Source organism: Andrographis paniculata, unplaced genomic scaffold (assembly GCF_009805555.1).
Source record: "Andrographis paniculata isolate CXL003 unplaced genomic scaffold, ASM980555v1 Contig83END, whole genome shotgun sequence".
Taxonomy (NCBI): Eukaryota; Viridiplantae; Streptophyta; class Magnoliopsida; order Lamiales; family Acanthaceae; genus Andrographis; species Andrographis paniculata.
The window spans coordinates 3,353,830-3,473,733 of NW_026137621.1; the positions used below are offsets into that span (position 1 = coordinate 3,353,830).

Here is a 119,904-nt window from a genome sequence, read left to right on the forward strand (position 1 = left end):
ATAAAGAGATTAGATAAATTAAATAATACTCACTCCGTCCCACGTACCGTGTCTGCTACACTACACTGTACACACAGTATTTTAGGAGGAGTATAATTAATAGATAATTAAGAATGTATTAGTAAAAATAATTATCCGATAATATAAATAATTATAAATTAAAATTAAGATAATTAATTAGTTTAATTAATTTTTTTTAAAAAAATAAAAAATTTAAAATAAGATTAAAATGTATAATAATTTTTCCAAAAATAAAAGTGACATGGTATGTGTAATCATCTTATTTTATTTTATTTTACATATTTACTTATTTTTATAAATGGCTTCTAAATTTAGCAAAAGACAGTCATAACTCATAAGTCAGTGATGATAGTTGATAAAATGTTAAGGCAAAGCTTCGGCCGGCGCTTTACTCGCTATCGAAAAATATTGGCGTCAGATTGCCACATAAAACAAAAATAAATAAAAAGCTAAGGCAAGATTTATGCTCTATTTACTTATTTTATAATTTATTTTGGGGCTGTTTATCAATATTATATACTCTTTCCGTCTCAAAAGATTTGTCTTGTTTCTTCATTTTCGTCTCAAAACAATTGTCTTGTTTCCTTATTTAGTAGCCGTGGTCCCCACTTTATAACAAAATTATTCCTACTTTTTCATACTACCTTTAATTATTACTCTAACACACTCTTTATGTGTATTTCTTCTGTATCAACTAAAAATATAATTTTTATCATTTCATTGTCTTATTCAAAACTATTTATTTTTTATTATAATAAAACCAATTATACATTACATAAATTACAAAATACAATTAGTATAAATGACAAAAAATTTAGTAAACAATAAAATAATATTATTTTTTTATCTATTACAAAATTCTATAATATATCTTAATACAATTCAATTTAAATTATACTTTTTAAAATGAAAATTATCTTAATAGTTGGTTTGTTCAACCAATAAATTATTTCACAAAATTTTCAATTAATATTTTACAAAAAATACACACATTCTCAACTAAAAATATTTTTTATTATTAATTTTTTTTATTTTACTAAAAAAATATCATTTTTTTTTAATTATAATAACAACATATTAAAATATTTTTTTTTTTTTTTTATCAAAATTACAAATATACTAATATTTCTTAATTTATTAAAAAAGAAAATCCGAAAGGTATACTAGAGTTGGACCGACGTAGTTTATAATGTTTATAATATATATTCTATTATATTTTTTAAAAATTAAATAATTTAACACAATATATATATATATATTTTTATATAAGGGACATAATTTTTCATAATTCACATTAAAAAACCACATCAAATTAAAATACTAAACAAATATTGTATAAAACAAATGGACTGTTGGATCACAAGTACATGGTGACAATATATTTTTATTTTTCTTTAATGTTTAATTTAAATACTATTTTTGTATGATTAATAAGAAAAAAATACTTTATTAATAATCCTAAAAATTATTTATTAATAATCATAAAAATTATACTATGTAAAAAATTGAAATAGAGGATCTAATCCTCTGAGTTGGATCGGTGCTAGGTCAACTTTCATGGATGAGCCGGTGTCAAACCATCTATAATTAAATAAATTGAGGGTGTGTTTGTTTGAGGGATTGGATTTTTTTTTTCACTATTCATCCAATTTTTTTCTCCAAAAAAATATCAAATCAAACGCCTATTTTTCATTTTTTATATTATACTAAAAATCAATTTTACATTCAAAACATCACATCAACACCTATTTATATCACATCATACAACTATTCAAATTCAAAATTTTTACTATTCAAATCCCAACTCAAAATCCAAACCTACAAACAAACACACCCTGAATAGATTACTAATGTAAAAAATGTGTACATTTTTTTTCGAGAGTCGTACTGATTGGTGACTTCCTCGAAAGTCTCCCGGTGCGCGCGAGTCTGAGGTGCTGGAAGGACTTGTGTTAACTTGTGAAGCGAGTTTACAACCACGACATGTCCGACATTGCGTGGCTTGTGGGCCGGAGTGTCATATAGTTATTGTACACTTCGTATTTTTTGCGGACCGGAGTGTCACGTATTAACTATATAATAGTATATATATCCTTTATTTTAATTTAAAATAAAATATTATTTTTTTATATTATCGATATAATTTTTTTATATCTAATATAAAAAATACGTCGATCTAAAAGTTTATATCGACAACACAATAGACCTTTAAGCACGTAATCAAGTAAATTAAAGGAGGCAAAGTCCATTGGGAATTGGCATGCATTGAATAAATCAACACACAATTTATCTATTAGTATTAGCAACTTACTTGCTCTCCAATTCACCAAAATTCCATTTTATTAATATTTCATTACAAAGGTTGTCACTCTTCATGCTCGTTTAGTTTGTCAAACTCATGTAATACATTTGGTCAAGAATATATATACATATATATATATATATATACAGACACATTTGCATACTTTAAGGAAAAATGCAAAAAAAATCAAAGGAAATTCAAATACCTACCATGGAAGAAGAAGAAGAAGATACGATGTATTCATTGCAAGCCCTTCTTTTAGAACAAGATCATCAAGAGCAACAAATGTCGTTGGAAGATCGAGTCGAAGAGATGATCGGGTACAAATTCCGGGATCCAATTCTTTTGAGACAAGTTTTCACCCATCACTCGTTCGAGGAGGGTTGTTCCTCGTTGGAGCGTTTGGCGTATCTTGGTGACGCCGCATTGAGTTTCATATTAGCCACTTGGCAATATTCTTTATACACGCGCTTAAGTCCCGGCGAGTTAACAAAGATCCGAGCTATTAATGTGGACACCGAGAAACTTGCGCGTGCCGCGTTGAAGAATGAGCTCCATAAATTCCTTCGTCATCGCATTCCTTTGTTGCCAATACAGGTCATTAATCTCTTATTGACGTATTTTGAAAATAGTAAAATATTGAATATATAATAAATACTACATTTGTCTTATAAAATCAACACTATTTACTTTTTGGACGTAGATTTTTTTAATATTAGTATTATATTGATTATAGTGAAAATGATAAAAATGCCCTTATTAGATTGTTTGATATAAAAGTATTGATATTTGTGTTATATATTGAAAGTTGTAAGGATATTCATTGTGTTAGCTAAATAGTAGAATTACTAAATTAGAAAATGATATTATTGTTTTGGGACAAACAAAAATGAAAAATGATATCCTTTTTATGAGACGGAGTAGGTATATATATATATTTGTATAAATAGAGAGATAAGTTTTTATCAGTAACGTCAAACCAAAGTTGAAAACATAAATAATCAGAGCATGTATATTGGCTATAGATCGAAGGCTTTAGGAATGAAATGAAGAAGTACCCGTTGCATTCGTGTGGATTGATCGATGCCCCAAAGGTACTTGCGGACATTGTCGAGGCTTTGATTGGAGCCATATTTATCGACTCCAACTCTTCTATGGACACAACATCTGAGGTACGTTAATCTATTACATTCCATCGTAATTTTACCATTTGTAAATTATATATCCTTTTCATTTCAGCAAATATATATTTTTTGTTTTCACAAAGCAGATTACAATACGCTTGCTCGAACCAATTATCACTCCAGAAAATCTTCCAACGCATCCAATGACAAAATTACACGAAATTTGTCAGAAAAACAAACTCTCATTGGTGATAAAAGACACGTGGAAAGACAATGGAACAGTTGAGTTCGTCGTAAATGGACGATTTACCGGGAGGGCGACTTACAAAGCTAAAAGGACTATAGCCAAAACTAGAGCAGCATTAGATGCATACTCCCAAGTTGTCGAAGCCCTAAATGTTGTCCAAGATGAAAATGAAAATTCTACTTGTAATAGTTCTTGATTTATATGCTTTATACTTCATTATGTTTTTAATGTATATTTTTACAGCAATTATTCTTTCGAATATAGATTAGTAATAGCTTGCAAACCATGCTAATCGAATTTGTGACTCGACCGGAAAAATATCGGTAATTGCATAAATAATAGTTAGTCGACCCAAAAAGTGTTTTAACAATTTTTTTCTTTAATTGAGTTTGTTTGTCCAACTAATTATTTAGTGACACGACTTCTAATATATATAATATTTTACTATTTTAAAAAAAAAAAAAAATCAGCATTCAACATAATAGTCGCATATAATCTCTCTATATATAGTTCTTTTATTTTTAATTTTAATAAATTAATTTACATTAATTATAGATAGAACTTTTTAACAAATTAAATATATACTTTTATCTTTTTATTGAATATATATATATTTTTTTCATTTTATAGTTCCAAATGTTAGTGTAATTGTAAATTGAATTACATATTACCAACCGCAGTTTCTACTTCGTACCAAAAACACTCAAAATGATTCAAATCTCAGGTCATAAATTTGCTATGTGCATTTAAAGGTGCATCAATGCTGGATGGAGACGAACCATAAATAGCAATGGCGCCGGTAAGAATGTGGTGATATCTTACGCCCACCCTTTAATGATTCCGACCCCACCCCGCCCCACCCCAGCAATCAATCATTCATGCATCACATTAATATTATTTTTAATTATAAATTCAAAAAAGAAATGGATGAAATGCAATAAAGATTCAATTTTTCCTCTTCCCCTCTCCCCTCTCTTCGCTTCGAAGCTGCCCAAGACTTTGCAGGAAAAGTTCCCTCACAGGTAAATTAACTAGCTAATCTGTATTGGCATCATAGTATCTATATCTTTTGGTTTCTGTGATCTAATGGAATTGATCGGAGAGTAGATCTCCCGATCCGATAAATATATCTGAATCGTGTGATTGTGGTTGGAGCGAAACCCTAAAATTCCTTCTCTTTTTCTCTTCTTTTAGCTGTGGAGTTTATTTTAGGGTTTCTTTGCTGTTAATTGAATGGGGATATTGATCTGGATGATTCATTTTGGGAATTTGTAATTGTGAGGAAACATATGGTGCCCTAGATGACCTAATTTGGGTATGGGTTTCGATTGATAGGGTTTCGGATTGTAGATCGGATGATAGGCAGAGGGAGATAAGGATTAGGTTTTTAAGTTTTGCCTTTTTTCAAAAAAACTAGTGATAATCTGAATTTTGTTTGCTATTTGTGTGAATTTGTTCTTGTGATTTGCAGTTGTTGGAGATGTCTACGCCGGCTAGGAAGAGACTGATGAGGGACTTCAAGAGGTTGCAGCAGGATCCGCCGGCCGGAATTAGCGGGGCGCCACAAGATAATAATATTATGCTCTGGAATGCAGTGATATTCGGGTGAGATCATTGTTCTCTATTTGAAAAAATCGACTCGTCTATACTATATTAGTGTTTTCGTTTGTATCAAATTATACAAAGGTTTTGAGTATAGTTGGATAAGCCGTTTCGTGGTTTCTTTTTCTTGTGTGGATTGCAGTCCTGATGATACGCCGTGGGACGGAGGTGAGTCATTCTTGGGCTTATGAATGCCAACCACTTCGCATTTCTTTGGTGCTCTTTTTCGATGCTTTTATATGAACGTATCGAAAATCACAGTTGCTTGTCCATGATTAATTGTTGAGTAATTCTTTGGGGCAGTGAACACAGTTTTTGTTACGATTTGCAATGATTAATTTGTGCTCGATGATGGTTTGTTTTCTGAACACTTGAGTTTGCTGGTAATTCGACTATCTTTGAGTGAACATGTTACTGCTTACTTGAGGGAATAGGAATTCCTTGAGTTCGTTGTTTATTAGTTGTAGATTGTTACTTTTGTTGGTCATTAATGTTGCACACAATTGGGCAATGTCTGATGTTCTCTTTGGGATTATTTCTTTATTTTCGGTACAATAGTTTTGTCGAAGATAAGACATGAAAGCGATGATTCTTTCCAGACAGCTGTTCATCGTATTCATAGTGTGAAAAACCTTAATATTGATTATTGAGATTTAAAAATCTATATATAATGTTTTTTGGAAAGATGACTTCTAAACTTATATCGAATGGCTGTCTTTTTCACTTGCTTTATTTTATATTTAAAGAGCAGATCGATTTCTTTTATCTCCTGTGTATTGTTTACAAGTGTCGATAAACCAGACGGTGTCTATTTTTAGTAATGTCACTCTGATGGATTTGAAATGACGGCATTTATCGTAGTTTCTATCACTTTGCGTCATGGTTTTCAATTTCTGAAAGTCACCAACTGCAGTTGGGTTGGATGCACGGGCGTACTTCTTGAATACAGAGTGACATGTGCATTACATGCTTCTTTTTACATGCGACAATTTTTACAGAAAGTGCATTAATGAATATTAACCATTGAAGTGACAAAAGGAGAGATTTATACATTTCTCTTCCGCTAAAATAAGTATTTAATTTGTGCGGATGATCATTGTTCATGCTATCCTCAGCAACTCATATGCCGTGGCTGTTATTTGAGTATGACAGGTACGTTCAAACTGACCCTTCAATTCACAGAAGATTATCCGAACAAACCTCCAACTGTTCGATTTGTTTCTCGAATGTTCCATCCAAATAGTAAGACACTGCCTCGAAGAATTTACTTTAGCATCAATTTAAGGTTTTTGACTCGTAACCTTAAACTTTTGATTAGTTTATGCGGATGGAAGCATATGCTTGGACATCCTTCAGAATCAATGGAGTCCTATATATGATGTTGCAGCGATACTTACATCGATCCAGGTACCCTCTTAGTTTTGAGTAACTCATGGTACTTAGGTCCTGTTTGGTTGGATGGATTTGGACTTGTGGGTGGATTTTAAATGAATGGATTTGTGCCCCGTTTGGTTGGATGGATTTGGACTTGTGGGTGGATTTTAAATGAATGGATTTGTGCCCCGTTTGGTTGGATGGATTTGGACTTGAGGCTGGAATGTAAATGAATGGATTCATACTTGGGATTTGAAATACTTCATTATTAAAACACACCGTTTGGTTGCAAAAAATATTTGAAATGAGACAATAAGAGTATTTGAAATATTAGGACAACCAACTTAAGAGATTTGAAGTCCATCGCATTGCCAAACGAAACATTTATTGATCAAAATCCCTCCAAACAAATAGGGCTTTGAATTACTTAGGATTTAAAATACTTCATAATTTAGAAACCCATCGTTTGGTTGTAGAAAATATTTGAAATGACACAGTATAAAGATTATCTAAAATATTAAAGGCCAACTTTGGAGATTTGAAATCCATCGCATTGCCAAAAGACCCTAATGAATTCGATGGAGTCATTTGAAATACCTTTAACTAAATTCCTTCAAACAAACGGGGCCTAAATGAATTTGGGGTGTGTTTGTTTGAAAGATTTTGTTGAATTTCTACTATTCATTCCATTTTTTCCCCCTAAAAACATCAAATCAAACACTTATTTTTCATTTTTTATATTATACTAAAAATCAATTTTACATTCAAAACATCACATCAACCCCTATTTATATCACATCATACAACTATTCAAATTCAAAATTTTTACTATTCAAATCCCAATTCAAAATCTAAACCCCCAAACAAACACACCCTTGATTTACTTCAGATTTGAAATGCTATGAAATTTAAATTTGTTCTTTGGTATTACGAAGCATTTGAAATAACAAGGTATTAAAGAGCATTTGACTTTGTAGGTTTGAAACCCGCCGTCTTACCAAATTAGACAAATGAACTTGAGGGTGTCATTTAAAGACACTTAAAACCCGCCCTTAAATCCAAATCCATCAAACAAAACAGAGTTTTTACTTTTCTGTTTCCGTATGTCGACAAAGTGAAATATTTGATACTTTTTTATATGCTAGTGAAAGTAGAATGTTCCTGTTCCAGTTGACAGTCCATTTACCTTTTTCCAACTGCATAACAGCAGTAAATATGGCCTTCGTACATATTGGTTTCTTCTGCTTGTATCCAATTTCTTCTATAGTTTGCTTATTTCAATAGTGATTAGTGAAAATTATCGACTCAAATCCTTCATTAGAGCAGTGATTCTCTACTTAAAGAATGAGTAGGTTATCTGTTCTTTTCAGTGAGTGTGTACTTATGGATATCAATTTGTCCTTTCCCTTTCTCAAACCACACACCTTTCTGCGACTCCTGTATGTGTTTGCTTCTTGTGAGCATAAATTTGCGCCAACTCCCTTTCCAATTTCTACACGTAGAGGCCGTGTTTACTTCTTCTGAATAGCCCCCTGACCCCCTTTTTGAGTAAGATAGCCAAAAGTCCGGGATGTTACACTGGGATTAAATAATATCAACTAATCTCATGACGTAGACGCACCCGAAGGTTTTGTCACTACATCCGCCTTCCAATCACTTGTGTCACACATTCACAATTAGAGAATTTCAAATGAATGATTCTAAAAATTAGTTTGAACTCGACTTGATACAATAATTTTTGGCTCGAGCTTGAGCTCAATTAGAAAAGAAAACAAACAAAGTTCAACATTAAATAACGAAGGTTGTGTTTAGATATGATTTGGATGTGTCTTGAAGTTTTGGAAACAAGAAAAAGTTAAGTTGAAAATAGGTGTTTGATGTTATGTAAATACGCGTCGGAATGTGATGTTTTGAGCATAGAACAAGTTTTTGACGTGATACTCTAAATGAAATTAGGTTTTAAATGTAATATGTGTCAAAGAGAAATTTTGATGAATAGTGCGAAAATAAAGTTTAAGACACTAGTAAAATAGAACCTTTTTTACCTTCTTATTCAGCGTATTTGAGCTGTTTGTTAATTGCTTCTAATTGATCTTACTTTGCTCGATTAATAATCGAGAATTCTATGAGCTCTCAACTCATTGTGGAGATGAGAAATTGAACATTGAATGTTCTTTTTCACCGTAATTCCTTTTCTTCATATGATAAAGTACCCATTACTTCAACTACATGAAATTTCCAATTCATGAAAATGTTGCTAGAGTAACATCACAAATGTTCTTAGTCGTGTTAATTTTGCAGTCGCTGTTGTGCGACCCCAACCCCAATTCTCCGGCAAATTCAGAAGCCGCTCGTATGTTCAGTGAGAACAAGCGAGAGTACAACCGCAGAGTCAGGGAGATTGTCGAGCAAAGCTGGACAGCGGACTAAACACCGGACAGGACAGAGCAGTTGGCCGTATTGTGTGCAGGCATTCAGAAGGCTGCCTTGTCATGGAACTTTAATACGGTTTCTTCGATTGTGCGTGGAATGCTTCTTGTTTCGGTGTTAATTTGATTATTAAGCTGTTTGGCGGATTTGTCACTACTTATCTATATATATACATATAAATTATGTAATACTTTGCACTGTATGATGTTTATATTTATGAACCGTTGTGAGGTTGTTGTTGTTGTCCGAACTGGTTTCGTTTTGGTTTGGGATTTGTAAGGTGCAATTGGAACAGTTTTTGACTTGTTGGGAAGCCTCTTTTGCTTTGCTTGCTGTTGTCTTGTAATGTCTAGCCATTATTAGTTCAAGCATTTATTCTATTCTAAGGTGTATTGTTTATATATATATATATATGTATTGTAGTCATTAAAAAAATGTATGTTTATTTGCTTATAATTAAATATTGTATATTTTAAAAAAAGAATTCAATAAAATAAATATACGGCTCTAACAAGAATCGAAAAGCATCCTACAAAGTTAGAAAATAGACAAGTTACACTGAATCTTTTGTGATTATGGTGTAAGTCCAACAAAATAGTCACTACAAAAGATTTTACAGATAGCTCCAAAATGTTTTACCGTCCCCATATCCAAAAACGGCAAAGTGTAGAAGTATTCGATAATCCATTTTGTCAAAAAATTGAGGGAAAATGTTGTCCAAAGATAAAAAGACAACAAATAAGGAATGTTGCAAGAAAAGTCTCGAAGTGTTCCGTCCAAGTTTGAGTTTGGCGAAAAAATTCTTCCACTTTTAACCATGGCTATTGGGCACCAATATCTTCTGAAGAATTGTAAGTTGCATTGGGTTGAGTATAATAAGCAAACTCTTTGCCGCAAGGAATTTGGGGCGCTCATACCTTATGATTTTTCTTAGACCAAAATAAAATATAATCGATTGTAATTACTTTTCGTTAATTTTCTCTTGACTGCAAAGGTCATGGTAGAGCTGGGCCCGGACAAAAGGGGTATTCTCCAAAGCCCAATCTAAATAGGAATTCATTATTTATTTATGTTATATGTAAAATATTTATGTATACAAATTATTTGATTTTAATGTACATATAGAGGAATATGACTAAGAGAGATAAGCTTCATTTATCTAGTATGTAGCTCCTTGTGCTTGAAAACACAGATCTTATAATGAATCAAGTATGGAAAGATTAACGAAAGACGCCAAATCGTGGAAAGATATCGACACTTTGCAATAGGCTTGACAATTTTTGCCCATTTTCAATAACCAGCTATATAAGAAGACCATTCCAAATGCACAACTCCTCGGCCTATGTTGGTAAAGTGAGGATTGTAATGTATGTTTCCCACCAGCGATGTTAGACAAGACCTTGAGGTGCCATAAGTTTGAATTTGTGACTTTCACAGTTATAAGTCCATTTCACACTATTAGATTATTTATTACGGAATACAATATTTTATTCCGTAGTGTACTGAGTAATTCCACATTTTGAACCGATGACTTCACGATCACTAGTCTATCACCACACCACCAGATTATCCCTTAATTATTGTCGAAAAGTAGCATTTATTAAGACATAAAATCCCACAAAATCACAAAGATCGTGTTATCCCATCCGCCAAACTTCCATAAATAGCCTATAACTAAAATATCAAAGATCTTAGGGGAGGTTACACCTGCCTCGCTCGACACATAAAAATTAAATAAACATTTACATAGTTTTAATTTACATTAATACATATTTATAGTGTATTTTATAAATATATATATATATAATTGAAATCCGTGATAACATGGACAATTATCTCGTCTTCTTATTTTATGTATTAGTATTACATAAATAGTGTGATGTATGTTATTATAATGTCTTCTATAATTTTGATTGTTGGCTAAATCAAATCAGTATAATATATAAACTCTATAGTGTTTTATTGATTTTCAACTCAATAAGTAAATATAATAAGAATATGTTTACTTTGAACAATTAACACATATAATATTATTTTATCCAATTTAATTATGAATTTAATATGCCTTATTATAATTCGAAATAAAATAAAGCCAAAATGATAATATTATAATAAATTATTTTCTTATAGACAAGATTAAATAATACTACTAAGTTTTTATTAATGTTAAAAAACTATTTTATCTTTCATTAATAGATAATTTACTATTCAATATAACATATGATTAAAAAGTATTTTAAGTCGAATAACTAGTGCAGGTTCTCACGTCATCAAAATTCGATATATGCGATGGATTAAGTATATTATATATCCTTGGCGAGACAAAATTCTTTCATGTCTTTTTCTCTCTCAGCAAACACCAAAGAAAGATAATAATAATAACAATGGTGAGTGTCCTCACAACCTCAGTACTAATCTTTTCCTTGTTCTTTCCAATAATAATCTTCTTTGTCGTAACCAAATTAAAAGCTTCATTCACAACTAATGATTCTGATCTTCGAACATCTTATCCACTCTTACCTTCCCTTTTCCTACTCTTCAAAAACAGAGGAAGATTCACTCTATGGACGTCGGAAATCGTCCTCGCCGCGCCGACGCTCACTCTCTCCTTCCACCGCGACTTCGCCGGCCGGAAAATCATCTCTGCCGACCCCGCCGTCGTCCGCCACATTACCAAAACCCATTTCGACAACTACGACAAAGGCCGAGTATTCCGGTCGACGTTATACGACCTTCTCGGCGACGGAATTTTCAACTCCAACGCCGAGAAATGGAAGCTCCAACGGCACATCGCTAGCAGCGAATTCAGCACGAAATCCCTCCGGCGATTCGTCGAGACCGTCGTCGATTCCCAAATCTCCGGCCGCCTGATTCCGATCATGGCGACCGCCGCCGCCGGAAACGCCGCCGTCGATTTCCAAGACGTGCTTCAGCGATTCGCCTTCGATAACATCTGCAAAATCTCGTTCGGATACGATCCCCGATCGCTGTCGCCCGCGCTTCCCAGCGTCGAGTTCGCCGCCGCTTTCGACGCGGCGGTGAACATCTCCGGCAAGAGGTTCCTCGAATTGTTTCCGCTCGTTTGGAGGATCAAGAAAGCTCTTGACGTCGGGTCCGAGAAGAAATTAAATGTCGCCGTCGGAAAAGTCCGAGAATTCGCGACGAATATGGTTAGGAAGAAAAAGAAAAAAATCGAGCGACGACTGTCGCTCGATCAGCCTAATATGGACAAAGACAACGACCTTCTCTCGAGATTCTTGGTCTCGGGGTATACCGACGAAAACTTTGCGACGGACATTGTAATAAGTTTCATCCTTGCCGGACGGGACACTACCTCGGCCGCGCTGACGTGGTTTTTCTGGCTACTGTCGAACCATCCCGGAGTCGAAGCCGAGATAATGAAAGAGTTGAAAAAATGGAAGCCGAAAACGGCAGCGTCGGCTTACGACGAAGCGAAAGAAATGGTTTACACGCACGCGTCCCTTTGCGAAGCAATGCGACTTTATCCGCCGGTGCCGTTCGACTCGAAAGAAGCTTTAAACGACGACGTTTTGCCGGACGGAACGGTAGTGAAGAAGGGGATGCGAGTTGGCTACCTACCCTACGCGATGGGCCGGGCCGAGAGGGTGTGGGGAAAGGATTGGGCCGAGTTTCGGCCCGAGCGGTGGCTGGATTGGGATGCCGCCGCCGATAAATGGGCTTTTGTGGGCCGAGACGCCTACGCTTATCCGGTGTTTCAGGCCGGGCCGAGAATATGCCTCGGAAAGGACATGGCTTTTATTCAAATGAAGGGGGTGGTTGCCGCCGTCTTGCGGCGGTTTAGGGTGGTGCCGGTGGGAGGAGCCACGCCGGTGTATGTCGCCAACTTGACGGCGAAAATGGAGGGTGGTTTTCCGGTGAGGATTGAGGCGAGGTCCGAGGAGAGTAGTTAAGACCGACTGTGAAAAAATAAATAAACGGTTCGCAAGCTCGGCGTATTTCGATTTATTCAAATTTATTATAAGTTTTTTTTAAAAAAATTTAAACAAGTCGAACATAAATATATATATATAACTTCATCTATCTGATATAATTATGTTATTCATAATGTGTTTTTTTTTTATCAAATTTATATTCTCTCCATCACAAAACTATAATCTTAATTAGGTTGGACACCATATTTAAGGAATATTGATCCTCATTCCCTCCGTCCCATCGAAAGGTTACCATTTTCCATTTTTGTCCGTCCCAAAACAAAGTTACCATTTTTTAATTTAGTAATTGTCCTACCTACTTAACATAATAAATACCCTTTCAACTTACAATATATTACACAAATACCCTTACTTTTATATTACACCATACTAATAGGGGTATTTTTGTCTTTTTTACTATAATCTAATATAATACTAATATTCAAAAATTTACGTGCAAAAAGCAAACGCGACCCTTCCAACGGGACGAAAGGAGTATTATATTGGTAGTTGGTAAAAAGTATGGATAAAATACTTTTTTGCCATTGTGAGTGTATTAGTATAAACAATAGTGACAATTATGTAATAAAAATGAAAAAGTAGGGATAATTTTATGGTAATATTGTTATTTATGAAAATAAAACTATTATTTTGAGACCAATAAAAATGGTAAACAAGACTATTGTATTGGGATGAATGGAGTATTATTTATCTATTTTATTATTATTTTTTTTTAAATATAAAATCAAACACCTATTTTTTATATTATGTGTTATATTAAAAATTAATTTTACATTCAAAACATAAAAGAATTATTTCAATTTAAAATTGTTACTATTCGAATCTTAGCCAAAAATTCAATTTGCTACTAATTTTTCTACTTATCGCATCATATTTTTAATAATTTTTTTTTATAATACCTTCATTTTTTACTATTTATTATCTCATTTTATATTAAAATATCGTTATTTCTTAGTCTTTGTGTTCCATAAAAAAGTTACATAATTAGCTGGATGGAAGAAGTATAAATTATTATATTGATGATTTATTTTTATTTAGAAATATTTATAAACTAACTGATCGATTGAACCAGTCTTAAATGGCCTTCATCGATATAATTTGGATGGATTTTCAAACGACCAAGAATTCATAAAATTTTGTCTTTGGACTCAGATCATCTCCAACCTACGGCATTTATGCAGTGGATTGTACAAAAAATGGGCGGAGGGCTCTAACCCAACCTCAAATTCCTCCTTGTATGTAATTTTATTTTTTTTGAAAAATAATGTATAATTTTATTTTTTAAAAGTGATATAATTTTAGTTTTTGAAAAATAATATAATTTTTTTTTTAAAAAAATAATGTATAATTTTATTTTCTAAATTGATATATAATTTTACTGTTGAAAAGTAATATAAATTATATATGTATGGATCTAATGTAAAAATAAATTAAGTTGGAGTGTAATTTATAAATATGAAAAGTTATATAAAATAATATAAAAGAGGAATATATAGGAAATATACTTTTTAGAGTAAAAATTAAAGTTTATGATTGGATTAAAATTACTGTAGATCAATTACATTTTTACTGTAACAACTGCAAAAATAGAGTGTAGGGTTGGAGATCGCCTTATACTTTTGTTTTTGCATTAGTTTAGAATAGATCTTAAGAAGATTAATTTTGAATTTTGAAAAAAAGAAGTTTGAACAGTAATTTGAAATTTATTTTTTTTGTTATTTTTTTTACAAATATTAAAATAATTTTATACTTCATTTTATTTTTTACACAAAAATACAATAATAGTTTGTAATGATTTTTTTTTTTCTGTTATTAACAATTTTTAGAACATAGTTTGAGTTCTTAATTAATCGAATTTAACCATGAAAGTGTGTTTACCAGTAATATTTTGATTTTAAATAGTAAAATTTTGAATTAAAATAATTATTTGACTTGAAATAAATATATATTGATGTAATATTTTGAATTTAAAAATAAATTTTAGTATAATATAATAAATAAAAAATAAATATTTTATTTAATATTTTTTAGGGGAAAAAGAATTGAAAATAATAAAACCAGGTTTAAAAACTTACAAGTAGCAACTTTTTTGCTAAAGAATTGTGAATGAGAACATGTGATAATAAATAGTTATTATTTTATATGTATTTAATAATTTATTATAATAATATGAATAAGATAGAAAACGTTTAGATGTAAATATAAAAATTACAAATATTTTAAAATTTTATATATTTTAAATAATATTTTAAAAATATATATATTTAAAATACCAAAATAAATTTGCTCAAATAGTTCGGATCAAAATTATTAATTTCAATTTTTTGAAAGGTCAAATCGAAATTAAATCTTCCAAAATTTTAATTATTTCATTTCAAAACCATCGATTTTAGTTTACACTGTCAGTTTATATTTATTTATTTTAAATTCTTTTATTTTTTTAATTTCAATTAAAAAAAATTGTAAAAGTGAGTAATAATTGTTAATTTTATTTTTTTTATAGTAAAAAATAGTACAAAAATAAAATTTTTTTTACTTAAAAAAAATGAGAATATTTTTCGATGACAACTCAAAAAGAAAATGGGCATAAATTTCAATAACGGATGAAGTAATATACAATAAATAAGATTAATTTAATTTCGTTAACCTTTATTTCTATTGAATCTCGATATAATATTATATTTTTAAAATTCTGTCAAAAACCAAACAAAACCGAACGAGATAAATAAATATGGAACGGAGAGTAAATATTTAATTTAATAGTATTTTTTAAAGAAAATAAAATAATAAAATTCAATTTCAAAAGCCATTTATTTTTTACTTGCTAATATTTGAATATTAATTATTATATCAAAAGCTTAGTACAAATTAAAAAAATTGTAAAATTATACAAATATAAAAATATTTTTAATGTTAAATACAATGAAACAAAAATTAATGTGATCCTTAGAGGAGGACGAAGAAAATATTACATGCTGTTATTTTTATATCACACAATATAATACTAATTATCAAAATTTACATAAAAGAAAATAAAATAAAAAATAAGCGTTACTCTCTTTACGGAAGGAAGAAGTATTTATTTCTTAATTAATTTCAATACCATTTTAGCACGGTAATTTCCTTATATATTTTTTAAATACGGTAAATATATTTACGGTAGATTACTTAAATTGTTTTCATATCATTTTTATTTAGCCAATACCATCAACAAATCAATCCCTCCGTACGACCGCACGTGCCCATCCCGTGCCACCAAAACTCAACGATGAGCCTGTTCGTCTTCTCCATCGTCCTCCCGCCATTGATTCTCTTACTGCTCTACAAACTGACTCCCAAATACCAAACCCACCCTTCTTCTTCCCCAAAGCTCCCAAAATCGTACCCTATTTTCGGCTCCTTCTTCACCATCGTCAAGAACAGACATCGATTCGTCCAGTGGTCGTCGGACATCGCCACGTCGATTCCGACACTCACTTTCTACCTCAATCGGAACTTCGGCCTCACGAACATCGTCACGGCGAACCCCGCCGTCGTGAAGCACATTCTCAAAACCAATTTCGGAAACTACGATAAAGGAGAGTTCTTCAGGACCAATCTGGGCGACTTCCTCGGCGACGGAATTTTCAATTCCGACGGCGAGATGTGGAAGTTGCAGCGCCAGATCGCCGTCCATGAATTCAACACCAAATCTCTCCGGAAATTCGTCGAGACCGTCGTTGATTCAGAGATCTCCGGTCGCCTGATTCCGATCCTTGAGGATGCGGCGGTGGCGGAGGCGGCTGCGCCGCCGCTGGATTTTCAGGACATTCTCCACAGATTTGCCTTCGACAATATCTGCAAAATCGCGTTCGGGTACTGTTTGATATTTTGGATATCAGTGGTTAATAGGTTTGAGATTTTATGGGTTTTCTTCTGATTTCACAAACTATGAAGATATTTAGTTTGAATTTTTTTAATTTTTTTTTCTAAAATTATAGGAAAAAATAATAAAAATTTTAAAATTTTGTATATAAAAAATAATTCTAAGAATGTGTTCTTTTTGTATTTTTATATATATTTATTATTTTTATACTATTTACAAATATTAAATTTTGTTTTTCAATTTTCTGTTCTCAACAATCTTGTCAATATTTTGACAATTCATTTAAATCAATATAAAAGATCAAGTCAAATTCTATACTGTATCTATAACTTTTTAAATTTGGTTGTCTTCAATCCTAAAAAAATCAATAAAATTTTAATTGAATATACCTTACTTTACTATATCTTCATTATTAGATTGTTTGCTTCGCCTTTTATTTAATTTTTTTATTTTTAATTGGGTGAGACTATTCATAATATTATTATTTGGATAATCTTAATTTTAAATATATGCAAAATTTAATAGATACGATCCAAAATACCTTTCCCCGTCGCTGCCGGAGGAGAAATTTGCGGTCGCATTCGAGAAGGCGGCGGAGCTCTCCGAAGAAAGATTTTTGACATTTATTCCATACTCATGGAAGATTAAAAAGTTTCTAAACATCGGGTCGGAGAAGGAGCTCAAGATGGCCGTTGGCGAAGTCCGGCAATTAGCACTAAAAATCGTCCGAAGAAAAATGCAAGAAATTAAGGAAAATCCATCGTCAAACAACCAATTCGACGATCTATTGTCGCGATTCTTAAATTCAGGGAATTCCGAGGAGACCTTCGTCACGGATATAGTGATAAGCTTCATTATCGCCGGAAAAGACACCACCTCCGCCGCTCTGACGTGGTTCTTCTGGTTGTTGTCGAAACATCCACAAGTCGAGAACGAAATCCTCAGGGAAATCGAAGACATGTCCGGGGCATCGTCGGCGTACGAGGAGGTTAAAGAAATGGTTTACACGCACGCTTCGCTTTGCGAGGCAATGCGGCTTTACCCGCCGGTGCCGGTCGACGCAAAGGCGGCTCGAAACGACGACGTTTTGCCGGACGGGACGATGGTGAAGAAAGGGATGAGAATTAGCTACCATCCGTACGCGATGGGGCGGGTCGAGAAAGTGTGGGGGAAGGATTGGCCGGAGTTCCGCCCCGAGCGGTGGCTGGAGCGGCGGTCGCCGGAGGAGAAGTGGTGTTTTGTGGGGCGGGATCCGTACACGTATCCGGTGTTTCAGGCGGGGCCGAGAATATGTTTGGGGAAAGATATGGCTTTTATTCAAATGAAGAGGGTTGTTGCCGCCGTCTTGCGGCGGTTTAGGGTTGTGCCAGTGGCGGAAGGGACAGAGCCGGTGCTTGTATCGGCGTTGACGATAAAAATGAAGGATGGGTTTCCGGTGAGAATCGAAATTAGGAATAACGGTATATAGGAATGGTTCTTGCCTTGATTTGAAAAATCAGTATCGTGCACATATAGAATATACAAATTTGGGTGTGTTTGTTTGAGAGAATTTGCAAAAAAAAATTGACTATTTGTCCAAAATTTCCTCCCCGTTTCAAAACATTAAATCAAATATCTATTTTTTATTTTTTATATTATTTTAAAAATTAATTTTACATTCAAAACATCACATCAACATTTATTTATATCACATCGTACAACTATTTTAATTCAAAATTTTTACTATTCAAATCATAATTCAAAATTTAAAGGTCCAAACAAACACACAGCACATGTCTCACAACACATGTCTTTATTACATGTGTTATATGTTCATAATTAAAACGTATGTTGTATATGAGTGTATCAAATACTAAAATCAACTATTTGATATGATGTGTGAGGTTGTGTCATGTGTTATTTAGTTCATGTGATGTATTTATATTACGTTAATATAAATAATATGCTACTTGTAGTAACATCGTGTTTTGGAACCGGATTTTGTGAGGTCCCAAATATTCTTATAATTTTTTAATTTTCGCCCTTGAAATCAAACGATTGTCGCCGATAAAAGGATGGAGATCGGCTTAGGGTCTCAGCAAGTACCCCAAAAAGCCTTGTTGAACATTGAGCAGATATTCCCTTATTGTCGGGTATGGGGTCGTGCAGTCCTTAACCTTGGATGGCTTCGAACAATCGAAAGTAACTAGTGTACGGCCCTGAATTGTAAGGTCAGCGCCGTATTAAAATAATTCCGAAGGAATCCGTGTCTCTAACTATGAATCTAGAAAAAATTAAACATATTTGGATGAAATATGCTGAAAGCAATGTAAAGCAAGCTGAATTCATAAATTTGCAAGAAAAATAAAAATAAAGCTTTAAAGAAAACTATTTAAAAAAAAAGAAAAAAAAAAAGAAAAAACTTTGTTGTGTAGTGAGTCATGTGTAGAGCTGTTAAACGAACCGAGCAGTTTGTGAACTCAGCTCGGTTCGGCTCGGTTAAAGCTCGTTCGCGAAGGTTAACGAGTCGAGCCGAACAACATAAACAGGCTCGTTATACGTTCGTTTAAATAATATATTTATTATAAATATTTTATATACATATAAATTTATAATTTATAAATAAATAAAATATTAATTTAAAATATATAAATAAAATAATTTTAAATTTTCTTTATAATTTATATATAAATTTTAAAAAAATAAGACAAATGAGTTCGAACGAATTTAATCGAGCCTAAACGAGCCGAACACGAACACGAACACGAGCTCAAACAACAAAAATTCTTAACGAGCCGAACTCAAACACTACGAACGAGCTCGAAAGCTTAACGAACGAGCCTGAGCTTTGTTCGCGAACGTTAATAAAAACTTAAAATTTGGCTCGACTCGACTCAGATCGTTAACCGCTCTAGTCATGTGTGTGAAGCTGTGTTCTAATGCCTATTTATAATCCCCAACATTAGGAACTAATCTCTACTTTGTCACTTCCTAGATTATAGGAAGTTTTTTATTCCAACTTCTTCACTTTGTCCTTATCGTTTTCCTTTGTCTCAATGTATTTGGAACTGTCATCGACATGGTCTATCCATTTCTGCCGGAAAAGTCAGATGACTCAGTGTCTTTTTGTTGGCGAGGGCGTTGTCTTCTCGAGGACATAGTCACTGCCGCACTGCCCTCGCAGGGTACCTTGTTCTTCCCTCTGGATGCCCTTGTTTTGGAGTTGCGCCCTTCGCTAGATTATCCTTTACCAAAGGACCGTGCCTTCTTCCGAATTGTCTTCGTCCAAAGGCCATATTTGGTCATATCCTCCAATCTTTCTTGACTGTCTTAGAGAAAGTTTAATTAATGTAAATTAAATTCGAAATTTTTAAAACCGATTTTTCGGTGAGTTCAAATATATATGGACTATGTAATGATTACTAGGCATATTACTTACTCGTGATTCCAAAAATATTGTATAAAAATCTCTTTCCATTAGTATTTAATGGCAATTGCAATTCAATGGCCTAAATACAACTGCTCCTTGTGTTGTACTTGTATACTATAGCGCAATAATCGTAACGTATGTCGTACTGTTCAGTCATGCTCACCTCAACACATGAAATATTAACTGTCCTGTTACCCTTTATTAACTATCGATTCTGAGCGCGTGAATTGCAATCGTAATTAAGTACTAACATAGAGGATTTTTTTATGTAATATTTTGAAAATCTTGAGTAGGTAATACGAAATTTAAAATCAAAGAGAATTTTCAGCGAATTTCGAAAATGATTTTAAGCTATTTTGCCAAAATTTTTGGATTAAAGAGGACGTAATTGTGCTTCTTCTTAGCCTGGAAAAACTTTTTTAAGTGATTTTATTCAGCTTCATAAAAGTGTTTTGGTGCGCAATAATATTTTCTTGACATCATGCCTCTTTCATCCATTTGTTGATTTTTACGAAGAATGTGAAAATTGCGAAGAAATCTTGTTATGAATTCGAAAAACTTCACATTGGTTTGAAATGCGACTGGAACCATGATCCAATCATGAGCTTGAATATTTTTCAAAAAACTCTAATTCATCAATTTGTCGATCAATAATTGAATTATTTGTCCAGTAAAAAATGATCTGGTGATGTAGGGTGAACTCGTGACTGTAAGATTATGAGTTCAAAATCTTCGATGGATGCCTCTGGATTTTGGTTGTCATACATGATTAACCTAGTGTGATTTGTTTTATTGGGCATAATTTGCAAACTATTAGATTCGGTTAGAAATATATCCAAAATATACTTAAAAAATAGTGATTATAGATTTTCATGTCAAAAAAACAAGAAATTAAAAGAAATATATATATATATATATTAATGAATTATTTGTCTAAATTGGTGAATTAAGAAGAAAAGGATTCAAAGAACATTAAAAAAAAAAAAAAAGCATTGTAGAAATAATTTAGAGAAAAGTTATATTATAACGCAAAATTAATCTTTTTTGTTCTCAATTGAAACTATTTTTACAAATGTGAAATAACAAATTGGATAATATAAAAGTTAAGTAGTGAAAAATATAAAAACCTACGATCAAACACATGTTTTTAGGGATTGAATTTAGAGTTGGGATTTGAACATTAAAAATTTTGAATCAGAATAGTTGAATAATATAATATAAATAAATATTGATGTAATATTTTAAATATAAAATTAATTTTCAGTATAATATACATCGAAAACGGAGCGCGTGGATACCAATCTCCAACTCCAATAATTTGGTCCAATTACAAATACTTTATTCTCAACTATAGCAATAATTTGGTCCAATTACAAATACTTCATTCTCAATTATTCCTTACCTTATATTTATTTCTTAATTAATTTCAATATAATTTTATCACAGTAATTTCCTAATATATTTTCTAAATACATAACTGTATTCATGGTAGATTACTTAAATTCTTTTCATAGTATTTTTATATAGCCAACCCCCACCACCATCAACATAACAATCCCATTCCCCCTGCAACCCGCACGTGCCAGATTTCTCCGAAAACAATGAGCCTGTTCGAAACCCCCATCGTCTTCTCCATCGTCCTCCCGCCATTGATCTTCTTACTGCTCTACAAACTGACCCCCAAATACCAAACCCACCCTTCTTCTTCCCCAAAGCTCCCAAAATCGTACCCTATTTTCGGCTCCTTCTTCGCCATCGTCAAGAACAGACATCGATTCGTCCAGTGGTCGTCGGACATCGCCACGTCGATTCCGACACTCACTTTCTACCTCAATCAGAACTTCGGCCTCACGAACATCGTCACGGCGAACCCCGCCGTCGTGAAGCACGTTCTCAAAACCAATTTCGGAAACTACGATAAAGGAGAGTTCTTCAGGACCAGTTTGGGCGACTTCCTCGGCGACGGAATTTTCAATTCCGACGGCGAGATGTGGAAGTTGCAGCGCCAGATCGCCGTCCACGAATTCAACACCAAATCTCTCCGGAAATTCGTGGAGACCGTCGTTGATTCAGAGATCTCCGGTCGCCTGATTCCGATCCTTCAGGATGCGGCGGCGGCGGAGGCGGCTGCGCCGCCGCTGGATTTTCAGGACATTCTCCACAGATTCGCCTTCGACAATATCTGCAAAATCGCCTTCGGGTACTGTTTGATATTTATTTATTTATTTTTTATGCCATAATAATATACAGCAGATAAGCTCAGGTTAAACCCCATCGAACTTAGGTTCGACAACAAGTTACATTAGGTGAACTATATGTCGTAGGTCACTTGGAGTCGTGGGGTGTTGAACACAGTTTACCCCACGCCACCGGGCCATTATTACCTTTTTTAGTTAATATTTAATTACAACAAATACCATTAATTTTATTAAATTCTCTCTTTATTTATTTTACTTTTAAACTAAATTTACAAAAATACCCTAAATTATATGTCACTTTTTCAGTAGAATATTCATTCTTCTTAATTCCGATGCTGAATCCAAATGGACTAATATATAACGGACGAAGGGAGTATTTTAGATATAAGTAGTGTAGTGTGCTTAGAGCTGGGAAATTGTCTAGTCGGGTCTGGTTTGAATTTGTTGAATTTTTAGACGGATCGGACTATTTATATTCAACCCGCTCAAATTATTTCAACTCGAAAATGATCAGTTAATTCGTTTAATATTTTTTTAAACAGGTCAGATAAATCATCTAAATATTTATTTTTATTATGTGAAATTTTGATTAATTTATTTTTTTAATAAACTTATAATTGTAAAATGCTGTAGTATACAAGAAATTAGTTTTCAGAATTTAAAAAAAATAAAATTAACAAATTAATCTATTAAACATTTAAAATAAATAATTAACTAAAAATTATTCAATAGACTAATTATCAAATATTATTTGATTATATTTATAATTGGGTGAGACTATTAGCGCACTATTACTTAAATCTATTGAATTTGATAGATTTTCACTCTAAAATTATGCAAAATATAACAGGTACGATCCGAAGTACCTATCGCCGTCGCTACCAACGGAGAAATTCGCCGTTGCATTTGAGAAGGCGTCGGAGCTCTCCGTCACGAGATTCATGATGTTCATTCCATACTTGTGGAAGATTAAAAAGTTTTTGAACATCGGGTCGGAGAAGGACCTGAAAATCGCCGTCGGCGAAGTCCGGGAACTGGCGCTAAAAATCATTCGACAAAAAATGCAAGAGATTAAGGAAAATCCATCCTCAAACAACCAATTTGATGATCTATTGTCGCGATTCTTAAATTCGGTGAATTCCGACGAGACCTTCGTCGCAGATATAGTGATAAGCTTCATTATCGCCGGAAAAGACACAACCTCCGTCGCGCTGACGTGGTTTTTTTGGCTACTATCCAAACATCCGCAAGTCGAGAACGAAATCCTCACGGAAATCGACGACATGTCCGGGGCATCGTCGGCGTACGAGGAGGTTAAAGAAATGGTCTACACGCACGCTTCGCTTTGCGAGGCGATGCGGCTTTACCCGCCGGTGCCGGTGGACGGGAAGGCGGCTCGAAACGACGACGTTTTGCCAGACGGGACGGTGGTGAAGAAAGGAATGAGAGTTAGCTACCATCCGTACGCAATGGGGCGGGTCGAGAAAGTGTGGGGGAAGGATTGGGCGGAGTTCCGCCCCGAGCGGTGGTTGGAGCGGCGGTCGCCGGAGGAGAAGTGGTGTTTTGTGGGGCGGGATCCGTACACGTATCCGGTGTTTCAGGCGGGGCCGAGAATATGTTTGGGGAAAGATATGGCTTTTATTCAAATGAAGAGGATTGTTGCCGCCGTCTTGCGGCGGTTTAGGGTTGTGCCGGCTGCGGAAGGGGCGGAGCCGGTGCTTGTGGCGGCGTTGACGATAAAAATGAAGGATGGTTTTCCGGTGAGAATCAAAGCTAGGAATGAAGGTATATGAGAGTGTTTGGTAGAAAAAAATGAGGTCGATGAATGATAACAATTTGATTATTGTTATTGTTATTATAATTTTAATAATAATAACTTAATAAAATTATACTATATATATATTATTTTGCAAAGAATAAATTTTTTATATAATACAATTAAATAAAAAGAATGTAAATGTTTATTTATAATTAATACAAATTAATTCTCAAATTATACATTTTTCATTTTATAAATTTAATTTAATATATATTTTATATCATTATTTTTTTACCTATCAAATCAATATAAATCAAAATCCTCAAATCCAAACAAAGATTACTAATTCAAATAAACGCAACTTTTTAAAATTATAGAAAAAAAAATTTAATTTAAACCAAATTTTTTCAAACTAATTCCAAAAAAACTCACAGTATGAATTTAGAAATAAAATTGTTTTTTATTTCCTAGTTTTAATTTTTTTTCTTATATTTTCAAAAAATAAAAAAAAATAAAAATTGAAAAGACAATTGAATTTTTATACTAAAATAAAAGTAAAAATAGAAAAAATTACCACCTTTAGACATTAAAAAAAAGAAGGTAATTTTAAGACAATATTTTGAAAGTAAAATTTAATTTTGCTCTTTTTAACATTAGAAAAATCACGTGATCCTATATCACATTGCCGGCACTACAGGCATTGACGGAAAAATGTCATGAAGCGCTACCTTAGTGCTGACAATGCCATATAAGGACAATGCCATATAAGGACATATGACCGGTCCGAGACTTTTTTCGGTGTCGAATGATAAAATTAAAACCTATCGTCGAGATATTGCTCTAAAATACAAAAAAAAAAAAAAAAAAAAAAAACCATATATTGAAAATAATAATTTAAAAATTTTACAATGCTCTATGAAAAAATGCTTATCTCCAATACCTTTTTCATTTGAGAGGCTACAAATTAATAATAAAGTGTTACTATTATTATTTATGCATCTTTTTTACATATTTATACACCAGTATATAACACGTGTTATCTATAAATATCTTAATAGTAAATAATACTTTATCGGTCTATCTTTAATGTATATATATTTTCAATTTAGTCCGTCTAACGCTAATTATAAATATTTATATTTTCATATTTATTTATAATCATATTACTTTTTAGTAAGATTATAAATATTTTTATACATAAATATTACTACTATCAAAAGTAAATGTATATGTGAAAAAAAAAAAGAATATGTTGTTTAATTTTATTTTTATTAATATTATTCACTCATAAAAAGTATATAAAAATTGATTGAGGAAAAAAAAACTATACAATTTATGCTTTTAATTCTTATTGTCAACATTTTTTTTTATATATACTATTCTTCTTAGAAAAAGATAATATGCAATTCTTTTAGTCCGAAAAACGGCAATTAGGATGCTCATTGAGTTAACTACTGATTTATATAAGTTAATATCTATAATCAAGACAAACAATGCATCTTTTTATATAGCGCAACAAATGATCTATTATATAAAAGCAAGCATTGTGAAATTTTATATTTGTATTGTATGTGTATAGATTTCGAGATAAATTTTGACAATTTTATATATTTCTGGTAATGTATACGTATTGTCAAATATGTATTGACCGAATCAAATCAACATAGTACTGATCTGAGATTAATGTCCAATCAATCCACATTATCTTGTCGACTAATTATCCTCCAATTTACATGGATCGTCGCTTGGGTTGTGCTATCGATCATTATTTGGACTAGTATTCTTATGCCTAATTGGCCGTGGAATAATCTTCGGCCGAGAAATATTAGTCATTTCATCTACAAGATTAGGCCAATTTTGATGACAAGGTTTGACGCTGTCAAAATTATATTTGATCGGCCTAAATCGAATTTTGTCCGTATTGATTGAAAATTTTCAAGTCAATCTTCTCTTGTCGATGAAATTTTTGTGTAACAACAATATTGTGAAAAATATATTATTTATATATATATATATAACATAAGTATGAGTTTGTATAATTTTTGACATTATTATTCTTCCGAATTTGTGCATTGAATGTTTTCTACTAGATTATTCCCTCTTGTTTTATTACTCTCTAGTACGATTAGGTTGTTTATGCCCTTTAATTAAGCCTTTTAAATAACCACACATTTATTGCATCTTATTCAAACATAGCCCACTATTTTGGGCATAAGTCCAAGAATTATATATAGTATTAGCCTTTGGAATTTCATAATTTTGTATTTTAATTATGTTCGATTTATTATTATATTTTTAATGATTTTTCTAAAAAAAATATATAAAATTATAACCAAATAATAATTGAAATTTTCAAGACTCTCCTGTCATATTTTAGTCTTGTCTGTCACACAATATTTGTCTAATGTATCTTATGTTAATTGTATATTTATACCAAAAATCAAACTTAAAAAAATATATATATATAAATATTTATTTAATTATAAAAATGAAAATAAATAATTTCAGGTGATCTCATTTTTTTTTTTAAAAAAAAATAGACAATAGTTTAATGAAAAAATACCAACTTAAGTTTTAATTGCAAAACAGTTAGTCCTATTGAAGGGAATTGTTATGTATGCTAATTAAGTATATAACTTAGAATTAATAAACGAGGGTCTTCATCCAATAATATTTTTTAAATTTCAATTCCTCAAAATAATAATAAATAATACAAAATACTTTTAATAAAAGTCAAAAAAATCAAAAAAATAAAATTCAAATACTTATTACTAAAAGTCAAATATTTATAAAAAAAAATTGTTGGGTGAAGAGAGAGATTATGTGTTATATAAATTGTTATTTTGTGCTGTATGTTCTCTCTCAATATATATATATATATATTATTAATATATATTGCATTAATAAATCATTACTTTATTTGTATTTTATAAAGGCAAAAATATAGAACAATTTTGTATATTTTCATTGATTAGTAAAATACTATTATTTTTTTATTCATTGTAAAAAAAGAAAAAAGTGACTCTTTGAAATAAGATGGAGGCAGTATTATTTATGAACTATTGTCGTATGTTATATATATATATGTGGTCTTAAATTCGGCACTATGTTGAACAATGCGCAATATACTAACAACAACACAATATATTACTATTGGCGGAGAACTGTTACTTTTTTCTTTTCTTTTTTTAATAACGTGGGAATCCGCAATGCTACTACGTGCGCACTAAATAAATCCTTGCTCGAACCTAATAGCCTGCAAACTAGGTCCAATAAGGCAAGGCGAACCATGTGTGTGGCAGGTGGACCTGAAGGTGTTGAAGTTTGAAGCCATAACCTCGCGATCACAAGTTCATTCTCCGCAGCACATATCATCCTTGCGGACTGCTATGCTGTTAAATTTTATTTCAGTGTGTTGTCAGTACAGTACAGTGTACACTCATTGCGGTTAGCACAGTAACTAATGCCCACATTGATACATAAAATTCAACAGTACCAGCTGCATTATGCTATGTCGTAATAAAAAGGGTTTAGAGTACATCTAAAATACAACAATAAATTGCAATAAAATGAAGCTCTACTACACAAACATCTTCCAATATTGTGTTTATTTATTACCCCACTCTCTCTTATCTTCCCAAAATAAAAAATCTCCAACCAGACATGCTGATCAATTTCCATATTGCAGCCTCGGCCATGGCCGCCATGGCCATTCCTATAGTTTACTTCTTCCTATGGAAACTAAAATCGACGCCCAAAACCGCCCTGTCTTCTTCCGACAAGCTTCCTAAATCTTATCCTATAATCGGATCGATCTTATCCATCTGGAAAAATCAACAAAAATTCGTCCAATGGACATCGGAGATCGTCACCTCCACCCCGACGCTGACTTTCCTGCTCCGCCACCCTTTCGGCCGGAAAACCATTTTCACGGCGAACCCCGCCGTCGTCCGCCACATTCTCAAGTCCAATTTCAAGAATTACAGTAAAGGGGAAGCTTTCCGGGGGACTTTGAGAGACTTCCTCGGCGACGGAATTTTCAATTCCGACGGGGAGATGTGGAAATTCCAGCGACAGATTGCAATTCACGAATTCAAGACGAAATCTTTGTGGAAATTCGTCGAAAACGTCGTCGATTCGATGATCGCCGGACGCCTGATTCCGGTCATGGAGAACGCCGCCGCGGCGGTCCTGGACTTACAAGACGTGCTTCATCGATTAGGGTTTGATAATATCTGCAAAATTGCATTCGGATATGATCCCGGACACCTCTCGCCGTCGCCGTCGCTGCCGCCGGTGAGCTTCGCCGCCGCGTTTGAAAAGGCTATGAAGCTCTCCGGCGACAGGTTCCAGGCGTTTTTCCCTTATTTGTGGAAAATCAAAAAAGCCCTAAATGTCGGATCCGAGAGGGAGCTCAAAATCGCCGTCGGCCATGTCCGGGAATCGGCGATCCAAATCGTCAGGGCGAAGAAGGAAGAGCTTTTCCGGCGATCAAACGGCGGCGGCGATGGCGACGGCGACGGCGGTGATCTTCTGTCGAGGTTTTTGAGCTCAGGTCACACCGACGAGGAATTCGTTACAGATATTGTCATAAGTTTCATACTCGCCGGAAGGGACTCGACCTCCGCCGTGCTGACGTGGTTTTTCTGGCTGCTGTCGCGCCACCGGCGCGTGGAGGAGGAGGTCGTCGGAGAAATCGAAAACACGTCGGGAGTTTCAGCGTACGAGGAAGTTAAAGAAATGGTTTACACGCACGCTTCTCTCTGCGAAACGATGAGGCTTTACCCGCCGATTCCGATGGATCCGAAAACGGCACAAAACAACGACGTTTTGCCGGACGGGACGGTGGTGGAGAAGGGGGCGGTGGTGGTCTACCATCCGTACGCTATGGGGCGGGCGGAGGCGGTGTGGGGGAAGGATTGGGCGGAGTTCCGCCCTGAGCGGTGGCTGGAGAGGGACGCCGGCGGCGGCGGCGCCGGAAAGTGGAGATTTGTGGGGAAGGATGAGTACAGTTTTCCGGTGTTCCAAGGCGGGCCGAGAATATGTTTGGGGAAGGACATGGCGTTTATTCAGATGAAGAGAGTGGTCGCGGCGGTCTTGCGGCGGTTCAGGGTGGTGCCGGTGGCGGCGGATGGGGCGGAGCCGGTGTTTATCCAGACGTTGACGGCGAGAATGGAAGACGGTTTGCCTGTGAGATTGGAAGCAAGGGTTAAGTAGAAAATCATTGTTCAAATTTCATGCTGATTTTTTTTTTTTTTTTTTCACAATATATTATCAAACAATAAAATTATACTATTTCTCAACAATAATTAGTAGTTTTTTTATTTTTTATTTTTCGTCGTGGTTTGAGTCTATTTTAGAAATAATTTTTTTTAGCTCAAAATTTAATTGCAGTGAATAGTTAAATACTGTATAAAATATTTTTGTTTTTGATGTAAATTTAAAAATTTGATAATAAAATAAAGTTATTTAAAAAAAAAGAAAAAAAAAATCTATACTTACTAGAAATAATAATTTATAATTAAATAATTCAAAATAGAAATATAAGTATATATTATATGAGTGGACTGAGAATATATAATATATATTTTAAGGAAAAAATCAAAATAAGTCCTATTGAAATTAAAATTAATAAATTTTGATCTAATTAAAAAAAATTCATTAATTTTGGTCCAATTAAAAAAAAATTCATTAAATTTAGTATCGATATAAATAAATTTAATCAATTTTGGTCATACTATTTAAAAACTAATTGTAATTGATGACGTAGATGCAAAGAAGGATAACGTATAGTTGATCTGAACCAACACAATCGAGCAGTGGCGGAGCCAGAATTGTTCCGCCGAAAGGATTAAAGGTTTAGTTGAGGTCAAAAATGTAGATATTATTATTATTTTAAAGAAAATTGATAGAAATATATATATATATATAACGTATTCAATTAATATAAAAATATTAATTTGGTAAAAAATAATCAAATATGAACAGATAAACAATTTATAAAACCAACAATACAGTCAATGTAATGGCAGAGACCTCCGCCACTGCAGCCGAGTTATATTGAACACGACTGTGTTCGATTTATTGATGGAGATGAAGCCCGCAGAAACTGGTAATTTGTCGCCTTTGAGCAAGCGCAATACCCATGCCCTCTTCAATTGTGTCTATTACGATAGCTCCGGTCTCTTTATCAATTCACGCCGTGTTCTTTTAATCTCCTAATTTGTTCGATTCTTGAGGAGAATTTATGAAATAGATCCTAATTGATCATGAAATTGTTGAAAATTTATTGTAATTAGTTCGTAAATCATAAGTTGCCATCGATTCACCTCAATAGCAATTCGGTTAGGATTTATGTGTTACTTTGATATTAAAAGTAAATTGATTCCTGCATAGCTTTCTTCTTTACTAATAAATTGAGCACGACTGTGTTGTAGTTTAACACGGCTATGTTTTTCATTATTAACTATATATATACATGGTCATATTTGGTTTTGGTCCAAATCAACTACATGTCATTGTTCTTTGTCCCCTGACATTAATTATAATTAATTTTGAAATAGTGATATCAAAATTAATTGAATATATTTATATTTGGAACTAAAATTGATAATTTTTTTAATGCGATCAAAATTGATTAATTTTAATTTCAATAGTACTTGTTTTAATTTTTTCTCTATATTTTATTAATATTGTGACACATTAATTAATGAAATACTCTTTTTGTTTCAAATATTTTTCTAATATTTTATTTACATATTTTTCCTCCTTTGATCCCTTTAAAAATAATATATAACAACATGCACAATAAAAAGTAAAATCAAATAATTATAAGATTATCAAAATTATATCATATAAAAATCCTAAAAAAAAAAAAAAAAAAAAAAATCAAGTTATATTAGTAGTATATAGAATCTCAAACCAATACAATTATGGAAATTGATCAACATTGTCAATACATATTTCATATATTAATCTCTGTTGCTTTTGTCAAAAGCCTATTTAGCAGTTAATATTATGATTTATTGATTTTGGTACTATCAAATAGGAAGAGAGAAATAAAAATATTTCTTGTTTGAAAATGTTTTATTTTCTATCTTTATTTTTCTCTTATGTTCAGGAAAAAAAAAAAAAAAAGAGAAAATTTGAATGTAGAAGCAGTATATTTATTTATTTTTAGTACTCTCTCCGCCCTATAACTAGATATTCATTTATTTTTTGCACATAATTTTAGAAATATTAGTAATTATATTGTGATGCAGTAGGAATAAAGTAGAAATGACTAAATATGTGATATAAAGGTAATGACATTTGTGTAATATATTGTAAATTGTAAGGGTATTTGTAATATTAGGTAGATAGTACAGTTACTAAAAAAAGAAATTAATATTTTGTTATGGGACGGACTAAAATGAAAAAATAGATATTTTGTTATGAGATTGAGGGAGTATTATTTTTATTTATAATTTCTTAAATTATATTATTTCAATTTTTAAAAAAACATCACATTTCATTAATTATTCAAGTATTTAATTTTTACAATTTTTTAAAAAATTATATTAAAATATAATTTTACAAAGCATCACATTTTAATTTATTATTCAAACAAAAAAAAAATCATAAATAATATTTCTCCGTAGATTCTTATGGATTAAAAACCTCTCTTATCCTATTAATCTTTTTTTTTTATTGATTAATCCAAATTGCCGTACTTTTTTTTTATATATTTTTTAACTTAATTTTTCATTTTATAAAATAAAAGAATTAATTATTATTTTTTTATTAAATTCATTTTCTTTGTCATTTCATTCTTACCATTTGATTTAATTCATTATGATGTATAGGGCCATTTCCCTGAATTGTCTAGTTAATCGTCATGCATGTATTTCGTTTCATGTAATTACTTTTATACAAAGTCCTAAGATGGTGGTTGTTACTATTATATGACTATAATTTTTCAATACAATGCTGACAGCACATATAATATATGTGGTATATACATGAGATATATTATTGACAATTTGACAGTACAAGATTTTTGAATATATACGAATACAACACATGAACTAATATGACATAATAATGTTAGAAAATTATTATATTGCAAAAATATGATTAACGAAATAAATTCGATAATCACGTCAAATCGAGATAGAAACATCTTTCCGCAAAATAAATATGTTTTGATAGTGCCTTCGATTTGTAGCGTAATGTTTCAATGATTAAGCAATGTATCGTTTGCAGATTAGGTGACACTCCAATATTTCGAAACTCCGACGAACTAAAATGAGATATTTGAGCTATGTCAGGATATTAGAACAAAATGAGAGTTTTCAAAAAGTGTATAACTGGAGCACCTCCACCCTTAGGGGAGAGTAAATTTTCTAGATAGAAATCTCACTATAGTAAATGTCCGAACCAAAACCGTCGGTAACCAACAATGATTAAACTCCGTAACGTTCAACCATAAACATCGGATTTAATTTCAATCATAATTATTGTTGCTAGTTATTTGCTCAAATGAATTTTGGTTGAGTTGCAGGAGGAGATTGGATCTTCGCGACCTGAGGCCAAAGATTATTAATGCGCACATTTTTATTATTGACCCAAAAACCTGTCTTTAGTGACTGTGGTCTCAGAAACAACGTGTGTAACAGATTGGTGAATCATCAATATAGAAAATCTAAATTTTTTGTAACCAATTTGGCAGTTAAGTGAATTAGATAGTTGGAGATATACAAGGAAAACATCTAAAATTGTAATTCTCTAAGCCCTCATTCGTTCCTTGATGAGTTTGTAATGAGTTTGGGTTGGATCCCAGGTGTAGGCTGGCCGAATTGAGTATCATTTTGTTATCAGTGTATGTGTTTGTAGTCTGATATGAGAACGAACAACCAGGTTGCATTGCTAGATTTTGTAGTCTGATTGTGGAGTTGAGTTTGTTGTTATTGTGTGCAAGTTAATTGATTTCGGGGCCAACTAATATATTATTTAAATTTTTTAATCTCAAATAATCATTTATCATACATGCATGTAATTATAATTTTAGATTTTATTTTTACTTCACAGGAATATATTTTGTTGGGCTTCAACAATATATTTTTTTGTTTCGATCTTGCTCCAGAGCATAATAGACTTTGTTAAGTCTAGAATTCACCAAAGTCAAGCCTAAATTGACGTTCACGACCAAGACCTTTGAACCCGAAATAAAACTCAAACTCGTTTACTTATGTCATTATCTAATCCGGACATGTGGCACATCCACCTGTAATTTATTGATATTCATATGCTTAAATCATATTATTAATAACCACTGTACATCTCACATGTATTTCAACTCATTAAATTCTCAATACTAACACAAATATAACCCAAAAAATTGCACAATTAAGAATAACCAATGAATAAATATAATTTCGAATAATTTTCTCGTAAGAGTAATAAAGAAATACATTCCAAGATTAATACAAGTAATCACCAAAAAATGTATAGTCAACCAACATAAAGAATTTTCACTATATTATCGATCACAATTTCGCCAAAAAATAATATATCAAAAACAAAAAGAGAAGAATTTATTTTTTAAGCACAAATCTAATTCTACTAAACTCGAACCAATTATTTTTTTTTTCAATTTCAGAATCGATTACCAAACTCTAATTAAGCGAATTTATCCCGGATCAATGAATTATTTGAACAATTAGCCCTATACAAAAATATGATTTAATATTAGAGGATTCGAAATTCAAATCAAACCAAAATAATATTAATACCCAAATTAAAATTAAATTAAATTAATTAAAACAGAGACCACTAACCCGTAGCAATTATAAAATTATTTAAAATGCACGTCATATTTTATCCACTTGAAATAAATAAATAAAATAAAACGAAATTCGAACTTGACGAATGACAACAACATGACAGGCACAGCTCCAGAATAATACACTTTCACGCACTCCGAGGACTCCAACACCACAATGAACTAACATTTCATTGAGGACTCCAGATCCCAGGACTGCCCAAAACTGATGCACCCTTTCACAAGGAACAAGCGTCGCTGGCACAGCCTGCCCTTCGATTAAATTTTTCGTCGAACCACAAAATTTTCGTCGTTCATAAATTTTCTGCGATTTCGTCTGCTCCTTCCCCTTCGATTTCCTTCGCGTAGACCTGTAACTTCAACCGAAGATTATCAATGCCCAGCCCGTTGGTTTTTTGAATTCAAAACCGTTTGTTTTTGGATTTACGAAACCGCTCTCCATTTTCCCCCCTTTCCCCAAATTTGGAAGAATCAAAGAACGTTGGGTATCTGCATTCGCTTGTAATCGTGAAAATTTGTGAAGGCGGTTGTCATCTTCGTTGATAAGTCGCTGTAATTTTTTGAACAATGGCGTCGAATATTGGTATGATGGATAGTGCGTATTTTGTGGGGAGAAATGAACTTCTTGCGTGGATTAATTCGAGGCTTCAGCTCAATCTCTCTCGTATTGAAGAGGTAAAGAATGAGCTGCAGAGAATTTGGAATCTAATTCGTTTTTCTATGGTGGTTGGGGCCTTTTCTTCTGTTTTTTTTTTTTTTTCGCTTAAATTTTCCTATTGTCGATGCTTTGTGATGTGGAGAGAATGTGGCGATCTGAGAATTCCATGTGGTTGTTGATTCCATTCATTTGATTTTTCTGGAATGGTTTGATTCCATCTGTGTTCTATATGTATACCTTCTGCATTTTGTTTTTGTTCATTCTTTTGACCATTGGAAGTTAGCTTCATGTCTTCTGCTTTTAATCTTACATTGAAATAAATTCTATTCATCAAGGATTTGGCTCGCTTACATAGAAGTTTTTAGAATTTTGAAGAATTTAGGTATTTAATGAGATGTTTTGTGAAAAGCCATAGCTATTTGATCGAGATAAAGTTAATGTTTACGAATAGTGTCGGAATTAAAATAAATGTGTATGTAAACATAGCAAAGTTAGGTTGCTGGCAATATTTTGCTTTGGAATAGTAAAACGTTGAATAGAAAACAGATGTTTGATATAAACATAAGTAGGTATTAGATGTTTTGAATCAAAATTTGAAAATAGGCTTTTTTATAAAATTTTAGATGACAATTTGGGTGCGTTTGGTTGTGAGTTTCTGTTTGAATAGTGATTTGGATGTCGTCGATGGAAGCCAAGTTACTTATTTTTCATTGATTGACTAAAGCCCTTCAGTTATGTTTTGGGAGAAGAAATAGAGTAATTTTATAGTTGAAAGCTAGAAAAAACGACAATAGTTGTAAAATGAACGCACTCATGTGTGGTATGTTTTTTAAACGAAAATATAAGTAAAGAGAATAAGTTCTACATCTTGAGAGTGTATAGGTGTGTATGTGTCTGTAAAAGAAAGATACACGACGTTCGACAGCCTTTGTATCTTGCAATAACCATGGAAGAACTGCGATTGTGATTATGTTTTCATTCATCTAGAGGCTTAAGGACAACTCTGATGAGAAAACCGATTCCATATTGCTTAGGCGGTGTACTATTTACGCTTACGTTAATTCTTGTGTCATGCTGTGCCACAACTCATTTTCAGTCGCACGAAAATGATTTGCATATGAAAGTTCTATGATCAATTGAGCTTGAGATGCAATACTTTTAGTCGGTTAAGTTTGAGTGTTGGATTTCGGAGATGCATTTGGGAATTTATCAAAATACATGAATGATCGCGATGCACAAATTACATAGGGGTAGTTTTATATATTTATGTTTTTTATTACATACGTTTTATTGCATCGAAACTTGCTCTAAAATGCAAGCTTGCTTGCGTAACATTTCATCGTATTACATTGCGGCTAAAAATCACTTTTCTTAGGCTGCTTCCGGCGCCGTGCATGTTCAGCTGATGGACATGATCTATCCCGGAGTTGTTCCGATGCACAAGGTGCAAAATTGTTTTTATTTCGATTTTTATGAAGCTTTTCTTGATCGGATCCGTACTTTCTTTAGGTGTTACTAATAATCCTATTTCACAGGTGAACTTCGATGCTAAGACCGAATACGACTACATCCAGAACTACAAAGTACTTCAGGAGGTCTTCAACAAATTAAAAATCGACAAGGTAGTCCTTCGCAATTTTGTTCTTTTAGAACTTTCTGAACAGTTTTCTGTTTCGCAAAAATGTGATTCTTTATCTAAACCTTCATAGCACATTGAAGTTAATAAACTCGTGAAAGCACGACCGTTGGACAACTTGGAGTTTCTACAATGGATGAAACGTTACTGTGATTCGGTGAATGGTGGCCTCATGAACGAGTATGCCTCCTTTTAAGTAATTGCTAGTCACTTTTTGTAACTCGATATTATTCGACAAATTATGTAATATTTGGATTAAGTTCCCCAGGAACTACAATCCTGTCGAGCGCCGAGCTAAAGGTGGGAAGGAGAGGAACACCAAGGCTTCACTAAAGCACTCTAAGTCATTACAACCAAACAATTCTGTAAATTCTGGCTCGTGTGACGCAGATTCTTCGACTCTTAGTCGATCCCTGAGTAATACCTCAGTTCTTCCTCCGACTTCCTTTTCCCGATTAGTTTTGGGCAATTTTTTCTTCCTCTGACTTTCTTTGTTCTTAGGCGCCAAACAGAGGTCTAATGGTGCAGCTTTTGGAGCCAATTCTTCATCGGAAATTCAAGCGTTGACGCAAGAGGTAGTAGCGCTACATTTTTGTATAATCCGTTTAGATAGAAGTTTTGGAGTTTTGGAAATAGTAAAAATTGGTATATGATGTGATTTTGTAAGAGGAAAAAAATTATGAATAGTGTCAAAAGTTTCAAAAATGTCAATATAAACAGAGTACGGTTTTGCTTCATTTTAAAATTTGATTAGCGATCGTTTATTTTCCTATTCACGAACTCACCTGCAATACAGGTTTCGGACCTCAGGCTTTCTGTGGATCAATTAGAAAAGGAACGAGACTTTTACTTTGCGAAACTACGCGACATTGAAGTACTTTGTCAGACACCCGAATTAGAAAACATTCCAGTAAGAATGGCTCGACTAAATCATTTCATTTTTACTGCATATCAGTTGCTTTGTAGTTTCTGCGACGATCTTTTTAATCATGATTTTTTACACAATGGATGTCGATGATCCTTTATCTGTTGCGATATTCTTTGTTCCCTCAGACTTGGTCGAAGGATCGAAACAGGATTAGCTGTGAACACATTTAAGGTTTATTATTCATAGTGATGTTTTTTTTTTTTTTTTTTTTTTCTGACTGCGCTTGTTTCAGATAACTTTGGCCGTAAAGAAGATACTCTACGCCGCTGACGACAAAGAGTCTGCCCTCGAAGAGGCTCAAGAAATCGTGGCTGAATCGCTCGACACCATCGAACAAACAAAATCTTCCTCGGATGATCAGTGAATGGTAGTCGAAAACATTAAAGTCTTGTTCGATGTTCTTCGAAAGGAGAGGCTATAACATGTTCTGCTTTCATTGGTAACATTTCCCTGAATCTTCTTCTCATGCTTCAACAGCACTTTAGATCATCATGTTTGCAAAAACCTTTGTATGGACAAATTTTAACAAGCACTCGCACTCAGGAGGGCTATCTTTGTCTTGTACCTTTTTCCTTTTTTTTTTTTTTTTTTTATATGTATAGAACAAAATGCAGATAGCTATACATGACTTACTCTACACAATATATGCTACAATATTTTTGTTGTTTTTTTTATAACTTAGGAACCCATAGACTTATTGGTTTGAGCTTTGAGCGGATTTCAACCGAATCTAATATCCTAGAAGATTTGTTTTATATGGACTGATCGGGATAAATTGACAACACCACTCTAGCCATCTATATTATAATATTCCTTTTGTTTGTCAAAATTATTCTTATTTTTTTTAGTTCGTGGAAGTCAGCAAATCAATATTTAATTATTACTTTTTATTCAATATTTTTTACAACAAATATCACTAATGTTATTATATTCTATTTTTATTTACTTTAAATTTCTAACAAATTTTCAAAAATATCTCTAATTACCTATATTTTTTTCAATAAATATTCATTATTTTTTAATCTCCTTGTCATAGACTAATTTTAATGGACTGAGGGAGCAAATTAGACTACAAATATCATTTGTAGTACTAAATAAATCAAATAAATATGTATATGTTTTATTTATTAATTAAAACTACACGGCTTTATTGAATTAATTCGATGATTAAATTAAAATAAATTTAATTTGATTTATATAAAAAAAATTTATTTTGTAATTTCAATTATATTATACTCCATCCGTCCGCTTACAAAGTTTACAAGTTTTTATTTTGGGATGTCCAATTACAAAGTTTACATTTCATTAAATACCCTACTTTTTTTCCACAAATACTCTTAATTTACATCACATCGAAAAAAAAGTAAAAGCAAAAATATCATTACACTACTTTTAATTATTCACTATAATTAAAATACTATTATTTATTAAACATCGCGCCAAAAATAAATGTAACCCTTGCAAATGGACCGAGGGAGTATAATTTAAAAGTATCATAACTAAACTTAACTATAAAATACGTAAAATATAATTTTTGTATATATTACTATATGATATGAAAGGTATAACAATAAATTTATAAATATATATATATATATATATACATCTTTTCTGTCTCCAAAATTTCCAAATTGGAGGAGAAGCAAAATACAGATCTTTTATGAAAATTTTTTATTCAAATTATGTATTATATCTAATTATTATTTAAATAAAAAATTAAAAATTCAAACTTTAAAAATAATAATGAATAAATAAATACCTGAATACTGAAGTGCAATATTTAACTTTTGTTGGGGGAGATTGAAAATATGAAAAAGATTAAAAGAAAAGAGAAACTGGAAGCCTACGGGAATAGAAGAGAAGTATCGAAATCAATCCACAGGTCGAAAGCTCTGATAAATTTAGCCGTCGATTGCCACCAGGAGCTGCTCGAAGGAATCGTAGGAATTGAGAAATGGAGAAAATGATGCTGATGAGATCGTTGTGCCGGTCAATCGTTCGCCGATCTCAAATTTTTTCGTCTTCCGCTGCAGCGGCCGGCACCGCCGTCCGCCGCCTTCATTTCTCTTCCGCTCCGCTCCCCGCCTCTTCGCCTAATCAAAGTACCTTATTTTTCACCAATCAATATATATATATAATTCGTTTATGTTTTCTTTAGTCTGGATTGAATCTTGCGGTTGTGCACTCATGTTTCTTTTTCCCCTTTGGTGATTTTATTGTAATATGTAATTCATCGTATGTGTTATTGGTGAAATTTCTCCTGTTTTACTGGCGATTACTGTGATACTGCGAAATAGGATTTGATAAACAACAATTACGAACGAGATATGCAGTAGGATTTGTATTGACGACTGAATGTACACTGAATCGCAGCGTTATTATTGATTTGAATTCTTAGAAAAATTACAGCGCAGGGTTAAGCACATATCCTTTTTGCCTTATAATAATGAATTGTTGAAACTGACAGTTCTTCACTATTTTATCTGGAAAAAGCGATTAGGCAATAAACTTTTCTTCTTGAAATTTAGCAATGCATAAATGTCTGCTGATTGCTTTTGCAGAAGTTGTGATTAAATTTAGTCTTATTCCAAAGCCTCAGTGTATAAAAGAAAGCTATATCGACAACCTTTTTTTATTGTGGCTTATGTTTGTGCATTTCGTTTATGTTGTAGAGGATAGGGAGGGGATAGATAAGGACTACGAGAGTACCCAGATCTTCCATTTTTGTTGGATGATCAAAAAGTTGCTTTTGTAACAATGTTGCCTTGGTCGATAAATTCCTATTTCATCATTAATTCCCAATTGCCCGCTTATGTATCATGATTTAGGAGGAATATGTTAGCTCGTATTTATAGATTTTGGATAATGCAATTGAACGTCTATCCTTTGGCACTTGACTTCAGTTTTTCATATCCTCTTGTCGATAATTTTCCAATGCCGAATGTTTGGTTGTTTATTTCTTCTTTTGTTTAGCTTATTCCGACCTTGTCTAATCATTTTGATTCCTGAATGTGTTCTTGCATTTCTAGATTTTGGATAATGAGATCGAACGTCCATCTTTTGCATTTGACTTCAGTTTTTCACACCCCCTTGTTGATAATTTTCCAATGCCGAATGTTTAGTTGTTAATTTCTTCATGTTTAGCTTATTCAGACCTTGTCTAATCATTTTGATTCCTGCACAATCCCGACTCTTAGAAAAATTTTGGGACTTGTGGAAATTGTTGATCCTCATATTCTCATGTACTATCAACGCCCTTTGTTGTAGATCGCATGCCTCCTTTTGGTTTACGCCTTGGGGGCACACGTTCTTTCAGTGTAGAGGTTTCGCAAATGCCTGATATTAAAGACCCAGATGTTAAAAATGCTTTTAAGGATTTAATGGCCGCATACTGGGATGAACTCCCGCCTGCAGTACACGAGGACGTAAAAAAGGCATTAACCAAAAACAGCGATGACAAGGCTAGCCAGGAAGCCCTGAAAAATGTGTTTCGAGCTGCAGAGGCAGTTGAGGAGTTTTCAGCGATGGTCATCTCGCTAAAAATGGAACTTGATGATGCTATCGGGGCTACTGGCGAGGTAACTTGAACTCTGTTGGAATCATTGGTTCTGGTTGAGCCTGATCTTGTTTGGTGTCCATCTAATCTTATACTTTTCGACAGGATGTGAAACCACTCTCAGATGAATATATCAATGCTTTGAAGACGATCTTTAACAGATATAACGCATATCTGGCTTCATTTGGTCCGGATGAAATTTATTTGAAGAAGAAGGTTGAGATGGAGTTGGGATCGAAGATGATACACTTGAAGATGAGGTGTGCTGGCCTTGATGCCACGTGGGGAAAGGTATGGTTCCTTTTTTTTGTCGATTTAATGTGACGAATGTGTGCTTGTTTGCGTTTTGGATTTGAAATGTTGTTAATGGAGAATAGGGGTCGAATGTGTTGTTTTGAATGAAAAATAGAATTTGGATGCAATGTTTTAGTCCGAAATAGATTTCGAATGTAGTTTTTCTTAGAAGGTGAAAATATTTTAACATGGATTAATGCCCAACATTTTAACCATCATTTCCATAGGTCATGTTCACCATCTTTTTTGGATAGATTGATTTTTTATGTGTAGTATCGGGCACTGTGTTAAAAAGATAAAATATACTACCTTCGTCCCATAATTAGATATTCATTTGCTTTTTGCACGTAGTTTTAGAATATTAGTATTTTATTGGGATGTAGTAAGAATAAAGTAGAAATGACTAAATAACCTTGTGATATAAAAGTAATGGTATTTGTATAATATATTGTAAGATGTAAGGGCATTTGTAACGTTAGATAGATAATACAGTTACTAGAAAAAAAAAATGAATATTTTGCTATAGGACGGACTAAAATGGAAAAATGGGGGAGTAGTATTATTTTGAGTTGAATGTTTGATTTTTTTTATTTTTTTTTTTTACTTTTTGACTTTATTTTATATTTTTTTTATTATTTATGGGGAATCGTAATCCAAAATTGGCTTGGGTGAACAAAGCCAAATTGTTTATGAAGTTTTGTTAATGGGGAATAGGCGTTGAATGTGTTGTTTTAAATGAAAATTACACTTTAGATGCAATATTTTAGTCAGAAATTAGATTTTGAATGTTTTAGATGCAATATTTTAGTCAGAAATGAGATTTTGAATGTGATACTTTTTTTTTTTTTTTTTGAATGAAAATTAAAATTTAGATGCAATGTTCTAATCAGAAATTATGTTTCGAATGTGATTATTTTTTTAGGAGGTGAAAATATTTACGCAACATTTAAACTGTCATTTTCATATGTCTTGTTTGTTTATTGCACATCGATAATATGCACCTTGGAAGAATGTCTGCATTATGAATTTGTTCACTTTCTTTTTACTATGTAATATTTTACAGTTCCTATAACAAATATATTATTTTATCTCACAGTTCTTATCGATACAATGCAGGTTACTGTCCTGGGGACTTCTGGGCTCTCCGGTTCTTATATAGAGCAAAGATCCTAAACATTAGGGGTACCTAATATTTGAATTTTTTCTTGTCCGCGTCGCCTGCAGTGTTTGTTCGTTGCAAAAGAAGTGACGGTAACGTTGCCGAGAAATTTCTGCTACTAGTTTATTGTTCGCTTGTTCTCTTCTGTTTTCGAATAAAAACTTGCAAAATGTTTTGATCCTTTCGATGGAATCACATTTCCAATAACTATTATGCTGTTGTTTATCAAAGTAACCATCTCATCGCAATCAATGTTTAGAAAAATAGAAGTAATTTTATTAATTTGGCGCGGCCATGAAAACTATTTTGCTATTACATTATCATCAGCTACGTCGTAAACAAGATTTAGAACATAGACATGATTTAGTACCTGTAATCTTCCTCGTACCTATAGTTGTCGTCGTAGTACGAATGATTGTGAATACTGCTGCTCGATGCCGGCCCCCTCTTAGACTGCATAGAGAAGCGAAATCTAGTTGACGGATGATGTAGCATCAAAGATCGATTCTAGATAGGAAAAAGATTTGTGCGTACCCTGTGAATCATCGTCTCTAAAGCTTCCGGTCCATTCTCTTGAATGTATTTCTCAGCGGCAGTCAGGATGTCGTCCGGCCTGTTGAACACGTCCTTCTTGGTAGGTACGTACCATATGTTGACGCTCTTTTGTCGTGTGACTAGATACGGCCTGACAATGTGCTCGTACACGTAGGCTGCGCCGCTGAAGTATGGAATCACCAGCCAGCAAGTGAAGATCAGCTTCGCATATGACCAGAACGGTAGCCTATGGCGCAATCGTAAGGTTAGTACATTTCTCGAATTTTTGCTTTTTCAAATCCTCTATTATCCAATTGCATCGAGAAATTCAATGCTCGAGAAATTTTCACTACTTATAGGGATAGCAATGGGAAGGGTATAGGTCGGGTATAGATGAACCAAGACCCCACCCAGACCCTAATGTACCCGAATCCGTATGCACTCAGACCCTACTTGTCAGACCCGTCGGACCCGCCATATTTAAAAAAATTCAATACAAACTTATCTGAAAAAATATTTACTATTTTAAAAAAATAACTTTAAAAAATATATATACAAAAAAGATATAAATCTTCACTAATATCGTCTTGACGCCTCCATCCCTGCCGCAGCCACCACCCTATTAAACTGTGGACCTGACCCGACTCTCAAAAATTTATCAAAGACACGATCCATATCCGAGTAAATGGATAGAGTCGGGGTCGGATCTACACCTACCCATTACCCCTATCCATTGCCATCCCTAATTACTCAAAAGGGTGCGGTTACTTGTGAAACTTTGATTATGATTTTACTATTCCAATAATTTTTTTCTTCCAAAAATATCAAATCAAACAATTATTTTTCATTTATTATATTTAATTAAAATTTAATTTTACATTCAAATACATATTTATATCTTATCAAACAATTATTTCAATTTAAAATTTTACTATTCAAAATCAAAATTATTTCACGGACAAACACACCCTTAGATTTTGATTTTGCTTGAGTCAGAACTTGCTAGGCTAAATTAGTCTATGATACAAAATAATGGATACATACATACGTACGTACCATTGAATGAGCTTGGCAAAAGTAAGCTCAAAGAGAGTGATCATGGAGTAGAGCACCCAATAGGTTAGCCATTGCTGATCATCGATCGGCGATTTCGTCTCGATGGCTCGAATCGAAGCGTATCTTCACCAATAGATTAACCAAAACATTAAACAAAAGCATCAACATCTAATTGACTTGGAAGATGAGTCAAGTAGGAATGGCTCTCAACTTACAGAGGGTAAACCAGGCTAACAACAGGCCTGCGATTTTCGAACAACATAACACAAAACACATCAGAAACTCCATAACTTAAAAAGCTCGAAAACACGAAATCCTTCCCCAAAGACCTAATAGTTTGAGAAACTAAGTTTCGAAACACAATTAATAGTAAACGTACCCGGCGAGGACGTCGAAATTCTGCGCAAGCACTTTGAGGAAGCTTTCTGCTCCAGATCCTCCCATCTCCTGACTCGAAATGCTGCGATAGGTGTAGATCTAGGAAGTGTGGTCGACGGCGCCGGAGCTGAGTGCGTCGGAGAAATTGCGGCGAGTTGAAGGAATTAGAGGATTGAGATCGAGGACGTCGGTGGAGCGGTTGCTGCTGTGGACTCTAGTGTTGTGCTGGGTTGGGTTGGGTGTTCGGGGAATAAATAAAAGGCACAAAAATTAAAGCAACTAAGAAAAGGCGGAGCCGAGAATAGAATAGAATATTTGCCTTTGAGTACGTAAAAGTTGGGAAATTAATAAATTAAATTAAACTAGTTCAAACGTCACAATTTCCGAATATATATGTTACGGTATTTTAATTATATTTTAAATTTTATTTTTATATTATTTACTAAAATAAAAAATTACATTTAATATTTGAAAATATCAAAATATTTACTCTCCCTACGTTCGAATGGACCTTTGCTCTTTTGTACTCCCTGACCCATATAATATGAATCGTGATAGAATTTAGGTAAGGTGTAATCAGTAAATAATTAAAAAGTGAATTACTAAAAATAATTATAAATTAAGATTAAAATAACTAAATAATTTAATTAAGATTAAAAAAATTATAAAATTTAAAATTTAAAATAAAATTAAAATGTATAATTATATTTTTAAAAACAGAAATGACAAATTATATGAGACGGACGAAAATAGAAAATAGAGACAAATTATATGAGACGGAAAGAGTAATAAATTAAAAAAATAATATTATTTTAATAGTTAGTGAAAGTTTATAAAACGTTGATATTATTGTCCTTTTTAACTTACATATAAAGTAATTGTACAGTATATTTGTAATTTAAGTAAAAGTTAATGTTATATTAGTGAATGATTATTTTTTCTAAAATAGAAAATAAATATTTTAAAGCGAGACCGATAAAAATGATAAAAAAAAATATATTTTTTGAATTAAGATGGGTTGTCTATATATTGTATTATTACCTGGGAATGAGAGTGTAGTCGAAACTTTCAACCTCCCGACCCTTAGGTCGGGAGTTCGAGTTTTACCCATCCTACTATTCATCCAAAATTTTTCCCCCAAAACATCAAATCATAACACCCATTTATATCACATCATATAACTATTCAAATTCAAAATTTTTACTATTCAAATCTCAACTCAAAATCCAAACCCCCAAACAAACACACCCTTAATATCAAATTCAAACTAAAATTTTTCCAAATTTATCAAAAAAACATAAAAATCAAGCATTGTAATATCTCTTGTTTAGAAGTAAATTTATAGCAGCTTGGGCGAGGGAGTATATCCTAATAAAGAATATTAGTTGTTGTAAAAAACACATTAAAGTCAATACTCCAAATTGACAAAACCTAAAGCCCAAAATCAAAAATCAAAACCCCATTATGGTTTCATTTGATTGTCACCAATAATCTCGACAAGAACAAATCCCTTTTCTAAAAGAGTGAAACCTACTGCGATCCCTAAGCAAAATCTCAATCTCATAAACCTTCGAAATCAACTTCATCACACCATGACAATCCTTACAAACTCTCAAGTTCTTCACAACTCTCACAACCCCTCCATTCCCATTTCCATTCCCCGGCGCCGCCGCCGCCGCCGCCCTCGCCATCGCAAACGCCACCGCCAATTTCTCGCTGTGCGCAACGATCGCGCCCGCCTTCTCCTCCTCTTCGATGTCGTGCAAAACATCGACAACCTCCGGAACATAACCCCCCTCGACTCTAACCCTCGCCATTACTTCCTTCAACTTCTCGTAAGCCTCCATCGTCACGTCGTCTTCCTTCACGCCCGCGACGAACGTGTACATCGCCTTATTCACTTCGACCATGCTCCAACCCGGCGTTTTCGCCAAGTTACGCTCGGCCATGGCTTTTCTCACCGACGCCGCGTCCTTCCACTTGCCCGCGCAAGCATAGACGTTCGACAACAAAACATGGTCGCCGGAATTCCCCGGATCCAACTCCGATAGCCTTCCCCTCACCTCCTCCGCCAATTTCACATTCCCGTGAAATGTACACGACCCGAGAAGCGTTCGCCATATAACGTCGTTGGCTCGAACCGGCATGTCGATGACAAACTCGTACGCCTTCGTAAGTTGACCCGCGCGGCCGTATAGATCCACCATGCAACCGTAATGTTCTATCCGAGGCTCGACACCGTAGACCCTACTCATCTTGTCGAAAATTTCACGCCCTCGATCGACCAAACCGGCGTGACTACATGCATAAAGGACAGCGATGAAAGTCGTTCCGTCAGGGTAGATTCTAGAAGCTTCCATTTTGCTGAAAAGATTGAGCGCCTCCTCGGCGTAGCCTTGCATTGCCAAACCCCCGATTATCGACGTCCAAGAAACGACGCTCTTTCCTCCCGGCATCCTCTCGAACACCAATCGAGCTGTGTCTGTATATCCACACTTCGAATACGCATCGATGAGCGCGTTATTCGCCGCTATCATCCATAGTAACCCGACTTTCTCGATGTAACATTGCAAAATCTTCGTAAACTCCAACGCGCCCATTTGCGCGCATGCGGATAAAACGCCCGTCAAACTCACTTCACTCGGCGTCGTCCCCGCCCTCACCAACTCCCGAAAATACCGAAACGCATGATCGAACCATCCGTGTTGCGCGAACCCGACGATCATAGTACCCCACGACACGTCATCCCTACTAGGCATTTCGTCGAACACCTTCTCCGCCAACACGAACTCGCCGAACTTGGCGTACCCGGCTATCATCAAATTGTGAGAGATCAAACCCTTCGCCGGCATCGAATTAAACACCCTTTCGGCTCCGATCACGTCGCCGGACCTGAAAAAAGCTGTCACCAGCGCGTTCCACGTGGCGATATTCCGGTCAGGCATTTCGTCGAACACCTTCTGTGCAAATTCGATCCTGCCGCATTCGGCGTACATGCTCAGCAATGTCGTCCCGACGAAGAGATGGCTACGAAGGCCGCGCAGCAAGGCCTGCGAATGCAACTGAGTTCCTGTTCTTAAGCAGCGCATGTTAGCGGCGGATTTGAGGGTGAAGGCGAAGGTGAAAGAGTCGAGTGGGGAGTTTGGATTTTTGAGCATTTGGGAGAAGGTGGAGATGGATTTGTGAGGGGAATGGGATTGGGAGAAGCCGCGGATGAGGGTGTTGTACATGAAGGGGTCGGGATTGGGGGAGTGGCGGAGGAGGAGGGCGGCGTGGCGGAGGGCGGCGCCGGAGAGGTTGACGGCGCAGTGGAGCAGGAGGTTTCCGGCGACGAGGAGGTCGGAGTCGAGGCCGGATTTGGTGGCGTGGGCGTGGAATTGGAGGAGAGATCGGAGGGATTTGCAGGTTTTGGAGAGCAGGGTGCAGAATTGCTCCGCGTTGTTCATTTGCATGCTACAGAATAAGTGTGGTACGGATCATGTGGTTGATTTTTTGTTCGTTGCTGTGCTGATGACTGTCTGACTAGTGATTAGGCCATCAGGGAGTATTGTTAAAGGGTGTGTTTGTTTGGAGATTTTGAGTTAGAGATTTAAATAGTAAAAGTTCTGAATTTGAATAGTTTTACAATGTGATATAAATAGGCGTTTGACGTAATATTTTGAATTTAAATTAATTTTTAGTATAATATAAAAAAAAATAAGTGTTTAGTTTAATAATTTTTGGAGGGAAAATTAGATTAACAGTGTATTTGGAGAAAGATCTTATTAGGAGTGGAGACATTATCTAAGGAATAATAGTGGGTCTTTGTTTACACGATCAAAATATATAAAAAAGTAAATATATAAAATGTAAATGAGACAGACAGACGGAAGTGGTATTAATTAAAGAAAAATAATAAAAATATTTTTACTTATAATACTAAATGTAATGATATCTGTAGATATGCTGTAAGTAGACCAACAGTAGTAGTATTAAATTAAGTAGAATATAAATGATTATATTGTCCTTATTTTATGGAAATTTAAAAAATAAATTAATTAAAGTGATAAGCGTAATGTAATAATATCTGTGTAAATACTAAAAAAAAAAAATTAGAGATAACATCATAATTGTTTTGAGAGGGGCAAAATATAATTCAGTAAATTTAAAGCACAATTCACGACTTCTATCGTTTCAACAAATTTACAATACAATTTTAACATCCATAAAATTGATTACAACCAAGGCATCCTCAATGTTGCCTGATTTGCAAAGCTTCTCCTCATCATCCCTCTATAATCTATACATACACATACATCTATACATATATGTGTGTGCGCGCTCTCCTTTATGTATTACAATGCTCGGTGAATTGCGTAGAATCGAATACCAAACCGAACCAGTGGGATTATGATTATTGTAGTCGAAATAAGACTAAGAGGTCGTCGGCTAGGCTAGGCTAGGGAACACGCAAGTTGAAACTTCCTTGTCTTCATTCTTCCGTCCAAGGCCAAAGCCAGCAGATCGAGCTCTTCCACGTACCACAGCTCAGAAACTGTTGCCTGCAACCAAACATAATCAAGACTCGAACATAAACATTTATATGTCACCAACAAGTTAGGCATTAAATGGTTTTCAAATGATTATAGTTAAGAGAATTGCAGAATGCTGTGAGAAGATCCGAAGCAGAGTGCCACGATTTTGTAATAAAAAGAACAATGTATCGACTGTATAACTCATGTCTAGGAAAAAGAGCGACTGAAGAAAATATTGGAATGGCAGGCCTTCTATGCATATTTTGATGTTTAATCCGTTAATTGTTGAATATGTGTAAAATGTGGTGACTGGAGCTACGGAGACTAAGAAAAAGTAATATTTTAATGTAAAATAGATGTGTTACATGAGGATATTTTTAGAAAATTCATCAAGAAATGGGTTGAAATGACAGCGTATGTGTGATGTAACGACAGCGGCAGAGTTGTTATTACATGTTAAATAGGGAAAATTTGTTGCAATTTATGGTATGAGCATAAGTTTAGCGGACAGACTTAAACGGAACGTAAGCATAAGTTTAATGAACGACCTTGAAACAAATATGAGTTAGAACTTATCGAAAGGGAAGAGTACCTTTGTTCCCTGAATTTGGCTGTTTAGCTTGCTCACAAGGTCATGAAAAATCTGGAGCTCTGATTTATTTTCGTCCTGCGCGCAAGGGGAAAAGGAAGAAATGACGAACGAAAGCCACCGTGAAAAATGGATTATTTTTTTCTTGCAATCGCCAATGTAATATGTGAAAATCTAACTTAAGCAAAATTTCACTCCGGAAGATTGAACCGTAATTCAATATGTACCTTGGGAAACTTCTTTGGGTGACCCAAAAGCCTTGCAAATGATGTATGAAGCATTGCCTCGTCATACTGTAGTAAAGATGAAACCAAGCATTAGAACCCCCGATATTGAACTGAAATTGCTGATCCACGGCCATCTTACTGTCTTAGCTTGACAGTTCTTATGATTAGGAATTGTCGTATGCTAAACATTGTGCCACTGCTTAATTACAAAATGGGTGGAATTTAAAGTAGCGATAAAAATGTTAACAGAGTCCTTACAAGCTGATTTTGTGGAGCGCGTGGAAGAGCAGCTTTTAGTTTTGCACGAATAGTTACCGGATCGTTGCCTGAGGCCACCTGAGCGATCACAATAAGCATTCGAAATCGTTCGTAAGAAAATTCACCAGAGTAATAAAAGAGACAATTTTGAGGTCAGATCGATAGTTTGCTGAAACGTGCAGGTTAAGGGACATAAAGCACCAAAATGGCAACAATGTGAAGCAATATAAAATATAACAAATGAACAACAGGTCGAAAGGTCAAAAAAATGCAATTTGAGATTTAGGACATGGACATTATTTTTTCGAAAATTGATTAGCAGAATATGAGTTATTAAATATTATTCATTTCAATTAGCCTTCATATCATTTGATCCGAATCTTCAGTGAAAATACAATATTCGATTGAAGATGCTCCAAATAAACAATAATGTAATATCTAGAGAATCATTCTATTAACGACAGCTGAAAAACTATCTACCCAAGAAATGAATAATATTAACAACCAGATACACTTTCAATAATTTAGGAATCATGTAAGGCTTAAAAAACAGCGAGTTACCTGCCAACAACCCAATAATACACCTGTTGAGGTCAAAATCACCCGATCGAGGACAATATTCAATGGGCAGATGGTAGCTGCAACACCTTCAACGGCATTAGCTTCAGCTTCAATCTGGAAATAGAGTTGGTTACTGAGTGGGGTGTAGCCAATGTTATATACGAGAAAAAACTAAAGATTACAACCGACGACACATAAAATCAATACATAAATACCTCTGTTTCTGTTACAGGGACAGGAGTCTTGTGGTGTGAAGCATGGAACATGCTAAAATGGTACATGGAAGAGTTCTGAAACCAGATTGCTAAGCAAAAATCTAATAAATATCCTTGACTTAAACAAAAATGTAAACGGCATATTTTTTGTATTCATTAAAAGAAGTGCAGTAAGTCAAATGATTGGGATGGGATGAGAGAAATATCTTACATTTATCAAAATATGGTGAAAATACATTCTTCACAGCCTCCCTGTTTTAGCAGCAAAAGGCACGGTATCAAGCATTTATAAAATGTAAAAAATCCATACTTAATACGATGAGAATATTCATCAAGATCCATAGCAACTCACGAGATTGGGACAGAATACTCAGTACTCAGATACAGCACATTTGCTCGCACGGGAGGATCTGCAGGCTATGAAAAAGGAAAACAATTAAACAGAAAAACCACATTCCTGATGAAGTTTGAGAAATTGTACCGTGTAATCGTCAATATAAAAAATGGAAAATCAACTATTGATATGTACCCTAAGAACAGGAGTGACAATTCCATCCTTCAGAGTAAAAAGATCTGATAGAGATAAAGACTGAGAAGTTTCTCCTTGTTTGAGAAAAGCAGCTCCCTTCTCATCCAAATCTTTTGCCATTTTTGAATATAGTATGGATCTCTGCTCGGCATATGCCATTGAAGAACCTTAGGAAAACAACAAAAAGCAAGCTGTAGCAACTTTATCCATACAGAAAATTTTAAATGTGTCTGTGCACGTACAATAAATACATAACAAGGTGAAGAATTAGTGTTCAAATTTATAATTGGAAACAGCAATTCTTGCAACACGAAAGCAAGAGGGGAATTTAAAAACAAGATGACCAAATTTTGTGTAAATCTAAATTACTTGGTACTTTCTCGATTATTTGTGGGATTGGTAACACTAATTTTTAAACATAAATTGTTGACTTATATATTAACAGCCTATCAGACAACCCTCACTCAATGCTTCATTTCCAAGCATGGAATTTACACGACATAATCGAATTAATGTTAAATTAAAGGGCAATGTCCTTTAGCCTTGGTAAGCACACAAACTGCATATTTTTATAAACAAACTAACAAAACAATCCATATATAAAAACTCGAGCACTACTACGGCGTAATGAATGAATAAACTTTACACGGAAATTATCAATGCTAGTGAATTCGATTACCAAAGCTACAACTGCAAAGGAAATTCATTTAAATTTGCTCTTAATCATACAAATCGAATTGACTTTATTGGATGAAAATTCACATCAAAGATCGAATCTATTCATCTTTTATAACAAGAATAACACAAATACTCAGAAACATATTTCAATTCAAAGAAATTTCATATCCATTTATGCTAATCCTTGCACAAACTCTAATCCTTCCACACAAACAGGCCATGTATTAGTTCTTATATCCTCCTTGTCATCCTATCAAGCCAAATCAACAAAATTCATCACAAGGTTTCAAGAATAGAAAGAACATTTAATTACCTAATAACTTTCTGGACAGCAGCAGCACATTTCAGACGATCATAACAATGGAAAACAGAACAACACAAACAGCTAAAATTAAACCCTAAAAAAGAGGGGAAAAGCCGAAATGAACGATCAATTTTCAAAAAGCAAAAGCCTCTCAACACATCATAGGGAATTCAATTATCCAACGTCATTACCAACAAACAGAAAAAGGCGCAAATCGAGAAACATCTTATTATTACCAGAATCTGCACGAGAACTGCTATCCTTGTGAGACGAAGAATTCCGCAGAGCTATCTGGAAGAAACAATAGAAAATTACGGCGCAGACGGACCAAATTGCATAAATCTTGGCGGAACGCGTCCAGCACCCCTTTTTGATTACCCATTTAGCCATCGGATTGCGAAGCGGATAAGGGAATCTTTCATTCGGGAATCCTCAATCCTCCATGGATCATCCAGCTTCAATGAAGAGGTGAGTGATCTTAAATAGTTTGGATCTGGTAAAATTGGTTACTAAATTGTCTTGGAATTTCGACCTGAAAGGACATTGAAGAAGCTTCATGAGTGCAAGAAGTTCAAAAGTAAATTGGAATTTTTTTTGTTTATTAAAATAAAAGCTTCGTCGTCTTGTTGCTTTACCCAATTTCTTAGGATCACTTGTATCTTTAATTATTGTATTTTTTATTTTTATTTTTATCAATTTTATGGAGATGTTATTAACTTTATTAAAAAATACATTAATTATATATATATACTACCTCCATCCCATCTAGAAAATTTATATTTATTTTTTTATTTTTAAATATTAATTATTATATCAAAATAAAAATAAAATAAAATAAAATATTTTTCAGTATCTTATAATATATATATATATAATAAAATTTATATTTAATGTTAAGTAAATGTGTAAAAGATAAATGTAAGGAAGAAATAAAAATAAATGCTGAGATTTGCTTGGGCTTTCTTGAAATTTATTGGAATATAAAATAAAAAGTTTTTATTTCAATCATAAACTTATGTATATATTTATAATAATTTATAATTTTTTAAAATAAGATAATCATGTCAATATAATATATATTTTTAAAAACTCAATTTTCATTTTTTTTTTCTTCTCATTTCATTGCATTTTCTTCTTAATTTGAGTTATGTGTAGCTTTGAAATATTCAATTTCATATATATACACCTCATTATTGCTAAGATATGAATTCCACATCGACCATTCGGAGATCCGGTCATAGTCTTAATTTGCTACTATAACTATCGTTGTGAATAGTCATGAAACGTCTCGAGTTTTGACGTAGTTTTGGTCTTAATATTATTATATTGTGCATGGACCGAAAATAAATAAAATATTAAAGAATTTAGATATTTCGATATGAACATACAAGCTATACTTGAAAGTCATTTATTACTCAACATCTTAAATAAAAAAAATTAAAAAATAAATAGATATATATTATTTCCGATAGTTTGACTCTTTCGGTAGCTCCAAAAATGTTTTCATTCTTTATTCAGTATAAATTTTGTAATTTATATATTTTCTTTAGATATAGACATTACATTAACCATCTCAACTTCATAGTAAGCATCAATATATCCATAAATTAGATTATTATCATATTTTTCTTTTTTTTACTTTTCTAAATATTTTATTTCAAATTTCGAACTCATGACATGCTTAAGACTTATAATAGCTTCTAACATTTTTACTAGAAATTAATATATTAGTAATTCTCGTTCCGTAAGGAATGACTTGGTGGTGTAGGGGTTGGACTTGTGACCTTGAGGTCATAGACTTGTAACAATATAATGTATTATCATTTTATGCATCATTTACATTGCATAAGCAATAATGTATAAACTCATACAATGATGTTTTTAGCATAAATTTCAATTATCTCCTTATTATTTCATAAATATTCACCCATCAATTAAAATATATAGTAACATCATCTAACAAATTAAATTTCAAAACAATTACACACGAACAATCGTAAACAAAAAAATTTACCAATTACACTACATAACAAGTAAATAAAACATATCAAGCCCGTCTTCTCCAACTCTACCCTCATTCATTAAAAACCCATCAATAAAAAGTCGATACGTAATAAATTGTTCTTCTAAAAACACACGTACGATTCACTCCAAAACACGAAAAAATAAACAAATCGAAATGGAGGGAATATAACATTTGAAATATATATATATATATATATATATAGGCATGAATGCATAAATGGGGCATTTGGGGAGACAAAATTAGGAAAAAGTTTGGAGTTAGAAAATGGGAAAGTGTTGGTTTGAGTAAGTGAAAGGGGAGAAGACAAGAAACATGATCCTAGTATTTGTTGTAATGTTTATGTTATTACAAGAAACAAAAAAAAAATAAAAAATAAAATAAAGTAAAAGGGGACCAATTAGTATTAGTACTCTACCATTGTTGGTTCAAAACCATGTGACATTTTAGTACCACCATATGACAACTTCCATATATCAATCAATTTTATTGTCACAATTTAAAGCCCACAATAAATTTGCTGCTAAAATTGTTGCAAATCTCAATCCCACTTGCCTCAAAAATTCCCCCCAACTACCTTTTTTTTTTTTATTATTATTATTAAAAAAAAAAAAAAAAGAATTGAGTTGGCTTTTGACCCCACTTGAAATTTCATTTGTTTTAGTGTATAGGTTGTGTTTATTTTGTGAAATAATTTGAAAAAAAAAATTGTATGTAAAATATAAAAAATTGTGTTAAAAATATAAAAATAACGAATGAATGAAAATATACGTGATAAAAGGATTGAAAGAACACACCATAAATTTAAATGATAAGAATGAAAATATAGGCCTTATTTCTTTAAGATTTGGTTTTAACTTTTGTATTATTTATATATTTGAAAAAAAATATGAATCAAATACTCATTATTACTCGTTTATATATTATAACAAAAATAATTATTTAATTAAAATATTACATCAAATATTATTTTAATTCAAATTTTTACTATTTCACACTTTAAACTCAAAGTCAAGTCTTAGAAAACACAATCACTAGATTTATTTAGATATATTTTAAAAGTATTTTTGAAAGTTTTGAAAGAAAAAAATTAATAACAAAAAAAAATTCTGATTATTGTTCTTTCAACAATTTTTTTCCAACACGATTCTCGTTATATATATATATATATATATATTAGTATTATATTTCGTCATTTCACAAAAAATTAATATTTTATAATATTATTTTTTATCTTACTTATACAATTCTCTATATGTCATATAAAAAAACATATCTCGAATCAAAACACTACAACAAACAAACAAAACCAATTCATGTTTTGGAATTTTGAAAAAATTTTAAAATTTTTTATACATGTTTTGTGAAAAAATAATTAATTAAAGTGATTTTTTTTCGAAATAATTATTACTATTGAATATTCTCAAAGTTTTTAAAAATATATATGTAAATAAAGTTGAAATACTACATTCGTCTCATGAAAAGACAATATTTGTTTTTTTGCATTATTGTATTAACGTTGAAAACATCATTATATTTATATAATTTACTCTACAAATGTCATTGTATTTGTATTATAAGAGACTAATAAAAATATTTTTATTATTTTTTTTTTTAATTTGAACTATGTATTAATATAATAATTAATATTTAAAGATCAATATGTAAAAAAACTTATGTTACTCTTCTTATCAAAACGGAAAAATAGTATTTTATGTGATTTAAATAAATAAAGACGCAATGATTCATATAAAAAATAGATTTTTATAAAGTTTTCAAATTAAAATAGATATTAAAATAATACTATAATTTTAATACTTCCTCCGTGCCATTGAAAGGTTATTATTTTTCATTTTTATCTGTTCCAAAACAAGATTACTATTTCCTAATTTAGTAATTGTATTACCTACTTAACATAATAAATACTTTTTCAATTTATAATATATTAAATAAATATCATTATATTTATATTATATCATATTAATAACAGTATTTTTGTTTTTTTTATTACAATTCAATATAATATTAATATTAAAAAATTTACGTGCAAAAAAACAAGGCAGTCTTTCTACGAGAACGGATGGAAGTATATTATTTCTGAAATGTATGAAAACTAATTTTTAAAAACATATATATATAAGCGGCTTGGTTAATAATTGAGAGAGCGGAGCGCGCCAGCCGATGGACATGATGGCCCCACGTGAAATATTGGACGGTCCAGATTGAGTGTAGATGTGGGGCCCGACAACAACACCCACCAGCGATCTTCATGGCGCCCGCCAGCTGTGGCTGCTTCTGGTAATAATTTAAAAGACACGTGGATCCCACCACCTGGCAGCTGATAAGGTGCGGGCCCCATTCCTGTAATATAGGAGGCAGTAAATAAATTTATTTTATTTTTTAAATATATATATATATATTCATGTACAAATAATGAGTTTCCTATGCTCAGGAAACAAATAATACTATTTTAATTATTGTACTGTCACTTTTATTTATTTTTTTGCTTTATCATTTTCATTAAATTTTTTAACGTATTTATTATTATTACGTGAATGTACCAAAGTCGATGAAACGTCACCAACAGAATTTACTACGTGTAATGTAATCATCATTTGGTCAAAAATATTATTGTGACAATAAAGGAATTTCGCTTTCGTTTTCTTGCGGGGTCACGGGACCCCGACTCCAGAACACGGATCATCATTGGTCTCTACACCACTGGCTCTCGGATCCCGGAGTGCTTTCCGATAAGTAAGCATAAAATTACATGTAATTATTGATCAAGAAAATTTTTGATATATATATTAATTATGTGATTGAAATACAAGGGGTGGATTGAAAATTTGAAATATTAAATTTGACTAATTGTCACAAAAAAATAATCCCAATTGTTAAAAAAGATTGCCCTTTTCCCAAACCCTAATTAAATCCTCGATATTTTATCACACAAAAAAATAAAATTAGGACAAAAAATAAAAAGAAACCCAAATTTGGGGTAATTAATCAAACCTCAGAACTCACGTGTGTGCTTAGCTTCGCACATAAAATTAACTACTGAAATGGTACCAAAAGCTTCGTCATCATTCAGGAATGGTGGCTGGTGGAGTCGTGCCGGTCGTCGGCGCCGCCGTGGGAGCCGCTGGCCTGTGAATCTGACACGCCGGCGCCGCCGCCGCCTCGGGATCGGTACGGGTTCAATCCGGCGGCGAGCATACCTAATTGACCTTCTCCGATCCCGTTATTACCTAATTGATGCTGCTGGTTGTTAGGAAGCATCGCGATCGGCGCCGGAAAATTCATGAAATGGAGCCCACTGGACATGGTTCCTCTGTACAGAGCGGCGGCGGCGGCGGCGGCGCCTGTGGTGTTGTTCAGATTAACGGACGGGAATGTCCAAATCGGATCGCCGGTAATGGCGGATTGAGCGTTGCCTGAATTTGAAACCATCCAGAAATTCGCCGGAATCGAAGCGTGGCTTGATTGGAGAGCTCCGGCCGTCGATTGTAGAAGGTAGCTTCCGATTTGGTGGTGCTGCGGCGGCAGTTCTTGCTCGGCGCGGCGCTTCCGGCCTAAGCTGTCGTCGTCGGCGCCGGCGCCGGAATCCTGAGTTAAATTTAGGGAATTTTCCCTAATTTCCTGCTTCGATTGGATCAAATTAGGGTTTAAATTCGCCGATTGGAAATTGAGCAGGGTGCCGGAGGGACTTTCCGACGACAATCCGAGGCCGGAAAAAATGCCGCGGCGGTGCTGCGGCGGCATGGCGTAGTTGGGATTTAAGTAAGCAGATCTCAGCTGCGACGGCACCGACATGCTCGAGCCGGAGCTCCGGAGGGAGATATTTAGCGACGTGAAGTTCGCGGGGATCGTGCCGGTGCCGGTGGCGGCGATAACCGCCGGCTCCGCCTGCTGCAGGAGCCACTCGATCGTCTCGCCGTCGGACTTATGGCCGAGCTCGCGGGTGAGCTGAAAAACCCTGGCGGCGCAGAGAGCCGGCATGCGGATGCGCCGCCCGCGGCCGTCGACTTTGGTGTGGCGGTCTTTCGTCGACGTTCGTTTCGGCGGCGGCTTTTTGGAGGTGTCGGCGGAGGCGGCGATTTGCAGGCCGCCGGAGGAAGCCGTTGATGCGGCGGCGGTGGCTGCCGGCGTAGGGTTTGATGAACCACCGATTGCGTCGGTGGATATGGCGAGGGTAGGGTAGGCGGCGGAGCTGGTGGATTCGTCGTCTTTCTTCTCGAGGAGCTGGAAGGGGAAGCTACGGCTATGGTGGTGGTGGTGGTGGTGGTGGTGGTGGCGGTGGAGGCGGAGCTGATCGTCGTCGCCGCCGTCCATGATAAGCATAAGGTAATGATATATGAAAAATGTGTATAGAGAGAGAAATTGGAAATAATAAGAAAACCCCACTTTGTTGAAAACCTAGCTTAGGTTAGCATAGGTACCTACTAGCTAGCTTTCCATTCCATTCATTATGGGAAAATATATATATTTATTTATATTTATATTTTTTATATGGAAAAAGTAGGCCCATAATTTAATGTCTTGTTTTCCAAATTTAACAAAATTTAAAAATAGTGACACCTTTTTTATTATTTCAATTCTTCATTTTATTTTTTATTCAATAATCATCTTATATTATGAATGTAGTTTACATGTATACTATACGAAAATATCAATTCTATAACAACGTCTTTTCGTTCTTAAATCCAATTTTTTCGTTACTAATGCTATTAGAGATAGAATTTAGGATAAAATTACGTTAGCTATGTGAACTTTAGGAACGAAATTCCGTTACAAATATACTATTGTTTTTATTTTTTTTAAACGATAATATAAATTATTTAACAATGATATTTACCATTTATGTAGTTTAAACTTCAATCCATTCTCGACAATAAATTATTCGAAACCTAAATTCGATCCGATCTCACTTCTAGCGACGACACATATAAATGTAGTCGAAATGTGTAATGTTTTATTATATTTACATTTAAAGCACGCATTTTTATTTTATTTTTTAAAATTTTAAGTTCATTAATATTATTTTGATACATTTTCGACATTTTATTATGTTTATGTTTTTGTAGATTCGCTCATAACTAGCAATAGTCTATGAACCTCTCTACATGTCCTTTACAAAGTTAGAAGGGGTATGTTTTTTGACATATATAGTGATTTATTTTCAATTCAATTTTTGATTTATTATTATTATTATTTAAAATAAAATAAAATATTCACTCTCACATAACATTGCATTTAAGTCATTAGTCGAATAAAAAACTAAAATTAAATTTAAAACAAAAAATCACCAACCAAATACATTCGAGATAATTGTACATATTATTTTCTTTCGGCCAAAATAAAAGTATTTTTTTTTTTTACCATTTTCGCACATCTAACTTAAAAGTATTATTTTTTTTATTATAGTAAAAGTAATCGAACATTAATACCAACATATTTTTTAATTTTTACGTAAATTACAATGGTGAAAAAAAAGTATCAAAAACCATCTTACACACTTCTAATAACTAATACTCCCTCCGTCCTATATTTATATATTCATTTACTTTTTGCACAGAGTTTTAGAAATATTAGTATTATATTTGAATAAAGTATAAATTAAAGTAAAAGTACTAAATTAACCCTATTAGTATTGTATGATATAAATGTAACGACATTTGTGTAATATATTGCAAATTGGAAGGGTATTTGTAATGTTAGGTAGATAGTACAATTACTAAAAAAATGAATAATTTGTTATAGAACGAACCAAAATAAAAAAAATTGATAGATTGTTACGGAACGAAGGAAGTAAAATATTAGTATTATTTTTAAATTTTTTACAAAATTCCAAAAAGTCCATTTGAATTGAGACGGAGAAATTTAATAATATTTGAATACTATATAACACGTAATTAATAATATATTTATTTACTAGATTATTATTTTTTTAAGTAAAATGATTATTTAACATGGTATCAAATGTCTCCATGTACTCAGCCAACTTATCTTGAAGGCTTAAAGTACAAAAACAATTTTCAATTTACACAAGAAAATTAAAGAAATGTGTGTTTCAAAATTATTTTTACATTGATACCATGGTTGTATTCTTTTAATATGTATACATATTTTTGATAATTTTGTTATTAATTATAAAAAATTTATTAGAATATACAAGTTAGGGTTTTTTTTTTTTATTTATTTCATATTTTATAAAAAATAATATACTTTTATTAAAAAATTACAGTTATTGAGAATAATATTAGTCGAAAGGGAACACACCAAATTCCAACACAATGATTGTGAGTCAACTTTTTCCAAAGATGCCATAGTTGAGTTCTTTAATATCAAGAAATTTTTTAAATTTTTATTGTTAATTAATTATTAGGAATCATTAAAATATATGTTTTAAGTTTTTTTTTTATATATATATATGTTGTGAAGAAATATATATATATATATATATATTACTCTGTTTTTATAATATTTATCAAATTTCCATCATTTTATAAAATACCATATTCATAAAACTATTTTTATTTAAAATATTATGTATACATGCATATTTTTTTATTTCAAGCAGAACATTCAATAAATATTTAAATCGAATAAATTTTTTTAATTTTTATTATAATTTTATTACTTCCAAACATTTCAAAATTTTAAAATACTTTCAAAATAAATCTCAACACATCATCATTTGTTTGTGCAAAACTACCAAAACCCAAATGATCTATTTAAATATTATTTTAATGTAATAATTTTATAGAAAAAATAACTTTTTTTTTTATTGAAAATCGTACATAGTAAATAATATTAATTTTAATTTGAAATTACAACTAAACATATCCAAATATTTTGCAAATTAACTCAATTAAAACATTTTTATTTCAAAAATTTTGATGAATTTTTATTATTCATTAAAAAAAAATCTAAAAAAAGAAAATCAACCCAAATATATATCGTTTAATATTATATTAAAATTAATTTTACATTCAAAATATAATATCAAATAATTATTTTAATTTAATATTTTACTATTCAAATTCAACCAAAAACAAAGACAACTTTCTAAGTTGTAAATTAAATGCTCAATAAAACCCTAACAAAGACAATTTAATTTGATATTTTTGTAATACTTTAAGTTATAAAGATTTAAATATATATATATATATATATATATGAAAAGTACAATTACTTGAAGAAATAATGATTTTGAACGAAACAAAATGACAAAAACAAATCATTTAAACTTGGTTGACCCATTTTCTAATGTCTTATTTGATATTTATACGTATTTTTAGGCGATTAGAGCTTTTGTTATAAAATGACAAATTTACCCTTAATCTTATGTATAGAAAATAAAAGAGTAAATAAAATAAGGGTAAAAAAGTAAATTTTGTGTATAAAAATAAAAAGAGGGCAATAATTGTTGGACATTCCAAATAGGAAAATAGGACATTAGTTTGTGTATTAATGATAAACCTTATAATAAAAAAGGTCAGAATTATATATACTCCGTCATCCCATATAATTAATTCGATATACCGTAGATACGAGATTTTAAGGAGTAATATAATTAATAAATAATATAATTTAAAAATATATTAGTAAAAATATATTATTTTTTTTCAAAAAAAAAAAGAAAATAACAAAATATGTTGAACGAGCAAAAAAAAATTAGACAAATTGCGTGGAACGAATAAAATATTAGACATGATTGCCCCTCCGCTCTCTTAATCTTAACGGATTTTGAGTTATGTGTAGAAATTTATCTATCGTAATTATTAAACGGTATAAAACGGTATAAAAGAACAATAACTCTATTTAGACAAGTTTTTAAAGGTTTGAAATTTTAGAAAATGTCGAGGATAGTAATAAATGTTTGATAAAATAGTTTAGGAATTAAAATAAATATTAATACCAAAATTTTAAAAAATATATGTACTTCTTCCGTCTCATACCAATTGACATATTATCTATTTTTGTTTATTCCACAACAATTAATATATTTATATATTCTCCAATATTTTTCTTAAAAAAAATAAAATTATGATACAATCAATATGATTTTCTACAGAAATATACTATATATTCTATTTTATCATATAAGTTTTACTACTACGTATTTTTTTTTTCAAATTTTTATATTATTTTGGCTGGGTACGAAAATTAAAAATAATTCTCTATCTGTCTTAATACTATATGTCTGTTTCATCATTTTTGTATGTTTTAAAACTATAGTCTTTTTTTTTTTTAAATAATTATTGTGATTTTCACTCTATAATAAAACTATATTTACACAAATACTACTGCAATCTTCTTTTCAATCTCCATATGGTAACTGTAAACTTGTATTTTACACTTTATTTTATACTCATTCACCTTGTTTTTTTTGTTTATTTTTTTTATATGATAGGATTCTTTATAAATATTATAAATATATATATATAATATATATACATTAACACAATATATTATATAGATTTGATCTATTTATAAAAAGTCAATAATTTTAATATTCTTTTTGTCCGCCTCTAAATGTCACATTTACCTTTTGCGTCATTATATTTAATATTACAAAAATTTTATATTTGTATAAATTTTGGTACAAATGTCATTCTGTTAGTATTATAAAATACTAACTGAAGTATTTCTGCAACTTTTTTAAAATTGTACTATATTTTGATATAATAATTAATATTAAAAAATCAATACACAAAAAATAGATTAGAATAACCTTAGAACTACACAGACAAAGATAATACAAAATATTATTTTTTAGATTAGCGACATAATTTCATAAATAAAGACACTTGTTGCCAATTAATAGTGCGGGAAACAAATTATTGCCAATAAAAAGCAACACAATAAACACATTATTAAACAATATAAAGTTAAATTAAGGCTTTTTTTTTTTTTTTTTTACTTGCAGTAAAAATAAAAAAAGGTGGAAAATAAAGAAAAAATAGTAAGGTAATCCCCAACCCATCAATTTTATTTATTTAATTTTAACTTCAAACATGCAATTGCTAAAGTAATTTTACTCCAATCATAACTCCATTTTTCACTATTATTCTTTAAATATTCAATTTTTCTTATTATTTTAAACAATTTTTTATTTTTATAATTTAAGATAAAATTTTAAAAAATTTAAAAATTAAATTTAAAAACCAAATTTATAATTTTAAAAATTTAAAAAAAGTAAAAATAACACAACGCCAAAAAATGGCGTTGCTGCAGTGCAACACTAAAATTAGCGTTGCACTGTAACAACGCCAATTTTTGACATTGAATTTGGCGTGGATCAGAGACAACCGGCACCAAATATGCCAACCCAGCGCCGCTGTATTGGAAATGGCCTAAGGACATTTCATTGTGACATTTATTTCTAATTTTATTTTATTATTTGAATTGTCCTAAACCCTAAACATTGGGTGTGTTTCTTTTTATACAAAATTTCAATTTTCTACTATTTAGATTACGTCGTCTTTATCTTATGAAATATTTCATTATACATTATTTTAATACTAAACTCAAACTAAAATTTATCAAACTAAATCAAAAGAAACATATTATAAGTTTTATCAATAATTTTATTAATTTTTTTAAAAAATATATCACATTAAATACATATGTTTTTATTATAATATTATATGAAATACATATGTTTTACCACTGAAAATTGAACTTGGATTATAAATTTCAAATGAAAATATCTTACCATTTAATTTACAAGAGTTTTAAAGCTACCCAAATTTTTTCTTAATACTAACTTCAAATTTTAGGGTTTGTTAGCCCTTTATTATTACTCCCTCCATCTATTAAAATTAGTCTATTTGGGTGAGAAAAAATATAATAAAGTTAATGGTATTTGTTGTAAATAAGTGTAATAATTAAGTGTGCACTGGATAAATTCTTGGCCGAACCTACCTGTGTAGGCATCGGGGGTTTGAACCCATGACCTCATAGTCACAAGCCCAACCCCTACCCCACCGTGTTATCCCTTACGGAATTATTATTAATTAACCTTAAAATAGGTTTAAAATATATCATACGTAAATTATACTTATTACTTCCTCTATCCAACATAATTTGTCACTATTTTTTATTTTTGTCCGTCCCACATTATTTATCATTTCTCTTTTTGAAAATATAATTATACACTTTAATCTCATTTTAAATTTTAAATTTTATAATATTTTAATCTTAATTAAACTATTTAGTTATCTTAATTTTAATCTACAATTATTTTTACTATTGTTGATTGATTTTTTCAATGATAAAAAGTAAAATTCGAAAATAGAAATTATCTTCGAATTAGATAAAATAAATGTCTGAGATTAAAAATCTCTAAACACCATATGATACATAAGTAAACTAGGAAAATAAATACTACAGACTGAAAAGTAAATAGTGATCCCCAAAATCAATCCACTGAATTTGATGTCGATTGAAGATTGAAGATCTTTGTGCCAGTTGCGAACCCCCTCTTTAAATATTCCCTGAAAAACGTTTTGGAACCGTCGTCTGTTCTGTTACAGCAACCGCCGTCAACCGCCCACTAAATCCTCCTCCATTGACACGTGTCTTAACCGTATCGCCAACCGCTCCTTCCAATTATAGGACTTAATCGGCTCGACCGATCGACCAATCAAGATACTAACCGATCGCTAGACCAAAAGACTCGCCCAATCAAGCGACCACCATCTGGTCTCTTCAATCGGCCGAACAACATTCGTCCAGACGATTCATTGGTCGCCCAATCAAGCGACCAAATGACCGCCCTTTCAAGCGACTGAGCTATTGTCTGACCAACTGATCGGTCAATCGATCAGGCGATTAACAAATCGCTTAATTAAGCGACCAACTAACAGACCTTTCTTCGTCCGACCAATTAACAGATTTTTCCTCTTTGTCCGACCTCCGTGTCTATCATCTCATCTTTCTTCGCTCGACTTCCTCTTTTGACCGACCTCCAGCCGTCTCGTCCTTCTTCGCCAGACTTTCTCTTTTGACCGATCTCCTTTAAAACTCTGCTATCATATTATTATTATTATTATTATTTGTATTCAACAATTATACAATAATTATTTTTATTAATATATTTTTAAATTACTTATTAATTATATTTGATATAAATTTTTTTATTTACAGTAATGCTTTTGTATTATATGAGACGGAAAGAGTATTAATTAGTAAAGAAAATGGTCCACAAATTGCTCCCTAATCCGACACAGTATATTTGGGTCAAACAATATGAGCCGTCATAAATTAGTGGGTCAAACAATATGACCTATAACTGTATTTGTTTGGAGATTTTGATTTTAAGTTGGAATTTGAATAGTAAAAAATTTAAATTGAAATACTTGTATAATGTGATATAAATATATATTAATGTGATATTTTAAATGTAAAATTGATTTTTAAAATAATATCGAAAATAAAAAGTAGGTGTTTAATTTGATATTTATTTTTTTTAAAAAAAATGGATGAATAATTAATTTTTTACAAAATTCCTCAAACAAACATAAAAAACCAACTTTTATTTGATTTACTATTTACTTAAATAAAGTTTGAATTTAATATTTCTTATGAATAAATTATTTCTTTTTATAGAAAATTAGGAAATTGCATTCTAGAAACATTAAAATTAAACTCAAATAAACATAGCTATAAGGTGAATCAAATATGCTTCAATTATCATTAGTAAATAAATAATTAAATATGCTTATAAGGTGTGTTTGTTTGGGGATTGGATTTTAAATCTACTATTCATCCCATTATTTTTCCCAAAAAAATATCAAATTAAATACATACTTTTTATTTTTTATATTATACTAAAAATTAATTTTACATTCAAAACATTGTATCAACACCTATTTATATCACATCATACAACTATTCAAATTCAAAATTTTTACCGTTCAAATTTTAACTCAAAATCCAAAACCCCAGACAAACAGACGTTTAGTATTTTAATGAAAGCCACCGACAACATATAGGTCAGAATGATGTTCGAAAATATAAGAATTATGTAAGTTTTACACACCGAAACCGTTGTGCACTAATATACACGTAGTTGAAAGACAAACAACTCCATACATATTATATATATATATATATATATATATTTAATATAATTTTTATATACCTTTACTGGCTGCCGGTTAATTTAAAATTCAGCACAGTATTGTAATAAACGATATATAATATTATTATTAATATAAGATCATTTATCTTAATATAATACAAATACAATACATGACTAAAAACAAATTATATAATCTCACATAACATATGCATTAGTTAATTTTAATACATCTCATATTTTTATACAATACACATTGTAATTATGAATAAATATCATACTATATCTTTATTACACACAACATATAATGTTTGTAACAAAAATATGTGTTACTCTCTCCGTCCCATTGAAAGGTTGACATTTTTCATTTTCGTCTGTCCCAAAATAAAGTTACCGTTTCCTAATTTAGTGATTGTACTACCTATTTAACATTATAAATATTCCTTTCAACTTACACTATATTACACAATACTAATAGAGACATTTTTGTCTTTTTCACTACAACTTATTATAATACTAATATTAAAAAATTTACGTGCAAAAAACAAATGGCAACCTTGCACCCGAACAAATAGAATATTTGCACCGGGTCAGATGGAGTATTATATATTATGTGTGCTAATTTGGCACGGTCACCGTCCCTCCGCTAATATTAAGGAAAAAAAAACAATTATATTAATATAATATTCCCTTCGTCTCAAAATTGTGGTCTTATTTGAGTTGGACATGAGATTTAAGGAATATTGATATTATATTGATAGTTGGTAAAGAATATGAATAAAAAAATTTTTTGCCTTTGTGAATGTATTAATATAAAAAGTAGTGGTATTTGTGTAATAATAATGAAAAAGTAAGAATAATTTTATAGTGATATGAGTATTTATGGAAATAAGATTACTGTTTTGGGACAGACATAAATAATAAATAAGACTATTATATTGGGACCGTGGAGTATATGCCTTTCATAATGTGATTGATATATCTATGAAAAATATGTAAATGTTTTTATTTAGGGTGTGTTTCTTTGGGTGTTTGGATTTTGAGTTGAGATTTAAATAATAAAAATTTTGAATTTGAATAGTTGTATGATGTGATATAAATAGGTGTTGATGTGATATTTTGAATGTAAAATTAATTTTTAGTATAATATAAAAAAAATAAAAAATAGGTGTTTGATTTGATATTTTTTGGGTGAAAAATTTGTGTGAATAGTAAAAAATTTTCACACAAATCCTTCAAATAAACACACCCTTAGTATATATACCCTATGGGTCAGCAATAGTGTATTTCTTTTTACTAGTTCGGAAAAAAATTTGATTTGAGTTTAGTATTAAAATAATATTTGATAAAATATTTTATAAAATATAAAAAAAGTGAGATTACAAGTAATAAATAACTGATAATTTTGGTCATAAAAAAATAGACCCCAAGATTATTTATGTAATGTAAATAAAATTCGACAATGCATTTTACAAAATCGGAAGCAGATGCTTTAAATAAATAAATAAATAAATAGATATGTGGATAGTGGATAGTGGATAGAGTAATCAATTAATTAATTATTATAATTAATTAATAGGTAGAGGAGAAGAGAGAAGTTGTGTGTCTGTTAGTATAATTAATTAATGTGAGTTGGGCAGATGCTTTGGTTCAGAGACTCCACGTGGGCTGCCCTTTTCCATCATTCACAAATGTAAGAGAGAGTTTTTAAGCGGGCCCCACTGACAACACTGCCCGCGGGCGGGACCCACTCTACAACTCTACAATCAAATATGGGTCCCACTTTTGTCCCTCTTTATTTCAAGGCGCTAATTAATTAATTAATACTCTCTCCGTCCAACTAAAATGTATATATATTTTTATTTTGAAACGTCCAATTACAAAGTAAATATTTTATTAAATATCTTACTTTTATTTCACAAATATTCTTACTTTATATCACATCATTACTTTTATATCAAAAAAATAAGGACAAAAATGTCATTATATTATTTTTAATTACCCATTATAATTAAAATACGATTATTTTTTAAATATTGCACCAAAAATAAATGTTTACTTTGTGTGTGGACGGAGAAGTACTACTTTATTTGTCATTTTTTTTTTTCATTTACCCACTAACAAGTTTGTTGGTTTTTAAAGAGTTTATTTTATTTTATATTAATTTTAATTCCAATAATAATTTGAATGTAATATTTTATAAAAAAAAATAATAATAATTTCATATATTTGTAATAGTTTTTTAAGGGATTATTTCACATATTTTATAATATTTTTGAAATAAAAAATAATTAACTTTCTTGATAAATATAAATTACATTTTGTTCCATCACAACATTCAGAAAAAAATAAATATGCATTTTTTTTTTATCATATTATTTAATTATCAAATTATTCTAACGTAATTTATGTACCGAAAATCAAATGTATCACCTTATATAGAACATATGTAGTATATTTTTATAAAAATTACTTTTTTCGTCCAAACTCAAAGTATTTATTTTACCATTTTTTATTTGTCTTGCTCAGAAATATCTTTTTTTCATAAATAGAAGTGTTTTAAATACAAATACCAAAATATATTACTTTTACACAAATTACAAAAATATTATTATTTTATTTGTACTTTATAAGAGCAAAATAATAGACTATTTTACATATTTTTACCGACCAATAAAATACTAGTATTTTGTAATCTATATATATATATAAAAAAAAAAAAACCCTATATGATACTACTATTTTATAAATAGAAAAAGTCATACTAGGCGAAATGTGTAGCAGGTGACCTGAGACGTCCCGAATATGAACCCATGATCTCACGGTCACAAGTCCAACCCCTACGCCACCAGACCATCCTTTACGGGACTATGATAATTATTTTTTTTTAACAATGGAGATTAGCACCTATGCAGAATAATCAAAAAGTTATTTATTTTAATTATATTTTAATAATATAATTAGATTGTATAAATTAATATAAAAGTTTTGTAAGACATTCAGTACTTATGTTGAATTATATGATCCATGACATTTTTTAAAAAAATTATACTAAAATATCATACTCTTTTAAATCAATCTATCAATAATTTATATGTACAGTAGTGTATGTATACATTTGTTGTAGTACATATATATATAACAATAATAATTTCAAAATATAAATACAAAAAATAAATGAATAGATACATACATGACATATGGAATATTTAATATTTATTCTTATCATACCAAATATCCAAGGTTGTGTTTGGTACAGAGAAATAAGACCATAGAAATAGAAATTGTATCATTTCTCTTATTTGTTTGAGTTAGATAAATGAAACTGAACTTGAGAAATAAATCATTTTTATTTCTCTCCGATATACAGAAAAATGGAGAGAAATGATGTTGTAGTATATTTTTTTAATTTTTTTAATTTTTTTATACTATTTAATTTTTTTAAAATTATATTATTTCAATTTTACAAAAAAAAATTAATTTATTGTTAAAGTATTTAATTTTTACGATCTTTTAAGAAATTGTACTAAAATATAATCTTAAAAAATATCGTATATAATTTATAATTTTTTTTCAAAAAAACCCACCAAAAATATTTTTCATAAATTTTCATTCGTTAAAACTCCTTTTTTATTAATTAATCATTTATTATTGTTTGATCATTCGTATAGTTGCATTTTTTTTTTATATTTCTTAACTGAATTATCTGTTTTACCAAACATAGAGAATAAATTATCATTCTCTATTAAGTCCATTTCTCTCCGATTTTATTTTCTACTCTCATTTATCTCTGCAATTCCATTATCTGTAGCAAAGAGTCCTAAGTTCATTTAAACATATCTTTTAAATTTTAATTTAAAGATAAACAAATTAAAAAGAAAAATTAGACATTGAATGCGATTGTTTTTAATATATATGTTAATAAATAGTAACAAAATTTTCATATATAAACAAAATCATATTTTATTATTCAACTTTTTAACTATTTTAAAATTTTGATATACTTTTAAATATATTTGAACATAATGCACAGTTTCATGAGAAATTGTCCACTTAACATTATTGATCATTTATTGGATGCGAATCGATCAATATATTAATATATATATTTATTTAATAAAAATATACAACTATATTTTTATATAATATAATATATTATATATAACAAAAATATACTCCCTCCGTTCTAATATAATAGTTTTGTTTACTATTTTTCTCCGTTTCAAAACAATAGTCTCATTTTTATAAATAATCATATCAATATAAAATTACTTTTACTTTTTCATTATTATTATACAATTTTCACTATTTTTTACACTAATACACTCACAAGGGCAAAACAGTCTTTTACCCGTACTTTTTACCCACTACCAATATAATATTAATATTCCTTAAATCTCGTGTCAAACTCAACCCAAACTATAGTTCTGGGACGGAGGGAGTATGTTGTGAATATTTATTACATAATTTATTTGATGTTTTTTTACACAAATTTTTTTAAATTTTACTATTTAGACTCTGCATTTTAAAAAAAAATTATATTTTTTTTTCACAAAATATCTCATCAAATATTATTATAATATCAAATTCAAACCAAATTTTCCCAAACTCAACAAAAGGAAAACAGGAAGGAAATCCGCCGCCTCATTTGATAATTAGATTGTTTTATTTTATTGTATTTTATTTTATTTTATTTTTCTTTTTATATGAAAAAAAAAAAAGAAGATAAGTATTAGAATCATACTGAATAAAAGTAATTATTTTATTTTTATTGAAAAAATAATTTCATTGTTTGTATTGTTTAATGATAAGGACAAAAGACTAATAGTCATTTTTCTTTGTATTGTTTTTAATAATATTGTTTGTTCAACCTCATTCAATTATTTCAATTTCTTATAAGTTATGGGGTTTTACGTTGTGTCTTTTAACAATTCTTTTTATATTTTTCTATTAAATTTCATAATATTTATATATATATATATATTATAAAAGATCAAATCAAATTAACCACGCAAGTTCAAAAAAAAAAAAAAAAACACTTACTTACATATCCAATCCAACATGTCGATCGAAAATTATTGATGTTATAAAGAATTTATTTAACAATATAATAATTATTTTTATTATAAAAATAAATTATTCAATAATGAAAAAAATTGAGTAATATTTATATAAATAATTAAAATAAAAACTAATGATCGATTATATTTAATGTAAGATTTATATTAACAATAATGGTTCATTCGAAAAATTTTCAGGAAATACCAATGATCGACTATATGAATTCAGATTTTATTTTTTGGTCGACGAAATTGTATAGAAAAAAGTATTATTTTGGTCGATGAAATTGTATAGAAAAAAATATTATAATACGATTTTGATCCCTAGAAATTAAAAGATGGCGGTGAAGTTTGTGTTCGAGAGGTTAGAAGATGTCAATGAAGCTATAGAAGAAAATTACGACAAAGGAAATGAATAAAAAAGATAAAATTGAGAATTATATATATTTATAAATTATAGTAGAATTTATTTATTTATTTATTTTATTTTATTTTATTTCGATTATCTGTCGCATATAAAAATTTTAATCTACGAAAAATTGTGTAGCATAAAGATAGTGATTGCAAAACTCACACCAATGCATCCTTTGTACTTCTTTTAATTTAAATTTATATTTGAATAATTAAAAATTTTGAAATATGATTAATTAAAATTACATATAATCCAACAAAATTTCAACATGTGGAATATTTCTATGTGAACATCTAAAGAAAACATAAAAAAAAAAAAAATCAATCCATATCCTACAAAGAATCTATAGATAGGAACAAAAATAAATAATGTCATAAAAAAGTAAAACCAACTTCTAGTATGGTTGTTATTAGTATGCTCAATCAATATATCTTCATATATAAATTATAAATATATTATTATTATTATTATTATATGTATAATAAAGTAAAAAAAAAATGTCAAAATTATTTTATATATTTTTACCGACTAATAAAATACTAGTAATCTATTACAAAAATTCAAATGTATACTTCGCACATATTGAGTACATAATTACAATATACTGATTAAAATTAATTAACATGGTATCGAGTAGATCTATCACCACCATAACCAATTCTCATGTCGTATATTTCTTTCTTCTAAATTCAGAATACCATGTTGTTTGATCGGTTCAAAAGTCATACACTAATATTAAAATACATTAACTTTTACTTAAATTATAAACATACTATTACACATACAAATATTAAAAAATTTTATACACTTTTACTAATTAATAAAATATTATTATTTGTTAATCTATTACAAAAAGTTCAAAAAAATATATATAATGGGTCCAAAAATCTTTATAGCATTTTTCTTGCTTTCACATTTAATTTTACTTCCCCACTCATGTCCCATTTGAAGTTAGAAAATAAATATATGTATATTATAAACTTCATTTTGGATCCCAAATAGTATCTACATATTACAAAATTTGTTCAAAATAGTAGTATATTAAATATATATATGTATAGACTTTTTTAATGTTGTCGTACACTAAAGGTGTGTTTGTTTGTGGAATTTCTACTATTCTTACAAAAATATTTTCTCAAAAAACATCAAATCAAATTGTTGAGCACAAAAAATAATAATAATAATAAATAATAGCAGTAGGATTCTGGATAGTCTGGATATAAGCCAAACGACCTAGAAGTCGAGAAAAAAGAAGTCGGACAGACGCGGAGGTCTGTCAAGACGAAGGTCGGGCAAGGAAGAAGTATGGACAGACGCGGAGGTCTCTCAAGAGGACAGTCTGTCCATCTAAGAAGATAAGGCAAATAGAGCCGGTCGGTTGTTCTGTGGTCGGGAACACAGTCGGTTGCTTTGTTGTCGGGACCACAGTTGGTTGGTCCGTGGTCGGGACCGAGGTCGGTTGATCCGTGGTCGGGACCACAGTTGGTTGGTCCGTGGTCGGGACCGAGGTCGGTTGGTCCGTGGTTGGGACCACAGTTGGTTGGTCTGCAGTCGGGACTGAGGTCGGTTGGTCCGTGGTCGGGACCACAGTTGGTTGTTCTGTGGTCGGGACCACAGTCGGTTGTTGCGGAGTTCGGACCAAGTGAGGTCAGGCGAAAAAAGAATGAGACACGATACGTGGTCGTACAAGAGACCAAATGGTGGTCGCTTGACGGCGCGACCAAGGAATCGTTTGGTCTAGCGACCAGTTAGTCTCTGGATTGGTCGGGTGGCACAGAGGTCGGGCGAAACGAAGTCGGGCAAGAAGGGATATGGCAGTGGATGTGCAGGTCGGACGAAAGACACTTCTGGGACGGTTCAAGTCGTGAGAGGCAGTTCTGGAGCGGTTGGAGGAAGTTGCAACCGGCGAACGGTTGAAGTAAGTTGCAACACATGTTAACAGAAGAGAACTTGGTGGACGGTTGACAGCAGTTGCTGTAACCGACCAAATGGTGGTTCAAACCGCTTATTTAAAGGGTTATTTAAAGGTCTGTTTTTAACCTAAAAAAGGATCTTCAATCGACAAAAAATTTAAGAGAATTGTTTTTGGGGATCACTACTTTATTTTCCAATCTTTATTTTTATTTTTCCTATTTTATTTTATGTATTCTACCGTGTTTAGAGATCCCTAATTTCAGGCACTCATCTATCAAATTCGAAGATATTTCTCTATTTTCGAATTTTACTTTTTATTGTTGAAAAAATACATCAATACGAATATTTATTTTTTATTTTTTATATTATACTAAAAATCAATTTTATATTCAAAACATTACATCAGTTTTTATTTATATCACGTCATACAACTATTCAAATTCAAATTTTTTACTATTCAAATCCCAATCCAAAATCCAAACCCTCAAACAAACACACCCTGAGTAAACACGAACACAATGACTTGCAAACTATATCATAATTGGATGGTAGGCTCACACAAATAGGTGTTAATAGTGTTTAATTATTCTATAAGAAAATTCAATAGTTTTGCATTATTCATTAAAATTTTCTCTAGAAACATCAAATTTTATATTTATTTTTATTAAAAAAAATTAAATTTATTTATATCATATGAAATATTATTTTAATTCAATTCTTATTATTATGAATCCTTACATCCAAATTCAAATTGAACTTTGAGTGTGTTTGTTTGGGGATTGGATTTTAAATACATTATTCATCCTATTTTTTTTCTAAATGATATCAAATCAAACACCTATTTTTTATTTTTTATATTATATTAAAAATCAATTTTACATTCAAAACATTAGATCAACATTTATTTTTATTATATCATACAACTATTCAAATTCAAAATTTTTACTATTCAAATCTCAACTCAAAATTCAAACCCCAAACAAACACACCCCAAATAAATTTTGAGTGAACAAGCTTCTTTTTTTTTTTTTTCATACAATTTCAGCTCTATTTATTATACAATTATTATATTTTTAAATAAAAATACATTAATTTTTTAATAAAATTTTACATTAAAATATTATTTAAATTGAAGTTCAAATAAAATAAAAAAATCAAATGCTAAAAAATTGAGAGTTGACGTATTAAAATGACAATGAATAAATTAAGAGTGAACAGAAAGAGTAACATTAAAGTAAGAGGGACAATTACTTAAAAAAAATGACAAAATAGATAAATAAAAAGTAACAGTAAATAATATTTTTAAAATTTTGCATAATAAATAAATATATTATATCTCATATATTTTCTATTATTTTAAACTTAAAATATTCTACAATCATTATAAATAAACACATTATGCATATCTTAATAATTTAAACTTTTAGATGAGATTGATTATTTATATCAGTCAAGATATATAGATACTCTTTTTGTACATCAATATTTATTTTTATCATATTGTTAATTTAACTTATTACTATATTTGAAAAAAAAATTTTAAAAATAATTATCATTTAACTATTATTGTATAGTATTTTATATGTATTTATAATAAATAATACTTCATCCGTTCTATAACTACAATATTTATTTGCTTTTTGCACGTAATTTTAGAAATATTAATATTATATTTGGATATAGTAAGAATAAAATAGAAATGACTAAAATAATTTTATTAGTATGTGTGATATAAAGATAATTGCATTTGTGTAATATATTGTAAGTTGTAAGGGTATTTGTAATGTTAAGTAGATAGTACAATTATTAAAAAATAAATAGATATTTTGTTATGAAACGGATTAAAATGAAAAAATAAATACTTAGTTATGGAACGGAATGAGTAGTAGTAGTAGTAATTTTATTATTTTTTATTTTTTTAATTATTAATTAAAATTTTTGAAAATATTTAAATTATTTTTTAATAAAATATTTATTTTTATTAAAATGAAATATATATTTTTGTGGGAGAGTAAGTGTAGGAGAAGGGAGACAGTTGGAATCTTGGAAGATAAAGCTACTGCTCTTGTGACGTCATCGTCTCCCACTTTTTCAATTATTTACATCTCACATCCATTATTATTATTATTAGTATTTTTTTGTTTTATGTGTATTTATATCTTCTAAGATAAAATAAATATATTTTCATATGGGTGTGTTTGTCATTGAGATTTTAATTTTGAGTTTTGAAATAAAATAATTATTTCATATGATATTATGAATATAAATTTAATTTAATATTTATAAAAAATTGCAATAATAAAACTAAAATTAAAATATAACAAACACACCCTATATATTTTAAATAATAAATATAAAGATTTAACGTAATACTCCTTCCTTTCGGTTCTAATTAGGGTGTGTTTGTTTGGAGAATTTTTTTTTTGAATTTTACTATTCATTCTATTTTTTTTTCAAAAATATCAAATCAAACACCTATTTTTTATTTTTTATATTATACTAAAAAGTAATTTTACATTCAAAACATCACATAAACACCAATTTATATCATATCATACAATTATTTACATTCAAAATATTTGCTATTTAAATCTCAATCCAAAATCCAATCCTCTAAACAAACACGCCCTAAAGTGAATAAATATAATAGTGTAAAGACTAAATTATTTTTATTTTTAAATATAAATATATAATAAAGCGAAGGTAAAATAATAAATAAATGTAAAAAGATGTATCAGTAGTTAGTCTAAGGTCCATAATTACTTTAAAAAATTAAATTTTTTTAATTTGACAGACAGTAGAAATATATAAATATTAAAAATAGAAAAAAAAAACATTTTTTTTTGCCAATAAAAAACAAAAATTAACAAAACAAAATATAAACATTCATATTAAAACATATGCATGTGAATGGAGTATTATTTATAGGTACTCGCTCCGTGACATTGTAAAGTTGTCATTTTTCATTTTTGTTTGTCCCAAAACAAGGTTATTATTTCCTAATTTAGTAATTGTACTACCTACCTAACATAATAAATATCCTTTCAACTTACACTATATTAAAATATTAAAAATTGATTATTTTTTATATTATGAAATAATTGTAAAAAATATTTTTGTTGAATTATAAATATATATATCAAATAATTTTAACTAAAAAGTAAAAATAACAATAAATATGACTTAAAATATGATTATATTGAAAACATGGTCGTGAACATAGCCGAGAACATAGCTGTGTTGAGAGGAACATGGCCTAGAACATTGTTGTGTTGAGAATATGGGCAGGAACATGGCTGTGTTGAGAACACGGCCGTGTTCAGAAGTGCAGGGTAATCAACACGGTCGTGTTGGCTGTCTGGGACGCCCAGTCACCTTCTGAATCATCCAACACAGCCGTATTCAATCCCAGTCAACCCATCTTAGAATTAAAATTGATAAATTTTTATTTGAGCGGGACCAAAATTGATAAATTTTTTTGAATTGGACAAAAATTGATAATTATGATTTGAATGAAACCAAAAATGATTTTTACTCTTTATTTTATTTATTTTATATTTTACTTAAATAATTTTTATTTAAAATATCAAATTAAATAATTAGAATTCAAATTCAAATGGTAATAATTTAAATAAAAAATAATGGGTGTGTTCTTTTTGTCAAAACAAGCTAAGGGTTTGTTTGTTTATTATTTTGATTTGAATTTTTTTTTTTCTTTTTTTTGATGTGAAGTATATAGAAATATATCAGTAATATACAAATAATTGTTTATATTGAATATTGACTTTTGTGATAGAATAAAATATATATATATATTGAAAAATATATTGGAGAAAACAAACCCTAAGATATTTCCTAAAAAATTAATATATTACACACCGTTGTTCTTATATTACTTATATAATTTTCAATAAATCACATAAAAAAATTTCTTTCAAACTATTTTACAAAACAAATACACCATTTGTTTATTTAACAAGATACTATGCATGGCTTGTCCCGTAACGGATGGCCTGGACTTGAGGTCATGGGTTCAAACCCCCGACGCCTCAGGTTTATGACTTTCCTGTCGAATTTGGTTTGCATGGTATGAGGTTTGACAATCAGAATTCCCACGTCATCAAACAAATAAAAAAAATACTATGCGTGGTTTTTTATATTTTTTCTCATAAAATATTTTTAAAAAATAAAAATTTTAAATTTTAATATCACTTTTATAATTTGTAAAAGTTAATTATTAATTTTTTAAAAAAAGTAAATAGTAAAGAACACAATTTAAAAGACAACCAGACAAAGTGGATACTATTGAAAAATAAATTTATATATATAGGAAATGAGAGAGACAGGCGAATTTCAAGAAGGATCGCTTAGAAATCTTTAAAGGCTTTGGAATTAACCCACAGATAAACTAAACTATCACTTTTTAGTAATCCCAATCTAATCTTTCTTTTCTTTTCTTATCCAAACAAAATTTCTTTTAGGGAAAGTCCAATCATAATCACATCTTTACCAATACCTAATCATCTTTCAAAACAATCATAATTCTTCATTATTATTATTATTATTATTATTATTATTGTTATTGTTATTGGCATTTCAATTCCTATTACTTACACTATTGTCACTCACCTCAATTATTCAATACAACATAATTCAAGAAAATAAATAAATAAATTGTATTTGATATAGTACGGAAGTGAACTTGTGACCGTATTATTTGCTACACATAATTGTCAGATCTAATTTGAAACTTGAAAGGTATTGGATGTGTTTTTTTGATGAGTTTGAAAAAAAAAATTGTTTGAATTTTATATTAAATTAAGCGTATAGAGATTTTTTGTGAAAAAAAAAAAAAAAAATCGAAGAAACCAACCCATTAGGTTCGACCATGGTCGTCTATCATTGGCATGTCGGGCCAAACACATGTTGAAAATTTTCAAATTTATTTTTGGACGTCTAAACACAATTTTTTTATGATGTATGAGTTTTCTTTCGACCTCAAGTTTATCCAAAGTGCACTCAAGAGCAGGGGGTGTGTTTGTTTGGAGGATATTTCTCTAAAATCCTGACTCAAAATCCAAACCCCGGACAAACACACCCTAGAAATATTCTTACCTCAGAATCACCCATAACATTTCGATATTCTATCAACAATAAACATCAAAACTAAAATCAAAATTTCAATGTAACATGCTTTATCTAAAAATAAAAACAATCTAAACAAGAAGAACAAAATCTGATAAGCAGCTAGCTAATACACAAATAGGATCATCCTTTCCTTAGGGCACCAATTTTTAGAGCTAATACAATCCTAGATCCAATCCAACTTAAAATACACCAACAAAATCGATCTCTCGGCACCCGACGGACAGCCGTTCCGAGAGCATTCGAACAAACAACAATCACGGCGCTCGATTCTCAAATCAAAAGACATATATTAGATCGATTTAAACACAAAACACACATTCAAGACCCGACTCGTCGCAACTCAAACCATACCTCGTAGTGATTGAACAACAAGCTATCATGCGTGTACTTCCCGCGATACTCCAGCCCGATACTCCGAAGCCTTTTTGTGCACTCGTCCCCGCCCAATCGAGAGCAAAATTTGATATTATGTGACACAAAAATCCGACCTTTCTGAGGTTTCAGTTTTCCGGCGAGTCTCTCCACGCCCGACCAAACGAGTTTGTCGGGCATGTGAAGAAAAACGGCGCTGGCGTAAATCAAATCATACGTCGCATCGGGGCCGAACTTACTGAACTCCATATCGTCGCCCCGTACTATCATGGGTCGTTTGTGTAGCAAGCCTTGCGATGGAATTTCGTACCGGAACGCCGCCATTAACGAGAGCTCGTCTTTCTCTAAGCAGTGGTAGTGTCCCGGTTCCAAGTAGCGGATAAAATGCAGGCCGACACGGAGCGTGCCGCACCCGATCTCGAGGACCCGTGAAGCTGTGGTTAGATTGGCTGACTCTGCGAGGAATTCGAACACGTCCCGGCCTCCCGCCCACGGCTCACCGTAATTGCTGTGATGTTCTTCGACGAGTAGCTCGCCTGGACAAGGAAGGGCAGTGTGGTTATTTGCTTCGTCGCCTTCGTAGTGAGATATGCCTTTGAACTGAAGGAGATCTTGGAGCTGCTGCTGTCGAGTGCGGGGGTTTATGCCTTTACGAAGCATGTTTTCCTGCATATGCAGTCCGTTGGCTTCGATCTGGCGCTTCACCCAATCGATGTCGTCTGATGAAGGAGAGATGGGTTTTCGGATGTTGGGCGGGGCTTCGGTTGGGCATGAGCATGATGTTGAGGAGTTCGAGAACGTGGAGACCAGGAAGAACAGGAGGATGGTGGTGGTGGCCAGGAGCAGAAGAAGGGTCGGAACTGATATCACCACTGCCTTCGATGGAAGTAGTGCCATTCGGTAGGTTGGGATGGATCGAGTATTTGCCTTTACTCACACTTTGGGCCGTGGGAATGTGCAGGTAGACTGAAGATCTTTGTTGCCCTGTAGAATATATAAATGTTCTAAGTTAGAGTCGTGATTACACGTCAATTTGACAAGATAAAGATAGCAATCATGGAATGGATTGGTTTAACGATAATCTTGCATATTCGTAAGGCTTTTCTAACTTGTTAATTTTAACTTAAATTGAAAAGACTACGAACCAAGAATGTTAATCAGAATTATGGTGTGTGTGAAGTGTAAAGGTAGGTATAAGAACATGATGCTCGCCCACAAACATTAAACAAGATAAGATGAAAAACTTTAAAAAACGATAAATGAATCCATGCGTCATCTGAAGTAGTTCCATTGTAGCACATAGAAGATAAAATCCAGAGTAAATAAGACATGAACATTCAAATACCAGAAAAATGAAACAACCAAACCTAAACCTGAGAGAAGAGCATAATGCAGATCCATTGACAAAACAGTGTGTTTTTTTGTCAGAAGAATCACCGTGGTTTCAAATGGAAAATGCTGATAGTGAGAGTTATCTAATATCAGACGACGTATTTTGGGCTCAGGAACTCATTCCTCGTAGCTATAATCTTGAATCTAAACAACTGACCCCTCTCACCAATTATAACACTTGAATGTAACAAATACTTTAATCTATGTTTTACGATGCAATTAAACCTACAATTTACCATAATGCTACAAGAACTTTAGTCTATGTTTTAGATACTACTGAACCTACACTATCAATATAACCCAAACTAACAAAGTGCTACTTAATTATCTCATCTCAAGAACATCTCTTTGTTTGATAACCAAAATTCGATATGCTATGTCAAATGAATTGGATCTGCGGAGGCGTTATAAAACTTTATCCTGTCTCAAATTATTTAGTAAGTAATGCAATTGTACTTCAAGTAGCCTCAGAATTTCACTGCCTATATCTCAAAATAGGTGAAGAATTAGTCACAACTGGAAAAAAAAAAAAAAAAAAAAAAAAAAAAAAAACTCCATAACATGCTTGGGGATTACATGTTAGACAATTACAGTAAGATAAAAGAGGACTCAAAGAAATAAAGATCTCCCAAGAATTTCAAAACAGAAACACATAATAATAATTGCATCAACAGATGCCCTATGAAGCAGACAACTCCAGATTCGTAAAGTACAGTGCAGTAGCCTCATCCAGTAAAAAAATCAGCACGCAATCCAACAATGTTCCGACACTAACTTTTAACTAAATCGGCAGCCAATCAAGCAATATTCCGCATAAATGAACCTCTCACGCCCATGATTTACCCAGAATTTTTCAAAGAAGCAGTAGCTATTTTGTTTTCCTAAATTATTTGACACCAACGCACGAAATATGTCTTCGAATCAGCACTAAATATGCGCTTCAGCAAATCCAGCAATTTGGACAATAATAAATTACCAAACCATAAATGCATAAGCTAAATCACAATCGAATTTAGAATTAGTGCCGTCAATTACCAAAGAACAGAAATCAAGCCCAAATTGGTCGCCGTAGGAGCAGCGGTGAGGAATTAGGTTCCCGCACGTAAATGCCTCAGATGCACGCATCCACTCCTGGCTCAATCACGACGGAGGTCACTGCGCGCATCCGCCGCCGCCAATCATCCTTTTCTGTCGGAACGAAATGGAGAACTATAGGTCGCACGATTCGCGTCTCCACAGTGATCCTCAGTTCCCCACAGATCTCCGTCGTCCTCTGCCGCCGTAAATTGGCCGTCGTTGTCACCTTCGGCTCAGTATAAGAGATTATACGGCGGTAATGCGCTGGCGAGAGTCGGTGGACCGAAATCGATCGATAGTCGGAATCTCTGTCCCTAAAACGAAATCTGAAGTATGAAGGAAGATAATATTATAATTATTTTTATTCCAAATTTATCTTATTAGGTTGGGTTGGATTGGGCTACTCCTAATAAAATAAATAATAAAAAAATATATAATATATTCCGATATTTTATTAAAAAAAATATCAATAATATATTCATTATCGAAAAATAGAAAAACATATTCGTTTTTAATTTAACTAAAAATATATAAATTTATTTTTCTTGGATAACTTGATTTTTAATTACCTAAAAAATAATGGCGAAATCAAAATTTTATACACTTTATTTATACATATAAATAATCTATTTATCTTTTTGTAAATATATATTTATTTCAATCAATTTTTCTCTATCATTGATATTTTTTAAAAATAAATAAAACCAACACTCTATTATTGCTTAAGAGCATTGAAATTCCTGTTTCCGACTCTCTCTAACTCTTATGACTGCATAAGACAATTTATTCTAACCATGCCCTGTTTCCGACTCTCCCTAACTCTTATGACTACATAAGACAATTTATTCTAACCATGCAAGGGATAATAAATTTAACGTTATATCTCAAAGGCCTTGGAAGAAAAGTCCAAAGACTCGACAACGTTGTCGCACAATGGTCGGATCAGCAACGGATAGACGACGGACGACTCAAGTAAACGAGAGATAAAGAAGGTAATAAAATATCGTCGATGGTTATCAAGTCTAATCCGGAAGTCTCTAGACTTGTTTACAGATACGGTTCCACAAACCATACGATATTGAACTCAAAACGAACAACTTCAGAAGATTCTCCACCCTAATCCTCATCATCATCCTGCTCGTCCTTGTCATCTTCGGACCCATCGCTGTCCTTGTCCTGCACAGACACCCCCAACAACGTTAAAATGTTATTCATTTAATGGGAGCTGGAACGGTAGAAATCCATCGGAGTTTTCCTTACAAGTGAAAATTTAACATTTTGATCGATACGACGTTCAAAGTAAACATCTTTGTTAAATTTAGGGTCTAAATCTTTATCCAACTTACCAAAATTAAGGGTTTTGATTGATTTTGACATCAAAAGGGATTTGATCTATAGTTCTCGAATGGAAAAAATATTTACAAGGGAGCAAAGTCATCTACGGGTTAAATATGAGAAAAGATAAATCTTTCTACTCAAACACTCATGTTTTCTAAAAACAGTCTGCAAGTAATCGACAGCCAATACTTGCAATTAGATAATGTAATAATGTATCATCGAGATTAAGACAGGCAACAGTCACAACACAGGCACGGGTCATAAGCTTTAAGAAAAAAAGTCGTAGATGAGCAAGGAAGGGTGCTTACCTCATCATCATCATCCATTTCAAAATCTTCTTCATCAGCTTCCTATTAAAAGGTAACATGAAACGGCATAAGAAATAAAATTATTGCCGTCAAGAAGCGCATTCATCCCGTCATTAATTAAGAAGCAATAAGAGATCTACGCTGCATTGACAGATATAAACAACAACAAAGGGGAAACACACGCCAAGGTGCAAAAACGTACGTTGTTAAAGTATGTCAGAGGATTTGGCCACAAATCATCCTTGATGATTTCAGCAACCTGAAATGGAAACAAAAAGACAACGGGTCTTAAAATTCAATGAATCGAGATAAAACCATCAAGCTGAAGCACTGATGATCAAAGTGATCAGGAGTTCATTAGCTATCCCCTCAACGAAGAATTTACCTCATCCTGAATATCTTCAATATCACCAGCATGATGGGAGTCATTAAACCAGGAAAAGAAGCTGCTGTTTCAAAGTAAGTTTGACATGAGAAATCAATATGACAATGAAAAATTGGGGAAATACTCGGCATTGTGTTGCCATGTTCGTTCTAATCCAGATAATGGCCTTAAGATAAAAAGGATGGTAATAGATCGATACATGCACTTTTATCCAGTATGAATGTATAAAATTTGAACCACAATATAAAAGAAGCAAATCCTCATCGACTTCTAAATGAAACTTTTATAACTAATTTCATGACAAAACTTTCAAGCACAACCAGCTTCAGTGTTACTTTGAGCATTGAACAGCATATATTTCCACAAAATCTGATCACGGTACTTTTAAAAGGATAAAGTATGCAGCCAAACTATTTCAAGATTGCTGCATCAATTATCTATTTATGATGTTAGGTCATTTCACCACTAATGAAAAATCGATATATACCTTTCACAACAGAATGAACACCCTTATTGCATCGACCATGGATGTCAGCAGTCAGCACCAATAGCATAACAGATATATTTGACTTTTTTCAAAGAACCATAGACTGAATTAATGAAATCAATACAGAAATATTTTTTGTTCTTTAAACTCTCATTTATTTCACATTATCTCATTATAAAAATGTCTTTCAATTCCCCCTTCAAAGAAAATTCAATCTACTTAAAGCACCTTATTGAGGTAAATAACAAACACTAAGCAACATTCAAACAGCAAGTTACATAAATAGGTGGTAGCATTCCCATCTCTGTGCTCTTCCGGTCATAGAATTCCAAGAGAAGGGAACTCTTTAATTAACCCCATGGACATAACTAACCTTTTTATAAGTTTCTAAAGTTGCAACCCAAATGTACACAATGACTAAACGTTAGAGTGCTAATTCATTGGTCGAAATCTATTCACATGCTGACTAGCATAACCTGCAAACTATACCGTAGCCATGGTGAAATAACACGGCATTTAAACAACATCATAAGCTCATACAGAGACAAACCATTAGAAACAAAAAGAGAAAAGGTTCAACCTTTCTTCAGCATGGGATCGCTTATTTCCATTTTTCTCTTCAGCAACGCCATTAGGGATGCCCTGCAAACACCAAACTCATAGATTCCACTAAGAAACCAGGAACCAGAGACCTAAATACCTAATAAACTTCAAACTGAACATGGAACCTTACCATGCCTTCTTTCCACTTAATAGGTGTTGCAGTGATTTTGGTAGTTCCTTCCTCGAGGAAGCTAAAGGTCTTTGTGAGCTTAGTATCCTCAAAGAAAGGATTGGGCTTGAAGTGCTGAAGGAAGACAACCAACTCAATTACTTGATGAATTTACATTGGTAAGCAATAAACCTAAGCATATTATCACTAAAAAAATACTCAAAGAAAGAAAATGAAAACTCACAAAAGTGATGGAATAACCGGATTTCACATCCTTGCAATCTTCTACTTCGAGGTTGCTTAGGTACTTGAAAATCTACAAGTGCAAACAGGTAACATCATATCAGATCCACCTTAAGTGGTTAAAAAATTATCTAAAATCCATTTTTGAAGGCCGTTATAAAACAATGATAACTTAAAACTCCTATATATTGCGAGATAAAAATGCAGTGATGAACGTGAAAGGAGAACAATGCATAGTGATTTCTTTGATCATTTATTCTATCTTTGCTTTCTGGATGAGGTATGGGGGAGTAAGTCTTACCTTTTGATCTTCTTCAGTCAAAAGTTCGCTGAGAGCAGGATGACTCATAAACTACAAAAGCAAGGATCAAATGAATTGGCAGAAAAGAAGACAAAATCAGTGGAGGAAAGAGACATCCGGGTGTATAGAATATGCTCTTATTACAAGAACTGGCTATCAATATAACTCACAGCAGTCAACCAGAAATCAGGAATCGATTTGATGACTTCGTTTCTCTTGTCATAAACAGGCTTACGAATCTCATTGTATTTCTGTTCCACTTCCAATACCTTTTCACTTGCTTCTTCATTGACCTAAAATCACAGAGAAAAACAGATGCAACAGCCAAAAGTTACTGTAAGTTCAATAATGTCTAAGCTTTTACTCCATGATCGACACTATGACTGCCAATTTGGTCTAAAACCCAACAAATTACATGAAAACGGATAGATACAAAACTATAATTCTTTCAGAATGCCTCATTATTTGACAATAAAGTATGATAGATTGAAATCCAATGAGACCTTCAATCTCTTGAATTGACAGAGTTGTGGCTAAGCCCGAACACAAATTATAGCTTAAAATTTGAAAAAGAAATTAATAAAATGAATCACAAGGTGAAACTAATAACAAAAAAGAGTATCTGGCAAAAACTACACACCATAAATCAACGCCACCTCATGAAAAAGTTATATAATCTTTTACACATAGGAATCTGCGGACTTATTTGCAGCTTTCATCCGATTCCTGAATTTCAAAAGTCTTCCAACGACTCTCTTCTCAGAAAGAAATATCTAAGATTGTATTCTCACTACATCAAGAACATATTTTATATCAATTTTCTCTTCGACGGATCCCATTCAGGAAAATATTGGACTTTGGAGCAAGAAACGTCGAAAATACAACCATTGGCTCGCCGTAAGATACGAAATTCAATAGAAAATGGAAATCTTCCCAATTTTTAATTTTTTTTTCCAATTACGCTTTGATAAAATCTAACAACGGTAGATTTACCTTTTCAAGCTCATCCTGAATTTCCTGGAGCTTTTCGATTGAGAGGACGAGCTCTCCATCAATGTGTTCAGTTCCGTTGCTCCCTTCCTCCGCCTCTCCCACCTTCTGCTTCTTCCCTTTGTCTGCTCCCATTCCTACAACTGCAAGGTGGGAAGGAGAAATTCCAGTGGGATATGACTGGAAATCGCGAGCTTGCCTTAAACCCTGATAAACCCTAAGAGAGAGAAAGAGGGAGGAAGGGAGAGAGAAAGCCAACCATAGAAAGGTATTATTAGGGTTATGGAGGCTGCAGAAATAATGGAAATTAAATTAATTACTATAAAATAAAGGGACTAATATGCAATAATTTGGGTTAGTAATTTATGGGTAAACCTATTATAGACCATTAATCACTAATGAGCACTTTTGGAATTAATTAATAATTTTATTATATATAGAACGTAAATATTTATTAATTATAGAATGTAAATTAAATATAATTCAAATTCAAATGGGATGTACATAATTTTATGTGTAGATTTTTTATTTAATGTGAAGTATTTTTTTTTAATATAATAAAAATGGAGAGTTAAAAACAATTACCCCAATCTCTAATACATTTTAAAAATCATTATAAATATTTATTTTAATTATTAATATTAATATTAATATAAAAAAAAATAGATTGAATTTTTTTAAAAAAAATAATAATAATAATATATAAATAAATATTTAATGTGATATTTGTTCATTTTTAAAAAATTTAATATTGTGAAAACTTTTTTAATAAGAATATATATTATGTAAATAAAAACTTCAAAATCAAAACCAAATAAACTTTTTCATTCCTCTGCACAATGCTAGCTATAATATATGGAATATGTTTAGTCTTGATTTAAAATTAATATAAAATGCATCGTTTACATTTAAATTTTTATTTAAATAATATTTTAATTTAATATTTTATGAAAAAAACAGTAGATTTTTATTGAAAATCACATTATATAAAAATGTTGATTTAAATTTTAAATGATAAAAAAACAAATTCAAATTGTACTTATTATCATATTTTTCATGTTGTAATGGATCCATAACACCCATGTCTAAGGGGTTATATTCCCTCCATCCCGTTGCAATTGTGGCGTTTGCTTTTTGCACGTAGATTTTTTAATATTAATATTATATTATATTGTAATAAAAAAGATAAAAATACCCCTATTAGTATGGTATAATATAAAAGTAATGACATTTGTATAATATATTGTAAGTTGAAAGTATATTTATTATGTTAATAGGTAGTACAATTACTAAATTAGAAAATGATAACCTTGTTTTGGGACGGACGAAAATGAAAAATGATAATCTTTCAATGGGACGGAGGGAGTATATAATTTGAACTACTTACTATTTGTCCTTATTTTCGAATTTTGGGTATTTCTTGTGATTTATGACTTTTAAGTTAGTTCTTGATTTTTCTTGTGAAAGTCATATATTCTCTCCGTTTCATAACAAAGTATCTATTTTTTTTTATTTTGGTCTATCTCATAATAAAATATTCATTTTATTTTTTTTTAAGTAAATGTACTATCTACCTAATATTACAAATATCTTTACAACTTCTAATATATTACACAAATATCATTAATTTTATATCACATAATACTGATAAAGTTATTTTAGTCATTTCTACTTTATTCCTACTATATCCTAATATAATACTAATATTTCTAAAATTTCATGTAAAAAAAAAATGGATATATAGTTATAGAACGGATAAAATATTTAGGTTTTTATAGCTATACCTAAAAGTTGGTTCTTGATTTTCTTTTCAAATTCTTCCCTAAACTTTTTATTAATTTGAGGTGATAGTAGAAAATGCAATCCAATTCCCTTTTTTTTCTTCTTGAACTTCTTATATTCTTTTTAATTAGGTTGTGTGTTTGTTTGGGGGTTTGAGTTTGCTAGCCAAACATAAGACTATGTGCAATGGGAGTTCTTCTATGCTCTATCCGTTCGGCTAGAAAGTATATGTATTTTTATTTTGGGACGTCTAATTACAGTAAATATTTCATTAAACATTTTATTTTTTTCTACAAATACTCTTACTTTACATCACATCATTACTTTTACACTAAAAAGCAAAGGTAAAAAATATCATTACATTACTTTGAACTACCCGTTATAATTAAAATATTATTATTTCTTAAACACTATGCTAAAAATAATTGTATATTTTATGTGTGGACGGAAGAAGTATAAAAAAACGTGTAAATAAAAAAAAAAGTGCAATAATCATATTATTTTTTTCTATTTCCTCCGGTTATGAGAGAAAATGAGTCTGAATTCATTTATTTTTATTTATGTATTTTTATAAAATATTTTTTTGAATCAATTAATGGAATGGGTTGGCTGAGGGAGAATGCTTGAGAACCAAAATATGGGTTTTGCACTGTGGATATATTTTGTGTTTGTTTGGGGTTTGGATTTTGGATTGTAATTTGAATAATAAAAAAATTGAATTGAAATAATTGTATAATGTGATATAAATATGTATTGATGTGATATTTTGAACGTAAAATTAATTTTTAGTATAATATAAAAAATAAAAAATAAATGTTAGATTTGATATTTTTTTTGGGAAAAAATTTGTATGAATAGTAAAAATATACCAAAAACCTTCAAACAAATACATAGGTGTACCTGAAGATATCTAAAATTTGAACTCGTAATTTTAAGTTGTGTTTAGTACAGAAAAATGAGACAAATAAATAAAAATTGCCCCATTTCTCTTGTTTATTTGAGTCAAAAAGTGGAACTTGAGAAATATCATTCATCTGTTTTCATTTCTCACACATATACAGATAAATGGAGAAATGACATTGAAGCATATTTTTTAAAATTTTTAATTTTTTTATACTATTTAATTTTTATAATTTTTTAAAAATTATATTATTTTAATTTTACAAAAATCGAATTTAATTTATTGTTAAAGTATTTAATTTTTACGATATTTTAAGAAATTGTACTAAAATATAATTTTAAAAAATATCGTATATAATCTATAGTAAATTTTTTTTCAAAAAAAATAACTAAAAATATTTTTTATTAATTCTCATTCGTTAAAATTCTTTTTTATATTTGATTAATTATTTATTATTATTTGACTATTCATATAGCTGTTTTTCTTTTATATTTCTTAATTAAATTTTCAGTTTAACGAATAAGAGAATGAATTCTCGTTCTTTATTCAATTTCATTTTTATTTATATGAATTTCCATTTTTTTATGCAAACGCGCCGTAGGGTAATGTCATTAATAAAAAGAAATAAAATGCCGATGTGGGGTGTTCTGATTGGATGGTGCCATTGTGTTTGTAACAGCAGGGGTGACCCACTTATGCGCGCCGTCTGCTTCATCCTGATCGTACATTCCTTGGGGCCCACACCCTTACGTGTCAAGCATCCACTCACCCGACCTCGTTCGTCGACAGCGAGTGTGTTACGTTAACGTTTCGATTTTGGTTAGAAATTGGATTTGCTGGTATATATAATTTAATTAATATTTATATGATTAAGAGTTTGTTCTTTTTATAAGTTTTGAAAAATTATGATTTAAATTTAATATTAATATAATACATGATAAAATATTTTGTAAAAAAATAAAAATATAATTTAAAAAAAAATATACAAAATTTAAATAGTATAAACATGAAAATTTTGGTGTAAAAAAAGTACCCTAAAGTTTTTTAAAGTATTTTATTCTTTTCTTTCGTCTCATTTAATATAATTAATATTTTTTAATTTTCATATAATAAGTAAATATAAATATTTATAAATTAATTATATATATAATAAAAGAATTAAAGAACGTTGAATCTATGAGAATTTTTTTTTAAAAAGAAAAATAGGAAATTATAAATAAATTCCACTTCAAGAAATATTCTAGTATCAAACAAAAGTACAGTGTGAAATTCCGATTTTTTTTTAAAAAAAAAAAAAGAAAAAAAACAGTGTCAATATTTTATCTATCAATCAATTTTTTTGGTTATAATTTAAGAAATATTAATATTATATTAAAATTTAGTAGAAATAAATACAAAAATATTAAACTACCTTTTTAATGCTGTATGATATAAAAATAATAATATTTGTATAATATATTATAAATTGAAAAAATATTTGTAATGTTAAGTTGATAGTACAGTTACTAAAAATGAAAATGCATACTTTGTTATGAAATAGACCAAAATAAAAAAAATAGATATATTATTAAGGAACGGCGGAAGTAATTTTTTTGTTTTTTTTGTGTTATGTAAATCAAAGATTGAAAAATAAAGAATTTTAATTTCTATATTTTTTTCGTGTGAGTTATATGTATTTATTTGTTTTTCTTTCACGTAAATTTTATTATATTCGTATTTTGTAGGTAATAGTACAATAGAAAGATAAAAATATAATTGTTATGTATTTTTTTAACAAACAAGAAGTAAAATTCAAAGATATGGAAAATATCTTTAAACTTAATTAATTAGTGCCTGAGATTATGAATTTCTAAACACTATACTGTACATAAAGAAATTAACTGGAAAATAAAATGCTGGACATTTAAAATGGTGATCCCTAAATCTGACTTTGCTTTGTTGAAGTTGATTGAAGATGATTGTAGAAGAAAAATCTAAATCCTTAAATACTTCTTGAAAAGATGTTTTGGAACCGTCGCCAGCAACCGCCGTCAACCGCCCAAAAGAAACGTTTTGAAACGCCGCCTGGTCAGTTACGGCAACCGTCTTGTCAACTGCATAACCCAACCGACTAATGCAGCGACTAACTGGTCGCTAGACCAAAAGACTCATTGACCGCCCCCACCAAGCGACCAAACTACTGTTCACTTAAGTGGGCAATCAATTACCAGACCTTACTTCGTCCGACCTCCGTAGCAGCCGACTTTACTTGGTCCGACCACGTACCATCAGACCTGTCTGTTCGACCTGCTGACCATCCGACCTGTCTGTCCGACCTGCTGACCATCAGACCTGAGGACCTCCCGACCTGAAGACCTTCCGACCTGCGGACCTCCCGACCTGAGGACCTTCCGACCTGCGGACCTTCCGACCTAAGGACCTTTCGACCTGCGGACCTCCCGACCTGAGGACCTTCCGATCTGCGGACTTTCCGTCCAGATCAACCGACCGAGGACCTCCCGACCTGACCAACCGACCGAGGACCAACCGACCTAACCACAAATTTTTTCCTTTTTCACCCGACTTCGAATCTAACTTTCTTTAAAATCCTGCTATCATTATTTTTTTATTATTATTATTTTTTGTACGTAATAATAATTTTACCAATAAAACTATTTACTTATTAATGAAATATTTGAAATATTTTGTAAAATTTAGAATTATTTTTGTTAGAGTAAAAATTAAGTTTACTAAAAAAAAAAATAAAATGAATACATAGGAGTTGAACAAAAAAAATAATAATAAAATGATTATCTACGAATGGGACGAAAGGAATATTTTTACCTCCCCAGTGTAGATAAATTAAACTTGAAAATTAAAACTGTGAGTTTATAGAATTACTCAATCTAACTCACAAAATATGCATGTTTTTATTTTAGGCCGTCCAATTATAAAATATATATTTTTATTATATAAAGCTTACATTAAAAAATAATAATGTGATGGTAAAATATGTGTATTTGTAGAAAAAGTGGGATCATTGTTACTAAAAAAATGAATGATTATAATAAATTAATAATATTTATTTTTTCTATTTAATTTAATTTTAATAGATTTATATATTTTACAAATAAAATTATTTATATGTAATAATTAATAATTGTAATTGTTTTAAATTTATAAAAATAAAATTATAATTTAATAAATTAAATATATTAAAAAATTAATAAATACTGCAATAAAAATATATTTATATAAATAAATAAATAATTTTTAAGAATAAAGAAGGAATAACTAAAATTAAAAAAAAAAAAAAAAAAACTCAATTTTAAAATTGTGGGTATATTAGCTTTTCATAAATTAATTTTTTGAATTAAAATTTTTTTTCAAAAAATTAATTTACCAAACATTACCTAAGATAAGACAAACTGGACCCGGCCCACGAGGTAGTAAAATAAAACATGTTTTTATTCTTAATGGGCTTAAATAGATAATTCTAATAAAGCCCAATTAGTATAAAAGTTTCTATTTTGTCGACGTGTCACCATCGCATTCAATGTGATTCCACGTGGCGCTCTCTGAGCCGCAAGTGTGCCCCCGATGGCCCATGCGTTGACACTGTGGAAGTGAAATGTCATTATTTTAATTTTATGATGGTTTGCTTGCAATATCAGTCAATCAACTAATTAAATAAAATAAAATAAAATAAATAAAGAGACTAATAATACTCCCTCCGTCCCATGTAATATGGGTGTATTACTGTAGACACGAAAAGTAAGTAATTAAGAAATGTATTAGTAAAAATAATTATTATTTAATAAAAATAATTATAAATTAAGATTAAGATAACTAAATAGTTTAATTAAGATTTAAAAAAATTTAAATTTTAAATTTTAAAATATGATTAAAATGTAATTAATTTTTTTAAAAAGGAAAGGACAAATTATGTGGGACTGACGAAAATAAAAAATAGGGACAAATTATGTGGGACGGAGGAAGTAATAAAATTAAATGTGAATGGCATAGAGGAATTTATTATCGGATTATCATATAAATATATGTATATATATTATTTACTTAAATTATATTGTACATGCTAATAACAATGTAAATATTATACTTCCTCCGTCTCATTTACCATGTCCATATTACCGTTTCCGTCTGTCTTATATTTCAAAGTACTTTCGTTTTTTAGAAAATGATTACCAATCTTAATTTTATTTAAAACTTTCAATTTTTTTTTTTAATTTTAATTAAAATAATTAGTTATTTTAATCTTAATCTATAATGATTTATATTATAAGTTAATTATTTTTACTAATATATTCTTAATTATCTACTAATTATATTATCATAAATTCTCGTGTCTACAGTGACCGAGACATCTAATATGTGACGAAAGTAGTACAATATTTAACAATAATTTTTAATATATAATGTATTACTACTTTTTAGACTTTTTAAAGTTTTGATACTAGTAATTAATAATATTAAAAATATATATATATATACATTAAATATTTCAAAACAATTATCAATTACAATAATTTATGACTGATTAAGAGTGCATTTCGCAATTAGCCGATAGCTTTTACCTGATTCAATTAGTTGGTTTGACTAGCCGATTCAATTAACGGTTTGTATTAAAGTGTTTAATAAAACAACTGTTTGACATTAGATGTTTATACATAAAATGATTATTAAGGACGTTGATACGTTATTTTCTAAAGTATTTAATTTTGTTCATTTTGGTTTGAAATTTATGAAAATTTTTGTTATTAATTATTGAAAATTATAAAAATATTTATTTTTATTTTTATTATTTAGATTTGAAAAAATTATTTTTACTAAAAAATAATAATTTTTTATTAAAATTATGTAAAATATAAAAAAATAAATTTTTGTATATATATTTTTATTATGCTAATTATTGTTTTAATATATATAAATAAATTAATAACATTTGTTGTTTTTATTTGATTTGGTTTTAAAAATTTATATATTTTACAAATGAAATAATTTATATGTAATTATTAATAATAGTAATTATTTTAAATTTACAAAAATAAAAATATAATTTAATAAATTAAATATATTAAAAATAATTAATAAATACTACTATAAAAATATATTTACATGTATAAAATAAATAATTAAGTTTTAAGGGTAATAAGGAATAACCAAAATTAAAATGAAAAAACTCTTTCAAAATGCTGGGTAGATGAGCTTTTCAAATTAGCTTTTTGGTCCAAAAAAACTGTTTCAAAAAGCTAATTTACCAAACACATAAATTAATTTTTTGACTCGTCAAACAGCTAAAAATTATTCAATAAACTAAATACTCTTCAAAATGCTGTTTTCCAAACACCCTCTAAATGTGACTAATTTTGATTGGTGGCGGGTATGTTCATACTTAGAATTGACTTTTTTGGCAAGCCAAATTATTAAGAAATGTTCAAATGTAGTGTTTGCATTTTATTAATTATATATATATATATATTATATGGATTAATATGTCTGTAATTATTATTATTATGTTTTCAACTTGAAATTGGCAATAATGCAAAGTAAGGGTGTGTTTGTTTGGGGGGTTTGGATTTTGAGTTGGGATTTGAATAGTAAAAATTTTGAATTTGAATAGTTGTATGATGTGATATAAATAGATGTTGATGTGATGTTTTGAATGTAAAATTAATTTTTAGTATAATATAAAAAATGAAAAATAGGGATTTGATTTGATATTTTTGAGGGAAAAATTTGAATGAATAGTAAAAAAAAAAAAATCTGATCCCTCAAACAAACACACCCTAAGTTTGTTTTTAGAACTGAGGCTTTCCACTCAAACACAATTATAATTTATTAATATTAATTAATTAATTAATTTACTATACATATAAAATAATTTTAAACTAATAATTATAATTTAAAAATAAGCATTTGATTTATTATTATTATTATTTTTAATTATGAATAGTAAAAAGCCAAAATAATAATAATAATAATAATAATAATAATAATAAGCACAGTACTTCTTGAAGTTTGTTATTTTTAAATTTTCAAATTCAATTAATATTATTTATTCAGTACAATTTTTAATAAAAATATATTATTTAATTCTACGTAATATTACATAAAATACTATTTAAACAAACGCAAATGAATACTCATTTTTAAATTAATTTCAAATAACAATTAAAAAAATAGTTACATGTTTGTGTTTTGTATTTATATAATGATTCGATTTTTGTTTGCGAGACATGTTTCTCCTTTACACGATCCTAATATATATAATATTTATATTCTATCATTTCGTAGAAAATAATATTCGATAGAAACTATTACTTTTATATTATTTACGCTATTATCTATATTTTATATAAAAAATATTTCAAGCTCAAATACTAAAAAAAACAAATCCATTAATATCTTGAAGGATAATAATGTATTTTTTTTTTCTTTAGAAATGGAGAAATTTAGAGTTTATTTTGTTGCAATTTGATATTAATTTAAAATAAAGAGTTTTAATTGATTTTTTTAAAATGGTATATTTATATGATACTTTTTGAGAAAAATAATATATTTTTATTTGGAATTATATAAAAATAATATTATTAATTTTAATTTGAAATTAAAAAAAAAAAACCTACATTAACAAAGATATAAAAATTTTCTTAAAAAAAAATATACATTATAATTCTCTCACTTTATATTTTAATTAAATTACATTGTCTAGTGAGTCATATCCCAAATTGATTGTGGGACAGATAATTATTAGTATAAAATTAATTTGAAAATGAATAAACATTGTAATAATTGATGAGTCATCTAAAATGAATTAAATGAGATTTAGACATATATTAGTATACTGTTAAAAACTGACTTAGGTCGACTGGTCCCATAAATTCAGTAGAAACATTACATCTTCTAGAATATTACAAATACAATATTAAATTTTAGTCTCTCCGTGGATGTCCGGGTCACTGTAGATACGAGAATTTAGAATAAGTATAATTAATAGATAATTAAAAATATATTAATAAAAATAATTATCTTATAATATAAATAATTATAAATTAAAATTAAGACAACTAATTAAAATTAAAAATAAATTAATTAAAAAATTTAAAATGAGATTAAAGTTTATAATCATTTTTCAAAATAAGAAAGTGACATGCGATGTAGGACGGACATTTGTTTTTTACGGAGTTTCAGAAATATTAGTATTATTATAATGTAGTATGAATAAATTAAAAATAATTAAAATAATCTTATTAGTATTGTGTGATATAAATGTAATAACATTTATCTAATATATTGTAAGTTGTAAAAGTATTTGTAATGTTAAATTGATAGTACATTTACTAAAAAGGAAAATAGATACTTTGTTGTTATGAGACGGACCAAAATGAAAAAAATAATAGATTGTTACCGTTACTAAAATAACCTCAGTAATTAAAGGCAAAAATAGCATACAATTCTCTTATAGTTTCCCTAATTTGTTTAGAATTTTAGGGATTTAGAAATTGAAATTTTAAAATTTATTCGCAATTTGGGCGCATTTAGGTCAAATACAGTTAAATAAGGACCGCTGAGAGGATTAGATGCAAAATTTATGAAATTACGATGGGAGTTTGACGCAGTATCAGAAGTATAGGGATTTGAAACCATATGTAGATTTTGTGCAATTTAGCCTAAAAAGAATATTAATCCACTAAAGGTGTGTTTGTTTGGGTTTTTTTTTTTTTTTTTCTAAATACACTATTTATCCAATTTTTTTTTTTTAAAAAAAATCAAATCAAACATCTATTTTTTATTTTTTATATTATACTTAAAAATCAATTGTACATTCAAAATATCATATCAACACCCATTTATATCACTTATACAATTATTAAAATTCAAAATTTTTACTATTAAAGTCCCAACTCAAAATCCAAATTCTCAGACAAACGCACCCTAAAAATATTATCCCTAACGAGGAACCGTATCGAAAAATTAATGTGACGTGGCAGACGATAATTAAGAAAGAGTCAAAAGCAGGCAACAAACTGCATTAACTCATTTGCATGCAAAGTCAGCTACTTCAGTAACTGCATAATAGGTACATTTATTATTTCTTTATTTATTTTAGATGATCTATTTTAAATAAATATTTCTAACTAATCATGTTAATATAATATTACCAAAAAAATAAAAAAAAAAAGAGAAAAAAGAAAAAAAAGGGAGGTTTTGAAATGCAAAAATAAAAAATAGTAAAATTTTTATGTATGTTTATTGTTTTAAATAATTTTTTAGTATTAAGAATTGTGAAAGTATTATAATTAAGTAATAATGTTGTTTTTTTTATGTATTTGCTTTTTTTTTTTTTTTTTTTTTTTTTTTTTACTTATGTGTGATTATGTTAGTTTTTCTTATATTTAATTTGATATTTTTTTCAAGAAAAAAATATATACTACTATATTACTAATAAATATTGTTAATTTTTTTTTAAAAAAATTACTTATTTATTACTATCTCCGACCAGTAGGAAGTATACACATATTTTTGCGTGAATGTATTTAATATTAAAAATATCTTTATATTTATATAATTTACTTTTAAAATATGATTGTATTTGTATTACAAAAGAACACATGATATACTTTTGTCCTTTTTTTTATTTATATTACGTTTTGATATAATACTCTCTCTGTCCACAAATTAATGTCCTACTTTTCTATTTGGGACGTCCAACAACTATTGTCCTATTTCTTTTTTTAAACACAAATTTTACATTACCCTTCGTTTATTTATTACTTTTAATCTCTACCATACAATTAAAAACAAATTTGTCAATTCATAACAAAAAGACAATCACCTAAAAAACCATGCAAATATACTTTAGGACAATATAAATTGAGATCAATACAAAAAAATTACTGTGTACTTTACGGCGGGACGGAAGCAATATAAATTTTTTCTAGAAAAACATACTTATTTAAACGAAAAATTAAAACAAAATATACAAACACACGAGACACTTTATATATATATATATGTGATATAGTGATTAGCTAAATACATTCCCATTTTCTCAGGCAAACCAAACCTCTGTCTGTCTGCAATATTACAAGAAGAAAACAAATTAAAGAAGAAGACAATTGTCTGTGTGTGTTGTTATTATTAATTAGTTGCAGAGAGATCTAGAGAGAGAGAGAGAGAGAGAGAGAGAGATGGGGAGAATCCCAGTAGGTGTGGGTTGGAGTGAGAAAATGGAAATGATGAAGAAAGGGCCATGGACACCCCAAGAAGACATCATCCTCGTCTCTTACATCCACCAACATGGCCCTGCTAATTGGGCATCTGTTCCTTTTAACACAGGTTTCATTTTTATTTTTATTTTTATTTTTATTTTTTTAAAAAATGAATATGATTTTTGAATGAATTATACATATATATATATATATAATATAGGGTTGCAGAGATGCAGCAAGAGCTGCCGTCTGCGGTGGACGAACTATCTCCGGCCAGGGATAAAGCGCGGGAACTTCACCTCCCACGAAGACAACCTCATCCTCCACCTCCAAGCCCTCCTCGGCAACCGGTTCGGTTCCATCGCTGCTTTCTTAATTATATTCCCAGCTAATTGTCAATTTTAATCTCACACAAATTTTTTATTACTATTTCCTCCGTCCCATAAATATAGTCTTAATATTGATATTATATTGGTAGTCGATAAAAAATATAGATAATTTTTTTTTGTCCTTGTGAGTGTATTAGCGTAAAAAGCAGTGACAATTGTGTAATAAAAATGAAAATGTAAGGGTAATTTTATGGTGATATGATTATTTATGGAAATAAGACGACAGAAAAAATGGTAAATAAGACTATTGTATTGAGACGGATGGAATATTATATAATTAGTAAATAATTTAAAAATATATTAACAAAAATAATTATTATATAGTAAAAATAATTATAAATTAAGATAACTAAATATTTAATTAAAATAAAAAAATATTATAAATTTTAAAATACGATTAAAATGTACAATAAAAAAATATAATTATGTGAAACAAATCAAAATAAAAAAAATGGATGAATTGTGTAGGATGGAAAAAATAATATCTACTTACTTTAATTATCTAAATATATACTCTCTCTCATTCAAATTTATTCTTTTTTTTCTAGGTTGTCATAAAAAAATATTCTCATTTTTTTCAAGTAAAAAATAATATACTTTTGTATTTTCTTATTATTATTTATTTTTTATTAAAATTCGTGTTCGATTAAATGATTATATATTTGCGCGACGAATATGTTATTCAATTCGTAAAAGAGAAAAAACTCATCAATTTTTAGTGATTAGCATCGTGTTCTCTCTCATATTACTCTTTCCTAGTCTGACTTATTTGTCGTGTTCATGATACTATTAATATTCGTCTCATATTTTATTTTATGTAATTTTAAATTAAAAAAATATCATATTGAAATTTTATTTAAAATATTATTAAACAAATAAAAAGCTATAAGGGTGTATTTATTTTATGAAATATTTGAAAAATATATATATTTAAAAAATTGTATAAATAATATAAAATAATGATACGTGTAATATAATAATTTTTTTAAAGAAACATCTCTTAAAAGAAAAAAGAAAGAAAAGAACATAAAAAGAATACAACCTAAAGTTTTGGTATTGTAGATGGGCAGCGATCGCGTCGTATCTTCCGGAAAGGACCGACAACGACATCAAGAATTATTGGAATACTCATCTCAAGAAAAAACACCATGGCCGCAGCACCGCCTCTCCCAAATTATTACCTAATTTATTAATACAAAATAATAATAATAATAATAATAATAATAATAATAATAACAATAATAATAATTCGAAAGGGCAGTGGGAGAGACGCCTCCAGACGGAGAATATTCAGGCCGCCAAACACGCCCTATCCGCCGCCCTCTCCCACCTCGACAACTCCCAGGATGTCCATTCTCCGCCGCCGCCGTCAAACATTCCGCCGGCGGCATCCACCACCACCGCCGCCGTCAGCGCCGACAATCTCGCTCAATTGCTTCAGAATTGGACCGAACGTTCGATCGCCGATGATGATCGGACGGTCAGGAGAGGTTCGAGTTCGACCGCCGGTGAGGAGATGATTGGGAATGGATTCGGAGGGATTGAGGATGCCAGGACGGATGCTGATTTTGAAATGACTCAAATGCCCCTGCGTTTGCTCGAGAAATGGCTGTTTGACGACTGTGGCGGTCAGGGGCAGGATGGGAATTTCGTGGACACCGCCATTGGAGGATCTGCTGATTTCTACTGAAACCAGGAGGAAGTTCTAAATTGAAACAGCCAAGCAGAAATATATATATATATATATATTATATAGATATAGAGAGAGATCTATAGGCTATAGCTGATCAGTAGGTTTAAGGTTGTTTCTGTTGTACGAGGTAGAAAATTGGGGAATAAAAAGCACAAAGTGTAATTACACCTTGTCCGAGGATTGTTCCGCTGATGATTTTACCATGCTGATTTTTTCATATTAGTACGCTAGACAAACATTAGGGCATCGCAGTGGAGAAGCTATACAAAAGTTTCTTTAAATCTCCAAGTAATCATCTCTTTCTTCCATCTCAACAAAAAAAAATAAAAAAAAATATATATTTATATTTATATCAAAATTATTTATTTATAAAATTAAATTTAAATAAAAATATATCAATATTTATATCATTATATAGGAAATAAAAATTTTATATAATATAAAAATATAATAAATAATAAATAAATAAAATTATTATAAATATATGCAAAATAAAAAGGGAGAGGTTTTTTATGAGTTGATCCGGCAGCAACCAAGAAATTATTTTACTTTCGTTTTAAAGCCCAATAATTCCAGGTAGGATGACAAATAGGAAAGATAATGTTTCTCTCAAACCACAAAAACTGCCAATGGACATAGCTTTGTACATTAGTATTATATACAACACATATAATATGTTTTTAAATAATAATAAATATGATGTATATAAGTATGTCATATGTTAAAATCAACTATTGTGTGTTGTATGAGACTATATAAGTGTGATGTATTTGTATTATATTAATATATTCAGTGTACTATTTGTAGTAATATTATGTATTGTCTAATAGCAGACTACGTGCTGCACTGAATTTAAAATTCAGCACATCCACCCTTTTTCTATGTTCTTTGCTTCTGGTCTTCCAACTTTCATTTCGGATTTTGTAAAAAAAAAAAAAAAAAAAAAAAAACCCAATTCAATAACTCTGGAAGTATAAAAATTCGAAATTTGAATTATAAATTTAAATCAAATCAAAAAATTTAAATTTAAAGTATATAACATATTTAAAAATTCAATTTTTTGATTATTTTATTTTATTTTTATATTTTAAAAAAATTAAATATATAAAATAAAGATGAAAAAAATAAACATAAATTGAGTGAAAAAAAGAAACATAAATTTTTTGAATCAATAACTTTTTGGATTGATTCAAATTTTGAGTATATTAATCTGAACAGATCCAAAAATTTAAATTTTATAAGAATTTTTTATTAATTCAATCCAATCGAAATCAAAATTTAAATTTCGATTCGAAAATCCTGCGTTATTTATGTGTATGTAAAGTGGACATAAAATAGGGGATGAAAGGAGTATTATAATTTTGGCCAATTTGCAAACTGAGAACATTGACAGTGTAATTTTGCTTGTAATATAAATACTACGGAATTTAGAATTACCACAAATTCAAAAAGTAACAACGGCTAGAGTAATTAAGCCCTAACCACAATCGGCCACCGCCACCGCCACCGCCACCGCCGGAGATCCGATGAACTCCTTCCATGAAGAAAAGGCGATCATTTCGCTCATCAAATCATGCTCCAGCAAGTCGCATCTCCTGCAGCTCCACTCCCGCCTCCTCCGCTCCTCCCATTTCTTCACCCCGCCCATTTTCCTCTCATTCCTCTCCCGCATCGCCCTCCCTCCATTCCGCGATCTCCCCTACTCCGCCGCAGTCTTTTCAACCTTCCCGGCGCCCTCGCTCTCCGCATACAACACCATGATCCGCGCTCATTCACTCACCAGAGGTTCCGGCCGCGGCGGCCTCCGCCTCTACCAGGAACTGCATCGCTCCGGCTTCTCCTCCGACGCCCTGACGGCAACTTTCGCATTGAAGTGCTGCGCGAAGGCGGAATCCTTCTCCCTCGGGGCGCAGATTCACACGAAGATATGGAAAGACGGTTGTTCGTCCGACGGCCTGTTGTTGACGACATTGATGGATTTCTATTCGTGTTTGGGGAAAGGCGGGGATGCTTGGAAGGTGTTCGACGAAATGCCGCAGAGAGATGTCGTCGCTTGGAACGTCCTGATTTCTTGCTGCACTCGCAATGGACGGACTCGAGATGCTCTGGCGTTGTTCGATAGGATGAAAAGCTCGAACGAATCCCCGCCGGACGATGTCACTTGCTTGCTCGCTCTTCACGCCTGCGGGAGCTTGAATACCCTCGAATTCGGGGAAGAAATTCATCGCTACATCGTCGAAAACGGCTTTCATAGTTCGAAGAGTGTCTGCAATTCTTTGATTGCCATGTATTCCCGTTGCGGCAATGTCGAAAAAGCGTTCGAAGTGTTCGATCAAATGGCTAACAGGGACGTCGTTTCGTGGACTTCGATGATCTCCGGCCTCGCAACCAACGGCTATGGGGCGGACGCCGTTGCGGCATTCTGGAAAATGCAACGGGAGAATGTACTACCCGATGATCAGACATTTACGGGAGTCTTGTCGGGTTGTAGCCACGCGGGGCTTGTCGACGAAGGACGGATGATTTTCGCGTCGATGGAGAGGGATTTCGGAGTTACGCCTAATGTTCATCATTACGGTTGTATGGTCGATCTTTTGGGCCGCGCCGGTTTTCTCGACGAAGCGTATGGTCTCGTGAATTCGATGAAAATTAAACCGGACACGGCAATGTGGAGAACGTTGCTTGGCGCATGTAGAATCCATCGACACGTTAGTCTTGGGGAAAAGGTTATCGATCATTTGGTCGAGGTCAAGGGTCTAGAAGCCGGAGACTATATCCTATTGTCGAATATTTATTTGTCGATCGGGAATATGGAGAAGGTTTTGGAAATTAGGAAGATGATGAACGACAGAGGAATCGAGACGACGCCGGCCGCGAGCTCGATCGAGCTGAATCGAAAATTGCACGAATTCTTGGCAGATGACGTTTCGCATCCTAAGATTAACGAAATCTATCGAATGCTCGACGAAATCAATCAGCAGCTAAGGATTGCCGGGTATGTTGTCGAGGCGACTTCGGAATTCAACACCGGAGAATCGAATAGCACACCGTATCGAATGTCCTACCACAGCGAGAAACTTGCGATCGCTTTTGGAGTCCTGTCGACGCCTCCGGGAACGACGATCAGAGTCGCGAAAGACCTCCGGATATGCGTCGACTGCCACAATTTCGCCAAGATTCTGTCCACCGTCTACGATAGGAAAGTGGTTGTCCGTGATCGCAGTCGTTTCCATCATTTCAGAGATGGGCGATGTTCTTGCAACGATTATTGGTGACGACGAGGAAGAAAATGGCGACGAAAGTTTCTTGGACGTTTCTTATGGAATCGAGTTATTACGGTTTGGCCCCGTTAGGCTTTGATGGTTGTACCAAACGATACAGAGGTAGTTGCAGTTGGTAAGCATCCTCAAATGTTGGTTGATCCAACATCCTAAACCTCTTTTAAGACATCGAATGATCGAGCAAAAACCTCTCGTTCGAAACTCGATGCCAAGAAAATGGTAGCCGCGAAGACAGTCTGCGTCGCCGTCTTCATCTTCTTTGCGTTCCTTGTCCCACCGCACGACTGCAAGATTGTCCAGTTCATCTTCGGCGACTCCCTTTCCGATGTCGGGAACAACAATTATCTTATGAAGAGCCTTGCTCGGGCGAGCCTCCCGTGGTACGGCATCGACTTTGGCAACGGATTGCCTAACGGCAGATTTTCGAATGGCCGGACAGTTGCTGATATTATAGGTAACGAACGATGACGACGATATTGTATGTATATGTGTATGAATATGTCTAGAGCGCGGTTTAATCGATGTACTAACTTGTCGTGGATTCAGGCGATAGCATGGGGCTCCCGAGGCCTCCGGCTTTCCTCGATCCGTCTCTAAACGAAGATCTTATACTCGAGAACGGAGTGAATTACGCCTCCGGAGGAGGCGGGATTTTGAACGAAACCGGATCATATTTCGTAAGTTGCGTTGCTAATTGTGCGTTGGACTTTAAAATAATTCGATGGTTCGACGAGTGATTCGATTGATCGATCAGGTCCAAAGATTCGGGCTTTACAAGCAAATCGAGCTGTTCGAGGGGACGCAAGATTTGATACGATCAAAAATCGGGGAAACACAAGCCGAGAAGTTCTTCGAGGAAGCCGAGTACGTCGTCGCGCTCGGAAGCAACGACTTCATCAACAACTACTTAATGCCTGTCTACAGCGATTCGTGGTCGTACACCGACGACACCTTCGTCCCCTACTTGGTGAAAACGCTTGGCGACCAGCTCACCGTACACGCGCTCTGCTTTTCTTACACAGTTCGAAACTATGTTTTGCGACGCTGTCTTAACGTTATTATTATCCGCAGGTGCTCCACGGATTGGGCGCGCGAAAGCTGATGGTGTTCGGATTAGGACCGATGGGCTGCATCCCGCTGCAGCGAGTGCTGAGCTCGTCCGGCGACTGTCAGGACAGGACAAACAATCTGGCCTTACGATTCAACGATGCCGCGAGTAAGCTCATGTCTGAATTATCCGCGACCCTCCCCAACGCGACATTCAAATTCGGCGACGCGTACGATGTCGTCAACGATCTGATAACCAATCCCGGAAAATACGGTGAGCGAGCGACAATCGCGAAGCGAAAAAATATCGAACATTTTCATTGTTTCGAGTCGATTCGATTCGAGATATTTACGGATTTCTTTCTGCATGTGTAGGATTTAGTAACTCGGACTCGCCGTGCTGCTCGTTTGGGAGGATCCGGCCGGCGTTGACGTGTATTCCGGCATCGACGCTGTGTAAGGATCGGAGCAAATACGTGTTCTGGGACGAGTACCATCCGTCGGACAGCGCGAACGAGCTGATCGCGAAGGAGCTGATCAAGAAGTTTGGATTCAAGCCGGTGAACGAGACGGGGTCGCCGGCGATGGCGCCGGGGATTGGGGACTAGAGGGAATGTGAAAGAAACAGAATCGTCGATGCATTTCAGACAATTTGGAATCCTGTCTGTGCCAAATCAAGTTTGGGATTTGTTTGTTTTCTTTTTTTTTTTTTGATACTAACTTCTTGATGAAGATCGTTGAGGATTGAATTTTTATGAATGATTGATCTATTCATTGTTATGATACAAAGTTTTTTGGCTTTTTTATTTTTTTATTTTTTTTTATGTTTTTTTGGAAGTGGGATAAGCTTGGTGATGTCGAGTAATTGGGCAAGTAGTTGGTTATTTGATAGATATTTGTCAATTGTTTGTTTACCTAACACACCATAGTTTAAGATCCAAACTTGGGCCAGTTTCAGGCAACTCTATTTAGCTCCAAATTTGGAAGGCTCTTGCCCTTTTTTTTTGAGATATTGTTTATGTTAGATATATAATAATACGAGAATTTAGATAAAGTATAATTACTAAGTAATTAAAAAGTTTATTAGTAAAAATAATTATTAGTAATAAATTAAGAAGTGTATTAATAAAAATAATTATTGTATAATAAAAATAATTATAGATTAAGATTAAGATAAATAAATAATTTAATTAAAATTTAAAATATTATAAAATATAAAATTAAAAAATATGATTAAAATGTATAATCATATTTCCAAAAAAGTGAAAGAATAAATTATATGGGACAAACGAAAATAGAAAACATGGACAAATTATGTGGAACGGATGGAGTATATTATTTCGGTCACGAAAATTTTTAGCGACTTTTAATATAGGGAAGTTTTGATTGATACTTTTTTGTCATTGATAGTAAAAAGAATATAAAAGTAAGTCTCCCTCTTTACATAATATTTTATACAAATATTATTGTATTTGTATCGTAGAACACTAATAATAAAAGTATTATTAATTTTTTCTTTTAATTTGTATTATGTATGAATATAACATTAATTTTTAAATTTCAAACATCCAAAAATAAATAAATAAATAAATAAGTACGGAGGGAGGACGAAGGGAATGTAATTTTTTATTAAATAAGAAAATAAAAATATTTTTAAAAGAGAAACAAAAATAAAAATAGAAAGTGAGTACAATTTGAATTTAAGAGACAAATATGATATACTCCTTCCATTTCAACATTCAAAAAGCTTTTATTTATTTATTTTTATCATTTTTATTTGCCTCATTAAAAAGGTATCGTTTTAATAAAATATTTTATACTCTCTCAATCCTTTAACAATCTATCCATTTTTTCATTTTCGTCCGTTCCATAACAAAGTATCCATTTTTTTTAATAATTGTATTGTCTATCTAACGTTACAAATACCCTTCCAATTTACAATATATTACACAAATGTCATTGCATTTATATTATACAATACAATACTAAGGGCAATTTAATCTTTTTACCTTTACTTATACTGTATTATAATATAATACTAATATTCCTAAAACTCAGTACAAAAAATAAATAGATATATAGATATGAGACGGATGGAGTATATTAATGCCAAAATTCTCATATTTTTATATAAATTACAAAAAAATATCATTATTTTATTTGTACTTTATTAGAACAAAAATATCAAATCATCGTATACATTTTATTAAAAAAAAAAGAGAGAGCAAATGACCCCTCTCAAATTGGATGAAAGGAGTATTATATAAACTAAGTCAACCGGATAAATCATACTAAACGATCTAAAAACGTTCAGAAGTTTAAATTTATAATTTTACCGTTACAAGTTCACCACATATCACTAGTCATCCAGTATTATATATATATATATATCTATATATATAATTAGATTATGGAATTATTATTTTCATATATCCTTTTTCTAGACGAAATTTCATTATTAATAACACAGTTTTCTATAATTTAAAACTTTCAAATTTTAATATGATATTACAGCCATAACAAAAAATATTGAACTCGTTTATCGTTTAAATCTTAATATAACACATGTAACTGTCAATTTTTATTTTATTTTTTATTATTTATTTATCAAATTTCATGTTTGACCTACATTTGATTGTCTTTTAGCATTGATCATGGGGTGAAATATCATTACTATAATTTCCGATGTCATATTATTCAAAATTATTTTATTTTTGACAATTTTGAATTAAGTACTCCCTCACAATAAAGTATTTATTTTTTCATTTTAATCCGTCCTATAACAAAGTATCCATTTTATTTTTTTTTTAGTAACGGTACTATCTACCTAACATTATAAATACCCTTACAACTTACCATATATTACACAAATGTCATTACCTTTATATCACACATACTGATAAGGTTATTTTAGTCATTTTTACTTTATTCCTACTATATCCCAATATAATACTAATATTTTTAAAAATACTTGCAAAAAGCAAATGAATACTTCTTTTTTTTTTTTGCAAATGAATACTTCTTTTTGGGACGGAGGGAGTATACCACGTTATTAAAAAACACAAAAAATAGTACTCAAAAGTCATATGCATATCATAGGGTTTTGTTGCCTGCCCTCATCTTCCCTTGCACTCCCTACTTTCTATACCAACTAATAATATAATGTCATGAATATTTATATTTTATAATTACAATTACAATTTAGTCCTTGATAGCCCATTTAATTGATTTTTAAATTGCACAATCAATAGGTTAAAGAGTTTAAGCGGTCTTTGCGAAGCAACAACTCGAGCTCGACTGGTCAAACCCTTGTAGGTCAAGGGGTGAGACACCCCTCGCAGACCTGAGTGGGTGCGTGTGTGCATGTATATATGTTCAAATAATTTTTACTCAATTTTTTTTTTTTTTTTTTTTTTTTTTTTTAACATTCCTTAATATTGACAATACGAGTATACCTTGTTACCATTTCTTCTCTAATCAAAGAGATTCAATATTCTTCTCCATTTACTTCCCAACAAAAATGATTAATTTGAGTGTAAACACCATATTCTAGATTTGATGATAAATCTCTTCTACCTCTTGTAATAATTATAATAATAATAATAATAATAATAATCTTAAAAGAGAAATATTAAATTTAATTATAGAATATCAACCACTACCAATACCTAAATCACAAAGTAACCTCAAATCCAACCACATACATACGTAAAAGCCTACATACATACATACATATATATATATATATATGTAAGTCTACTTTCTCCCAAGACACATGAAGTGCATGGATGATGGCTTTCATAGTAATCCCCAATTTGGAAAGCCAATAGATCCATTTAATCCCTCTATCACATATATATATATATATAGAGAGAGAGAGAGAGAGATATAGAGAGAGAGATACACGAAGTAGATGCCATGGCAATCAAGAACCAAGACCAAGCCAACAAACATCCCCTTCAATTCCATGAAAAAACCCTCAAGATATATATAATGGGATCAATCATGCCAACAATACCAAGATATTTGTTTCTCAATGGCCTTAGCTTCTTGGCTCAATGCAGCCTCTCATTCCGAGTTATTTGAGCCCTGGGAGTGTGGCGATTGTTAGCCCCCGATCCCGGATAGTCCGTCACCTCCATCTCCATTCTCCTCTCAACCTTCATATCTTCCTGCAAAATTTCATAAGAATTGGTTTATTAGTTTCTCCAAGCATAGATCTTAGTTTCGAGTAATTTATTAAATTTGTCTAGTGTTAAGTTTTTCGTTGGTAAGTACCAAGAAAAGGGTTTCGACCGGCTCATCAAGGCGAGGCTTATCCATCATGTTAGAACTTCCTGTAATCAAGCCAACGAGCAATGAGATAAAATGTAGTGTAGATATTTATTTCGAATTTGAACATATAAAAAATATGTTGAATCATGTAAGATAATTGTTAAATTGCATTAAATATTTTCGAATAGTGTAAAGAGTCGACACAGCTTAAATCCCTTAAAGCTATATTGTAAACCTATTTCGCGACATAAAAGTTACTGTTTATGAATAGCGCGAAAACTTAAACCTAATAAGTTCTTCTGCATTGTTCAAACATTCGAACATCATCGGTATATATATACATACATATATATATATATATATATGTAGAGTATGAAAGAGCTTACTTGTAATTGGGACAGCACCATTCATGAAGACAAGGCAAGAGAAGCACAAAGCCACAACAAAAACAACCCTAATCCAAATGCAAGCCATTGATGGATATGATAAAATCACACAACAAATCCTTTTAGACTAAACCCTTCTTTTTTTTTTTCTCACTCTCTCTCTAAAAACTTTCTCACTCTACAATACAGCTGTGACCATGAACAAGATCATCAATCCATAAATCAAATTGTATTGTAAACATTAAGGCAATCAAGTGCTGCATTTAAATACATACATTTGTGGGGGAAAGGGGGCAATGGACAGTGGGGCACTTTATGTGGTGTTTGTTTGGTCTGTATGCACTAACACAAATCACAAAAATTAATACACAAGTCAAAAAGCATATACTGTGTCTATTTCTATTGGGGCAATTCATCGAACACCTTGCATGCCTTTGAATTATTATTGTTTTTTTTTTTTTTTTATTTTATATGCCCTAATTGATTGAACCCCCCCGAAGATATTTATATGCAACAAATGTGATTAGAACAGCAGATGTCTGTGCTCGAACAAAGTGGATCAGATCATGATCGATTTAAAAATAAATAAATAAAATTAAGTCAAAATGGGGGCAAGACATGATTCCACCAACAGAGAACAAGTGGAAAGATGACGTATGCCCAATGATGCATCACTGTGTGCCATTTTCTTGCGGAAATGAATTATTGTTGTCGTCGTCTTCGTCGTCGCTGTTGCTCCGAAACTTCCAAGCATCTAGAAATTTAGTATTATTTTCTTTTCTGTCTGCGTGTCTGTTATTCCGACGTCAGGACAACCTCGTATTACGCTAGCATTGGTCTTTGTTTGTTTTTTTTCATTTTTTAGTCTTAGCGATTTTAAGAATTGCTATTGCGACTTATGAAAACGCTTTTCCCTTTTTGAATTTCATACAGCGATTTCATAACTATAAGTCTACCAAGGTTAGATTCATTTATAAAAATGGATCTGGTTTCTTATTGGGCCTACTGGGCCTGTATAGTTCATTATATTTTTCTTCATTTGATGTGTGTGTGTATATATATAGTTTATCTTTATCATTTAATTTATTAATTTTCTTATAAAAAATACGATACAAATTCCAATTGGTTTTTTTTTTGGATATAAATGTAAACTTTGGTTGAGGTTATTAACAAATTTTTTATTATTGGTAAAAAAAAATTTCCCCCAAAAAATATTAAAAATCAAACAATTATATATTTTTTACTTTTTATATTATACTAGCTTCGTCCGGCTCTAAGATTTCATTTACTTTTTTGCGTGTTGATATTTGAATGTTAATTATTATATCAAAATGTAGTACAAATTAAAAAAAATTGCAAAAATACTCCTTCCATCAGTATCTTATAATACTAATAGAAAGACATTTGTACAAAAGAATTATATAAATATAAAAATATTTTTAATGTTAAGTAGAATGATGCAAAAGGTAAATATGACCCTGGAGACGGACGGATGGAGTATTAAAAATTAATTTTATATTCAAAACATCACATCAACACCTATTTATATCATATTATGCAACTATTCAAATTCAAAATTTTTATTATTCAAATCTCAAACGAAAATTTTAATCCTAAAAAATGTTCCTTGGGAGGTGTAGTTACTTGTACAACTTCCCACCCGATTTTATGTTTTTTTATATCTTGATCTACCATTATTTGATCATTTGTGATCCATAATGTACATTACATAAAACATTTTTCTTGTACTCCAATTTGGTTTTATAAAATTGATCAGAGCTTAGGTTTTTCTCACTTCTAAAAAAAAATATGTTCAATATGTTCTGCTTAAGTTTATAACACAAAGATTTTTATTGAAATTTAATTTTGGCAGTCTACTTTTTGGGTTTCTGGGTATGTTTCTTTTGCCAAAAATCCCAGGTTTCTACTATTTGGACTCTGCATTTTTCGAAAAAAATATATGTTTTTTCTCTCACAAAACATCACATCATACATTATTTTAATACCAAACTCAAACAAAAAATTTTCCAAACCCATCGAAAGAAACACACCCTAAGACTTTCAACAAGACTCAGGTTGGTTAGATTTCACCGTTTTGGAAGTTTTGGGACATTTGAGTCGACAATAACAATAAGATTTATATATTAATTAATTGAGAATTATTCCAAAAAACCATCCTATAGATCATAATAAACATGTCCTAAGTGTATTTGTGGTTTTAGAAAGAGTTTAAATTTGTAAGTAGATGGACATTGTATCATAGATTATCTCATTTTTTCTTCAATCTTTTTATTAAAATTTTAATTTGTAATTATTGTACTTTATACTCTATAAAAAGGAGATATAGAAATTTAAATAAGGAAACCTATTATTAGGACCAGATGTAGTATTGGCTAGCAAGCACAATTCCATCTAATGTTTGTTTGGGGGATTGGACTTTTTTTTTTTTTTTTTTTTTTTTTTGTCACTGTTCATCTCCAATTTTTTTCCCCCCAAAAATATCAAATCAAACACTTATTTTTTATTTTTTATATTATACTAAAAATTAATTTTACATTCAAAACATCACATCAACACCTATTTATATCACATCATACAACTATTCAAATTTAAAATTTTTATTGTTCAAATTCCAACTCAAAATCCAAACCCCCAAACAAACACACCCTTAATATATTGCTAATTATTTGGATTTTGTTTATACATATTTTCAAAAGTTTTGACATTATATATGAACATTTTATTTTTGAAAAAAAAAAAATACTATATCTCATATTCAACTTTTACTATTTAATAAAAATTTTAAAATAAAAATTCTCTATTTATACATAGTCTTGTATTGAAATATTGGCTTTCTTAATCAAATAATATATGTATATGGTATGGATGAGTGTTTTTTTTTTTTTTTTTATGGTATATGCAAATTAATTCGATAAAATGAAATTAATATTTTATGTTAAATATTAGTTTTTTGTGATTTTATAAAATAAAATAATTTTGCTATATACATAGAAAATAGTCATATATCATTTTAATAAGTATATATATATATAAAAGAGATTCTTTTAACTTTATTAACTTACTCAAATATTTTTTAAAATATTTATATCTTATGTCACAATAAATTAATATACTAATAAACATACATTTGGTAGAGAAGTATTCCCTCCGACTATTCTTTTCAATATTTTTTATTTTGATTTATTTCATATATTCTAAAATATTTTTAAAATAGAAAATAATTAATACATTCTTATCACATTACACCGTTCAAATAAAATATATATATATAATTTTTCTTTTTCTTATCACATCACTTAATTTTTGTTTATTCTACTCACCTAAATTGTTGTGTCATAATCAAAATATTACTTCTTATATGGAACAAATAAAGTACTTTCTCCGTTCAAACATTCTGCAATAGTTTTTTTTTTTTTTTTTTAAACTTACGCAATATTTTCAAATTTAAAAATAATTAATTATATTTTTATATATATAAATATACTTCAGTTTATATCACTCAAATAAATATATATATATATATATTTCTCTTTTCAATCACATCGTATAATTCCCAAATTATCTCAAATGATCCTACTTTATTACCTAAATTTTTGTGCCGCCCTCATATATTGCATGGTGTTTGAGACTGAAGAGTACTGCTCCCTCCGTCCCACATGGTTTATCCAAATTTTCTATTTTCGTCCGTTACATATAATTTGTTATAATCTTTTTTGAAAAATTAATTATACATTTTAATCATATTTTCAATTTAAATTTTTAAAATTTTTTTAATCTTTAGTTATCTTAATCTTAATTTATAATTATTTTTACTATATAATAATTATTTTACCTAAGTCCTAAGTTAATAGAGCCATATTATTGATGAAAGAAAAGTATTTAACATAGTGAGAAGAGAGTCTATAATTTCCTTTTTGGGATGGGGTAGGGTAAGGAGCACTAATACACTACACACCATAAATAAAAATATTACTCCCTCCGTCTCGGATACTGTGTCTGCTGCACTGTAGACACCGTATTTTAGGAGGATGTAATTAGTAGATAATTAAGAATGTATTAGTGAAAATAATTATCCTATAATATAAATAATTATAAATTAAGATTAAGATAACTAATTAGTTTAATTAAAATTAAAAAAAAAAATTTAAAAATTTAAAATGAGATTAAAGTGTGTAATTATTTTCCTAAAAAAAAAATGACATGGTATATGGGACGGACAGAAACGACAACGTGAACATGGTATATGGGACGGAAGGAGTACTATTATTATAAATGTATACACATAAATTTCAAAATAAATAATTTACAAATTAAATAGATGAATCTAACCTGTCTGTATAATAGCTTCATTGACTTGTCCCAACATATCCTAATTAACTAATTTTTATTAAATTCTACAATTAAATCAGTTATATGCATTTTAAGTTGTCACATCTTTTAATACCACAAATTTTGCAGTATTAATACATTTCTGTTGTAAATGTATCAATTATATATATATATATATATATATATATTAAAAAATCTCTCATAAATAATACTCCATTCGTTCCATATATCGTGTGTGCTACAGTAGATACTGTATTTTAAAAGTGGTATAATTAGTAGATAATTAAGAATATGTTAGTGAAAATAATTATTCTATAATATAAATAATTATAAATTAAGATTAAGATAATTAATTAGTTTAATTGAAATTAAAAAAAAATAAATTAAAAAATTTAAAATAAAATTAAAGTGTATAATCATTTTCTAAAAAAAGAAAGTGACATGGAACGTGGGACAGAGGAAGTAATTTTTATAATTCAACATAATTACACAAACATTACTCGAATATTACTTTTAAATATTAATATTATTATTTTTTAAAAAAAATTTTTATGTAGAGAGCAAATGAATATCACTTACGGAAGGAAAAAGTATTTGCTTTTATTTCACATTCTTTTAACCGTATTTTACTATTAATGTTATAAAAAAATATAATATATGTAATTTACAATATATCTATTAAAAAATCAATAATTTAATATAAAATATTATTTTTATATTATTTATATTTAACATAAAATATTTTAAACTAAAAAAAAAAAAAAAATTGGGATTATCTGGACTCAGATTGTACATTTAAAAAAATTAAAGAAATTTGTTATGTCACAAATCATATAAATATTTTCTATTGTACATAGCAATTTTATTTTACTTTATTAAAATTTAAATTGATATAAAGTATATACATGAAATTAAAATAATAAAAAAAAATATTCAAGTGGGATTATGTGACTTCGCATTCTCAAGTATAAATATATCTATTTGCTATCAACAATACATTTTGCTATTATATAATATTCACAAACAATATATATGATTCTTTATATGATAAATATGTACTAAGGATAGCAATGAGTCCGGATCCACTCGGACTCGAACTCAAAACCTATTATAATATTGAATTTATAAGTCTTAAAACTTTTAATTTTAAATTAGTCTCGAATTCGGAATTGAATTAATTTTATTTAAAATATTAATAAGATTCTAATAAATAAATAAATCAAACAATAAAAAGAAATATTTTTAATGTAATTATATTGTTATAATTCTTTTAAAAATATAATTAATGGAATTCGGATCCATCCATCGACCCGATCCAGACAAAATTAAGGAATATAAGATCCGACCCATGTCTGAGTCAATACCACCACAGTAATTAGATTCGACCGATTGAATCTGGGTCGGATCTATCCATACTCATTGTCATTCCGAACCGCATCCTCGATTTCGCAGTTTTCGCCGCCGGCCGCCCTTCCTACCCGCATCCTCGACCTCACAAATCGCCGCCGGCCGCCCTCCCCCACCCTTGCAGTCTCGCGCGGCACGTCTCCTCCCCTACTCTGAAGTCGCAATCGCCGATTTGCAGCCTCGTCTCGTCTTCCAATTCCTTCCAAGGTTTGAGCGTGCGATATGTGCTTTTATTATTGTATTCTTTTCATTTACATCGCTTGAAAAATCTGTCCATTATTGTATGCAAAAAGCTGTGTGTTTGTGAAAAGTCCGATTAACATTGCTGCTGTGCAGAATTCAAATTCAGAATTTCATTTAAACAAATTTAGGTATAACAGGTACACCGGTACCATAAGGAAAACTTCAGTATACTATCCGATATTTGTGTGTATATATATATTGGCAGGAATATCCTAATCTACGTCGTCTTTTTCGTTTCAATTGCCCCTTTTGCTGTTCAATCTGTGCTGTAATTTGAATTCGTGACATTGTTCAAACTTGTAGATGAAGTTTTCATCTTAATTTTATTGCGTAGAAATTAACCAACCTCAATTGGACTAATCTTTTGCAGAAGCACTCCAAAAGCTCTCTTTCATGGCACTTTCACTGCGTCGAATTCGCCACTGTAAGTGTAAGACTGCATGAAACATAATCTATAGCTCGTAACTTTCATTGCCTAATCCATTCAAGCATGTCATCCAACAGTGAAAGCATTCGTAGTAGCAGAGAGGCGAAGAGCTGTGGCTACCAAAGCTGCTGCAGGCGCCTCCGATCGCGATTCATATTCTATGAAATACACCGGGAAAGTTGTGGCAACGTCCAACAATGGCCGCATCTCAGCAATAGAAGTATCTGTATGCCGTCCAGCCCTCGCCTACGATGTTCGCGGATATCCTCTCCCCCGCCGTGACCTTATCTGCAAAGCAACAAACATCCTCCAGTCAAAAGCGGCCGCATCATCACCAGATTCCTTCGCCGACCTCTCCGAGTTCTTCCAGTCGCTAACCCTTGCTCCTACTTCAACAGAAGTTTCTGAAATTCTCAAATCCCTAAAGTCCACAGCTCTAGCCCTTGAGTTTTTCCACTACTGTCCTTCCACAATCCCGAACTTCCGGCATGATGCTTTTACTTACAACCGAATTTTGATTATCCTCTCAAACTCGTCGCTTCCTGACAGGATCGATAAGATTAATGAAATCATCAGTCTAATGGAGAAATCAGGGGCCATTGGAAACATCTCCACTGTTAATCTATTGATTGGTGCTTTTGATGGAGTTGATGGCTTGCAGAAGTGTTTGCAGTTGGTTAAGAAATGGGATCTGAGGTTCACATCTTATACATACAAGTGTCTTCTGCAGGCGTATTTGAGAGCAAACGAGTTGGATAGAGCAATTGAGGTCTATAAAGAAATCAGCCGGAAAGGGTACAAGTTGGATAGCTTCAGCTACAATATGCTTCTTCATGCGCTTGCTAAGGGCGAAAAGGTTCGCAGATAATACATTTAGTTATGAATTTCCTGTTTCAGTTTTTGTGTTTTACAGCTTATGCAGATTTTATGCATCAGTGTGGTATAGCCGATGAAAGTTTTACTTTTATAGGCTCAATAAAGGGCTCCATTGATTCAATTTAGATATGTGTGAATTAATTCTTTGATCAACTGAGTATGTGCTAAATTTTGTCAATAAAATTCTCCATTGATTTGCTGTTAAATTTTGCCTGTAGATATGAGTGGAATAATTACTTGTCCAACTGAGTTTGTGTTAAATTTTGTCGATGAAGTGCTCCATCGATTTGCTGTTAAATTTTGTCAATGTAGATATGGGAAAATAATTCTTTGATCAACTGAATATGCACCTTTGATCTTTCTTTATTTAAATTTGGTTTGATGAATTTTGGGTGTAAAAAATGTAGGTTCTCAATGGCTGTATCTTGTCAGGTTGATGATGTTTACCGGGTATTCGGAGACATGAAAAGGAAGCATTGTGAACCTGATGAGTATACGTACACGATTCTGATGAGAATGCTTGGAAGGTTGGGCAAGCCTGATGAGGCATCGACTTTATTCCAAGAAATGTTATCAAAGGGTTGTAAACTCAATTCGATGGCTTACAATACTATGATCGAGGCTTTGGTGAGGAGCCGAATGGCTGAAAGAGCCATGGCAGTATTTGCGAAGATGGTGGAGAGCAAATGCCGCCCTACTGAGTTCACGTACACTCTCATTCTCAACGTTTTGGCAGCCGTGGGACAGCTCGGGAGAATGGATGAGGTGGTGGAAATATCGAATAACTACATGAATAAGTCGATATATGCGCATCTTGTGACAATGTTGAACAAAATCGGGCATGCTAATGAAGCGCACCGGCTATTTTGCAAAATGTGGCGATTTCATGAAAAAGGCGACAGGGAAGCTTATCTCGCGATGTTGGAGAGCTTATGCCAGGCGAAGAAATTCGCCGAGGCGATTGATATGTTGTGCACGACGCACGAGAAAGGAGTGTCAACAGATACTTACATGTTCAACGTGGTCTTTTCTGCGCTGGGAAAATCGAAACAGATCGCTCATCTTCTCGACTTGTATGAGAAAATGAAGCGCGACGGACCTATGCCCGACTTATTCACCTACAATATTCTGATTTCTAGCTTTGGCAGAGCCGGACGAGTCGAAGAAGCTATTAAGATATTCGAAGAGCTCGAGATCAGTTCTTGGAAACCTGACGTTATCTCGTACAATTCGCTGATTAATTGCCTCGGAAAAAACGGTAATCTCGACGAAGCGCATATGAGATTCAGAGAAATGCAGGAGAGGGGTATGAATCCCGATGTGTTCACTTACAGTATTTTGATTGAGTGTTTCGGTAAGACAGATAAAGTCGAGATGGCGTATGCTTTGTTCAATGAAATGGTTGCCGATGGTTGCGCTCCGAACATTGTTACATACAATATCTTGCTCGACTGTTTAGAACGTTGTGGGAGAACAGCAGAAGCAGTCGAACTTTATTCGAAGCTTAAAGAGCAGCGATTGGCTCCGGATTCGATCACTTACGCCGTTCTTGAGAGGCTGCAGAGCGGTTCCCCGAGGAAGCCAACACGAAGACAGCATCCGATTACTGGTTGGGTTGTTAGCCCGCTAAGGTGACATTGTTGATGATAATACCGAATATTGTGTCGAGATTTGTTTTGTCTGATTGTATGTAGGTCTTGTTTGGGGAATTCTCTGCAAATTGAGATGTGAGAAAAGCATTGCCTGGCAATGGCGATGAAGATGAAGATGAAGCCGGATAGACTAATAACTTAGGTATATTCATTTATAACTTTAATGCTTTCAGATTCTACTTGCTATACACATAGTTCATTTAATGTAATTCATCTTGCCGAGTTTAGTTTAGTTTGCAGGTTATTAGGTTGGACAGATAGGTTTACTCGGAGGGTGTGTTTGTTTGAGGATTTGAATTTTGAATTGAGATTTGAATAATAAATAGTTTGAATTGAAAAAGTTGTATGATGTGATATAAATACGTGGTGACGTGATATTTTGAATGTAAAATTGATTTTTAGTATAATATGAAAATTGGAAAGTAAGTGTTTGATTTGATATTTTTTGAGAGAAAAATTGAATGAATAGTGGATTTTTGGGAAATCCTTCAACCAAACACATGCTAACATATTCGAAAAATAGTGACTGCATATTTCTACGTCATTGATTAAAAAAAAAAAAAAACTTCGTTTAATGTAAATTGTCATGCCAGCCTAGTTTGCAAGCTATTAGGTTGGACCACGGATTTACTCAAACCCCACTAGAAGAACAACAATTGCGAATTTTTACGTTATCGAAAAAAAAAAAAGAAAAATACTTTTCTAACTTTTGTCTCGTAAAGAATCTAAAGATAGATGACCTGATATTAAATTTTCATAAGGTCATAAATTCAAATTTTTTATGACTGATATTTTGCATGTTACTCATGATTTATTATGTAGAATGTATTTAGATCAAATAATTTTATTTATACACAATAATAATAACAAATTAGCCACTCTCTTTTTAATTATCATGTTATATTTTTATTAGTTATTTAATAAATTTTAAAACAACTAAAAATACTTATTTAAATATTTAAAAAATATATCTTAACTCATCGAATATTACTTGTTCCTCATATCTGTGTCTTGTTTGATATTCTATCACCATCATCTATCAATTATGAAAATGATTTGTTCCTTGGGTTTTATTTATATTTAGGTTCGGAAATTTGAGTTTCTAAATGTCATATTTTAGAAAAAAAAAAAAAACAGTTGGCACGTTTATTTGATTAAAAAATTTCTTAGGCAATTAGAATAATCTTATTTTTTAATGTATTATAAAATCTAAAAAAAATTCTTTCAAAACGGATAGAGATTATTACATTAGTTTATAGTAAAAAAATAAAATATTTTTATTAGTACGATATAATATAAAAATAATGATAATTGTGTAATATATTAAGAGTGTCATTTAGATGATTTTCACACGAATTTACAATTCATCAATTCTTTTTTCCAAAAAACAAAATGAAATATTTATTTTCTATTTTTTTATATTATATTTAAAATTAATTTTACATTCAAAATATCGTATAAATTCAAATTTTTTTTAGTATTCAGATCTCAACTCAAAATTAAACCCCTAAACAAACACATCCTACAAATA

At 31.1% G+C, this 119,904-nt stretch overlaps 19 protein-coding genes across 26 annotated transcripts; 12 read left to right on the forward strand and 7 right to left on the reverse strand.

The window, feature by feature from the left end:
* The first annotated feature begins 2,547 nt into the window (after positions 1-2,547).
* Positions 2,548-3,957, forward strand: LOC127241673 (ribonuclease 3-like protein 3). The gene is made up of 3 exons (XM_051260830.1): positions 2,548-2,920; positions 3,349-3,495; positions 3,594-3,957. Exons 1-3 carry the CDS (start codon positions 2,558-2,560, stop codon positions 3,888-3,890), a joined length of 807 nt encoding a protein of 268 aa, XP_051116787.1. The 5' UTR covers positions 2,548-2,557; the 3' UTR covers positions 3,891-3,957.
* Positions 3,958-4,568: 611 nt separating this feature from the next.
* LOC127241674 (ubiquitin-conjugating enzyme E2 2) lies at positions 4,569-9,430 on the forward strand. Its single transcript, XM_051260831.1, has 6 exons — positions 4,569-4,716; positions 5,166-5,299; positions 5,439-5,464; positions 6,449-6,538; positions 6,615-6,703; positions 8,972-9,430. Exons 2-6 carry the CDS (start codon positions 5,175-5,177, stop codon positions 9,098-9,100), a joined length of 459 nt encoding a protein of 152 aa, XP_051116788.1. The 5' UTR covers positions 4,569-4,716; positions 5,166-5,174; the 3' UTR covers positions 9,101-9,430.
* A 1,055-nt stretch (positions 9,431-10,485) lies between these two features.
* On the forward strand, positions 10,486-13,032 carry LOC127241709 (cytochrome P450 94A2-like). The gene is made up of 2 exons (XM_051260882.1): positions 10,486-10,505; positions 11,454-13,032. Exons 1-2 carry the CDS (start codon positions 10,486-10,488, stop codon positions 13,030-13,032), a joined length of 1,599 nt encoding a protein of 532 aa, XP_051116839.1.
* Positions 13,033-16,046: 3,014 nt separating this feature from the next.
* Positions 16,047-18,407, forward strand: LOC127241710 (cytochrome P450 94A2-like). Its single transcript, XM_051260883.1, has 3 exons — positions 16,047-16,051; positions 16,273-16,929; positions 17,465-18,407. The coding sequence occupies exons 1-3, from the start codon at positions 16,047-16,049 to the stop codon at positions 18,405-18,407; spliced, it is 1,605 nt and encodes a 534-aa protein (XP_051116840.1).
* A 3,542-nt stretch (positions 18,408-21,949) lies between these two features.
* LOC127241712 (cytochrome P450 94A2-like) lies at positions 21,950-24,339 on the forward strand. Its single transcript, XM_051260884.1, has 2 exons — positions 21,950-22,548; positions 23,397-24,339. The coding sequence occupies exons 1-2, from the start codon at positions 21,950-21,952 to the stop codon at positions 24,337-24,339; spliced, it is 1,542 nt and encodes a 513-aa protein (XP_051116841.1).
* A 3,629-nt stretch (positions 24,340-27,968) lies between these two features.
* LOC127241713 (cytochrome P450 94A2-like) lies at positions 27,969-29,522 on the forward strand. Its single transcript, XM_051260885.1, has one exon. The coding sequence runs from the start codon at positions 27,969-27,971 to the stop codon at positions 29,520-29,522; it is 1,554 nt and encodes a 517-aa protein (XP_051116842.1).
* A 4,874-nt stretch (positions 29,523-34,396) lies between these two features.
* LOC127241747 (microtubule-associated protein RP/EB family member 1B-like) lies at positions 34,397-37,944 on the forward strand. Of its 2 annotated transcripts, XM_051260942.1 has the most exons (9): positions 34,397-34,803; positions 36,162-36,230; positions 36,322-36,408; positions 36,496-36,602; positions 36,691-36,839; positions 36,924-36,997; positions 37,219-37,332; positions 37,476-37,521; positions 37,583-37,717. In XM_051260942.1, exons 1-8 carry the CDS (start codon positions 34,696-34,698, stop codon positions 37,518-37,520), a joined length of 753 nt encoding a protein of 250 aa, XP_051116899.1. In that variant the 5' UTR covers positions 34,397-34,695; the 3' UTR covers position 37,521; positions 37,583-37,717. The 2 variants fall into 2 exon arrangements, with proteins under 2 accessions (XP_051116899.1, XP_051116898.1); XM_051260941.1 differs by lacking the exon at positions 37,476-37,521 and having other exon boundaries at positions 37,583-37,944.
* Positions 37,945-39,187: 1,243 nt separating this feature from the next.
* LOC127241779 (succinate dehydrogenase subunit 5, mitochondrial) lies at positions 39,188-42,572 on the forward strand. The gene is made up of 4 exons (XM_051260988.1): positions 39,188-39,452; positions 40,618-40,928; positions 41,012-41,197; positions 42,317-42,572. Exons 1-4 carry the CDS (start codon positions 39,305-39,307, stop codon positions 42,371-42,373), a joined length of 702 nt encoding a protein of 233 aa, XP_051116945.1. The 5' UTR covers positions 39,188-39,304; the 3' UTR covers positions 42,374-42,572.
* A 41-nt stretch (positions 42,573-42,613) lies between these two features.
* Positions 42,614-44,584, reverse strand: LOC127241780 (HVA22-like protein a). 3 transcript variants are annotated; one of them, XM_051260992.1, is made up of 5 exons: positions 44,329-44,584; positions 44,165-44,191; positions 43,950-44,072; positions 42,894-43,077; positions 42,614-42,812 (listed from the first exon to the last, which is right to left on the reverse strand). In XM_051260992.1, exons 1-5 carry the CDS (start codon positions 44,391-44,393, stop codon positions 42,723-42,725), a joined length of 489 nt encoding a protein of 162 aa, XP_051116949.1. In that variant the 5' UTR covers positions 44,394-44,584; the 3' UTR covers positions 42,614-42,722. The 3 variants fall into 3 exon arrangements, with proteins under 3 accessions (XP_051116949.1, XP_051116947.1, XP_051116948.1); XM_051260990.1 differs by having other exon boundaries at positions 42,894-43,140; positions 44,329-44,580; XM_051260991.1 differs by lacking the exon at positions 44,165-44,191 and having other exon boundaries at positions 42,894-43,140; positions 44,329-44,582.
* Positions 44,585-45,459: 875 nt separating this feature from the next.
* LOC127241609 (pentatricopeptide repeat-containing protein At1g74630) lies at positions 45,460-47,867 on the reverse strand. The gene has a single exon (XM_051260751.1). The coding sequence runs from the start codon at positions 47,777-47,779 to the stop codon at positions 45,809-45,811; it is 1,971 nt and encodes a 656-aa protein (XP_051116708.1). The 5' UTR covers positions 47,780-47,867; the 3' UTR covers positions 45,460-45,808.
* A 623-nt stretch (positions 47,868-48,490) lies between these two features.
* Positions 48,491-52,781, reverse strand: LOC127241882 (uncharacterized). Its single transcript, XM_051261137.1, has 10 exons — positions 52,439-52,781; positions 51,221-51,387; positions 51,044-51,108; positions 50,903-50,943; positions 50,692-50,780; positions 50,477-50,590; positions 49,916-49,993; positions 49,658-49,723; positions 49,434-49,508; positions 48,491-48,868 (listed from the first exon to the last, which is right to left on the reverse strand). Exons 1-10 carry the CDS (start codon positions 52,590-52,592, stop codon positions 48,761-48,763), a joined length of 957 nt encoding a protein of 318 aa, XP_051117094.1. The 5' UTR covers positions 52,593-52,781; the 3' UTR covers positions 48,491-48,760.
* Positions 52,782-56,274: 3,493 nt separating this feature from the next.
* Positions 56,275-58,697, reverse strand: LOC127241570 (transcription factor TCP14-like). Of its 2 annotated transcripts, none has more exons than XM_051260679.1 (2): positions 57,250-58,697; positions 56,275-56,586 (listed from the first exon to the last, which is right to left on the reverse strand). In XM_051260679.1, exon 1 carries the CDS (start codon positions 58,564-58,566, stop codon positions 57,313-57,315), a length of 1,254 nt encoding a protein of 417 aa, XP_051116636.1. In that variant the 5' UTR covers positions 58,567-58,697; the 3' UTR covers positions 56,275-56,586; positions 57,250-57,312. The 2 variants fall into 2 exon arrangements, with proteins under 2 accessions (XP_051116636.1, XP_051116635.1); XM_051260678.1 differs by having other exon boundaries at positions 57,238-58,697.
* Positions 58,698-78,916: 20,219 nt separating this feature from the next.
* On the reverse strand, positions 78,917-82,040 carry LOC127241818 (uncharacterized). Its single transcript, XM_051261041.1, has 2 exons — positions 81,647-82,040; positions 78,917-80,203 (listed from the first exon to the last, which is right to left on the reverse strand). Exon 2 carries the CDS (start codon positions 80,114-80,116, stop codon positions 79,166-79,168), a length of 951 nt encoding a protein of 316 aa, XP_051116998.1. The 5' UTR covers positions 80,117-80,203; positions 81,647-82,040; the 3' UTR covers positions 78,917-79,165.
* Positions 82,041-82,548: 508 nt separating this feature from the next.
* On the reverse strand, positions 82,549-86,728 carry LOC127241816 (NAP1-related protein 2-like). Of its 2 annotated transcripts, none has more exons than XM_051261039.1 (10): positions 86,456-86,728; positions 85,633-85,755; positions 85,463-85,513; positions 85,163-85,234; positions 84,940-85,053; positions 84,787-84,848; positions 83,720-83,780; positions 83,537-83,593; positions 83,335-83,376; positions 82,549-82,864 (listed from the first exon to the last, which is right to left on the reverse strand). In XM_051261039.1, exons 1-10 carry the CDS (start codon positions 86,585-86,587, stop codon positions 82,805-82,807), a joined length of 774 nt encoding a protein of 257 aa, XP_051116996.1. In that variant the 5' UTR covers positions 86,588-86,728; the 3' UTR covers positions 82,549-82,804. The 2 variants fall into 2 exon arrangements, with proteins under 2 accessions (XP_051116996.1, XP_051116995.1); XM_051261038.1 differs by having other exon boundaries at positions 83,720-83,783; positions 86,456-86,727.
* An 11,434-nt stretch (positions 86,729-98,162) lies between these two features.
* Positions 98,163-100,521, forward strand: LOC127241571 (transcription factor MYB94-like). Its single transcript, XM_051260681.1, has 3 exons — positions 98,163-98,474; positions 98,568-98,697; positions 99,799-100,521. Exons 1-3 carry the CDS (start codon positions 98,327-98,329, stop codon positions 100,424-100,426), a joined length of 906 nt encoding a protein of 301 aa, XP_051116638.1. The 5' UTR covers positions 98,163-98,326; the 3' UTR covers positions 100,427-100,521.
* Positions 100,522-101,893: 1,372 nt separating this feature from the next.
* On the forward strand, positions 101,894-103,719 carry LOC127241584 (pentatricopeptide repeat-containing protein At3g47530). Its single transcript, XM_051260708.1, has one exon. It carries the CDS (start codon positions 101,956-101,958, stop codon positions 103,702-103,704), a length of 1,749 nt encoding a protein of 582 aa, XP_051116665.1. The 5' UTR covers positions 101,894-101,955; the 3' UTR covers positions 103,705-103,719.
* A 181-nt stretch (positions 103,720-103,900) lies between these two features.
* Positions 103,901-105,566, forward strand: LOC127241585 (GDSL esterase/lipase At1g74460). 2 transcript variants are annotated; one of them, XM_051260710.1, is made up of 5 exons: positions 103,901-104,164; positions 104,257-104,387; positions 104,465-104,677; positions 104,782-105,031; positions 105,133-105,566. In XM_051260710.1, the coding sequence occupies exons 1-5, from the start codon at positions 103,927-103,929 to the stop codon at positions 105,363-105,365; spliced, it is 1,065 nt and encodes a 354-aa protein (XP_051116667.1). In that variant the 5' UTR covers positions 103,901-103,926; the 3' UTR covers positions 105,366-105,566. The 2 variants fall into 2 exon arrangements, with proteins under 2 accessions (XP_051116667.1, XP_051116666.1); XM_051260709.1 differs by having other exon boundaries at positions 104,465-104,704; positions 105,133-105,564.
* Positions 105,567-108,374: 2,808 nt separating this feature from the next.
* LOC127241605 (uncharacterized) lies at positions 108,375-109,859 on the reverse strand. The gene is made up of 3 exons (XM_051260746.1): positions 109,419-109,859; positions 109,036-109,094; positions 108,375-108,929 (listed from the first exon to the last, which is right to left on the reverse strand). The coding sequence occupies exons 1-3, from the start codon at positions 109,504-109,506 to the stop codon at positions 108,813-108,815; spliced, it is 264 nt and encodes an 87-aa protein (XP_051116703.1). The 5' UTR covers positions 109,507-109,859; the 3' UTR covers positions 108,375-108,812.
* A 5,298-nt stretch (positions 109,860-115,157) lies between these two features.
* On the forward strand, positions 115,158-118,882 carry LOC127241855 (pentatricopeptide repeat-containing protein At1g51965, mitochondrial). 2 transcript variants are annotated; one of them, XM_051261083.1, is made up of 4 exons: positions 115,158-115,382; positions 115,789-115,848; positions 115,923-116,701; positions 117,154-118,882. In XM_051261083.1, exons 2-4 carry the CDS (start codon positions 115,812-115,814, stop codon positions 118,354-118,356), a joined length of 2,019 nt encoding a protein of 672 aa, XP_051117040.1. In that variant the 5' UTR covers positions 115,158-115,382; positions 115,789-115,811; the 3' UTR covers positions 118,357-118,882. The 2 variants fall into 2 exon arrangements, with proteins under 2 accessions (XP_051117040.1, XP_051117041.1); XM_051261084.1 differs by having other exon boundaries at positions 115,789-115,842; positions 117,154-118,880.
* The last annotated feature ends 1,022 nt before the right edge of the window (positions 118,883-119,904 follow it).

Bases quoted from the DNA above. Each gene is read 5' to 3' on its own strand.
- LOC127241673 (XM_051260830.1), top strand. From the start codon at position 2,558: ATGTATTCATTGCAAGCCCTTCTTTTAGAACAAGATCATCAAGAGCAA. The intron at 2,921-3,348 runs GTCATTAATCTC...TATTGGCTATAG, and splicing joins TTCCTTTGTTGCCAATACAG to ATCGAAGGCTTTAGGAATGA. The intron at 3,496-3,593 runs GTACGTTAATCT...TTCACAAAGCAG, and splicing joins CTATGGACACAACATCTGAG to ATTACAATACGCTTGCTCGA.
- LOC127241674 (XM_051260831.1), top strand. From the start codon at position 5,175: ATGTCTACGCCGGCTAGGAAGAGACTGATGAGGGACTTCAAGAGGTTG. The intron at 5,465-6,448 runs GTGAGTCATTCT...TGAGTATGACAG, and splicing joins TGATACGCCGTGGGACGGAG to GTACGTTCAAACTGACCCTT. The intron at 6,704-8,971 runs GTACCCTCTTAG...TTAATTTTGCAG, and splicing joins CGATACTTACATCGATCCAG to TCGCTGTTGTGCGACCCCAA.
- LOC127241709 (XM_051260882.1), top strand. From the start codon at position 10,486: ATGTTAGACAAGACCTTGAG. The intron at 10,506-11,453 runs GTGCCATAAGTT...TTTCTCTCTCAG, and splicing joins ATGTTAGACAAGACCTTGAG to CAAACACCAAAGAAAGATAA.
- LOC127241710 (XM_051260883.1), top strand. The intron at 16,930-17,464 runs GTACTGTTTGAT...AAAATTTAATAG, and splicing joins ATCTGCAAAATCGCGTTCGG to ATACGATCCAAAATACCTTT.
- LOC127241712 (XM_051260884.1), top strand. From the start codon at position 21,950: ATGAGCCTGTTCGAAACCCCCATCGTCTTCTCCATCGTCCTCCCGCCA. The intron at 22,549-23,396 runs GTACTGTTTGAT...AAAATATAACAG, and splicing joins ATCTGCAAAATCGCCTTCGG to GTACGATCCGAAGTACCTAT.
- LOC127241713 (XM_051260885.1), top strand. From the start codon at position 27,969: ATGCTGATCAATTTCCATATTGCAGCCTCGGCCATGGCCGCCATGGCC.
- LOC127241747 (XM_051260941.1), top strand. From the start codon at position 34,696: ATGGCGTCGAATATTGGTATGATGGATAGTGCGTATTTTGTGGGGAGA. The intron at 36,231-36,321 runs GTGCAAAATTGT...CCTATTTCACAG, and splicing joins GAGTTGTTCCGATGCACAAG to GTGAACTTCGATGCTAAGAC. The intron at 36,409-36,495 runs GTAGTCCTTCGC...AAACCTTCATAG, and splicing joins ACAAATTAAAAATCGACAAG to CACATTGAAGTTAATAAACT.
- LOC127241779 (XM_051260988.1), top strand. From the start codon at position 39,305: ATGGAGAAAATGATGCTGATGAGATCGTTGTGCCGGTCAATCGTTCGC. The intron at 40,929-41,011 runs GTAACTTGAACT...ACTTTTCGACAG, and splicing joins CTATCGGGGCTACTGGCGAG to GATGTGAAACCACTCTCAGA. The intron at 41,198-42,316 runs GTATGGTTCCTT...GATACAATGCAG, and splicing joins TTGATGCCACGTGGGGAAAG to GTTACTGTCCTGGGGACTTC.
- LOC127241780 (XM_051260990.1), bottom strand. From the start codon at position 44,393: ATGGGAGGATCTGGAGCAGAAAGCTTCCTCAAAGTGCTTGCGCAGAAT. The intron at 44,073-44,164 runs GTAAGTTGAGAG...CTATTGGTGAAG, and splicing joins GTTAGCCTGGTTTACCCTCT to ATACGCTTCGATTCGAGCCA. The intron at 42,813-42,893 runs GTACGCACAAAT...TTCTCTATGCAG, and splicing joins TAGAGACGATGATTCACAGG to TCTAAGAGGGGGCCGGCATC.
- LOC127241609 (XM_051260751.1), bottom strand. From the start codon at position 47,779: ATGCAAATGAACAACGCGGAGCAATTCTGCACCCTGCTCTCCAAAACC.
- LOC127241882 (XM_051261137.1), bottom strand. From the start codon at position 52,592: ATGGCTAAATGGGTAATCAAAAAGGGGTGCTGGACGCGTTCCGCCAAG. The intron at 50,781-50,902 runs GTAAGATATTTC...ATTTTTGCTTAG, and splicing joins TTCACCATATTTTGATAAAT to CAATCTGGTTTCAGAACTCT. The intron at 48,869-49,433 runs GTACTCTTCCCT...GTTTGGTTGCAG, and splicing joins GCCAAATTCAGGGAACAAAG to GCAACAGTTTCTGAGCTGTG.
- LOC127241570 (XM_051260679.1), bottom strand. From the start codon at position 58,566: ATGCTTATCATGGACGGCGGCGACGACGATCAGCTCCGCCTCCACCGC.
- LOC127241818 (XM_051261041.1), bottom strand. From the start codon at position 80,116: ATGGCACTACTTCCATCGAAGGCAGTGGTGATATCAGTTCCGACCCTT.
- LOC127241816 (XM_051261038.1), bottom strand. From the start codon at position 86,587: ATGGGAGCAGACAAAGGGAAGAAGCAGAAGGTGGGAGAGGCGGAGGAA. The intron at 85,235-85,462 runs GTAAGACTTACT...TTGCACTTGTAG, and splicing joins TGACTGAAGAAGATCAAAAG to ATTTTCAAGTACCTAAGCAA. The intron at 82,865-83,334 runs GTAAGCACCCTT...GTGTCTGTGCAG, and splicing joins AAATGGATGATGATGATGAG to GACAAGGACAGCGATGGGTC.
- LOC127241571 (XM_051260681.1), top strand. From the start codon at position 98,327: ATGGGGAGAATCCCAGTAGGTGTGGGTTGGAGTGAGAAAATGGAAATG. The intron at 98,475-98,567 runs GTTTCATTTTTA...TATATAATATAG, and splicing joins ATCTGTTCCTTTTAACACAG to GGTTGCAGAGATGCAGCAAG. The intron at 98,698-99,798 runs GTTCGGTTCCAT...TTGGTATTGTAG, and splicing joins CAAGCCCTCCTCGGCAACCG to ATGGGCAGCGATCGCGTCGT.
- LOC127241584 (XM_051260708.1), top strand. From the start codon at position 101,956: ATGAACTCCTTCCATGAAGAAAAGGCGATCATTTCGCTCATCAAATCA.
- LOC127241585 (XM_051260709.1), top strand. From the start codon at position 103,927: ATGGTAGCCGCGAAGACAGTCTGCGTCGCCGTCTTCATCTTCTTTGCG. The intron at 104,165-104,256 runs GTAACGAACGAT...TCGTGGATTCAG, and splicing joins GACAGTTGCTGATATTATAG to GCGATAGCATGGGGCTCCCG. The intron at 104,705-104,781 runs GTACACGCGCTC...TATTATCCGCAG, and splicing joins CGCTTGGCGACCAGCTCACC to GTGCTCCACGGATTGGGCGC.
- LOC127241605 (XM_051260746.1), bottom strand. From the start codon at position 109,506: ATGGCTTGCATTTGGATTAGGGTTGTTTTTGTTGTGGCTTTGTGCTTC. The intron at 109,095-109,418 runs GTAAGCTCTTTC...GCTTGATTACAG, and splicing joins TGGTGCTGTCCCAATTACAA to GAAGTTCTAACATGATGGAT. The intron at 108,930-109,035 runs GTACTTACCAAC...GAAATTTTGCAG, and splicing joins CGGTCGAAACCCTTTTCTTG to GAAGATATGAAGGTTGAGAG.
- LOC127241855 (XM_051261083.1), top strand. From the start codon at position 115,812: ATGGCACTTTCACTGCGTCGAATTCGCCACTGTAAGT. The intron at 115,849-115,922 runs GTAAGACTGCAT...GTCATCCAACAG, and splicing joins TCGAATTCGCCACTGTAAGT to TGAAAGCATTCGTAGTAGCA. The intron at 116,702-117,153 runs GTTCGCAGATAA...GTATCTTGTCAG, and splicing joins CGCTTGCTAAGGGCGAAAAG to GTTGATGATGTTTACCGGGT.